This window comes from Rana temporaria, chromosome 6, assembly GCF_905171775.1.
Source record: "Rana temporaria chromosome 6, aRanTem1.1, whole genome shotgun sequence".
Classification (NCBI taxonomy): Eukaryota; Metazoa; Chordata; class Amphibia; order Anura; family Ranidae; genus Rana; species Rana temporaria.
Window position 1 is genome coordinate 182689178 of NC_053494.1, and position 144179 is coordinate 182833356.

General features: G+C 44.7%; 1 protein-coding gene across 2 annotated transcripts; it reads left to right on the forward strand.

The window, feature by feature from the left end:
* The first annotated feature begins 19649 nt into the window (after positions 1 to 19649).
* ACVR1C (activin A receptor type 1C) lies at positions 19650 to 117936 on the forward strand. 2 transcript variants are annotated; one of them, XM_040357929.1, is made up of 10 exons: positions 19776 to 19854; positions 48342 to 48385; positions 60076 to 60306; positions 86467 to 86706; positions 92707 to 92937; positions 94825 to 94992; positions 99104 to 99260; positions 111013 to 111137; positions 114944 to 115074; positions 117612 to 117936. In XM_040357929.1, the coding sequence occupies exons 3-10, from the start codon at positions 60096 to 60098 to the stop codon at positions 117735 to 117737; spliced, it is 1389 nt and encodes a 462-aa protein (XP_040213863.1). In that variant the 5' UTR covers positions 19776 to 19854; positions 48342 to 48385; positions 60076 to 60095; the 3' UTR covers positions 117738 to 117936. The 2 variants fall into 2 exon arrangements, with proteins under 2 accessions (XP_040213862.1, XP_040213863.1); XM_040357928.1 differs by lacking the exon at positions 48342 to 48385 and having other exon boundaries at positions 19650 to 19854.
* Positions 117937 to 144179: the final 26243 nt, after the last annotated feature.

Here is a 144179-nt window from a genome sequence, read left to right on the forward strand (position 1 = left end):
TCTATTAAAAAATTTAGCAAAAAATTAATTTTTCTTCATAAATTTGGCCTAAAATGTATACTGCTACATATCTTCGGTAAAAAATAAATAAAACATTTGGATATTATTGGGTGAAAGTTATAAGGTCTACAAGCTATGGTACCAATTACTGAAAATTTATCAATTTGATCACACCTGATGTACTGACAGCCTCTCTCATTTATTGAGACCCTAACAAGCCAGTAAAGTACAAATTCCCCCCAAATGACCCCTTTTTTGGAAAGAAGACATTCCAAGGTGTTTAGAAAGAGGCATTGTGAGTTTTTTGAAGTTGTCATTTTTTCCCACAATTCTTTGCAAAATAAAGATTTATTTTTATTTTTTTCCACACAATCTTCATATTAGCAGGTTATTTCTCACACACAGCATATGTATACCATAAATTACACCCCAAAACACATTCTGCTATTCCTCCCGAGTATGGCGATACCAAATGTGTGAGACTTTTACACAGCGTGGCCACATACAGAGGCCCAACATGCAGGGAGCACCAACAGGCGTTCTGGAACACCCAGACCAATTCTGACATTCCTCTCCTACATGGAAAAATCATCATTTATTTGCTAGAAAATTACATAGAACCCCAAAACATTATATATGCTTTTTTTAGAATAGACCCTAGAGAATACAATGGCGGTCGTTGCAACTTTTTATCGCGTACGGTATTTGCGCAATAATTTTTTTTTAGGGAAAAAAACTGTTTCATGAATTAAAAAATAACAAAGCATAATATGAAAGATGAAGTTACACCGAGTAAATAGATACCCAACATGTCACCCTTCAAACTTGCACACACTCGTGGAATGGTGCCAAACTTCGCTACTTAAAAATCCCCATAGGTGACGCTTTAAATATTTTTGCTGGTTACATCTTTTTAGTTGGAGAAGAGGTCTAGGGCCAAAATGATTGCTCTCGCTCTAATGTTCGCAGCGATACCTCACATGTGTGGTTTGAACACCGTTTTCATATGTGGGCGGGACTTACTAACATTGCATCTTTATTTCAGGACTTAAGCTGAGTTCACATATATGCAAATTGGATGTGTTTTTAATCGCATCCAATTCACGTAACATGTGAATGTGGCCGGCTTTCAATAGAGCTGGTTCGGACATGGACACTGTGCAGTTTTAAAAGGGGTCCCGTATATTTTTGGATCTGGTTCAGGTGCGAATTCAAGGAACATTTTGCACCTGAACCGGACTGCTAACCGCAGCTGCATTTATGTGAACTCCTTACGGTGTTTCCCAGGCTTTACAATGATAGCAGTGCTGAAAAGGAGTGCCATAAAGGGGAATGAAGTTTCTATTCAGCTGCAGTAAAGCAAAGTCACGTCTCCTACCCTGCTAGGAGCTGTATGGTGCGTTAGGGCTGTGTAAATCTGAGGACTGGATTGACAAAAGTACAAACCCTTCGGTAGGTAAAATCGCTCCCATATATTGTGTGTGTGTGTATATATATTTATATATATATAGTTATAGTATTTTATCCATGCATTCAGCCGTTTGCCTGGCATTCAGCTTTAAAGTGTACGTAAGCCCGATTCATGAAATTTTGAGCTGGGCGCATATATCAGCAATGTTTTGTTATCTCTCTTCAAAGAGCGAAGTCCCGTAGCTGTCGCCTGAATGGTTCTGTTGTTATCAGCCTGATAACTCATCAGATAAAAGCAGCCTGAAATTTCTGTCAGGAGAGGTTGCTAAAATAGATTAGCAGGGACCTGGCCCTGTTACAAAACACCTCTGAGAGTCTCTGCCTATGATGAGAGGGGGTGTGTGCCTTTCCTCCAATCAGCAATGTTAGCTATCTTAGCTGTATGCCCAGACATCACACTCTGTGCTCAACAGGAAGAGAAAATCTCCTAACACAATCTGAACTTTCTAAACAGTATATAAATGTGAAGAAAGCAGATATACATGTAAAACCAATGTAGGGAGATTTGGTTCATCTCTGTGTATCATCTGAGGCTGTTCACTTCACTGGGTGTTAGACATGTGCATTTTGTTTCGTTTCGAATTCGGACAAATTTTTCATTATTCGGAAATTCGTATGCTTCCGAATTACAAAATTAACGAATTTAAACAAATTTGAAAAAACGCGAACGAAATTCAAATCGAATTTGAATCGAATTTGAAAACAAATTCAAATCGAATTTGAAAAAATAGAAATCGATTTTCTAAAAACTACAATAAATTTGAATATAAAACAATAAAGCAATAGAATCAAAAAGAATAGAAGTTAATAGAATTTTATAAAATAGAACATGACAGTCTTCCGAAATTCGAATAGTATAAATTTGAATTCTAGAATAGATTGGAAAATAATTAAAATTTATGGAAACTAAAATATAAAATAATAGAAAAACAATAGAACAGAATAGAATCAATTATAATATATATTATATTTTATTCTATTCTCTTGTTTTTCTTTTCTATTCCATTCTAATCTTTTCTATTCGAATTTGAATTAATTTTATACGAAATTCAAATTTCTTATTGAATGAAATCGAATTTGAATAGAAAAGATTATAAAAGATTAGTTTCATATTAGAATTTGAAATTTTTTTGACCGAATTCCTAAAAAGTAGATCAAATTTGAAAAATGTAATTAGATTAGAAAAAATCTACTGCATTCGAAAGAATTCTACCACATTTGAAAAAAATCTACCGAATTAGAAAAAACTACCACATTAGATTTTTTTTTTTTTTTACATATAACCATTTCCAAAATTCGAATTTCATATAGAATGAAATCGAATTGGAAAGATGAGAATAGAAAATAATACAAACTTTAATAAAATAGAAAAACAATAGAACAGAATAGAATCAATTATAATATATATTATATTTTATTCTATTCTCTTGTTTGTCTTTTCTATTCCATTCTAATCTTTTCTATTCTAATTTGAATTAATTTTATACGAAATTCAAATTTCTTACTGAATGAAATCGAATTTGAATAGAAAAGATTATAAAAGATTAGTTTCATATTAGAATTTGAAAACATTTTGACCGAATTCCTAAAAAGTCGATCAAATTTGAAAAATTAAATTAGATTAGAAAAAATCTACTGCATTCGAAAAAAATCTACCAAATTAGAAAAAAAACACCGCATTTGAAAAAAATCTACTAAATTAGAAAAAACTACTACATTCGATTTTTTTTTTTTTTTACATATAACCATTTTCCAAAATTCGAATTTCATATAGAATGAAATCGAATTGGAATAGAAATGATTAGAATATAATATATTATATTTTTTTTCTATTTTTTCTATTCTGTTCTATTGTTTTTCTATGCTTTTCTTTTCTATTATCTTCTTTTCTATTCTATTCTAATCTTTTCTATTGGAATTCGATTTCATTCTATACGAAATTCGAATTTCAGAAGATGTTATATATAAATATATATATCTCTATATATAGAGATATATAAAATATTTTTTTTCTGTTATGTGCTATTGTTTTTCTATACTTTTCTTTTCAATTTTTTTAGATTCTAATTTAATCTTTTCTATTCAAATTCAATTTCATTCTATACGAATTATGAATTTCAGGTAATGGTTATATATAGTTTCATTTAAATGTGGTAGCATTATTTCGAATTTGATAGTTTTTTTTCGAATTCGGTAGATTTGTTTTCGAATGCGTTAGAATTATTTCGAATGCGGTAGAGTTTTTTCGAATGCGGTAGAATTTTTTTGAATACGAATTGAATCCCGAAAACGAATGTAATGAAAGCAACAAACTTAACTAAACAAATTTAATTAAATAACGAATCGAAATGAAACAAATTTTTTCATCCTGCACATGTCTACTGGGTGTATGGGGGGTTTACATCCACTTTAATTTTCACTTGCATGGACCTTGAAGACTCTTGTGGTCCAGCTCAGTATTATACAGGACCTGACTTACCGATAGGTAGCTGCCATTAGTATATTTTCAGTTAATGTGTACTATATTTTAAAAGTGTAGAATGGACCGACCCGGCCCTGATAAAAAAAATATCTCTTTAACTACAATATTGATGTAAAAGTATACTTTGGAAACTTTTCATGTTTTGGAATAACGCAGATAAATTATCTTAACAAATGAAGTAAAAGCTTTTTTCCATAAAGGTAATAGTTGCCGGGGAAACAGCCTTCTCCTAATACGTGCAAATTGCAAAAATACAAACTCCGAAGTGTGTTATTTCCTCTGAAAGAGCCGACGACGAAAAAAGTGCCATGTACAAAGCATATAAACATACTTCTCCAAATTAGCAATAGAGATGAGCTGGAAGGTGCACTAAGGATAGATCAATATACTTCTATAACAAAGATAAAGAAAACATCTCGTTTTCTACACTTTCAACATGTTTTTCCTTCCGGCCACCAGCTTCGGACAGATTATTTTTTCCTTTTTACTTGCTCTGGAAACTTTTAATAAGAACTTCAAGGGTTCAACGTCTTATAGTCTGTTTAGAAAAACAAGAAAAAAAAAACACAATATACCAATGAGATTACTTTTTCCCCACAGGGAATGGGGCCTCATTCTCACTGATACCAACGCCTGTAGTCCATGAATGGGGCCTCATTCTCACTGATACCAACGCCTGTAGTGCATGAATGGGGCCTCATTCTCACTGATACCAATGCCTGTAGTCCATGAATGGGGCCTCATTCTCACTGATACCAATGCCTGTAGTCCATGAATGGGGCCTCATTCTCACTGATACCAATGCCTGTAGTCCATGAATGGGGCCTCATTCTCACTGATACCAACGCCTGTAGTCCATGAATGGGGCCTCATTCTCACTGATACCAACGCCTGTAGTCCATGAATGGGGCCTCATTCTCACTGATACCAATGCCTGTAGTCCATGAATGGGGCCTCATTCTCACTGATACCAACGCCTGTAGTCCATGAATGGGGCCTCATTCTCACTGATACCAACGCCTGTAGTCCATGAATGGGGCCTCATTCTCACTGATACCAACGCCTGTAGTCCATGAATGGGGCCTCATTCTCACTGATACCAACGCCTGTAGTCCATGAATGGGGCGGGTGTTTATGCGGTTTCTGTGTGCAAGCAGCCTATGTAAAGTCCCATACACACGATACGAAAACAGAGGCATTGCTAGGGGGGTGCGGTCCGCACCGGGTGACACCCGCTAGAGGGGTGACACCATCCCGTTTTTTTTTTTATCTGACATGCCCAGCCTGCCCTGTGCAATCCCAGCCTGCCCTGTACCACCCCAACCTGCGCTGTGCCACCCCAGCTTGCCCTGTAACACCCCAGCCTGCCCTGTACCACCCCAAACAGCCCTCTACCTCCCCAGCCTGCCCTGTACCACCCCAGCCTGCCCTGTACCACCCCAGCCTGCCCTGTATCACCCAGCCGGCCCTGTACCACCCCAGCCTGCCCTGTACCACCCCAGCCTGCCCTGTACCACCCCAAACAGCCCTATACCACCCCAGCCTGCCCTGTACCCCCCCAAGCAGCCCTGTACCACCCCAGCCTGCCCTGTGCCACCACAGCCTGCCCTGTACTACCCCAGCCTGCCCTGTACCACCCCAAACTTTCCCATGCCACCCCAACTTGCCCTGTGCCACCCTAACTTGCCCTGTACCACCCCAATCTACCCTATGCCACCATAACTTGCCCTATACCACCCCAACCTGCCCAATGCCACCCTAACTTGCCTTGTACCACCCCAAACTTTACCATGCCATCCCAACTTGCCCTATGCCACCCTAACTTGCACTATACCACCCCAACCTGCCCTGTACCACCCTAACTTGCCCTATACCACCCCAACCTGCCCTATGCAACCCTAACTTGCTCTATACCACCCCAAACTACCCTATATCACCCTCTTACACACGATCAGTCCATCCGATGAGAACGGTCTGAAGGTTAACCGATGAAGCTGACTGATGGTCAGTCGTGCCTACACACCATTGGTTAAAAAAAAATGATTGTGTCAGAACGCGGTGACGTAAAACACAACGACGTGGTGAAAAAAAAACGAAGTTCAATGCTTCCAAGCATGCGTCGACTTGATTCTGGGCATGCGTGCCTACTAACGATCGTTTTTTTCCCATCGGTTAGGAATCCATAGGTTAATTTAAAGCAAGTTGGCTTTTTTTTAACCTATGGTTAAATAACCTATGGGGCCCACACACGATCGGTTTGGACCGATGAAAACGGTCCATCAGACCGTTGTCCTCTGGTTAACCTATCGTGTGTACGAGGCCTGATACTACAGTAGCACTCTTCAAGAGACAGGAATTTGAGTTTGCATTAGGGTAATAGAGATATTTTAACACTTTTTCAAAATATGGTTTAATAATGAAGTAAAAAAATGGTGCAAATAATAAAACATTTACAGAAAAAGGGTGTTACAAGGACACAAAAAGACAATAAAGTCACCAAGAAATATAAAGGGAGTTGAAAATGAAGAATACTTGCAAATACTAGTTTCAGAGTCTAATGAATAAATAAAGATTGTACAGTGGCTCTCACAAGTTCTGTTAGGTGTTCCTTGGTTTGATGTTAAAATGGGAGCTGTCACAATGTGGTTGCATTCCACTTTTCTTCACATCAAGGGGGTGTTGACAGAAACCATCTGACAAATCATCTGGTTTAAAGGGTGGTTGCTGGGATGTCATCACTTTTATGACCGAGTCCCAGATACAGTTTTTTATAAGTATTAATATCTCTTAATATCGGCAAGATGCAGTCGGCTATCCTGAATATTATTGTCCAGCATGAAATTAGCTTTGAAATGCATATAGATATGACAGGTCTTATTCTGGCTATACTGTCATGATTTCAGAAGTTATACAATATACTGGGATGATGGATTCTACCAAGAGACAGATATACGTATTTTTTTAGATTACCGGAGGCTTCAGCTAAGGTTTTTACAATAGGGTGATCTGGCAGATCTCCATTTGTTTTCAGTGTTGCTCAAGCATGCAAACTGGGTACCATAGGTGTTGTGCACAGCCTATTGCATTAGGGTGTGCACCCCAAAGCTCCAACACATATAGGTTTGACATATTTATCGGCCTCTTTCCCGCTCTCCATCCTGAAACAATAGGAGGAAGGGGGAGCAAGGGAGCACATGGGGGACCCAGGCAACAGAAGGAAGAGGAACAGGGAAAGGAGGGGTGGCATATATTAGTACTGATCCCCTATATTTTCCTCCTGTGGCAGATGAATGTTGACAAAAGGGAGAGGAGGAGAAGCCTACTTTCAGCTGCTGCAGGAGGAAAATACAGATCGGTTCCACTAAATTCCATCCCCGCCGCCTCTCCTGTCCAGGTTCTGAGGGTTGGCAGGGAAGGATTGCGGTTTACCTGTCACCTGCCCACAGAGGCGTCCCTTTTGTATTTTGCTCCCCGAGAGGGAGAGCGTCCCCAGTTAGCTCTGCGGGGGATTCCTCCCCCTCCCTCTGCTTGCCGACACTGCAGAATGCCTGGACCGTGTTTAAGTGTGTGCACTGCAGACTGCAGTACACTGTAATCACTGAACTACATTATCTCCATCCCTTCTCTCCCCCCCCATCTGTCTCCCTCCCCCTCTCCTGTTCTTTCAAAACATTCACAATTTACTTTCACTTTCAGTTAGGCAGGTAATATACGGTGCAAATTTCTTTCCTGCATCCACAGATTGCAGGAAAGAAACTTGCATGATTCCCCCATCAACAGACAGTGGTGACAGGGGAATATCCCTCCTGCCCAGCAATTGTATTCTCCCGACAAACAGTGATTATCACCAGTGGCTATACAGTAACCACTAGTGATAATTATAAGAGAATCTGCTCATTAATAATACAAATCAAAGCCAGTTTCTGCTGAACCAGCTGAGATTTAAACTGTCTATGGCTGGTCTTAGCTCTTAGGCAGCCCATACATTGATTAGCACTGTGGAGTGTCGGCTTCCTGGCGTGATCGGGCATGTGGGATTTCAAACACACCCAAGCCCATCTCTATTGGTTGTAGACAGTTGAGCTCCCTGCAGGTTGCTTAGCAGCAGTGGACCCTTCTCTGACATACTGATCGGGATGCAATCCAGGTGATGCTCTTAGTCAAATCCTAGTCATAAATATCAGTGATTTTATTGATCAAAGCCCACACTTTACAGGCATAGAGCCCACATGGCTGCTGATCATACGGTTGATTATATTTATGTGGTTGTACTCTTGATGCTAATAAATACTGTGTTTATTAGATCTGACTGGGAGCATCACCTGGATCACATGCCGATCAGCATGTCAACAGAGAAGGTTATACAGCATTACTGCTGCTAGGTGACCAGCTGGGGGCTCAGCTCTCTATAACCAATAGTGCCAGCCTTCCCCTGCATGCACCCATAATGTCACCAGCACTAGGTCCTAATAGACTGCCGCCGCTGCCAAGGAGACAGACGCCAGACCAGCGCTGTAAATGGCAGGGACAGGACAGCTGGGGATCCCCACTGTGGCAGAACACCAGGGCCCAGTGGCAAGACAACCTTTGCAACTATGATAGTTCTCCCACTGCTTTGGACCCTTATATTTTCTTGGTGTGCTGGTGACATATATCTCTTGTTTTCTGCCACCCTGGGGGGCCCCAGTATAGTAGGAAGGGAGCTCACTGCAGAACATGTGAAAGGGCCCGTAGTGGTATCGTAGTAAAGGGCCCCAGGATATATATATATATATATATATATAAAATTGCATTTGATAGTTGGCCCCCCTACTTTTTGTCCCTGTCCCCCCATGTGCCCCCCCTAAATATGAAAGCTGGAGACGCCACTGCCTGCCCACCATTGACAGGTTGCCAACCCCAGGATTAGGGTGTGCCCAGGTACACCCCTTGTTTGATCTGAAAGGAGGAATGAGGTGGAAAGGTCACTGCAGCTATGCCTACTTATGACAGAATGGTATGGAAGACTTGTGACCTGAGCAAAATGGCTGCCACACACACACATATGATCATTACAGTTTTCACCAGAGCATCCCACAAGGAAAGACTATTGGTAACCCTAGTTGCGCCTAGGGGCTTTTTTTTTCGTAAATTCGGGAAAATCGAAAAAATTTTTTTTTCAGTTTTATCCTTTTTTTTGCTTTTTTCGTAAATTCGGAAATTTTCGGATTTACGAAAAAGCAAAAAACAAATAAAACGGAAAAAAAACGAAATTTCCGAAAAAAACTAATGAAACGAAAATGAAAAAAACATATTTTCGGAAATTAAAAATGTTTTAGATTTTCGAACTTTAGATTTTTGAATGTTACAATTTCGAAATTTCAAATTGTTTAATTTTCGAATTTCTTAAATTCCGAATTTCAAAAATTCAGGTTTATTTAATTTTCGAATTTTCAAATTTTCAAAATTCGGAATTTTCAAATTTTCAAAATTCGGAATTTTCAAATTTTCAAAATTCGGAATTTTCGCATTTTCGATTTTTTTATTAAAAAATTCGGAATTTCGAAAATTCGAAATTCGAAAATGAAAAATTTGTAAATTCGAAAAATAAAAAATTTGAATATTCGACATTTCGAAAATGAAAAATTCGAAAATGAAAAATTGCTTAATTCGAAAATTCAGAATTTTGAAAATTCAAAAATTAGAAAATTAAAAAATTTGAAAAATTAAAAAATGCGAAAATTAAAAAAAAGAACATTTTTCATATTTCTGAATTTCCGAAAATTGCAAAATTCGGAAGTCCGAAAATTCGGAAATAAAAAATTTGTTAATACGATATTCGGAATTAACGAATTTCCGAATTTTCGTTAAACGAACTAGAAACTAAACAAATTGCACATGTCTAGTTTTTTGTATCCTGCTATCCATTTTTCCAGTGGTTGGTACCTGCACTGGGAATCGGCCTGCAAGGAAATCAGCTAAAAGTAGTTGGATCTGTATGTGCGTTATAATTACCGTATTTATCGGCGTATATCGCGCACTTTTTTCCCCTTAAAAATCGTGGGTGCGCAATATACGCCGATAGCCGCTTCCCGCACTCAGTTTGAATTCCTGCGCCGACATATACCGAGTGCAGTACACTCGGGTACATTCGGCTAGGCTCGGCTTCTCTCGTGCTCACGCATAAACGTCACAGAGCGTGAGCGCGAGCGAAGCCGAGCCTTGCCGAATGTACCCGAGTGTACTGCACTTGGTATATGTCGGCGGAGGCGCTCGAACTGAGCGCGGGAAGCGGAGACTCGACTTGAGGCGCGCGCTGGAGAAGCCGGGAGGACACCACCGAGGCCGCAGACGGACGCCAGACCGGACGATGGACGCTGGGAAGACACCAAAACTGTAAGTAATAAAATCATATAACATTTTTTTTTACAGGAATTTCGGGGGCAACTTTAGGGGTGCGCGGTATACGCGGGAGCGCGCTATACCGTGATAAATACGGTAATCAAAATATTTTGATCAGTAACAGCCCTGATATTTTTATTTTGCCCTGACATATGCTTTAACATTTAGGGACTTCCACTCCCTAGGTGAGAAATAATAGTGATCTATTTGCATCTTGTCTGATGAAAAACAAATTGTTAAAATATTATTAGTACAAAAACTGTCGACGAGATCTACAGGGGAAAAGGTAGGAGAATCAGGATGACCTGTGTGCGGTGTAATCTAGAAATGACGCGATCACATGACCTTGACAGCCGTGTGTAAACAGATTAATTTGTAGAATGGAAAGTAATCTTCTAAGAGATACACTGTGATTGCTGTCACAATAAACATGACGGTGACGCCACACAGAGCCATGGGTTCAGCACCTTGCAGCCATGTAACACTTCAGTGCTGGTAGTCTGCTTGTATTGCTTTAATATCACTAAAAGATTTACTACAGGAAAAATGTCATTTTGCACATTTGCAATGTACAGTACCTGTAAATGACCGGAATGCTGGTCTTACTCTCACTCACATCAGTGATATATGGCTTGTTTTCTCACCAATGAAGTGAAGTGTATTTTATTCCACTGTCACCATGATGGGGCTTATTTTTCTCCAACTGCAATCAACAATATGGCACTTACAGTGCCTTGAAAAAGTATTCACACCCCTTGAAATTTTCCACAAATTTTTGTCATGTTACAACTAAAAACGTAAATGTATTTTATTGGAATTTTATGTGATAGACCAACACAAAGTGGCACGTAATTGTGAAGTGGAATGAAAATGATAAAAGGTTTTCCTTTTTTTTTTTTTTTCACAAATCAATACGTGAAAAGTGTGGTGTGAATAGTCAATACTTTGTAGAACCACCTTTCTCTGCAATTACAGCTGCAAGTCTTTTTGGGGATGTCTCTACCAGATTTGTACATCTAGAGCAGACCTGGGCAAACTACGGCCCGCGGGCCGTATACGGCCCGGCGGACCTTTTAATCCGGCCCCCCCGCCGCCGCCGCCGAAATCGCCGCCGCCACGTTAATCACCGCTGCGGGGAACATTATAGACAGCGTTCGTTTGAACAGCTGTTTTCCCCGCCGCGCATAGACACTCCCCCTTGGACGGATCTGTCCAATCGCGAGCAAGGGGGAGTCGCATAGACACTCCCCCTTGCTCGCGATTGGACAGATCCGTCCAAGGGGGAGTGTCTACAGGGCAAGGGAGGGCTCTCGCCCCCCCCTAGAAACCAGTGCCAATGTCATGAAATTAATGAAATTAGAGCTAGCTCCACTGACAGACGGGGGCGATCGGGGGAGAATTACAGTGCAGACAGCTCACGGCTCTCCTCTCCCTGTCACAGCGCCGCTGCAGAGTTCTCTGGTAAATAGAGCCGTGGCGCTGTGACAGGGAGAGGAGAGCCGTGAGGTGTCTGCACTGTATATCTCCCCCGATTGCCCCCCCCCCTCCCTGTCAGCGGGACGGCCCCCCCTGAAATCTAACAGTGGATGGCCGGTGAGTGCCGTGGATGGGTGAGAGCTAGCAGGCCAGGCTGTGGGCAGCTGGGTGGGCTGGTGAGGGAGCGAGTGACATAGTGTGCGGGCGAGTGACAGCTAAAAGTGCGGGCGGCTCCGCTGACGGGTGTCGGGTGAGAGAGCTTGTGGGCTGGGCGGATTGGCTTGGTGAGTGTCTATGCCTGAGCGAGTGCTGGCCAATCAGCGAGCTGGTAAGCGGGAGGGAGCAGAGAGATTACATCATCTCTCACTGCCCGCCCAGCAGCCCCCTTCCTCTCTGTGTAGGCACCGCGGGAATTTAGAGAGTTTAAATAATTTCTCTGCTGCCTGACATTGCTGACAACCCTGGTCCTGACTCTGGGACACAGCAAGGGACAATTGGAGCAGGCAAGTGACAGTCCGGACCGCAACATGTGACAGGCGATGTGACAATCCACAATGTGTGACAGGCAACGTGGCAAGTGACAATCCACAACATGTGACAGGCGACGTGGCAAGTGACAATCCGCAACGTGGCAAGTGGTAAACATGTGACAGGCGATGTGGCAAGTGACAATCCACAACATGTGACAGGCAACGTGGCAAGTGATAAACATGTGACAGGCGATGTGGCAAGTGACAATCCACAACATGTGACAGGCAACGTGGCAAGTGATAAACATGTGACAGGCAACGTGGCAAGTGATAAACATGTGACAGGCGATGTGGCGAGTGACAATCCACAATGTGCGACAGGCGCTGTGGCAAGTGACAATCCACAACATGTGACAGCAGGCAACGTGGCAAGTGACAATCCACAACATGTGACAGGCAACGTGGCAAGTGACAATCCACAACATGTGACAGCAGGCAACGTGGCAAGTGACAATCCACAACATGTGACAGGCGACGTGGCAAGTGACAATCCACAACATGTGACAGGCAACGTGGCAAGTGACAATCCACAACATGTGACAGCAGGCAACGTGGCAAGTGAAAATCCACAACATGTGACAGCAGGCAACGTGGCAAGTGACAATCCACAACATGTGACAGGCGACGTGGCAAGTGACAATCCACAACATGTGACAGGCAACGTGGCAAGTGATAAACATGTGACAGGCGATGTGGCAAGTGACAATCCACAATGTGCGACAGGCGCTGTGGCAAGTGACAATCCACAACATGTGACAGCAGGCAACGTGGCAAGTGACAATCCACAACATGTGACAGCAGGCAACGTGGCAAGTGACAATCCACAACATGTGACAGCAGGCAACGTGGCAAGTGACAATCCACAACATGTGACAGCAGGCAACGTGGCAAGTGACAATCCACAACATGTGACAGGCGACGTGGCAGGTGACAATCCACAACATGTGACAGGCGACGTGGCAGGTGACAATCCACAACATGTGACAGCAGGCAACGTGGCAAGTGACAATCCACAACATGTGGCAGCAGGCAACGTGGCAAGTGACAATCCACAACATGTGACAGCAGGCAACGTGGCAAGTGACAATCCACAACATGTGACAGCAGGCAATGTGGCAAGTGACAATCCACAACATGTGACAGGCGACGTGGCAGGTGACAATCCACAACATGTGACAGCAGGCAACGTGGCAAGTGAAAATCCACAACATGTGACAGCAGGCAACGTGGCAAGTGACAATCCACAACATGTGACAGGCGACGTGGCAAGTGACAATCCACAACATGTGACAGCAGGCAACGTGGCAAGTGACAATCCACAACATGTGACAGGCAACGTGGCAAGTGATAAGCATGTGGCAGGCGACGTGGCAAGTGACAATCCGCAACGCGTGGCAGGCGATGGTGGCAAGTGACACACTCGGGTCTCCAACTGTTTCTGCATTATGGTGAGTTGAACCATTTAATTTTGTATAACTATGTAATAATAGAAATAGGTCCAGTGATCCAGGGTGCTGTGTAATGTAAAGGGGTCCAGAGGTGCAGTTGTGGAGACGGGGTACACAGTAGGACAAAGAGATATTGAAAGATGCAGGGGGCACAGTGGGGTGTTTTTAAATTTTAACGTGGGGGGGTAGCTTTTAACCCCCGCTAGCAGTCGAAGAAAGGGTAAAATGCGACTGTGTATCGCCGCTGCTGAAGCGCCCCCCCCCCCCTGAAAAAGTTTCAGCGGACGCCCATGAGTCTGTGCCACCATAAATTGTCGCCACTGTGCCCATCACACGCAGCCACTGTGCCAATCACACGCAGCCACTGTGCCCATCAAACGCAGCCACTGTGCCATCACATGCAGCCACTGTGCCAACACACGCAGTCACTGTGCCATCAATTGTTGCCACTGTGCCCATCACACGCAGCCACTGTGCCATCACATGCAGCCACTGTTTAATCAATTGTTATTGATTAAACAGTGGCTGCCTGTCCCCAGCCTCTGTCGCCCTCCTGTGCCATGTCCCCAGCCTCTGTCCCCCTCCTGTGTCATGTCCCCAGCCTCTGTCCCCCTCCTGTGTCATGTCCCCAGCCTCTGTCCCCCTCCTGTGCCATGTCCCCAGCCTCTGTCCCCCTCCTGTGTCATGTCCCCAGCCTCTGTCCCCCTCCTGTGCCATGTCCCCAGCCTCTGTCCCCCTCCTGTGCCATGTCCCCAGCCTCTGTCCCCCTCCTGTGTCATGTCCCCAGCCTCTGTCCCCCTCCTGTGCCATGTCTATAACAAGTACTCGTACCAGTTGTCCAACAATGATATTTACTGCTTTTTATAAAGAAATACAATTGATTTTATGCAGTATTGAGTTTAGCCTTTTGGCCCGGCCCTCCAAAATATTTTTAGTTTCTCATGTGGCCCCCTCGAAAAAATAATTGCCCACCCCTGATCTAGAGGGTAACATTTCTGCCCATTCATCTTTGCAAAATAACTCAAGTTCTGTCAGATTGGATGAAGAGCGTCTGTGAACAGCAATTTTCAAGTCTTGCCACAGATTCTCAATTGGATTTAGGTCTGGACTTTGACTGGACCATTCTAACACATAAATATGCTTTGATCTAAACCATTCTGTTGTAGCTCCGACTGTATCCTTAGGGTCGTTGTCCTGATGGAAGGCGAATCTCTGCCCCAGTCTTTTGCAGACTCAAACAGGTTTTCTTCTAAGATTCCCCTGTACAGGCATACCCCACTTTTAAGTACACAATGGGACCAGAGCATGTATGTAAAACGAAAATGTACTTAAAGTGAAACAACACCTTTTTTCACTTCTAGGGTGTAGTGAGGGGTCAGGGGCTGTAGTGGGGGTGTCAGGAGCTGTAGTTGAGGTCTCAGGGGCTGTAGTGGGGGTGTCAGGGGCACACTGGAACAGGGTGGGCTATGCTCTCTGAGTTTCAGCTCCTTCTACCGCGGCTGCAAAATGTCTGTACAGTACTTGTAAGGCACTTACGGGTATGTCCTTACTCGCGAGTGTATGTAAAGTGAGTGTACTTAAAGCGGGGTATGCCTGTATTTGGCTCCATCCATCTTCCCATCAACTCTGACCAGCTTCTCTGTCCCTGCTGAAGAAAAGCATCCCCATAACATGATGCTGCCACCACCATGTTTCACAGTGAGGATGGTGTGTTCGGGGTGATGTGCAGTCTTAGTTTTTTGCCACACGTTTTGCTTTTAGGCCAAAAAGTAAAATTTTGGTCTCATCTGACCAGAGCACCTTCTTCCACATGTTTGCTGTGTCCCCCACATGGCTTCTCACAAACTGCAAACAGGACATCTTATGGCTTTCTTTCAACAATGGCTTTCTTCTTTGTCACTCTTCCATAAAGGCCAGATTTGTGGAGTGCACGACTAATAGTTGTCCTGTGGACAGATTCTCCCACCTGAGCTGTGGATCTCTGCAGCTCCTCCAGAGTTACCATGGGCCTCTTGGCTGCTTCTCTGATTAATGTTCTCCTTGCCCGGCCTGTCAGTTTAGGTGGACGGTCATGTCTAGGTAGGTTTGCAGTTCTGCCATACTCTTTCCATTTTTGGATGATGGATTGAACAGTGCTCCGTGAGATGTTCAAAGCTTGGGATATTTTTTTATAACTTAACCCTGCTTTAAACTTCTCCACAACTTTATCCCTGACCTGTCTGGTGTGTTCCTTGGCCTTCATGATGCTGTTTGTTCACTAAGGTTATTTAACAAACCTCTGAGGGCTTCACAGAACAGCTGTATTTATACTGAGATTACACACATTTACAAATTAGGTGACTTCTGAAGGCAATTGGTTGCACTAGATTTTAGTTAGGGGTAACAGAGTAAAGGGGGCTGAATACAAATGCATGCCACACTTTTCAGATTTATTTGTAAAAAAGTTTGAAAACCTTTTATCATTTTCCTTCCACTTCACAATTATGTGCCACTTTGTGTTGGTCTATCACATAAAATCCCAATAAAATACATTTATGTTTTTGGTTGTAACATGACAAAATGTGGAAAATTTCAAGGGGTATGAATACTTTTTCAATGCACTGTATGCAACTCCCACTGATTACTAATAATTTGACTTATTTTACTCCCACTAATACAAGGGTAAAGAGCAATACATTGGACACGCCTCATCTCTGCACTTTGTACTGTATGTTTTGTATTCCTGACCACTACACTTTGGGCTAGATTCACAAAGAGTTACGCCGGCGTATCAGTAGATACGCCGACGTAACTATGAATCTAAGCCCGTCGTAAGTTTAAGTGTATGCTCAAACTGAGATACACTTAAACCTAGCTAAGATACGGCAGCCTGCGCCGTCGTATCTTAGGGTGCAATTTTTCCGCTGGCCGCTAGGTGGTGCTTCCGTTTATTTTGGCGTAGAATATGTAAATGACTATATACGCCGATTCACGAACGTACGTGCGCCTGTCGCAGTATAGATACGCCATTTCCGTAAGAGGTATGCCGGCGTAAAGATAAAGCTGCCCCCTAGGTGGCCTAGCCAATGTTAAGTATGGCCGTCGTTCCTGTGTCTAAATTTGAAAATTTTACTTTGTTTGCGTAAGTCGTCTGTGAATGGGGCTGGACGTAATTTATGTTCACGTCGAAACCAATACGTCCTTGCGGCGTACTTTGGAGCAATGCACACTGGGATATGTACACGGACGGCGCATGCGCCATTCGTAAAAAACGTCAATCACGTCGGGTCACCAATCATTTACATAAAACACGCCCCCCTCATCCTCATTTGAATTAGGAGCGCTTACGCCGGCCCCATTTACGCTACACAGCCGTAAGTTAGGAGGCAAGTGCTTTGTGAATACAGCACTTGCCTCTCTGACTTAAGGCGGCGTAGCGTAAATACGATACGCTACGCCGCCGTAAAAATGCGCCGATCTACGTGAATCCAGCCCTTTGTATATTATGTTATACTTTACATACCCCTAATTGCGGCACTAAGTATGTTATGTTGTACTTTGTACTTTACATACTTATAACCACTGTATCCTGTATCTCAGGGGTGCCCAACCACATGTGGCCCGCGGAGCCCTCTAATGTGGCCTGCAAACTTCTGCTCTGGGATGGCAGGTTGGCAAGCCCAGATTGCGGGTTCCCGACCTGCCATTCCAGAGAATCAGTGTTCTGAATGGAGTCAGCACTAGAGAAAGCATGCCTGCGAAGGGAGCAGAGCCTCATGAACCGATGCTTCCTATAGCACCGGCTCCTGTCACAGGTGGAGTGATACCAATTGCACTCCTCCTGGGATGGCAACAGCCGGCAATACCTGTATCAAGTGAGATTCCTGGAAGAAAGATTATTATTACTGGTCAGTTTACATTCTAAAATCACAGTGTATATATGTGGCGGTTGGTTGGCAGTCGCCCCCCCCCCCCCCGGGCCAGTCGGTCGGCAGTACTTACCCCATCACCGGCAGCTTCCCCTGCTCTCCGTGGGTCATCACGGCGATGGCTTCCGTTTTCTCCCTCCTCTTCGGTGGCCAATCAGGAGGCTTCTCTTTTCGGCTAATCGGAAAACAGGTCTCACACCATTTCTGATTGGCCGGATTGAGGATCAGTCTTTCAACAACGACAGGCAACAGTAGAATTCTCTGTGAACCGAGCCCACCCTATTTTGAAGCCTATTAGAGCCTCTCTCTAATCAGGTGCTTAAAAAAAAAATGGCCGCTGTAATTCATGCACCCGGTGCCCAGAAAGGGGCCGGAGGAATGAATAGGGGGTGGCTGCAGTGGCCGTGGATAGATTCATGGTATGCATGAATTTATCCATTGCATATATGGGGTGGCGCCCGGGCACCCCTAATGGACGTTGTTTGTTTTAAGATGGCAGCATGGTAGAGAATTCATAGAAGGGGAATTTTGCCATGGTAAAGTTCCCCTTTTACTTCCATGACTGAGTTGGTGACCCAGAAAATGACAAGACTACTACATCAGTATGACAGCCAGAGAACTAGCATTTTAGGAAGTCGCCCTCCATAATTTCGCACTGCTTCTGTGTTTGCTGGAGAGCATTGGAGGATTGTTTGTTTCACTTATTATCAGGAAGGACACTGTAAAGGTTTTTTTTTTTTTTAAACATTGTATTAGTAGCAAAAATAACAATGGGTTAGATTCAGGTAGGGGCGGGCAATGATACGGCGGCGCAGCGTATTGTATTTACGCTACGCCGCCGTAACTTACAGAAGCAAGTGCTGTATTCACAAAGCACTTGCTCCATAAGTTGTGGCGGCGTAGCGTAATTGGGGCTGGCGTAAGCCCGCGTAATTCAAATGTGGAAGGGGGGGCGTGTTTGATGTAAATAATGGATGACCCGACTGTACATATCCCAGTGTGCATTGCTTCCAAGTACGGCGCAACGACGTATTGGTTTCGACGTGAACGTAAATTACGTCCAGCCCTATTCGCGAACGACTTACGCAAACAATGTAAAAAATTCAAATTTCGACGCGGGAACGACGTCCATACTTAACATTGCGTGCGCCTCCTAATAGCAGGAACAACCTTACGCCGAAAAAGCCTAACGTAAACGACGTAAATAAATTGTGCCGGGCGTACGTACGTTTGTGAATCGGCGTATCTAGTTAATTTGCATAATCTACGCCGAAAACAACGGAAGCGCCCCCTAGCGGCCAGCGTAAGAATGCACCCTAAGATACGACGGCGTAAGAGACTTATGCCAGTCGTATCTTAGGCTAATGTCGGCGTATCTAGCTTTCTGAATACAGAAAGTAGATACGCCGGCGCAGCTTTGGAATTACGCGGCGTATCTATGGATACGCCGGCGTAATTTTTTCCTGAATCTACCCCAGTACTATTAATAATAATAATAGCAATATTCAATATAATAATTATAATGGTAGTAATAACAACAGTAGTAGAAATATTGATAATGATAACAAATTATGATAATAATTATAATATTGAGGATAATACTAATAATAATAGTAGTAATAACAATATTAATAATAATAGTGATTATGGTAATAGTAATAATATTGACAATATTAACAACAACAATAATAATAATATAAAAAAATGATGATAGTAGTAATAAGCAAGATAATATTAATGATGATATTTTTTATAATGACAATAATAATGATGGTATAAATGAAGATAATGATGATAGATAGTAGAGTTGTTGTATGTATACTGTATGTTTTCTCTGGTAGGTCTCGGTGGCAGCAGTGACAGCTCCCATGTGACAGGGGACAGTGACAGCTCCCATGTGACAGGGGACAGTGACAGCAGGCGGGGAGGGGTGGGCGGAGTCAGTCCGGCGATGTGATCAGTCCGCTTGGAAGGTGTCGGGATCTCCAGTCCCCGCTGCCCTCCGCTCTGTACTCAGCGATCCGACCACCGCTGGAGGAGCCAGCCGGGGCAGAGCAGAGCCCGCAGATGAGAGTGCACCATGCTGATCGCCGGGCTCCTTCCCCTGCCCCGGGCCACCGCGCTGATCTTACTGCTGGGAGCCGCTACACTGTGCACAGGTACCGGGACCCACCCCCCCCCCTCCCCCATTGTCCTCCGCAACTTTCTAAACTTCCCCCTCCCTTCCTCCTCCGCGTCCTGCACCCAGGCGGACCCCCCAGTGCGGAGCTGGTCCTCCGGGGTCACCCACCTCTGTTATCACTTATATAAACTCCTCTGTACTCACTGTATGTCCTCATCCCTGCACACTGACGCCCCCCCCTCCATACACTCCTATATACTCCTATATACTCTTATACCCTCCTATACCCTTATATTCCCCCCTTTACACTCCTATACCCCCTTATTCACTCCTATATACACTCCTATACCCCGCTATACACTCCTATATACTCCTATATACTCTTATACACTCTTATACCCCTATACACTCCTATATACTCCTATATACTCTTATACCCTAATTTACCCCCCTATACACTCCTATACCCCCTTATTCACTCCTATATACTCCTATACCCCCCCTATACACTCCTATATACTCCTATACCCCCCCTATACCCTCATATACCCCCTATACACTCCTATATGCCCTTATTCACTTCTATATACTCCTATACCCCCCTATACACTCTTATATACTCCTATACCCCCCTATACACTCCTATATACTCCTATACCCCCCTATACACTCCCGTATATTCCTATGCACTCCCGTATATTCCTATACACTCCCATATACTCCTATACACTCCCATATACTCCTATACACTTCTATATACTCTTATACCCTCCTATACCCTATACACTCCTATATACTCTTATACCCTCCTATACCCCTATACACTCCTATACCCCTTATTCACTCCTATACACTCCTATATACCCCCTATACACTCCTATATATTCCTATACACTCCCGTATACTCCTATACACTCCCATATACTTCTATACACTACTATATACTCCTATACTCTCCCATATACTCCTATACACTCCTATACTCTACTATATCCTCCTATACACTCCCATATACTCCTATACACTGTCCGTCTACTATTCTGGGAGTTTCATCCACCTGTATATATCTCTTCTCTCCCTGTCTGTTATATATTCTATGTAATATCTATCTGTGATCACACTTTTCTTTCTATGTTTATCTATCATGATCCTTTTTATCTATCTTTTCCTTTCTCTATCTATATATGATCCTTTTGGCTATCTTTTGATCTATGATCATCTTTTTATCTTTCAAGTTTTATCTATCTATCTATCTATCTATCTATCTATCTATCTATCTATCTATCTATCTATCTATCTATCTATCTATCTATCTATCTATCTATCTATCTATCCATCCATTATGTTTTTCTATCTCTAAGGCTGACCATACATTATACAATTTTCCATTAGATTTACCAAAACCATAAAATATGAGGTCAAACCTTTTTTTTTAAAATACACCTGCAAGAGAAAGGAATTATGAGCTAGTATGCACAGTCAACCAGGCAGGTCCTTCTACTACACAGTTGTAGGTAAATCTAAAGAAAATTGAATAGGAAAGTTGTATAATGTATGACCAGCTTCCGTGTTGTATTATGGTCCATAGTTGTCATTGGACTTCTGAGATATCGTTGTTTGTAAAGGGTTTAAAGGTCACCAGGAAAGTTTCTGTGGAATTGATTTTTCAGAAATGTTGGCGGCTATGCAGATCCATGTAGTAAATTCCTCTTTGAAGTGAACTTTATGAGAACATAAATATGAAGTAGCTTCTAATTTACATGGAATGTGTCCAGCTTGTGAATGGAGACGGGTAGCATGTCAGACTCACTTCATCTGTATAAATGGTTTATGATGAATGGTGATCTGGCAGATCAATGTGTGTCCCCGATCGCTCCAATATAGACACCCCATAACCCCAGTTAGATAGAATTAGTAAACATTCTTAGCTCTCCATAGAAGGAACATGTTTGTCACATAGTGAGTGGATAGAGTTCAATGTAACCTGTTGTGGAGTTCCCAGGCAGTTCATTATCATTTCCACCGTTTTATCCTTTTAAATGGTTCTGAAAGTGAGGAACATTAGATGTACCTTCAACTCTCTATCTGTCCATGCCAGCCCTTTATACCCAGCACATGTTATTGAACGCTCTGTTATCTATCAGCATAGATGTTCTTTGAAATGTTATTTCTATTATGTACTTGGAAGATTGCAGATCACATTCCTGCAATTATATTATACAAAGGAGATTACAGTGTATTTCTGTGGTTATGATACAATATTGCTTTTAAATAGTGTCATGATGCTGGAGATTGCCCTCATCCAGTCTCTCTCTCTCTCTCTCCCCCCTCCCTCCTTCTCTCCCCCCTCTCTCTCTCCCCCCTCTCTCTCTCCCTCCTCTCGTTCTCCTCCTCTCTCCACCCTCTCTCTTTCTCTATCCTTCTCTCCCTCTCCTCTCTCCCCCTCTCTCTCCTCTATTTCTCTCTCCCCTTCTCTTTCCCCCTCTCTCCCCCCCATCTTTTTTTTTATCTCCCTCTCCCCCTCTCTCCTGTCCCCCATCTCTCTCCCCCCTCTATCTCCTTCTCTCTTTCTCTATCCTTCTCTCCCTCTCCTCTCTCCCCCTCTCTTTCTCCCCCCTCTCTCTCTCCCCTTCTCTTTCTCCCTCTCCCCCCCATCGCTCTCTTTCTCTCCCTCTACCCCTCTCTCCTGTCCCCCATCTCTCTCCCCCTCTCTCTTCTGTCCCCCTCTCTCCTGTCCCCCCTATATCTATCTACTTCTCTCTCTTTCTCTCCCTTCTCTTTCTCCCTCTCTCTCTCTCCCTCCCTCTCCCCCCCTCTCTCTCTCTCTCTCTCTCTCTCTCTCCGTCTCTCTCTCCGTCTCTTTCTCTCCATGTCCCTCCCATCTCTCTCCCTCTCTCTCCCCTCACTCTCTCTCTCTCCCTCTCTCTCCTCCCCCTCTCTCTCTTTCTCTCTCCCTGCCCCTCCCCCTCTCTCCCTTTATCTCTCTCCCTCTCTCTCTCCTCTCTCTCCCTCTCTCCCTCCTTTTCTCTCTCACCCTATTTCTTTCTCTCTCTCTCTATTTTTCTCTCTCTTTCTCTATCTGTCTCACTCTCTCACTCTCTCACTCTCTCTCTCACTCCCTCTCTCTCACTCCCTCTGTCACTCTCTCTGTCCCACTCCTTTTCTCTTTTCTCTCTCTCTCACTCTCTCTCCTTTTCTCTCTCTCTCTTTCTCTCTCGCTCCCTCTCTCTGTCTCTCTCTTTTTCTCTCCCTCTCGCTCTCTCTTTCTCTCTGTCTCTCTCATCCACAATATTCAATGGAACTGGAAAGACTGTTTTTTACCAATACAAATGGTCAGAAATGCTTCCCCCTTAAAAACGCATATGAACGAAAACGCTTCTAAATGTGATTTACCGTGTTTAGGCTGTTATGCCTCGTACACATGGCCAGACTTTCTGAGAAAAAAAGTCAGACAGGCCTTTTTTATCGGAAAGTCTGGCTGTGTGTAGCCTCCGTCTGACTTTTTTGTCAGAAGTCCGATGGACCTTAGATAGAGAACCTGTAAGGGGCATTCTTCCCACTGATCACCAATGTAAGGGTCATACTTCCCACAGGCCACCAATGTAAGGGGAATTCTTCCCACTGATCACCAATGTAAAGGGCATTCTTCCCACTGATCACCAATGTAGGGGTCATACTTCCCACAGGCCACCAATGTAAGGGGCATTCTTCCCACTGATCACCAATGTAGGGGTCATACTTCCCACAGGCCACCAATGTAAGGGGAATTCTTCCCACTGATCACCAATGTAAAGGGCATTCTTCCCACTGATCACCAATGTAAGGGGCATTCTTCCCACTGATCACCAATGTAAAGGGCATTCTTCCCACTGATCACCAATGTAAAGGGCATTCTTCCCACTGATCACCAATGTAAGGGACATTCTTCTCACTGACCACCAATGTAAAGGGTATTCTTCCCACTGATCACCAATGTAAAGGGCATTCTTCCCACTGATCACCAATGTAAGGAACATTCTTCCCACTGATCACCAATGTAAGGGACATTCTTCTCACTGACCACCAATGTAAAGGGTATTCTTCCCACTGATCACCAATGTAAAGGGCATTCTTCCCACTGATCACCAATGTAAGGGGAATTCTTCCCACTGATCACCAATGTAAGGGGCATTCTTTCCACTGATTATCAATGTAAGGGTCATACTTCCCACAGGCCACCAATGTAAGGGGCATTCTTCCCACTGATCACCAATCTAAGGAACATTCTTCTCACTGACCACCAATGTAAGGAACATTCTTCCCACTGATCACCAATGTAAAGGGCATTTTTCCCACAGGCCACCAATGTAAGGGTCATTCTTCTCACTGACCACCAATGTAAGGAGCATTCTTCTCACTGACCACCAATGTAAGGGTCATTCTTCCCACTGATCACCAATGTAAGGGTCATTCTTCCCACTGATCACCAATGTAAGGGTCATTCTTCCCACATAACAACAATGAAAGGAACATTCTTCCCACTGACCACCAGTGGAAATAGTGACTTCAATGGCCACCAGTGTGAAGGATCACTACAATTTTTACTTTGTGAATTTCTTTTCTTGCCATCATTAATATTCATTTGATTATTATTATTCTTGAAAAAAAAAAAATTGTCATATATAGCATGGGAGTAAAATACGATAAATATGCCATATTCCTTATTCTTTGTTTTCATTTTATTTCCAAAACTATCCAATGCCCTGGGAGCGGTAGATATAATAATTATAAGCAGAGATTCCTTGAGATCTGAATGTTTTTTCAAAGGTTCCTCTGTGTTAAAAAAAAAAAAAAAAGGTTGATAAAGATTGCATTAGAGGCTGATGTTGCAGATCTCTGAAAATGCCAGTTGCCTGGCTGCCAGGCTGACCTTCTGGCTATCGTACTGTGAATCACTAACCCTGAATATCAATTCTGATTTAGCTTCTGACAAGGCAAATATAATTTTCTGAAAAATTGTCAGCCTATGTCATTCGCTCAGGTAGGGTTTACTTACTAGTTTTCAGCAATGTTGTTCACTGAAAACCTTTTAGGCTTCTACCTTTATAAATAAGGGTAGTGTGTTTGTTTCTTTTTTCTATAACATTGTATAAGATAAGATCCATTAGCTGTCAGTGGAGTGCACCATGTCTTGCTTCATATTTGGATACAATTCTTGATGGGACTAATACATGAAAGTGACATTTTAGTCCTTATTATCAATTTTCTAACCCCCCCCCCCCTTTTTTTCCTCTCCCCCTTCTTGTTTGTTAAATCTCCCTTCTTTAATGCATTCACACTTTCGCATAGTGGGAACAAACATTCCTGTTTGCAATTTGTACGCGATTTTGCATGTTGCAGCGCATTCATTTAAATGGGCTGCTCTATGCACATTTGTCATCTAAAAAGAAGCTCTTGCTCCTTTTTCTGGGACAAGCTTCTCTGCATTAAAGTGGATGTAAACCCTCACATATACCTAGCGAAGTGAACAGCCTCAGATGATACACAGAGATTAAACAAATCTCCCTACTTAAGTTTTACATGTATATCTTCTGTCTTCAGCTTTATATATTCTTTAGAAAGTTCAGATCGTGTTAGGAGATTTTCTGTCCTCTTCATCACTGAGTGTGAAGCCTGGGCATACAGCCAAGATAGCTGATTGGAGGAAAGTTACACCGCCCCTCTCCTCATAGGCAGGGAAAGGCAGAGACTTGCAGAGCTGTCCTGTGACACAGCAAGCTCTCTGCTAATCTATTTATAGCATTACATTTTAGCTTGGTTTTATCACAGTTGACTGAGAACTTGTCAGACGATATCAGGCTGATAACAGAAGAACGGAGCAGGAGAAAGCCATGGTACTTAGTGCTTTAAAGATAGATAAAAAAACACTACAGCTATATGTGTCCAGCTCAAATTTCATGAATCGGGTTTACATCCACTTTAAGGTAAAAACCTTTTAGGTGCAGCTGCCACCCTACTTACCTGAGCTGATCTCAGTCCGGCGCCGCTCTCTCTCCCTCCTTACTGGACTCAGCTCCCGCTGCTGTCAATCAAATCCAGTGACGAGGGAGCAGCAGACGTGTGTGTGTCAATAAACGCACACAGTGCAGCTCAGGATCAAGCCCACATGAGTGGAGCTGCACAATTAATCGTTAAAGAATCAAGATCGCAATTCTACCCCCCTCCCAATCTTAGCATTTTAAAAAACGAAATTCGCAATAGCGCTGGGGCAAAAATACTCCCAAAATGAAATTTACTATAGCTCCCAGACAACAGATAGCACCCAAACCTTTACTCTACTAGAACCTGGAGTATTGCACATGGAAATAATGTTTAGAGCATGATATGATCTCCTAAATGGTACCTAAATATGTGATATATTGTTTAACCACTTCAGCCCTGGAAGAATTTACCCCCTTCCTGCCCTGGTGAAATTTAAGCTTCCGGCACTGCGTCGCTTTAACTGACAATTGCACGGTCGTTCGACGTGGTTACCAAACAAAATTGACGTCCTTTTTTTCCCACAAATAGAGCTTTCTTTTGGTGGTATTTGATCGCCTGTGCGGTTTATATTTTTTGTGCTATAAACAAAAAAAGAGCGTCAATTTTGAAAAAAAAAAAAAAACACAATATTTTTTACTTTGTGCTATTATAAATATCCCAGTTAAAAAAAAAAAAAACTGTTCTCAGTTTAGGCCGATACGTATTCTTCTACATATTTTTGGTAAAAAAAAATCGCGATAAGCGTATTGTGTTCCCAGTAAAGCGGCGGGTGCGTGCCGGCGGCGCGCGTCCCCTAGCGGCTTTAAAAGACGAGGACGTCATATGACGTCCTGTCAGAACAACTAAGCTACTATGCCGCCGTCAATTGACGGTGGCTGGTAGGTAAGTGGTTAAAGATAATCTGCTTTTAAACTGCTTGAAAAAGTGTTATGAACACTGAAATATCTTTTAAAGTCAGAGAAGAGATACATTCCAAATCTCTTTACAACTAGGTGCCAGCACAACTGAGCATACTCAGACATGCAAATTACTCTCGTTTTAACTCCCAAAATATAGTGTATGGGCCAGATTCACAAAAGAGATACGATGGAGTATCTCAGATACACCATCGTATCTCGGATTTTTACTAGTCCTATCTATGCACCTGATTCATAGAATCAGATACGCATAGATAGGGCTGAGATCCGACAGTGTCACACTGTGTTACACTGTCGGATCTTTTTTTAAATTTAAAAATGGCGCCGGGGGCGTTCCCGCTGATTTACGATAAATAATATGTAAATCAGCGAGATACGCAAATTCACGAACGTACGCGGACCCGACGCGGTGTTCTTACGTCGTTTCCGTAGCGCGGTACCCGTCGTATACTTACCCATGCTAAAAGCAGGGGTAAGTATTGTTAAGTATGGCCGTCGTTCCCGCGTCGATTTTGAAATTCCCTACGTCGTTTGCGTACGCCGATTCACGAACACGCGCGTCGCAAGTCCCGCTCACGTCGCAACCACTGACGTCCTATTGACGTCAGTGGGAGCAATGCACGCCGGGAAATTCCCCGGACGACGCATGCGTATTTAAATCGGCGCGGGAGCGCGCCTGATTTAAATATGACACTCCCCTAGCCGCGGAATTTGAATTCCGCTGGGGGAGTTAGGATCCGCCGTCGCAAGTTTGGAGGTAAGTGTTTTGTGAATTTGACACTTTCCTCACAAACTTGCGAGGGCGGATCTTAAAACACATAGGTTACACGGATCTAAAGATCCGCTAACCTTTGTGAATCTGGCCCTTCATATATAGTGAAAATTCGAGTTATGTAGCCCAATGTAGGTTTCAGCAATTGATTCTAATGGTATAATTGCAACTTCGCCAAATAAATACTTTTCATGTTGAGATGAAATGTATCTTTCTCTCAAAGATATTGTCTTTGCAACAATGTTGCTTCTTCGTCTATTTTGTTTTTAAGAATGCTACAATTTGTAATGTTTTCATAAAATATATTTTTCTCTATATCTCTCACTTGTTGCTGTCCATCTCACAAAAATCTTTACCCAAACTCACACAGGTGTCTTTACAAACCACAAACAATACCTTAATTGATGTAAATTTAAAATGAGTCACAATTTTGCGTGTTTTTTATTATTTCCAAATGATCGTAATGGGAGCCCAAAAATGTGATATGTATACTAACATCAGAAATAAAAATGTCATTCCCAAAAATCAGAGGGTAACATCACTATTCTTCACTCACACACCAAGAACCACTAAATATCACCAAATAAATCAAGAAGAATAACTTCTGACTAATGTAATTCCACCACCTATATGTCCATAGAAATCCATGCTTTTTGTGTTGTAAAAGTTTTTTTTTTCACCAGTGATGACATTTTCGATAGGTTTCACATAATGGAACCCCAAGGAATCACATTATAAATCAAGCAAGTGTGGGATGGAAACCAAATCTAGAACTGGGGTGCTTTGGCCCAGATGTGGTATATAAGTCTGGTGTAATCCTGCACACATATTTTAATGTTGTACTGTATGCTGTTGATGAATGACGAATGCGCCTTGTTACCAATTTGTGTGAAACAGCCCTCACAAAGTTGTTCTGGTTTTGGACCCTCCACATTCCCAACAACGTACAAGTTTGATTTGGAGATTTTGGGGATCTTTTTGGCTTTTGTATTCATTTCGACTGTTTTTGCTTATTATAATCCTGCCATTTAACTTTTTAGTGGTTTGGGGTGATGACTTCTGATCACCCAAAAGTTTGTCTTGGTTGTTATGAGCTTATTTTGTATCCCTGCTTTTCTAATGTCATTTGTTTAAAGGAGTTGTAAAGGAAAATGTTTTTTCACCTTAAAGGGGTTTTCCACCTTTTTTTTAAGTTTATTAAAAGTCAGCAGCTACAAAAAGTGTAGCTGCTGGCTTTAAATAAACAGACACTTACCTGCTCCACGGCTCCAGCGACGCGCCGGCCGGGGCTCCGCTCCTCGCCCCCCCTCGCCGGCCAGCGTCTTCATTCTTAGTGTGGGCACCCGGCAGTGACAGCTTTCGGCTTCACGGCCGGGCACCCACTGCGCATGCGCGAGCGGCAGTGCGCATGCGCGAGCGGCGCGGCGCCGTCCGATTGGACAGGCGCTCGCCTACAGGGAGGGGCTGTGAAAAGGCGATTAAGCTAATCGCCTTTCCAGCCCCTCGGCGGAAGGAGGAAGTGGGACAGGAAGTCCCCTTCTCCTGAAGCCCCCACTCCCCCCCCCAAAAAAATTACATGCCAAATGTGGCATGTAAGGGGGCGAGGAGTGGGTTAAGCGGAAGTTCCATTTTTAGGTGAAAAAACATTGGATGCTGCCGCCCCCCCCCCCCCCCCTGAGCCCCCGTTTTACTTACCTGACCGCTCGAAAGTCCCGCGCGGTCCCGATATACTCTTCGCCGCTCAGCCTGGCCGCTGATTGGCTAGAGCGGATGGATTGAGAGCAGCGCAGCCATTGGCTGGCGCTGCTGTCAATCACATCCAGTGACGCGGCACGCCGAGGGGCGGGGCTGAGTGATACAGTGAGCGGCTATGGCCGCTCGCTGTTTCACGGGAGCGTGCCCGCAATTACTCACCACCATGCGAGCTCTCGCATGACTGTGGTCAGTAATTGCGGGGAAGACCAGAGACAGCCGCCGAGGGACCCCAGAAGACGTGGATCTTGGCCACTCTGTGCAAAATGAACTGCACAGTGGAGGTAAGTATAACATGTTTGTTATTTTAAAGGAAAAATCATTTTTCCTTTAGTAACCCTTTAATGTGTCTAATTTTTAGTGTCCTACCCTTAGATTGTAAGCTCTCTTGAGAAGGGCCCTTCTAACTCTATTGTCAAATGCTGGAGCATCATTTCCATGCCTTGTATTTATTTTTTGGCCCAAGTACATTACTGTAACAAATGTTTATACTAATGTTGGAAAAAAAAAAGTTGATTGTTTTTTGCTTTATGTTTGACTTTTGCAGACTCGAAATACATATTTTATAAGTGCAAACTATTCATACCCCTTCAAAGCTGTAATTAATCTAGTTGCATACAAAAGTATTTGGTTGTGCACACATGCTTGTCCTTGATTAGACAGTGTAATGGGGGGGAGGGGAAAGAATTTCTGGGCTCTAAAAATTATTTTGTGGACTATGTAAGCCATGAAATATGTCAACTAAATGTGCACTCTCTCTAAGCAACAAATTAAGAAATAAATACCACAAAAACAATAGTTTAAACAAAATTTGGCATGTGGTTCCCCCAAATCGATACCAGGCCCCATGGGTCTGGTATAGATTTTATGGGGGACTCAATTAATTTTTTTTCAAAAGAATTGGCGTGGAGTCCCCCCCCCCCCCAATCCATATCAGGCCCTTCAGGTCTGGCATAGCTTTTAAGGAGAACTCCACACCAAATTAAAAAAAAATAGGCGGGGGCCCCCCAAAATCCATACCAGACCCTTATCCGAGCATGCAGCCTAGAAGTCAGGATAGGGGCAGACAAGCGAGCCACCCCTCTTGAACCGGTTCAGGCCACATGCTCTCAAAATGCAGGCAGGGGGCTTATCAGAGTCTGGAAGCCACCTTTAACAAGGGGGCCCCCAGATCCCCCCATGTGAATGGGTAGGGGTACATCGTACCTCTCAAGTCACCTGAGTCCAGGTGACAGATGCACCCCATTGGGGTCTGGAGTGCACTGCAAGGTAGTGGACCCTATGGCTACCTGCTGCGGATGGAGCTCTAGGTAATACAGGAGAGAAGGTACTCTGTAGTATCAACAGGGATGACGCTGGAAGCTAGAGCAAGAGATTTCCCAGGGCGTGGAATCTAAGAGTCAGCGGGTGTTCACCAAGGGCCCCTAGTGGTGGGGATGGATTTAGCTGCAGTCTGGCTCCAGGTCGTGACCCCTAGGGCCTCCCAGCTCATCGTAGACTACAAGGAGGTAGAGAGGAAGCAGCAGACTGTGACAACAAAGGATAATCAGGAGATAGCCAGAGGCCGGGGCAACAAACAGGTAAGGGTAGTCAGGAGATAGCCAAAGGTCGGGGTAACAAGCAGGTAAGGATAGTCGAGAACAAGCCAAGATCTCTAACTGGAATCAAACATAGAAGACACTGCTATGCAGCATTGATGAACACTGATGGGCACTAATAGGTGGCACTGATAGGCAGCACTGATGAGGAGGTACTGACAGGCATTACTGATGACCATCTTTGAAGGGCACTGAGAGGCATTACTGATGGACACTTATTGGCATTTTGATGGGCACTGATTGTCACTTTGATGGGCACTGATTGGCGATTTGGGTGGGCACTGACTGGCAGCTGATGGGCACTGGTTAGCATTGTGGTGGGCACCTCTGATGGGGCTGTGCTGATAATCAATGCGCTGATTATCAGTTCACACCCCCCTCTGACAGGAGGGCCGCCGATTGGCTCTCCCTGTCAGCGCAAACCGAGGAAAACCGATTACGACACTTCCTGGTTCATGCTGTGATCAGCTGTCATTGGTCACATGGTAAAGAGACTCCGTCAGTTTGACACACCACACCACAGTCGCCATGCTGTGCGCCCCTGCGGGCCTGTGCTGGCTTGATATCCCATCATATGAGGCACAGTCAGATAACTGAACCACTTCTCGGTCGTCATTTTACTTTAGGCCGGGCGAGAAGTGGGTCATTTCAGTTAATGTAAAGACAATTTTACCTTTCTATGTCACCACAGTTAGCCCCACATATGTACACCAATTTTATCCTTTTCAGTTTTCTGCAGTGTACCACAAATGTTGGTGCTATTTCAGTACATGCCCCAAACATTACAAACATTTTGGCAGGTGCTGCTACTGGCCCCCGTTGGGGGGATAGGTGAAATGGGGGGGGGGGTTGTGGGGTGCTGGGGGGAGTTTCCCATTTTTTGCCCCCTGGGAACTGGGTGACCTTGCATTGTAACAGTGACATATTATTTTGTAAGTCTTTATTTTATTTCTAAACACAAGTTATTATGCTGCTCACTACTGCAACTATCCAACAAGAAACAAATCGTATTATATCAGAGGGGCCTGGCACAATCTGGCTGCCATAACTCTGCTCCGGAGTGTTAAGCTTGGCGTTACAGGTTCAGAAACGGTGTTGTATGTAGTTTTTTGACAAACGGTAATAGATCTTCTCCCAAGACCCCTTCTGAGCATGGATTGGTATTTCCAAGTCTGTGATGTCAGTATTGCATGTATTATTAAGATAGCAGTGTGTCAGAGGCTTTGTGGATCGGGCGAGCTGCACCGGATTAAGCTTGCTGCTGCCCAGTGAACTCTGAGTCCTGGTTTAATCTTCTTACTGGAGAGCGCTTCTAAAAAAAGGTCAGAAAGTAGAGCTGTGAGGATGTGTATGGGAGACGTGTTTATATGGTAACAAAAAAAAAATGTCCAGAATGAAATTTAGCAGCTTATTAATTATAGACGGTGTCATTAGAATGTGTAAAATCCTCTGCAGAAGTGACATTTTTATGATGTAGAATGCAAACATATTCACTACTATTTATCACCTATAAAAACCTTATCTGGTTTGGTTGGTGCTCACAAATTTGTTTTATGATTTGTTAATGGTTGAATCAGTGCAGACGCCCAACCAGCAATTTTTAGAGTAAACTTCTTTTTTTTATTTTCAGACCTCAGCAATTTAAATTAAACATATGATGAAAATGTGCCACATGCTTGTAAGATAAAAAAAGTTATATGCCAATTTTAATTTTATTGCTTAACCACTTCAATACCGGGCTTTAAAACCCACCTCCTTCCCGGGCCTAATCTGGCACTTCTTTCCTACATGTACAAATCATCATTCTTTTGCTAGAAAATTACTCAGAACCCCCAAACATTATATATGTTTTTTTAGCAGACACCCTAGGCCAGTGATGGCGAACCTTGGCACCCCAGATGTTTTGGAACTACATTTCCCATGATGCTCCACTACACTGCAGAGTGCATGAGCATCATGGGAAATGTAGTTCCAAAACATCTGGGGTGCCAAGGTTCGCCATTACTGCCCTAGGCAATAAAATGGCGGTCATTGCAACTTTTTATCTTGCACCGTATTTGCGCAATAATTTTTCAAACGGCTTTTTTTTGTAAAAAAATGGTTTCATAAATTAAAAAATAACAAAACAGTAATGTTAGCCCAATTTTTTGGTAAAATATGAAAGATGAGGTTACGCCGAGTAAATAGATACCTAACATGTCATGCTTTAAAATTGCGTACACTCATGGAATGCCGCCAAACTTCGTTTTTACAGATTACCAAATTAGAGTTACAGAGGAGGTCTAGGGCTAGAATTGTTGCACACGCTCTAACGCATGCGGCGACACCTCACATGTGTGGTTTGAACGACGTTTACATACGTGGGCGGGACTTACATGTGCGTACGCTTCTGAGCGCGAGCTACCGGGGACAGGGGCATTTTAATTTTATTATTATTATTATTTATTTTTTATTTTACTTATTTATTTATTTTTTACACTTTTTTTTTACATTTTTTTTTTTCAATCGCTTTTATTCCTATTACAAGGAATGTAAACATCCCTTGTAATAGGAAATGTGTGTGACAGGTCCTCTTTAAGGAGAGATGCGGGGTCAATAAGACCCCACATCTCTTCTCCAGGCTGGAAAGAATGAGATCGTGAAAAAAAATTCACAGATCTCATTCAAACTAGCCACAATTGCGGTTTGTTTACTTACGGGGACCCGGGCGTGACGTCATCACATCGCGCCCGGGCCTCCGACGGTCATAGAGATGACTGGTGACCATCTGGTCACCAGTCATCTCTATGGTAAACATCCGGCGGACGGCGATCATCTCTCCGGGCCCCCGATGGCACGGGAGAGCCCGGAGAAGCACCGGATGGCGGCGGGAGGGGGGGGGGGGGAACCGCCGCTATAATCATTTTTACTGTGTGCAGGATCGCCACCGCTAAAAAATGATATCTCAATGATACCTCTGGGTGCAGGCATCATTGAGATATCCCCCCGCAAAGCCCAGGACGTCATATGACGTCCACCCGGGATAACAGGTCCCCGTTTTGGACGTCATATGACGGCGTGCGGGTATTAAGTGGTTAAGAATGTAGCAGGCTGGTAGGGTACCATATCTCTCTCTCGCTATATATATATATATATATATATATATATATATATATATATACACTGGCCAAGGAATGCCCAAGGAATGCTTTTTGATACAAAGTATAGCATCGAGTCAATTAAACTCCTGGGATATTTATCTGGTTAGTTAAGTAGCAGAGGGGGTTGTTAATCAGTTTCAGCTGCTTTGGTGTTAATGAAATGAACAACAGGTGCACTAGATGGGCAACAATAAGACGACCTCCAAAACAGGAATGTTTTTTCAGGTGGAGGTCACTGAAATTTATTTCCCCCTACTCATCTTTTCTGACTGTTTTTCACTAGTTTTGCATTTGGCTAGGGTCAGTGTCACTACCGGTAGCATAAGGCAATTCCTGGACCCTATAGAGCAGGGATATGCAATTAGCGGACCTCCAGCTGTTGCAAAACTACAAGTCCCATCGTGCCTCTGCCTCTGGGTGTCATACTTGTGGCTGTCAGAGTCTTGCTATGCCTCATGGGACATGTAGTTCTGCAACAGCTGGAGGTCCGCTAATTGCATATCCCTGCTATAGAGGTTGCACAGGCAGTCCAACTTCTCCAGGACGGCATATCAATACGTGTCATTGCCAGAAGGTTTGCTGTGTCTCTCAGCACAGTATCAAGGGCAGGAGACAGGAAGTTACTGTAGGAGAGCTGGACAGAGCCATAGAAAGTCCTTAACCCACCAGCAGGACCGGTATCTGCTCCTTTGTGCAAGGAGGAACAGGATGAGCACTGCCAGAGCCCTACAAAATGACCTCCAGCAGGCCACTGGTGTGAATGTCTCTGACCAAACAATCAGAAACAGACTTCATGAGGGTGGCCTGAGGGCCCTGTGCTTACTGCCCGACACTGCAGAGCTTAATTGGCATTTGCCATTGAACACCAGAATTGTCAGGTCCGCCACTGGCGCCCTGTGCTTTTCACAGATGAGAGCAGGTTCACCCTGAGCATATGTGACAGACGTGAAAGGGTCTGGAGAAGCCGTGGAGAACATTGTTGGTGGGTCAGTGATGGTCTGGGGAGACATATCCATGGAGGAACGCACAGACCTCTACACAATGGCACCCTGACTGCCATTAGGTATCGAGATGAAATCCTTGGACCCATTGTCAGACCCTATGCTGGTGCAGTGGGTCCTGGGTTCCTCCTGGTGCACAACAATGCCCGGCCTCATGTGGTCCATCCGATGCCACCAGGTTGCACCTCAGTCTGTTCAGGAGCTCAGTGATGCTCTGGTCCAGATCTGGGAGGAAATACCCCAGGACACTATATGTCATCTCATTAGGAGCATGCCCCAACATTGCCAGGCATGCAAACAAGCACGTGGAGCCATACAAACTACTGAGTACCATTTGCTGCATCAAAATATCATTTTTTCACTTAGATTTTTGGGGTGTCTTTGAATTCAGCCCTCTGCAGGTTGATATTTATTATTTCCATCAAACGATGTGGCATCCTTTCATTCCTAACACATTACCCATTCCATATCAGTATGGATATCCAGCATTATATTTTTCCCCATTGAAGTGTTCCTCAAATTGTTTTGAGCAGTATATATACAGTGGAACCTTGGATTACGAGCATAATCTGTTCCAGGAGAATGCTCGTAATCCAAAGTACTCGCATATCAAAGCGAGTTTCCCCATTGAAGTCAATGGAAATAAAAATAATTTGTTACGCATTGACTTCAATGGCATGCAATACCGCATGTGGCCAGAGATGGGGGTGCCAGAGAGCCTCGGAAACAATCGGAAAGGCCTGAGGACAGCTCAAACAAATCAAAGGTGAATTAAATGCCCCCCTTAGTATGGGAAAGCTTCATTCCACCTCCTGAGACTCTCCTATGGTCAATAATGATGCCTATCTCAAGGAAAGCACCAATTGGAAGGCTCATGCAGTGGAAATCAGTAGGAGTCAAGATGTGAAAATAAAATCTGCCTATATCTCTGGACCTCTTGATATGCGATTGGGATTATTTATAAAGAAACTATAAAATACTACACCAGCTCTCTCATACTTCTTGTCCTGGTGACACCTTTTGTCAGGGTGTGACGAGGATTTATCAGGACAGGAAGTGAAGAGAAATTTATTATGTTGGGACACAAACTGCAATAAAAGCCTGACATAAGTTTTAACACTTTATGCAGAATGAAAGCAATAAAAGGTTTTATTTGACGTTCGGCTTTAAAATGATAGTGAAGTTACATATTCAGATTTATGGGGAGCTGTACTATGATGAGGAAATAATCTTATCTTTCAGAAACATATTGTATTTGTACTACATATTCCTTAGAAATGATGCACAATCAGTTTAACGTGGAGTTTCCATCCCAAATTTTTTTTTTCATTATTGTGCTCATTAGACCGAAAAAAGAAAAAACATTTTTTTTTTACTCATCTGGAAATGCCTGTTGCTATGCGGTCCCACGAAATCTGCCTTTGGAATCACCTAGGATTCTGACATCATCTCCCTCTAATGCTCCTGGGAAATGTGTGTCATCATTTGTTGGAATCAGTGAAAGAAATAGTGCTCCAACTTTGGTGTCAGTGGAAGGAATATTGCTCTAGGGGCCGGAGAAAGGCAAGAAAAGGGCCACATCCATCCCATGGGCTGCAGTTTGGAGGCCCCTGGTATAGAGCAAGGGAGGATTATAGTTTTTTTTGTCATCTGTGTCCTATTGGGGAGATTTGCCTTCACTTCCTGTCCCATAGCCAAAACAGGAAGTGAGAAAAAATCCCTACAAATAAAATGAATCCCATTTGAAGACTTCCCCTCTATTTTTGGGACAACCCAAATTGGGATTTTCTTTTACTTTCCCATTGTAACAGTAAAAAGTAAAACATAGAGAAGGTGAATCTCCTTAATGGATGCACAGACAGCAATAAAAACCTAATAGTTGTGCTAAACCATCTCCATGCTGTCCAAAAAAAAAAGAAGTTTATTTACGGTAGTTATAATTTAATTCACTCCTGTTTTCACAATCACATAGATACAGGTACAGTATATGAAGGTTTACCATCTTGCATGTGGCCATGTGTCCATTTCCCCACATCTGAGCAAACATTCATAAACTGTAATCTATTGGAGCCTTGTAACTGTAATATATCTGGCAGGCCTCATACTATGTAAACCTCTAACCTTTAGCCTTGTACTCCAGAAGAGAGCTTTACACAAGCCAATAAACTGCAGTTACTTATCAGCCTGAAACAGCTGCAACTTTTCCATATGTGTCGATTTTGAAATGTATTTTCGCAATTCCATTGTAAACATTATTGAGTTAGAAAAAAGTACATTTTCATCCATTTGCTGAGAGCAATAAACAACTAAAAAACACATATTAGAGTTTGAATTTTTTTTTTTTTTCAATTCTTTTTATTAAAGTTTCGGACATTCACATTAAAAACGTGGTGGTTACAAAATATACAAAAAGTACAAAATTCTAAATGTACAAAACATACAAATATAAAACTACCAAAATACCAGACCACACAGTTGAGGGAGTTTTAAACAAAGTGGTTGTAAAGACTGAAGTTTTTTTATGTTAAAGTGATTGTAAAGTCTAATTTTTTTGTTCTATAAAAAAAATAAACATGTTATACTTACCTGCTCTGTTGCAGTGGATTTGCACAGAGCAGCCCAGATCCTCCTCTTCTCGGGTCTCTCTTCTGTGCTCCTGGCTCCTCCCTCCTGTTGAGTGCCCCCACAGCAAGCAGCTTGCTAGGGGGGCACCCAACCTGAGCTGCAGCTCTGTGTGTCCATTCAGACATGGAGCTGTGGTATGGCCCTGCACAGAAGAGGGACCCGAAAAGAGGAGAATCTGGGCTGCTTTGTGCAAATCCTCTGCAACAGAGGAGGTAAGTATAACATGTTTGGTATTTATACATTTTTTTTAATTTTAATTTTTTATTTTCCATATTTATACTTAATCGCATATTGCTATAATCGCATCTCATTTAAAGTCCCAATCTTCCATTTTTTAACCCTTGCAGGGATGGAGGCCCGTGGCGGTCCAAGTCACGTGCCTCATACAAAGTCCCAACTCCATTTTATATATTTTATATATATATATATATATATATATATATATAGAAACAAAACAAAAAAAAAACGAGACTTTACAATTACTTTACCTACTCTAGGCCTGCCCTATAGCAGTTTTACTGCTATAGGGCAGACCTATAGTCTGCTATAGGGTGGCACCTGCAAATATAGGTGATCCAACTCTTCCAGGTAAGGGGCTCGCATGTGCACCGCCTGCAGCTCACTCCCACTGTATTTACACACAGTGGGAGCCCCGCAGTGATACAGTGGACTCGATGTCCGCCAGCATCTGCCGATGAACGAGCACAGAGGCAGAACGGCGGTCTGACAGAAGGGAAGGCATGGGTCCTGTGTCTCTGCAAAGCAGGGACACAAATCTATGTCTTTCCTTAGCAAAAGCACCTCCCACAGTTAAAACACATGCTAGGCATACAGTTAACCCTTTGATTTCCCCGGATGTTAACCCCTTCCCAGCCAGTGTTTATTAGTACAGTGACAGGGCATATTTTTCTTAACACTGATCACTGTGTTAGTGTCACTGCTCCCCAAAAAGTGTCAGTGTCAGAATGTCCACTGCAATATCACAGTCCTGCTATAAGTCACTGATCGCCACCATCACTAGTAAAATAAAAATAAATCCCATAGTCTGTAGACACTATGGGGGGTAATCCACAAAAGGGATACGCCGGCGTATCTACTGATACGCCGTCGTATCCCTGTTTCTATCTATGGAACTGATCCACAGAATCAGTTTCACATAGATAGGCAGAAGATCCGACATGTGTAATTGAATTACACTGTCGGATCTTAGGATGCAGTACCGCAGCCGCCGCTGGGGGCATTTCTCGTTGAAATGCCGCTTCGGGTATGCAAATTAGCACTTATGGAGATCCACAAAGCTTTTACGCTTCGTTTTTTCTCCGTAAGTATTAGTTTGCCGTCGCAATATTAGGGCTGCTTTTCCAAGGCCTAAACTGTTTAGGCCTTGTAAAAGTAGACCCTTCTATCCCGCGTCGCCGTCTTCTTTTTTTTTTCCAATTTTTTTTTTTTCCGCCGCAACTCGTATTTTTTTTTTACGCCCGTCGCGATTCTCAAAACCCGGCGCAACGTAAAACCGCGCAAAGCACGTTGGGAAAATGACGTCGTGAGCATGCGCAGTACGGCCGGCGCGGGAGCGCGCCTAATTTAAATGGGACTCGCCTTGCGCCGGCCGGATTTAAGTTACACAGCCGAAAATATCTAGGTAAGTGCTTTGTGGATCGGGCACTTAGGTAGAAATTTTCCGGCGGTGTAACTTAAATGTCAAAAGTTAAGTTGCGCCGGGTTTTTGAGGATTAGGCCCTATAACTTTTGCACAAACCAATCAATATACGCTTATTGGGATTTTTTTTTCTACCACAAATATGTAGCAGAACAAATATTGCCCTAAATTTATGAAGAAATTCAAATTTTTTTTCATTTTTTTATTGGATATGTTTTATAGCAGAAAGTAAAATATATTGTTTTTGTTTCAAAGTTGTCAATTCTTGTAAATTCTTGTTGTAAACCCACAAACCCCCCCCCCCCAAAAAAAACTGCAATACAAAGGCATAATGATCTAGCATGCACAGCATACTAGCTCATTATGAAATAATTACCTTAGATCGAACCCCTTGCAGCGGCCCCGACACCGCTGTGGCCGGCAACATGTCTCTCTGAGTTATTTCCAGGTATAGCACTGTGATTGGCTAAAGCCACGATGATGTCACGCCCGTTCACGTGCGCAGGAGCTGATGATAATTGCACAGCAGCTGAAGAAATGGCACGAGCGAGCCGTTTCTTCATTCTTTACATGCTGATACAGTGAATATCTCCTAAACGGTGCAAGTTCAGGAGATATTCACAGTACCTACACGTAGGGCCAGATCCTCAAAAGAGATACTCCGACTTAAGTGCTGTTCAGTCTGTGTGTAACTTTGGAAACGATCCTCAAAAGGCTTTTTCCAAAGTTAGACAGAAGATCCGGCATGTGTAATTGAATTACACTGCCGAATCTTAGGATGCAGTACCGCATCCGCCGCTGGGGGCATTTCGAGTCGAAATGCCGTTGCTAGTATGCAAATTAGCACTTAAGGCGATCCACAAAGCTTTCTAGCTTCCTTTTTGCGCCGTAAGTGTTATTTTGCAAGTGTAAAATTAGGGCTCGTTCTACAAAGTGTAAAGTTAGTCACACCTTGTAAAGGCCCATTCCAGCGACGGCATTTGGTATGCTTTCCCGAGGGAGAACTCCACGTCAATTTGTAAAAACAAAACCGGCATGGGTTCCCCCCCAGGAGCATACCAGGCCCTTAGGTCTGGTATGGGTTGTAAGGGGACCCCCCCTACGCCGAAAAATCGACGTAGGGGGTCCCCCTACAATCCATACCAGACCCGTATCCAAAGCACGCTACCCGGCTGGCCAGGAAGGGAGTGGGGACGAGCGAGCGCCCCCCCCCTCCTGAGCCGTGCCAGGCCGCGTGCCCTCAACATGGGGGGGTTGGGTGCTCTGGGGCAGGGGGGCGCACTGCGGGCCCCCCCACCCCAGAGCACCCTGTCCCCATGTTGATGAGGACAGGACCTCTTCCCGACAACCCTTGCCATTGGTTGTCGGGGTCTGCGGGCGGAGGCTTATCGGAATCTGGGAGTCCCCTTTAATAAGGGGGCCCCCAGATACCGGCCCCCCACCCTAAGTGAATGGATATGGGGTACATCGTACCCCTATCCATTCACCTGGAGGCAAAAAGTAAAAGTTAATAAACACACAACACAAGGCTTTTTAAAATATTTTATTATTCTGCTCCGGATGCCCCCCCTGTCTTCGTTATTAGCTCAATTACCAGGGGGGGCTTCTTCTTCCGCTCTCCGGGGGTCTTCTCCGCTCTCCGGGGGGGGTTTCTTCTTCCGCTCTCCGGGGGGGGGGCTTCTCCGGACTCCGGGGGGCTTCTTCCATCTTCTCCCCTCTTCCGCTCTTGACTCGGCGAACCCCGGTTCTTCTGCAGCTCTCCGGTGCCTTCTTCTTCAGCGCTGGCTGCCTGCTATGTTTGTGTGTTAGCTCGATTTCAAACAGGCAGCCAGCGCGGTCTTCTTCCATCTTCTCCCCTCTTCCGCTGTTGACTCGGCGAACCCCGGTTCTTCTGCAGCTCTCCGGTGCCTTCTTCTTCAGCGCTGGCTGCCTGCTATCTTTGTGTGTTAGCTCAATTAGTAACAGGCAGCCGGCACGGTCTTCTGTGACGTCAGGGTCTTCTCTTCCTTTCTTCTGATGTTGCCTTGTCGCCTGTTGTCGCTGTAATGATGGAAGCGCGCCTTGCATCCCATTTATATAGGCATCACCGTCCCATCATGCTCCGGCAGGTACCCACGTGGTGGGTGCACGTGGGTAGGCACCCACCACGTGGGTACCTGCCGGAGCATGATGGGACGGTGATGCCTATATAAATGGGATGCAAGGCGCGCTTCCATCATTACAGCGACAACAGGCGACGAGGCAACATCGGAAGAAAGGAAGAGAAGACCCTGACGCCACAGAAGACCGCGCTGGCTGCCTGTTTGAAATCGAGCTAACACACAAACATAGCAGGCAGCCAGCGCTGAAGAAGAAGGCACCGGAGAGCTGCAGAAGAACCGGGGTTCGCCGAGTCAAGAGCGGAAGAGGGGAGAAGATGGAAGAAGCCCCCCGGAGTCCGGAGAAGCCCCCCCCCGGAGAGCGGAAGAAGAAACCCCCCCCGGAGAGCGGAGAAGACCCCCGGAGAGCGGAAGAAGAAGCCCCCCCTGGTAATTGAGCTAATAACGAAGACAGGGGGGGCGTCCGGAGCAGAATAATAAAATATTTTAAAAAGCCTTGTGTTGTGTGTTTATTAACTTTTACTTTTTGCCTCCAGGTGAATGGATAGGGGTACGATGTACCCCATATCCATTCACTTAGGGTGGGGGGCCGGTATCTGGGGGCCCCCTTATTAAAGGGGACTCCCAGATTCCGATAAGCCTCCGCCCGCAGACCCCGACAACCAATGGCAAGGGTTGTCGGGAAGAGGTCCTGTCCTCATCAACATGGGGACAGGGTGCTCTGGGGTGGGGGGCCCGCAGTGCGCCCCCCTGTTGAGGGCACGCGGCCTGGCACGGCTCAGGAGGGGGGGGGGGGCGCTCGCTCGTCCCCACTCCCTTCCTGGCCGGCTGGGTAGCGTGCTTTGGATACGGGTCTGGTATGGATTGTAGGGGGACCCCCTACGTCAATTTTTCGGCGTGGGGGGGTCTCCTTACAACCCATAACAGACCTAAGGGCCTGGTATGCTCCTGGGGGGGGGAACCCATGCCGGTTTTTTCTTTGAAAATTGGCATGGAGTTCTCCCTCAGGAATGCATGCCGCTGTCATTTTTTTTTCCCCCCGACGCAACTTTAAGCCGTCGCGATCCTCAAAACTCGGCGTAACGTAACTTCGCGCATGCGCAGTACGGCCGGCGCGGGAGCGCGCCTCATTTAAATGGGACTCGCCCCATTTGAATAGGAACGCCTTGCGCCGGTGGAATTTTAGTTACACAGCCTGAAATTTCTAGATAAGTGCTTTGTGGATCAGGCACTTAGGTAGAAACTTTAAGGCAGTGTAACTTAAATTGGATTTTTTAAGTTACGTCAGGTTTTTGTGGATCTGGCCCGTAATTCTTATTATAGGCTTAACTTTAGGTAAAAGTGGTGTGTGAGGTTTACAACCACTTTAATGTGACCTATAAACCGTAAAACTAAAATATGGTTGCACGCCCTTAAAGGGGTTGTTAAGGTAAATGTTTTTTCACCTTAATGCATCCTATGCATTAAAGTGAAAAAACATCCGACGGTACCGCCCCCCCCTCGAACCCTCGTTTTACTTACCTGACCCCTCGAAAGTCCCGCGCGTGTCCACGTGATCCTCTTCGGTTCCCAGCCTGGCCGTTGATTGGCTAGGCTGGACGGATTTATAGCAGCGCAGCCATTGGCTGGCGCTGCTGTCAATCACAGCGGATGACGCGGCGTGCCAGGGGGCGGGGCCGAGTGATATAGTCGGCGGCTATGCCCGCCGCTGTATCACGGGAGTGCGCTCGCAAAAGCTTTCCACCATGAGAGCTCGCTCGCATGAAGGTGGAAAGCTTTTGCGAGGAGGAGCCGAGACAGCCGCCGAGGGACCCCAGAAGACAGGGTTAGGGGCCACTCTGTGCAAAACGAGCTGCACAGTGGAGGTAAGTATAACATGTTTGTTATTTAACAAAAAAAAAAAAAGTTTGCCTTTAGTGTTCCTTTAACTAATAAATACTTTGAAGCACCTTTTGATTTTATTACAGCACTCTTTGGGTATGAGTCTATCAGCATAGCACATCTTGACTTGGCAATATTTGCCCACTCTTCTTTGCAAAAATACTCCAAATCTTTCAGATTGTGAGGGCATCTCCTGTGCACAGCTCTCTTCAGATCACCCCACAGATTTCCAATGGGATTCAGGTCTGGGCTCTGGCTGGGCCATTCCAAAACTTGAATCTTTTTCTAATGAAGCCATTCCTTTGTAGATTTGGATTTATGCTTTGGGTTGTTCTAATGCTGAAGTGTGAAGTTCCTCTTCATGTTCAGCTTTCTAACAAAAGCCTTTAAGTTTTGTGCCAATATTGACTGGTATTTGGAACTGTTCATAATTCCCTCTACCTTGACTAAGGCCCCTGTTCCAGCTGAAAGAAAACAGCCCCAAAGCATGATCCTGCCACCACCATGCTTCATGGTGGGTATGGTGTTCTTTTGGTGATGTGCAGTGTGGTTTTTGCGCCAAATATATCTTTTGGAATAATGGGCAAAAAGTTCAACCTTGGTTTCATCAGACCTAATACATTTTCCCACATGCTTTTGGGAGACTTCAGATGATTTAGCCAGACTTGGATGTTTTTCTTTGTAAGAAAAGGCTTCCGTCTTGCCACTCTACCCCATAGCCCAGACATGAAGAATATGGGAGATTTTTGTCACAAGTAACACACAGCCTGTACTTGCCAAATATTTCTGCAGCTCCTTTAATGTTGCTTTAGGCCTCTTGGCAGCCCCCCTGACCAGTTTTCTTCTCGTATTTTCCTTCACTTTGGAGGGACTTCCAGTTCTTTGTAATGTCACTTGTAATGCCATATTTTCTCCACTTGATTATGACGGTCTTCACTGTGTTCCATGGTGCCTTGGAAATTCTTTTGTACCTTTCTCCTGACTAGTACCTTTTAACAATGAGATCCCTCTGATGCTTTGGAGGCTCTCTGCGGACCATGGCTTTTGCTGTAGGATGTGACTAAAAAAATGTCAGGAAAGACCTACTAGAACAGCTGAACTTTATTTAATCAGAGGCACTTCAAATTATGGCAAATGTGGACTGACTCTTATTTAACATGAGTTTGAATGTGATTGCTTAGTTCTGAACACAGATAGAAGTCATCCCCAGTTTTAAGAGTGTGCAGACTTATGCAACCCCATTATTTTATTTTTCTATTTTTACTTCCACCCCTAAAAGATTTCAGTTTGTTTTTTCAACTGAGTTGTACAGTTTATAGGTCACATTAAAAGTGTAACAAGTTCTGAAATTATTTATTTTTGTCTCATTTTTTTTACATCACAGAAACCTGACATTTTAACAAGAGTGTGTAGACTTTTTATATCCTGTTATATTATACCATGTTTTAAATACTGTTTATTGACTTTATGTACAGACTTAATTTATCTTGCCACAGTTCATTTGTGGCCAAGAAATGCATAACAAGTTTTATGAAGCGGGTAAGAGGCTGTAATTATATTAGAGACCTGGTGGAAAGTTAAAAATTAACAGTTTGTATGTGTTAATAACGTTCTATGATCTGAACCCTTGTCTACAGTTCGGTTACTGTGCACTGGGTGGTGATAAGGTAATTGAGGAGTTAGTGGGAGATCACTGGAAAGTATAGATAATAAGGCCAGAAATGCCATTTCTAAAGCTGATCATATAAGGCCATATTGTTTCCCATTATGCAAACTGTTAAAAGCAAGGAACTCAAAGACCTTAAAACAGACAGAGCTCTAGCTAAAAATAACACAATGAAAAAAAATAGAACATTCATAGATAAAATAGAAAAACAGGCTTTTGCTGAAATAATCCTCAAAAAAAAGAAAATGGGACTTTCACAAATATATATATATATATATATATATATATGTGTATGTGTGTGTGTGTGTGTATATATATATATATATATATATATATATATATATATATATATATACATATATATATATATATATATATATATATATATATATATATATATATATATATATATATATATATATATATATATATATACATACATATATACAGCATCTCACAAAAGTCAGTACACCCCACACATTTTTGTAAATATTTTATTATATCTTTTCATGTGACAACACTGAAGAAATTATATTTTGCTACAATGTAAAGTAGTGAGTGTACAGCTTGTATAACAGTGTACATTTGCTGTCCCCTCAAAATAACTCAACACACAGCCATTAATGTCTAAACCGCTGGCAACAAATGTGAGTACACCCCTAAGTGAAAATGTCCAAATTGGCCCCAAAGTGTCAATATTTTGTGTGGCCGCCATTATTTTCCAGCACTGCCTTAACCCTCTTGGGCATGGAGTTCACCAGAGCTTCACAGGTTGCCACTGGAGTTCTCTTCCACTCCTCCATGATGACATCACGGAGCTGGTGGATGTTAGAGACCTTGCGCTCCTCCACCTTCCGTTTGAGGATGTCCCACAGATGCTCATCAGGGTTTAGGTCTGAAGACATGCTTGGCCAGTCCGTCACCTTTACCCTCAGCTTCTTTAGCAAGGCAGTGGTCGCCTTGGAGGTCTAGGATCGTTATCATGTTGGAATACTGCCCTGCGGCCCAGTCTCCGAAAGGAGGGGATCATGTTCTTCTTCTGTATATTATAGTACATGTTGGCATTCATGGTTCCCTCAATAAACTGTAGCTCCCCAGTGACGGTGTCTTGTCGAGCTGGTTCCCCTATAGATATGGTTCCGGCCTCGACTGTGCAGGCGCGGCGCATGCGCAGTAGGAGGCCATGAAAATCTCTGAGCTTCAACAGCTGATCGTCAGCTGTAGACGCGCTCGCTCCCGACTTATGTGATCTTGACACGCCGCGCTATAGTACACGCCACAAGGGGTGGGAAAAGGGGCGGAGCCTCATCTGATATTGAGCAGTGCGTTTTTTGGGGGATGGTTTTAACAATAAAATACACGTCTGCGGGGCGTGTTTAAACAAATTAAGGGCACAATTCAATTTAATTCAATGTCTCTGATCTGCCCCTTGCTGTTATAGATGCTTGATTGTAGGCATGACACACTGGCCTTTGTTAGGAGTTATACTGTACCATATACTGTAACATGTTAGGAATGTATTCATGCAAATGTGTAATGATAATGAAAGATCCACTTTAATGCCGCGTACACACCATCACTTTATGTGATGAAAAAAAAAAGACATTTTTAAAAACGTCAATTTAAATGACCGTGTGTGGGGGAAAACGTTGTTTTATGTCTTGTGAAAAACGAAAAAAAAAACATTTAAGCATGCTTCAATTTTTTGTGTCGTTTTTCAAAACGTCGTTTTTTGTTTCACAAAAATTGACCGTGTGTAGCAAAAAACGACGTTTAAAACTACGTTTTACACCCGCGCATGCCCAGAAGCTAGTTATGAAGCGAGCTTCAATGGAAAAGAGTGGTGAACGTAACCTCGCTTTGCTAGAGCATTGTGAAAAAACGATGGTGTGTAGGCAACGTCGTTTTTGAAAATTGAAGTTTCAAAAACGTAGTTTTTTACTTCACAGAAAATTTCATTTTTTTCCATCACATAAAGTGATGGTGTGTACGCGGCATAAGGCTTTATCCAAAAAGACTGTTTTTGCAAAATGCTGGAAGTCACACCTACTGCTACAACAACTTTGTTTGAGACGTGGTGCTCATTTATTAAGTGTAGTATGATTAGTGACAATTAGGTAGATTCAGGTAGAGTTAGGCCGACTTATCACTAGAAAAGTCGACCTAACTCAGAATCTACGCCAACTTATGTTTAAGCGTATGCTCAAACAGAGATACGCTTAAATATATCTAAGATAGGACGGCTTGCGCTGTCCTATCTTAGATTGCAATTTTTCGGATGGCCGCTAGGTGGCGCTTCCATTGCGGTCGGCGTAGATTATGTAAATGAGTAAGACGTTTCTTGTAGTTGGTGACCAGGTTTGTGGAGGCCATGGACACACTCCTAAACCTTGTGGACAGCCTTCCCTGAAGAGTTAAAGCTGTTATATCTGGGTGGGCCAACTCAATATTAAACCCTAATGCCTCGTACACATGACCAATTTTCCCGTCGGGAAAACTGGCCGTGTGTATGTTCCATGGCAGAACGGCGGTCTTTTTCCCATCAGTTTTCCTATGGGAAACACTGCGGTGGAGCATACACACAGCCGGGATTCCCGGCCAAAGCTCTCATGGCAGTTTTTCCGCCAGGAAAACCAGCCGTGTGTGGAAGGAAAAAGCTGCCGAGCAGGTTCGCGGCTTTCCCCTCGGTTTTCCCGGCGGACTTTTTACCGCCGGGAAAACCGATTGTGTGTACGGGGCATTAGACTAAGACTGGGATGGCATTAAATTTCATGAGCGTGTAAAAGCAGGCGTCCCAATACTTTTGGTAATATAGTATATCTGTATCTTTAAGGTTGCTGTTAACCCATTAATTAAAATGAATATAAGCTTTAAACTAAAGGCAATACCCTTTTTTAGATTTTGAAGTAGAGAGGGGTCAGAACCTTTGTCAGAGTTTTATTGCTGCCTGTGTCCCTGTTCGGAGGTTACCTCTCTCTAAATCTTATGATCACTAATGTCAATGGGAATGAAAGTAATGGGGAAATTCAAAATTTAAAGTTGCCACCAGAATAGGAACAGAGGGCAAATCTTTCAATTGGGGCACCTGTATTTCCTTGCCGGGGGGGGGGGGGGGGGAGAGGATTACCTCACATTGGAAAGATACCCTTTCAGTTCCAGTTGAGTCTACAAGACAGGAAGTGAAGAAACATCTCCTTAATTAGACACAGATGGCTAAAAATTAACAAAAAAATGTTTTAACCCACCTCTACTCTTTCCAAAATGAAAAGAAAACATTTTGGATTTAGATATATTTTAAAATACTTATTGATCCTGTCAGGCTTTTGATGGAGGCTACAAATGGCCATTTCAAAACATTTTACTAACAGATGATCCAATGTTTTCACCATCAGGTAAACCCATCCTGTGAGATGCCATGCAACAGTTACTGGATACCGTATGTATTAACTTGTCTAAGACTCTGATAAGCACAATGATATAAGGTTATCTATGAAAGGAAACACACCGCTTAATAAAACAATTGGTTTCATTTATTTCCCAAGAAAATAGGAATATGCTAACGTCAAACACTAAACAGCAGAATTTAAAAAATACTTATCACAATCCTCTAGACTAGTCTCATCGGCTGGTCTCTGGATGGCAAAAGAGAAAGAGCCATGAGCCATGAGGCTCTCACAAGCAGGCCATGAGCCAGAACAAGGGAAAAGGGACTATTTCTCTTGTATGCGTCCTTTTTACACATACATTCACACCCGTAACCCGTAACCACCCCCACTTGCCTCCTGTCCAATAAGATATTGCCAAGAGGCAGTCCTTTAAAAATATTATATTGGCCTCTAGGGGCAGCACTGTCCATGTATCATGTCTATGAGCCCTGGGTCGTCTTCAGTGTTAGCTAGCCCTTGTTCTCTTTAAAGCCTGTAATCACACATATCACACCAGGTGGGCTTGAGCTTAGCCCTTGTTAAACTTGCTAACTTTTAGATGCAGATTCTGATATGTTACAAAGCTTGATGTTAACTGGTTACATTCCAATTTGGGGGCCATCTGCCTGTCCTCCAATGGGTGAAATTCCAGATACCTGATTGAAACAACCAGAAAGAAAACTCCATAGTTTTTATTTCAAAAACATCTTGTATTATGAAATAAACATGTTGTCTTCCAACACTTCTCTTCTCGGGTCCCTCTTTGGCGCTCCTGGCCCCTCCCTCCTGTCAAGTGCCCCCATAGCAAGCATGGGGGCACCTGAGCCGAGTCACAGCTCCCTGTGTCCATTCAGACACAGAGCCGTGGCCCAGGCCCCGCCCCTTGCTTTCAATGGCAAGGAACCGTGGAGGAGCAGTAAACACACAGCTCCCCTCACCGCTCCAAAGATGCTGCTAGCAGGATTTTTGGAGCGGTCCTGCTAGCGTGCACCGCTCCAGTGTGAAAGCCCTTAGGCTTTTACACTGCAGAAACAGCAGCCGCTGTTTAGGGTCGGTTTGCAGGCGCTATTTTTAGCGCAATAGCGCCTGCAAATCACCCCAGTTTAAAGGGGCCTAAGTCAGCAGTTAAAAAAATGTAGTTGCTGACTTTAAAAAATCGGGTACTTACCAGTGCAGAAAGTCCAGTGCTGTCTTCCCGCAGTCTTCTTTTGGCTGCCAGTCCCCAGCACCAACATTTTGGATATGGGGGCCGGCTGTGGCTTCCTGTGGAATCCAAGAGTATCGGTAGGTGAACCAAAAAACTGAAATCAGGCTGGGTTCACACTATTGCGAATTGGTTGCCGTTTTCCCGCATCCAACTCGCAATAGCAGGAGATTTTGACCAGCCCTCTATGGAGCCGGTTGACATATCTCTGCGGCGGCTCCGGTGCGAATATTGTTTCAGGTCCGAATTTAGCCCAAAATTTTGTCTGAAACCAGACCTGAAACTGTGAATGAGGGCACAGCGGACCCATGCTGTGATAGATAGTGTGAACCCAGCCTTAGTGTAGGCAGCTCACCTTGGTGAGTGTCCGAGAAAACACCAATTTGTGTCTCGGCTGACAAGCTTATACAAGAGGAATACACAGGTGACTTCCAAGAGGTCTTCAACCACACATCCCAAGGTTGGGTGTACCACGCTCAACAACAATGCTGTTGGATGATTGAGTCCACATAGTGCAGAATAAGAAAGTGGATCACAATAATGTTGGATGAACGAAAGTCCCAAATGTATTATAATCTGTAAAACTCAACATGCTCCCTCTTCAGGAAAAAAAAAACCCTCTAAATCAGTTACAGACTGGGGGAAGGGAGGAAACTGGAGGGACTTCACTTTTTAAATGAGCTTCCCCTTTAACGCTTGGGTGTGTAAGTTCCAATAATTTATGGCAATCTTTTAGAAAATTGTGCTTCTCCAAACGACATAAACGTAATTTAAAAATATCACTTTTCATTCCTTATAGTTTTAAATATGCATTCAGATGTATTGTGACAGGGACCCTATAAAGGTATTACAGACCCCCTAACCCCTCTCCACACTTTAATACAGGGGTCGTGAACCTACCAGTGTCTATGCTTTATTAATAAAATGCCGCTGTATACCTGTTTTTCGAGCGCTGCTCTGCACTCACATGACACGGATGGCTTTCCCCTCTCCCGATCTGACAGCTAGAGAGGGAGGGACTTAGAGTCCCCCACTGACATCAGCAGGGAGGAGAGGAGGAGAGAGACGGCCGGTCATATGAGCACCAAACGATGCTCAGAAATCGGGTATATATCTGCATTTAGTTAATAAAGCACAGGCACTGGGACACTTGTCATTAGCAAACAGAGACGTTTGTGTAAACATAACAATGTGGCTTAAATAGTAGCTTAAGTAGCTGCAGGGGGGAGGGGGCTGTGTAATATGCAGGGTGTGTGTGTAGGTGGGGCTGTGTAATATGCAGGGGGCTGTGTGATGTGTAGGGGGGTTGTGTAATATGCAGGGGGGCTGTGTGATGTGCGGGGGGAGCTGTGTAATATGCAGGGGGTTGTGTAATGGAAAGGGGTCCAGAGGTATGGGGACTGTGTAATGTAAAGGGGTCCAGAGGTGCGGGGCTGTGTATTTTGAAGGAGTCCAGTGGTGTGGGGCTGTGTAATGTAAAGGGGTCCAAAGGTGCTGGGGCTGTGTAATGTAAAGGGGACCAGAGGTGCGGGGGCTGTGTAATGTAAAGGGGACCAGAGGTGCGGGGGCTGTGTAATGTAAAGGGGACCAGAGGTGCGGGGGCTGTGTAATGTAAAGGGGACCAGAGGTGCGGGGGCTGTGTAATGTAAAGGGGACCAGAGGTACAGGGGCTGTGTAATGTAAAGGGGACCAGAGGTGCGGGGGCTGTGTAATGTAAAGGGGTCCAGAGGTGCGGGGGCTGTGTAATTTGAAGGAGTCCAGTGGTGTGGGGCTGTGTAATGTAAAGGGGTCCAAAGGTGCTGGGGCTGTGTAATGTAAAGGGGACCAGAGGTGTGGGGGCTGTGTAATGTAAAGGGGACCAGAGGTGCGGGGGCTGTGTAATGTTATCTTCACTTATTAGCAGGTGAATGCAGTCCTCCATGCATTCACATACATTGAATCCGGCCCTTAAGTGGAAAAGGGTCGCTGACCTTTGCTTTAATCCATTATAGTTCTGGACTTTGCAAACTTACACAATAAACAACATCAGTCCGAATACATTACCTTTCACACCTGCTGTGACAGGCAGTGTAATAACGGAGCAATACCTTGTATGTAAATGTATCGGCTCTGAAGGTGATAAACACATTTTGTAAATGTCAAGAACGGGTCGTTGAAGTCTGACAGCCTAGCACAATTATATTTAACTTTCAGATCTAATAGCTAGCCTTCACATGGGGAAGTTTGTCAGCATTTTATTGCGTAATCCTTAATGTAACACAATCATCTCTACCCTTTCTGCTACTTATTGCACATGGAAAAGTCTTGGGATTTGTATCTGCAGTATTCATCATGACTTCAGTTTTTCGGCACCTGTGGCAAAAAACAACAAAGCTGAATTATTATTTTTTTTTTTTATTTTTTTTTTGTGATTGGCTTATATACTGGGTTGAACCCCCTTTTTCCTTCAGAACTGCCTTAATGCGGGGGTTCACCCAAAAATACATTTTTAACATTACATTAAGGAGTTGTCCTAATGACAATCGGCTGTTTTTTTTCCCCCGTACATACCGTATTTTTAACCTCCGCTTCCGGGTATGTTGTTTGCGGAACTGGGCGTTCCTATCTGATTGACAGGCTTCTGACCATCGCATACTGCGCGTCACGAGTTGCCAATAGAAGCCGAACGTCGGTGCGGCTCTATACGGCGCCTGCACACCGACGTTCGGCTTCTTTCGGCAACTCGTGACGCGCAGTATGCGACGGTCGGAAACCTGTCAATACGGGAAAAAAGAAAAAAAACAGCCGATTGTCATTAGGACAACTCGGCTGAATGTAATGTTAAAAATTTATTTTTTGGGTGAACCTCCACTTTAAAGTGGTTTAAAGTCAAAAGGTTTGTGTGCAGCAGCCCCCCTCCGCCCCCTAAGGCCCCGTACAGACGACCGAACATGTCTGCTGAAACTGGTCCGCGGACCAGTTTCTGCAGACATGTTCGGTCGTGTGTAGGCCCGAGCGGGCAGGATTCCAGCAAACATTTGCCCGCCGGGCCTTTTCCCAGCGGGCAAATATTTCCGGACTTGTTTTAAAACAGCCCGCTGGAATCCTGTCCCCTCGGACATGTTCGGTCGTCTGTACAGACCTACCGTACATGTCCGAGCGCCCGCCATCCCTCGCATGCGTCGAATGACTTCGACGCATGCGTGGAAGCATTTAACTGGCAGGGCCGCCCACATCGCCGCGTCATCGTCGCGGCGACGGCGCGGACAAGCCCAGCGTATTGTTTACGCGCGGATTTCTGTATGATGGTGAGTACAGCCACCATACAGAAATCCCCGGGCATACATGTACGGTGAAAACGGTCCGGCGGACCGGTTTCATCGTACATGTATGCTCGTCTGTACGCGGCATACTTACCGGAGCCCCATCTTGGTTTAGTGATGACCACGAGTGCCTCGGCCGTCTGGGACTCTCCTTCCTGATTGGCTGAGACACAGCAGCAGTGCCATTGGCTCCTGCTGTTGTCAATCAAAGTCACATAGCCAATGAGGAGAGGGGCGGGCCCGAACTACAGCTCCGTGCCTGAATGAACACAAGGAGCTGCGGCTCGGGTGCCCCCACAGCAAGCTGCTTGCTGTGGGGGCACGCGACAGGGGGGAGGGGTCTGGAGCTCGGGTGGGGGACCCGAGAAGTGGAGGATCTGGGCTGCTCTGTGCAAATCAATTTCTCAGGTAAGTAGCAGGTAAGTAAAATGTGTTTGTTATTTTTAAAGAAAAAAAGGAGACTTTAGTATCACTTTAATTCTTTGTGGCATAGAAATGTTGGAAATATTTCTAAGAGATTTTGGTCCACATTCACATGATAGCATCACGCAGTTGCTGCAGTTTTGTGGGCTGCACATCCATGATGCGAATCTTCCGTTCAACCAAATCCCAAAGGTGCTCTATTGGATTGAGATCTGATGACTGTGGAGGCCATTGGAGTTCAGTGACCTCGTTGTCATGTCCAAGAAACCAGCGGTGAGATGATTTGAGCTTTGTGACATGGCGCATTATCCTGCTGGAAGGAGCCGTCAGAACATGGGGACACTGTAGTCATAAAGGGATGGACATGGTCAGCAACAATGATGCTCAATTGGTACTAAGGGCCCCAAAGTTTGTCAGGAAAATATCCCCCACACCATTACACCACCAGCCTGAACCATTGATACAAGACAGGATGGATCCATGCTTTCATTTTATTTATGCCAAATTTTGACCCCACCATCTAAATGTCGAAGCTGAAATTGAGACTCATCTATTGTCTAATTTTGGTGATGCTGTGTAGTCCCAGTTTCCTGTTCTTATCTGACAGGAGTGGCACCCGGTGTTGTGCGTTCAGAGATGTTATTCTGCATACCTTGGCTGCAGGCCCGGACTGGGATAAAAAATAGGCCCGGGCATTTTGGATTGAGCAGCCCGTGACATGTTAACCGTCCCTTTCCCCAGTCTTAACCCTGACGGAATCCCGGAAGAGGTGTGTGTGTGTGTGTGTGGGGGAGGGTATGCGAGGGGGGACCAGGAAAGAGCATAGGGGGGTGGAGAGCACAGGGAATAACCTTGAGAACATGGGGTGGGGTGAGAGCACAAGTGAGGCAGGGAACACAGGGAGGAAGAGGAGAGCACAGGGGGGCAGCGAGAGCATGGGGGAGGTGGAGAGCACAGGGAGGTGGCAAAGAGCTCGGGGGAGGGGGTGGTGTGTGGAGATTACAGGGGGCGGGGAGAGCATGGGGGGATGTGGAGAGCACAGGGGGGATGTGGAGTGTGGAGAGCACATGGGAGGGGGGAGAGCTTGGGGGGGATGTGGAAAGCACAGGGGGGAGGAGGATAGCACGGGGGGATGTGGAGTGTGGAGAGCACAGGGGGGGATGTGGAGAGCACAGGGGAGGGGGGAGAGCTTGGGGGGGATGTGGAAAGCACAGGGGGTAGGAGGAGAGCACAGGGGGGATGTGGAGAGCACAGGGGGGGATGTGGAGAGCACAGGGGGGATGTGGAGAGCACAGGGGAGGATATGGACAGCACAGGTAGGGGAGTGTGGGCAGCACAGGTAGGGGGTGTGGACAGCACAGGTAGGGGGGTGTGGACAGCACAGGGGGGGGATGTGGACATCACGGGGGGGGGGGGTGTGGACATCACAGGGGGGGGATGTGGGCAGCACAGGAGGGGTGATGGACAGCACAGGGGGGGATGTGGACAGCACAGGGGGGGATGTGGACAGCACAGGGGGGATGTGGGCAGCACAGGTAGGGGGTGTGGGCAGCACAGGTAGGGGGGTGTGGGCAGCACAGGTAGGGGGGTGCGGGCAGCACAGGTAGGGGGATGCGGACAGCACAGGGGGGGGGATGTGGACAAGCACAGGGGGGGGGATGTGGGCAGCACGGGGGGGGGATGTGGGCAGCACAGGGGGGGATGTGGACAGCACAGGGGGGATGTGGACAGCACAGGGGGGGATGTGGACAGCACAGGGGGGGATGTGGACAGCACAGGGGGGGGATGTGGACAGAACGGGGGGGGGGTGTGGGCAGCACAGGGGGGGATGTGGACAGCACATGGGGGGGGATGTGGACAGCACAGGGGGGATGTGGACAGCACAGGGAAGGGGGATGTGGGCAGCACAGGGGGGGATGTGGGCAGCACAGGGGGGGGGGATGTGGACAGCACAGGGGGGGGATGTGGACAGCACAGGGGGGGATGTGGACAAGCACAGGGGGGGGATGTGGGCAGCACGGGGGGGGATGTGGGCAGCACAGGGGGGGATGTGGACAGCACAGGGGGGATGTGGACAGCACAGGGGGGGATGTGGACAGCACAGGGGGGGATGTGGGCAGCACAGGGGGGATGTGGGCAGCACAGGGGGGGGTGTGGGCAGCACAGGGGGGGATGTGGACAGCACATGGGGGGGGGATGTGGACAGCACAGGGGGGATGTGGACAGCACAGGGAAGGGGGATGTGAGCAGCACAGGGGGGGTGATGTGGGCAGCACAGGGTGGGTGGACAGCACAGGGGGGGGATGTGGACAGCACAGGGAGGGATGTGGACAGCACAGGGGGGGTGATGTGGACAGCACATGGGGGGTGATGTGGACAGCACAGGGGGGGGGATGTGGACAGCACAGGGGGGATGTGGACAGCACAGGGGGGGGGTGATGTGGACAGCACAGGGGGGGTGATGTGGACAGCACAGGGGGGATGGTGTGGACAGCACAGGGGCTGGATGTGGACAGCACAGGGAGGGATGTGGACAGCACAGGGGGGTGATGTGGACAGCACAGGGGGGGGGATGTGGACAGCACAGGGGGGGTGATGTGGACAGCACAGGGGGGGGTGATGTGGACAGAACAGGGGGGGGTGATGTGGACAGCACAGGGGGGGGTGATGTGGACAGCACAGGGGGGGGTGATGTGGACAGCACAGGGGGGGGGTGTGGACAGCACAGGGGGGATGGTGTGGACAGCACAGGGGGGACCTTTCCGAGACCTGCAGGAGGAAGATGAAGAGAATGATTGTTCTATATGCAGCAGCCCCCACTGCTCCTTTTATCCAGGTTACAGGAGGGGGGGGCTGTACTCACGGTTTCTGTCATCAAGGCAGGCATTATCCTCCGGGCATCGTGGGACCTTTCTCGGCAGGAGACAGCAGCTCTAGCTCCTCCCCATTCTTAGTCACACCCCCGACGGCTGACCAATACAGGCGGCCGTATCGTAGCTGTGTCATCTAGCTCCTCCTTCTTTGGTTCCGTCCTCCCAGCGCTGATGGCTGAGTTTAGCTAACAGCCGTGCGGCCGCGGAGAGGCTAGCTGAGTGGCGCGGGCTTAAAGAGCAGCACAGCTCTCTTGGGCCCTGCGAGGACTTGCGGCCTGGTGGCCCTAGCGGCCGCGGCCCACCGGGCATTTGCCCGGTTTGCCCTATGGCCAATCCGGGCCTGCTTGGCTGTAATAAGCAGTTATTTGAGTTACTGTTGCCTTTCTATCATCTTCAACCAATCTGCCCATTCTCCTCTAACCTCTGAAATCAACAAGGCATTTTCGCCCACACACCTGCTGCTCGCTGGATATTTTCTCTTTTTTGGACCATTCTCTGGAAACTAAGGTGACCAGATTTTTAAAATTAAATCCGGGGACATATTTTTTCTTTACTAGTAATGGCAACAATCAACACTCTCTGCCTGTCGCCGCCACGCCTCACAGCCTCTCAAGTCTTACTCTTCGGGCCCCGGCTACTACTGGATGGGGAGCAGAGGAAGATCACTCCGCCAGGGAAGGCAAGGAGATAGGCAGGTGGCTGGCCAGGATTTGAGCCAAGGCAGAATAACATGCAAACGAAGCTGAATGGGCATGGGCCCGAAACTGAAGGAATATTCCCTCCGCTCCGACCAGCACATGATCATCAGAAAGGGGCACAGATCATGGGAAAAATACAACCCCCCTATGCTAGTAGGCACGGTGGAGCAGGGGTGTGTAATTCTAATTTTTTTTATTTTAATTCTGCACTGACTTTCTTTGAAATTGCCCCCGCCCCCTATTAATTCCAATCTGGGGACAAAACCAGGGACAGTGTCCTCAATCAGGGGACTGTCCCCTGAAACTGGGGATGTCTGGTCAACCTACTGTAAACCCAAGAGATAGTTGTGCGTGAAAATCCCAGTAGATCAGAAGTTTTTGCCAGGTCACTTAAATCTCTCTTTCCCATTCTGATGCTCGGTTTGAACTTCAGCAAGTCGTCTTCACCATGTCTGGATGCCTATGGGTTTAGTAACACTTTAATAAAGCAGTATACAGAGCAGCGATGATATATGGTGTTTAGTAACTCCGGGCAACCAAACAAAACACTTTTTACAGATCTGATGGCATGATGCAATGTGATTTGTGGCTTTAGGCTGGCACACTTTGTAGATCTTGGCCGTGCCTTGCAATCCATTATTAAATAGCCCAGTTGACGTTTCTGTAAAGGTGGTATAAAGCTTGTTTGTCATTGTATGAACATTTATTGTTTTTTTGGTTTACTCCCAATAATCCTTTTATCTGCTCCCAGTCTTCTGCTGTCTGCCTTCCTGAGGTGTAATAAACCTGACAATATACATGTCTGGGGCCTGTGGGGATCAGCAAAAAGTCTTATTACTGTGGCATAGACAGACAGGCCCCATCTTCTTGGTTTTCCAAGGGAAATGAGTGATTAGGCAGCTAATAATGTGTAGCCAGGTGCTTGGCTAGAGACAGCGATTGAGGACACCGCGCTGCAGGAGGAGTGCGCTCCCAATGGACTTCAGCTGAATGGATTAGCACCACCTTATCTCCATCCACCAGACGGGGCTGAGGTTGTTCTTAAAGTTCAGGCAGAAAGACCCAATCTTCCAAGCAGCTCCTGTGGGGGAAGTGCTACAAACGGTTAGTTGACCTCTTGCACATGTATGCATATGTGTGGTGGCAAAGATGGTGGGCATTAATGTTTACACGGGGCACATATGCGTTCACGGATGGCAGTGGTTTCTGTGCAGAGAGTGTACTCACTTTTTGCTCCCGGTGTTCTGCCGAATAAGTTCCCCCCAGCGGATAAGGACCCCCCTCTGTACTGCGCAGGCGTGAACTGAGCTTCGTTCAAATAAACCTACCATTAGAATTAGACTGATCATTTCTTTGTCAGTGGGCAAACGTACAAAATCAGTAGGGGATCAAATACTTTTTTCTCTCACTGTATGTTGAGTTATTCACTTTACGGTCAACACTGAGGACAAGGGGGCACTCTTTACATCTAGAAGAAAAGAGATTTCATCTCCAAATACGGAAAGGTTTCTTCACAGTAAGAGCTGTGAAAATGTGGAACAGACTCCCTCCAGAGGTGGTTCTGGCCAGCTCAGTAGATTGCTTAAAGAAAGACCTGGATTTTTTCCTAAATGTACAGAATATAACTGAGTACTAAGATTTGTAGGTAAAGTTGATCCAGGGTAAATCTGATTGCCTCTCGGGGGATCAGGAAGGAATTTTTTCCCCTGCTGTAGCAAATTGGATCATGCTCTGCTGGGGTTTTTTGCCTTCCTCTGGATCAACTGTGGGTATGGAGTTGGGTGTATGGGATTGTACGGTGTTTTTTATTTTGTTTGTTTATTTTTTTGTGGTTGAACTGGATGGACTTGTGTCTTTTTTCAACCTGACTAACTCTGGGCCAGATTCACTTAGACTAGCGGCGGCGTAACGTATCGTAGATACTTTACACCGCCGCAAGTTTTCATCGCAAGTGCCTGATTCACAAAGCACTTGCAATGAAAACCTACGCTGGCGGCCTCCGGCGTAAGCCCGCGTAATTTAAAGGGGCGTGTGCCATTTAAATTAGGCGCGCTCCCACGCCGGACCTACTGCGCATGCTCCGTTTCGAAATTCCCGCCGTGCTTTGCGCGATCTGACGTCATTTTTTCGAACGGCGACGTGCGTAGCGTACTTCCGTATTCCCGGACGTCTTACGGAAACGACGTGAATTTTTAAATTTCGACGGCCATACTTTAAACAGCACATACGTGTGCTGAGTAAAGTTAGGGCACCCAAAACGACGACTAACTTTGCGACGGGAAACTAGACTAGCAGCGACGTAGCGAACGCGAAAAACCGTCATGGATCGGCGTAACTCCTAATTTGCATACCCGACGCTGGTTTACGACGCAAACTCCCCCCAGCGGCGGCCGCGGTACTGCATCCTAAGATCCGACAGTGTAAAACAATTACACCTGTTGGATCTTAGGGATATCTATGCGTAACTGGTTCTATGAATCAGTCGCATAGATACTCTGAGAGATACGACGGAGTATCTGAGATACTCCGTCGTATCTCCTTTGTGAATCTGGCCCTATGTAACTATGTATGTATGTGAGTGCGGACCTGGAGGGGCTTGTTTTTTAGCACCAGCTGCCACTTCTATCTATTAACTAATGTTAGCAGCGTGAGGATTAAAAATAATCAATGTTGATTGGGGGAGTGAAGTTCCTCTTCACTCCCCCTTCACTCCTGACAGCTTCTTGCACTATTATGATGGCATGGGAAGTTTAGTTAATTCCCCAGAATATGTTTGAGATTAGCATAGCTCCCGACTGTCCCCGATTTTGAGGGACAGTCCTTGACTTGGAGCAAAGTCCCTCTGTCCCTCATTCCACCTCATGTGTCCCTTATTTTGGTCTGATCTCCATAGATGTGTATAAAATCAAAAAGTGTTTTCCAGCACTAAACCTTTCATCTGATTTCTAAATTGCTGCATTTGTAAATTCCAAAAACCAATATAAAGGAATAATAGTGGTAAAAATGCACTTGCAGGTTTAACCAATCTTGTTTTTTTGTGCAATTCTCCTTTAAGGGGGCGTGGCAAGGGGTGTGTCTTATGCCTGCATACTTTTGGTGATAGGTGTCCCTCATTCCCATCTCAAAAAGTGGGGAGGTATGGATTAGTATGACATCAGAGTGAATGATCTGTGTGCTTACGCTTTCCTTTTTTTGTTCTAGGTCTGAAATGTGTGTGTCTGATGTGCGAAACCACCAACTACACCTGCCAAACAGAAGGGGCCTGCTGGACTTCAGTGATGCTCACCAATGGCAAGGAGGAAGTGATCAAGTCTTGTATCTCTCTTCCGGAGCTGAAAGCTCAAGTGTACTGTCACAGCTCCAACAACATTACTAGGACGGAGTGCTGCCACTCTGACTTCTGTAATAACATTACACTCCGATTACCTCCAGGTATGTCGGCTCTGGTTCCATATAGACTGTACAGTTTACACTATGATTGGTAGAGTGTTGGTACAGTGTTCAGTAGGGTTGCACCGATACCACTTTTACATTTTTTTTTTATTATTTTTGTTTTTTTTGCAATGCCTTTTTTTGGGGGGGGGGATAAGCAGACATTGTCAGTGTCTTTTTTACTTTTTTTATTATTTTTACAATTTAACCATTTAAATATGTATTTATTACAATTCTTAATTTTGTTTATTTTTTAGCAGTCCTGTTGGGGGGTGGCTTTGGTGAGATTTCAGGGGTCTTAACAGACCTCTGACAACTCCCTTTTTACACAGACAAGGACAACGATTCCCCAGTCCCTTTCTCTGCAGCCTCAGCTGCACTGAAGACGAATGGACAGGAGAGAGCGGCTCCTCTCCATTCATAAACTGAAGCATCGTAAACATATCGTAAACACATGCTCAGTTATGAATGGACAGAGTCACTGACTCTGTTAGTTCAGAAAAGGAAGGAGCTGGTAAATTACATATTTGCCGGCTCCTTCCTCTGATCTCCATCCTGACAGATCAAGGACAGAGGGGATGGAAGAGCACAGAGGGGGACAGGAGGAGCACTGATGGGGGCAGGAGCACGGAAGGGGACTAGAGGAGCACGGAGGGGAACAGGAGCACAGAGGTGGACAGGAGCACGGAGGTGGACAGGAGCACGGAGGTGGACAGGAGCCACGGAGGTGGACAGGAGCACGGAGGTGGACAGGAGAATGAAGGTGGACAGGAGAATGAAGGTGGACAGGAGCATGGAGGGGGACAGGAGAACAGAGGGGGACAGGAGCATGGAGGGGACAGGAGAACAGAGGGGGACAGGAGAACAGAGAAGGACGGGAGCATGGAGGGGGACAGGAGAATAGAGGGGGACAGGAGAACAGAGAAGGACAGAAGCACGGAGGGGGACAGGAGCACGGAGGGGGACAGGAGCACGGAGGTGGACAGGAGAATGAAGGTGGACAGGAGCATGGAGGGGGACAGGAGAACAGAGGGGGACAGCAGAACAGAGAAAGGCAGGAGCACGGAGGGGGACCGGAGAAAGGAGGGGGGCTGGATGAGAACGGAGTGGGACAGGAGAACGGAGGGGTACTGGAGGAGGATGCAGAGGACATTCAGGGATTATTGGTGCGGCGCTGGGGAGGCGTTACAATCACCAATCTCCCTGTATAGATTTCAATAAAGCAGCTGAAAGCCGCAGGGAGGGGGAGGAGGAGAAGCGGCTGTCAGGCTTTATTGAAATCTATACAGGGAGATCGATGATTGTAACTCCCCCACCGCCACACCGATTGTCCCTGACTGCCCAGGTATCGGATCAAGCATCGGAACATTTGCCCCAGTACAAGTACTCGGGCAAATGCTCGGCATCGGCACCAATACCGATACTAGTATCGGTATTGGTACAACCCTAGTGTTCAGTTCATACATTATAATGTGTAATATCTTATGTTAGTCTGACCATACACCTCCTAAAGGTACTTTGACCGCTATTTGGTCCTGCCCATGATAGTGAGATTTGAATGGAAGAAAGAGATTCTGTGGACAGGTGTCTTTTTATACACATAACGAGTTGTCGTTGGGAACACCTTATTAAATTGACAGGACTTTTCAGCTTGTTGCAAGATATCAGCAAATAGAAACAAACATTCTCCATCCTGTTGTGGTATTAAACTCAAAAGCAAACATTGATATTTCAGCTTACCAATTCCTAGATGTGATGGCTGCATTGGTTTTCTTTCTTTTATTTTCACCCGGGGATCCTGCCAGTAATGCCGCGTACACACGAACAGATTTTCCGTCGAAAAAAAACGTGGATGTTTTTTCCGACGGAATTCTGCTCAAGCTTGTCTTGGCATACACACGGTCACACAAAAGTTCTCTGAACTTTCGTCCGTCAAGAACGCGGTGGCGTACAACGCTACGACGAGCCGAGAAAATGAAGTGCAATGCTTCCGAGCATGCGTCGAATTGTTTCCAAACGTGTTGGAATTTTGCACGTCGGAATTGCTACAGACGATGGTAATTTTTTTTTACATCTGAAAATTTGATTTGAGAACCAGCTCTCAATCTTTTGTTGGCGGAAATTCCGATGGAGCATACACACGGTCGTAATTTCCGTTCCAAAGATCACATCGGACTTTGGCTGTAGGAATTTCCGATCATGTGTACGGGGCCAGGGCAGCCACTGGAGCAGAGAACCGGGGGGGGGGGGGGGGGTTCTCATCCAAGATTTTACAATGGATGGGTCTTTCAGCATGACAATGGCCCAAGGCAACAAAGGAGTGGCTAAAGAAGAAGCACATTAAAGTGGAGGTTCACCCAAAAAATGTATTTTTAACAGTAGATTGGGCCTAATTACGTGAAGTAGAATCGGGTGTTTTGATTAAAATCAATGCAGTACTTACCTTTTTTGAGATAGATGTTCTCCGCCACTTCCGGGTATGGTCTTCGGGACTGGGCGTTCCTATTTGATTGACAGCCTTCCGACCGTCGCATACAGCGCGTCACCAGTTTCCGAAAGTAGCCGAACGTCGGTGCGCAGGCGCCGTATAGCGCCGCACCGACGTTCGGCAACTCGTGACGCGCTGTATGCGACCGTCGGAAGGCTGTCAATCAAATACGAACGCCCAGTCCCGAAGACCATACCCTGAAGCGGCGGAGAACATCTATCTCAAAAAAGGTAAGTACTGCATTGATTTTAATCAAAACACAGATTCTGCTTCACGTAATTAGGCCCAATCTACTGTTAAAATATTTTTTTTAGTGGCCTAGCCAGTCTCCAGACCTTAATCCTATAGAAAGTTTATGGAGAAAGTTTATGGAGAGAGCTGAAACTTCAAGTTGCCAAGCGACTTAAGAAACCTTAATGATTTAGAGAAGATCTGTAAAGAAGAGTGGACCAAAATCCCCCCTAAGATGTGTGCAACAGGGGCCCCGGTGGAGAGCCCATGGGGTGACATTGCTGTCTCATATATTCTACAATGGTAGGCTGTTATCGTTTTCTGAACTGCAGGCTCGTTTTGACCTGCCGGCCACTATGTGGTTCCCGTACCTTCAGCATGCTGTTGCGGAGCAGGGAGATGCGGGGGAGTGGACATTGTCGCCCACTCCGGTATTTCACGTGCTGCACTCTACCACTGAGACCAAAGGGATTATATCCCAATGTTGCCAAATGTTACTGTCTGAACACTTGAGGGCGTACCCATGTAATTTTCTTCATGGGAGCGGGAACTCGGCCAGATTACAGGTGACCAATGGGAGGAGGCTCTTCAGTCCCTAACCACTTGCTCTCTGAAAAAAAGTTAAAAAATTACAGTTTTAAGTGCAAATGAGAGTATTTAGGCTACAAACAAATACAATATACAATTAGCAATATGTTTTTAGGTAGATAATAGGGCAAAAAACATATTTCCTATTTTATTGTCTATATAGTAAGTAAGTAGTTCAGGGACAGGCTTTAGAAGGGCAAGGAATTAGAATGGGCGGCACACACACATAAAATTGACTCTCACAGTGACACGGACAGCAGTGTGCAGCCGCATAGATGATGATGAGACCTCATTGACACAACACGTCCCCTCCTGAGTCACAGTGACAATCTCTCTCCAAGCCAAGTGATCCCTCCAGTCCACTCCAGTCTAAACAGCACTGACGGCCCCAGCCTGCTTTGCTCCCATACCGCAGACCCGCACACAAGGCTCTGCCCGCTCTGCTTGGCTCCATTGCACCATGACATCACGCGACATGCTCAGGCACCGCCTCCGCCAGAGCCACCCAATCACTCTGTAGAAGGCGCTCAGATGGTCTCAGCTCCAGAACCAAGCTGAGCGTCACAACCATATTTTTTACTGGCAACCTTTTACTGGCAGGAGAAAATTGCCTGTTTTTTTTACTGGCTGCCAGTAAACTTACTGACCGTTGGCAACACTGTGCAGCAGGCACTGCAGAATGTCAGGTGTGCGGAACAATATTCAGTGCATAGGATAATCACAAATCATAAATTGAAGGGAATAAAACCCTAAATATATATAGGTAGATTCAAGTACCTATGCCTAAACTTGCGGCGGCGTAGCTTAGTGTGTTTAGGCTACACCGCCGTAAGTTAGCTAGGCAAGTACATGATTCTCAATGTACTTGCCTGCTAAGTTACGGCGGCGTAGCCTAAATCGGCGGGCGTAAGGGCGCCTAATTAAAATGTGTTTGGGGGGGGGGGGCGTGTTTTATGTTAATAGTGCTTGACCTTACGTTTTTTACGTTTTTTGCGAACTGCGCATGCACCGGGCGCCTACATTTCCCAGTGTGCATTGCGGCTAAGTACGCCACACGGGCCTATTGATTTTGAGGTGGACGTAAAAAAGACGTAAATCCCGATTCACGGACGACTTATGCAAACGACGTAAAAAATTAGAATTTCGACGCGGGAACGGCGGCCATACTTGACATTACTATTCCACTAGGGCCTAGCTCTAACTTTACGCGGCCTATCTCTTACGTAAACGGCGTAAAAGTACTGCGTCGGCTGGGCGTACGTTCGTGAATCGACGTATCTCCTCATTTACATATTCTATGCCGACCGCAATGGAAGCGCCACCTAGCGGCCATCCAAAATATTGCAATCTAAGATAGGACAGCGCAAGCCGTCGTATCTTAGATATGTTTAAGCGTATCTCTGTTTGAGCATACGCTTAAACATAAGTTGGCTTAGATTCTGAGTTAGGTCGGCTTATCTACTGATAAGCCGGCCTAACTCTTACTGAATCTACCTAATAGATAGTTTTCAGGGAGTTCAGCTTTAAATCTTCTATTTTCTGTAGCTTGCGTTGTTTGCACTCTTGTTTGGCACCGTCCTCTTGCTAGAAGTCAGCGGTCAGATAACTTATTCCTCTGTGTTTTGTATAAACGCCATTAGGCCTTTTGCCCTACTGACTTGCCGAAATAATAATTCCCACAGCAGTGTCAGAGTTGACTTGTTGTTTGTTTTGTTGCACAAGAGTCAAGATTTCGGTAAAAGTGAAAAACGAGGCTGTCTGAGGGCTGCAGCTGCCCAGCACACTGCCCAGTGATCTGTCATCAGGCTCAGAAAACACTGAATAAGCATCGTGTTTGCTGTCCAGTTTATGCCTCGTAATTTGTTGGGGTAAAAGGACATTTAAAAAGAAAAGCATTAAAATAGGTATTTTATTATCAACTTGTCTGTGCAGCTGACAGTGGACTTCTCACAGCACAGACACAAAGGTCGGCTGTGTTCTGCTAGTTAGATTTTGAAATACATATACAAAAAAAAAAAAAAACACCTTTAACCACTTAAGACCCGGACCAATATGCAGGTAAAGGACCAGGCCCCTTTTTGCGATTCGGCACTGCGTCGCTTTAACTGACAATTGCGCGGTCGTTCGACTTGGCTCCCAAACAAAATTGGCGTCCTTTTTTTCCCACAAATAGAGCTTTCTTTTGGTGGTATTTGATCACCTCTGCGGTTTTAGTTTTTTGCGCTATAAACAAAAATAGAGCGACAATTTTGAAAAAAAACAATATTTTTTACTTTTTGCTATAATATCCCCCAAAAATATATAAAAAAACTTGTTTGTTCCTTAGTTTAGGCCGATACGTATTCTTCTACATATTTTTTGTAAAAAAAATCGCAATAAGCGTTTATCGATTGGTTTACGCAAAATTTATAGCGTTTACAAAATAGGGAATAGTTTTATTGCATTTTTATTAATAATTTTTTTTTTACTACTAATGGCGGTGATTAGTATTTTTTTTCGTGAATGCGACATTATGGCGGACACATCGGACAATTTTGACAATTTTTTTGTACCATTGTCATTTTCACAGCAAAAAGTGCTATAAAAATGCATTGTTTACTGTGAAAATGACAATTGCAGTTTTGGAATTAACCACTAGGGGGCGCTGAAGGGGTTAAGTGTGACCTCATATGTGTTTCTAACTGTAGGGGGTTGGGGCTGGACGTGTGACGTCATTGATCGCCTTTCCCTACATCAGACGGTCAATGACAGCGCCACTGTGAAGAACGGGAAAGGTGTGTTTACACACACCTCTCCCCGTTCTTCAGCTCCTGTGACCCATCACGGGACTCCAGCAGCGATCGGGTCCGCGGAGCTTCGGACCGGGTCGCCGGCGCGAGCCGTGACCCACGGCTGGGCATTTAACAATCACGTACAGGTACGTGATTGTGCCCAGCCATGCCATTCTGACGACGTATATTGGCGTTAGGTGGTCCTTAAATGGTTAAAGGGGTTGCAACCCTTCCATGTACAGGTGAAACTCGAAAAATTTAAATATCGTGCAAAAGTTCACTTATTTCACTAATGCAACTTAAAAGGTGAAGCCAATATATTAGATAGACTCATTACATGCAAAGCTAGATGGTTCAAGCCGTGATTTGTCATAATTGTAATAATTATGGCTTACAGCTCATGAAAACCCAAATCCACAATCTCAGAACATTAGAATATTACATGCAATCAATAAAACAAGGATGGTAGTTTTGGGCCCCTTTTGCAGCAATTACTGCCTCAATGCGGCGTGGCATGGAAGAGATCAGCCGGTGGCACTTCTATGGAAGACCAGGATGCTTCAATAGCGGCCTTTAGCAGTTCTGCATTGTTCGGCCTCATGTCTCTCATCTTTCTCCTGGCAATGCCCCACAGATTCTCTATGGGGTTCAGGTCAGGCGAGTTTGCTGGCCAATCAAGTACAGTTATCATTGAACCAGGTTTTGGTGCTTTTGGCAGTGTGGGCAGCCAGGTGCCAAGTCCTGCTGGAAAATGAATTCAGAATCCCCATAGAGCTTGTCTGTGGAAGGAAGCATGAAGTGCTCCAAAATCTCCTGGTAGACGGCTGCGCTGACCCCGGACTTAATGAAGCACAGTGGACCAACACCAGCAGACAGGGATGGACTGGCCATTGGGACTACAGGGAGTTTCCCGGTGGGCCGATAGCTGAGTGGGCCAGCTTCAGTGACAGCGGACCGCCGCCCCCCTCCGCTCCTCTGTCTCTCCCTTCCCACAGCGCTCACCTCCTCTCCCCACAGTGCTCACCTAGGGGGAGCAAAGAAGCAGGGGGAGGACCAGAGGAGCAGGGGGGATAGCAGAGCAGCATGGGGGAGGGGACAGACAACTGACTCAACAGCTATAGCCTGGGAGTTTCTCACTTCTGCCTAATCTTGTCCCATAAGGGGGGGCACCAAACTGATTCTGTGCCCTGGGTGAAATGTCTAGCTTCCCCACTGGTACTGCCTATAAGAGTACCAGTAGCAGCCATTCTACTCTAATAAAGTAGAACGGTTAGTGGCTAGTGAAGGGGGAGAGGGGGCTTGGGTGGCCGGGGGGGGGGGGTGCGGGTATTGTCCGGCCGCCATGGGAGAGACCTGTCAAAGTGGGCCAGTCTGGATGAAGTCCAGGGCCAAATTTTTGTCCCAGTCCAGCCCTGCCAGCAGATGACATGGCTCCCAAATCAACACACACTGGAAACTTCACACTGGACTTCAATCATCTTGCAGTGTGTGCCTCTTCCCATACAGCCTACCTAACAGGGCCCCTTCCCCCAGCTGAAAGTACATACAGTTGCAAGAAAAAGTATGTGAACCCTTTTGGAATGATATGGATTTCTGCACAAATTGGTCATAAAATGTGATCTGATCTTCATCTAAGTCACAACAATAGACAATCACAGTCTGCTTAAACTAATAACACACAAATAATTAAATGTTACCATGTTTTTATTGAACACACCATGTAAACATTCACAGTGCAGGTGGAAAAAGTATGTGAACCCTTGGATTTAATAACTGGTTGAACCTCTTTTTGGCAGCAAACTTTTCCTGTAGTTGCAGATCAGACGTGCACAACGGTCAGGAGTAATTCTTGACCATTCCTCTTTACAGAACTGTTTCAGTTCAGAAATATTCTTGGGATGTCTGGTGTGAATCGTTTTCTTCAGGTCATGCCACAGCATCTCAATCGGGCTGAGGTCAGGACTCTGACTGGGCCCATCCAGAAGGCGTATTTTCTTCTGTATAAGCCATTATGTTGTTGATTTACTTCTATGCTTTGGGTCGTTGTCCTGTTGCAACACCCATCTTCTGTTGAGCTTCAGCTGGTGGACAGATGGCCTTAAGTTCTCCTGCAAAATGTCTTGGAAAACTTGGGAATTAATTTTTCTTTCGATGATAGCAATCCGTCCAGGCCCTGACGCAGCAAAGCAGCCCCAAACCAGGATGCCCCCACCACCATACTTTACAGTTGGGAAGAGTAGGGAGAGTAGCAGCAGTGCTGAACTTTCCCCATTTATAGACAAATTGTCTTACCGTGGACTGATGAACAGCAAGGCTTTTGGAGATACTTTTATAACCCTTTCCAGCTTTATGCAAGTCAACAATTCTTAATCGTAGGTCTTCTGAAAGCTCTTTTGTGCGAGGCATCATTCACATCAGGCAATGCTTCTTGTGAAAAGCAAACCCAGAACTGGTGTGTGTTTTTTATAGGGCAGGGCAGCTGTAACCAACACCTCCAATCTCATCTTATTGATTGGACTCCAGTTGGCTGACACCTCACTCCAATTAGCTCTCGGAGATGTCATTAGTCTAGGGGTTCACATACTTTTTCCACCTGCACTGTGAAAGTTTACATGGTGTGTTCAATAAAAACATGGTAACATTAAATTTTTTGTGTGTTATTAGTTTAAGCAGACTGTGATTGTCTATTGTGACTTTAATGAATATCAGATCACATTTTATGACCAATTGTACAGAAATCCATATCATTCCAAAAGGGTTCACATACTTTTTATTGCAACTGTATTTTACAGGGTATTGAAGTACGTCACCATTTCACGGGCGCATGCAAACTTCGGGTTTCACATGTTGGGTACCTATTTACTCGGTGCAACCTCACCCTTTATATTTTACTATAAAATCGGGTAATTTATTGCATCTGTGTGTCCTGAAATTAACTTTACTGTATTTTTAACTGAAATTTTGCATTTCCTAAACCAGGGATATGCAATTAGCGGACCTTCAGCTGCTGCAGAACTACAAGTCCTATGAGACATAGCAAGACTCTGAGGCCCCGTTTCCGCGGACATGTCCGACCGTGTGTACGGCCTAGCGGACAGGTTTCCAGCGGACAAAAGTTTCTTAGCAAGCTAAGAAACTTGTCCGCTGGAAACATGTCCGTCGGACATGTCCGATGGTTAGTACACCTAATCGGACATGTCCGCTGGTTATGACGTGTAACCAGCGTCCCGAAAACCCGCGCATGCGTGGAAGCATTGCACTTCCGTGTTTGAGAACGTCGGTGTCTTCTACGTCACCGCGTTCTCTGTCCGCGGGGATTTTGGTCTGACCGTTTTCATCGGACATGTCTCCTCGTGTGTACGGGGCCTGACAGCCTAAGTATGACACCCAAAGACAGAGGCATGATGGGACTTGTAGTTTTGCAACAACTGGAGGTCCGCTAATTGCATATCCCTGGGGGGGGGGGGGGGGCTTTATGTAATCTTCATGCCTAAAATTATTTTTTAAGCATGAGTGCAAAAAATAATAATGCAAAAACGGTTCTGGCAGCGATAGGGTTAAGAATACATATTTTAATAGATTTTTTTTTTAACCAGATTTAAGTGTCACTTTAAGGCCAGGCTGGCAGAAGTCATGTAAACCTTCTGGAGGCTTTTGCTGCCAAGTGAGCCAGTTTAAACTTGCTGGAGAAGGTTCTCCCTAATGGAGTGACAAATAGAAGCCGTCTAGGGAATGGTTGTGAAATCCTCAGTCATAACCGCTTCATATGTAAAATGTAAGTGATTGTACAATATATATAAATAGTAAAGTTTAAACTGAGAAAACATCTATCTGAAAGGCTAAACATAATAGATGTCTTCTTCAGATATCTCCATGGCTGCTACATAAAGGATATAAAATAATTTATAATGATTTTCAAGGCATTTCTAAGTGTTAAAGAAACAAACCTTGAAATTTTGTCACCACAGTTTTGTAGAATAAAACAATGTAGAAATCACTTTACAGTTGTAAACTCATTGCAGTGCTAAGTAATTACTAGTGGAAGATTAGCGGTTGGTAATTTTAATCTGGATGCTAAGAGACTTGCTGCTTTAACTACTTCAGCTCCGGAAAGGTTTTACCCCCTTCCCGGCCAGGTCATTTTATACGATACGCCACTGCGTTGCTTTAATTGCTATTTGCGCGGTCGTGCAACACTTTACCCTAATAACATTTATGTCCCTTTTTCCCCACAAATAGAGTTTTTTTTTTTGGTGGTATTTGATCACCTCTGTAGTTTTTAATTTATTGCGTTAGAAACAAAGAGCGACCAACAATTTTGAAAAACAAATAACAATATTTTTTTAATTTTTTAAGAGTCTGACACGACTAAACGACTTAAAGCGGAGGTTCACCCAAATAACATCTAAATCAGACCAACTTCTTTATACTTCTAACATGTACAGTCCGCATTTTTTATTTTTTTTTACGCTGTACATACCGTATAATCTTTATTTGCAATCTGGCTTCCGGGTACTTCTCCCCGCGGGAGTAGACGTTTCTATGTTGAGGAGGAATGTCCTCTGGGAGGTCGCCCAGATGATTGACGTCCTTTTAGAAAAAGTTCCCCCTGATGGATAAGGCCCCGCCCCCCGTATTGCGTAGGCGCGTCACGAGTCACAGCGTTTCTGAAAGAAGCTGAACATGAAGAAGCTCTATACGGTGCCTGCGCAGTCAGCTCTACACGGCTCCTAGTCGGTGCGCAGGCGCCGTATAGAGCCGACTCGCAGCTCTGCATGTTCGGCTTCTTTCGGAAACGCTGTGACTCGTGCGTCACCTACGTCACATACGGGGGGCGGGGCCTTATCCGCCGGGGGGAACTTTTTCTGAAAGGACGTCAATCATCTGGGCGACCTCCCAGAGGACATTCCTCCTCAACATATAAACGTCTACTCCTGCAGGGAGAAGTACCCAGAAGCCAGATTGCAAATATAGATTATACGGTATGTACAGTGTAAAAAAATAAATAAAAATGCGGACTGTACATGTTAGAAATATGGAGAGATCACCTGACGCTGGAGCAGCGAGCAGCATCGATCGTCTATTTTCACCGCTGGATTTTTATTTGGTTTAATTAATAAAGTAATTTGTTCTATGGTGTGTGTGTGTTTTTTTTCTGAAAACTACTATTTACACTTCCTTTGTGAAATGGTAGGGGTACAGTGTACCCCATTACCATTTTACACAGGGGGGAGGGCAGGATCTGGGGGTCCCCTTTGTTAAAGGGGTCTTCCAGATTCTGATAAGCCCCCTGCCCGCATACCCCCACAACCATCGGGCAAGGGTTGTGGGGATGAGACCCTTGTCCCCATCAACATGGTTAAGGGCATGTGGCCTGGTGCGGTTCAGGAGAGGGGGGGGCCGCACTCTGTTAAATTGACGGCGGGGTTCCCCTTAATATCCATACCAGACCTAAAGGGTCTGGTTATTGAATTTGTGGGGACCTCAACTAAAATTCCATGTCCCATTGACTACAATGGGGTTCGGAGTTCGGGTTCGGGTCCCCGAACCCAAACTTTTTTTTTAAAGTTCGGGTTCGGGTCCGAACCCGAACATCCAGGTGTCCGTTCAACTCTAGTTATAACCTGTCTGTTTTTTTTTTTGCTATATGTGTCCTGTTGGGGAGATTTACCTTCACTTCCTGTCCCATAACCAAAACAGGAAGAGGAAATCCCTGCCAATAAGGAAATCCATTGAGGCCCCCAGGTCAACAGAATTAGTGGCCCTTTGGAAGATTTTCCCCCTATTACTTTTCTGGAGAGAACCCAATATTTAGATTTTTTTCTTTTACTTTCACTTTCAATGGTAATGATAAACAGGACAGATAGGGAGATTCACCCTCTCTAACAGAGGCACAGACAGCAATACAAACTGACAGGTGTTCTAATGCCGCGTACAGACGATCGGACATTCCCACAACAAAACTGTGGATTTTTTTTCCGATGGAATGTTGGCTCAAACTTGTCTTACATACACACAGTCACACAAATGTTGTCGGAAATTACAAACGTCAAGAACGCGGTGACGTACAAGACATACGACGAGCCGAGAAAAATGAAGTTCAATAGCCAGTGCGGCTCTTCTGCTTGATTCCGAGCATGCATGGAATTTTGTGCGTTGGAATTGTGTACACACGATCAGTTTTGTTGTCGGAAAATTTGAGAACCAGCTGTCAAACATTTGTTGTCGGAAATTCCGACAGCAAATGTCTGATGGAGCCTACACATGGTCAGATTTTCGGACAACAAGCTCACATCGAACGTGTGTATGCGGCATTACCCTTCTCTACTCCAAAACAACAACACAAAGTTTGCCTTTAGTTATACTTAAATGCCGCGTACACACGATCATTTTTTGGCATGAAAGAAAACGTTGTTTTTCAGCATGTCCAAAAAACAACGTTTTTCCAACTTCATCATTAAAAAAAGACGTTGCCCACACACCATCGTTTTAAAAAAATTATCTAGCAAAGCGCGGTGACGTACAACACGTACGACGGCACTCTAAAGGGGAAGTTCTATTCGCCTTTGGGCTGCTTTAGCTGATTCCTTGTTAGTAAAAGACGATTCACACTTTTTTGTCTGTTACAGCGTGATGAATGTGCTTACTCCATTATGAACGGTAGTTTTACCTGAACAAGCGCTCCCGTCTCATAACTCGCTTCTGAGCATGCGCGGGTTTAAAACGTCGTTTTAGCCCACACACGATCATTTTTTACAACCCAAAAAACAAAATTTTTTAATTACTTTTGGTACATTAAACTTTTATTTATCAAAGTTTTTTTTTCTGTAATGAAAAGTTCCTGAAAGGCCTCATATGCAAAACAACATTACATAAAACTGATATGGGGGAGTAGCAAGCAATATTTCCCAGCATACATCTGATTTCCTTTATATCAGAGTCTGTTTTTGTGCAGCCATGGGAACTTTTCAATACATTGTGAATGTTGTTTGTGAAGATTTGACACATAATGCATATAGTGTAGCTATATATATATACTAGAGTATTTTATATAGCATGGAGTACGCATATCCGCGACCTTCAGCTTTTGAGTGATAATAAGTGATGAAATCTGCATTAGGAAACCATTGCCCTTTAAATGTACACATTGTCATAAAGCATGCTTTACTTTGCTGTGCACTGAGGACTGGAACCATTCAATGTTATTGTTTTGTAATGTATTTTATTATTTTATTTTTTAAATAATGTTTAGAGGGCTACAGTGCCTTGAAAAAGTATTCATACCCCCTTGAAATGTTCCACATTTTGTCATGTTAGAAGCAAAAACTTAAACATATTTTACTGAGATTTTATGTGATAGACCAACACAAAATGGCACATAATTGTGAAGTGGAAGGAAAATTATAAATGGTTATGTTTTTTTACAAATAAATATGTGAAAAGTGTGGCGTGCATTTGTATTCAGCCCCCTTTACTCTAATACCCCTGACTAAAATCTAGTGAAGTCACCTAATTAGTAAATAAAGTCCACCTGTGTGTAATTTAATCTCAGTGGGGTAGATTCAGGTACAGCTGCGCGCTCCTTACGGAGGCGCAGTGTACCCTTTTTACCCTGCGCCTACGCAAATTATTTGCGCTACGCTTCATTTATGAAACAGTAGCCACATAATTTGCGTGGGCGCTCTTCAAAAATGCCCTGCGTAAGGGCGCCTAATGTAAATGATCCCGTAGGGGGCGGGAATCATTTAAATTAGGCGCGTTCCCGCGCCGAGCGTAGAGCGCATGCTCCGTCTGGAAACTTTCCCGACGTGCATTGCGGTAAATGACGTCGCAAGGACGTCATTTGCTTCAAAGTGAACGTGAATGGCGTTCAGCGCCATTCACGATTCACTTACGCAAACTACGTAAATTTCAAACCTCGCGACGCGACATGCTTTTAGCATGTGCAGCCTTACGCGAAACCCGACGTACGCAAACGACGTAAACTGCGTACGCAGGGCTCGCGTAACGTTGTGAATCGGTGTTAGTATGCAATTTGCATACTATACGCTGACCACAACGGGAACGCCACCTAGCGGCCAACATAAGAATGCAGCCTAAGATATGAGGGCATAAGAGCCTTATGCCACGCATATCTTAGGCTGTAGTCGGCGTAACAAGCTCTCTGAATCAGGAGAACTCGTTACGCCGGGGCAAGTAAGCAATTGCGCTGCGTAACTATGGTTACGCAGGCGCAATTGCTTTTTGAATCTGGGCCAGTATAAATACAGCTGTTCTGTGAAGCCCTCAGAGGTTTGTTAGGGAACCTTAGTGAACAAACCGCATCACGAAGGCCAAGGAGCACACCAGACAGGTCAGGGATAAAGTTGTGGAGAAGTTTAAAACAGGATTCGGTTATAAAAAGCTTAGAAGAATTTACGGGGCACTGTTCAATCCATCCTTTGTAACGAACACTGTCTCCAAGGGGCAGAGGCCCAGGAGAAGAGAGCTTTAAACAGGCCCTCCCAAAGGGCCCTTTCACACGGAGCGGATCAGTAATGATCCGCTCCGTGTGTCCGCTTTGCTCAGCGGGGATCCTCCGTTGATCCCCGCTGAGCTGGCAGCTGGCAGTGTTTCCTCCGCTCTCCCCTATGGGGAATCCGACGAACACGGACCGTCTGTCCGTGTTCATCCGATCTGATCCAGCAGACGGAAGAAAAATAGGATTTCTTCCGTCTGCAAATGCGGATCTTTGCGGAGGCGGACAAATTACGGGTGTCAGCGGATGTTCATCCGCTGACACCCGTAATCACATAGGGACCCATGTATGTCCCGTTTTCATCTGAAAACGGATGGATGAAAATGCGGACATACGGTCCGCTAGTGTGAAAGGGCCCAAATACTTATCTTCTCCCCAGCCACACTTTTTTGGAGCTCCCTCCCAGGGATTGGCTGAGGTCAGATAAATGTTCATAACCTAGTGACTGACCAACTCAATTTCTATAAGCTTCTTCCAGAGACAGGCAGAAGCAATCAACTGCCAGACTTAGGGAGACTTGACCAGACTTGGAAAATAAATTGCCACTCATGCTTCGTTTTTGCAAATTTATCCAGCCTAGGGCAGGGCAGCTACAAATGTAATAAAGCAGATCACACCTAGTAATGTTGTCAATACCCTGGTTTCCCTGCATGTCCATGACCCCAAAGCTTAGTTAACCCCCTTGCAGCCAGCCTTGGCATCCCATTCACTGGGCTATTACTTGCCAGGTGGGTGGGAAGGTCTACCCTATCATGTGACCACAGTGATTCACTGTCACAGTGATCACATGGTTGAGAGCCAGTCCTGCTGACACCATTATTACTAGTGACTGAGTCTTTGACAGCTCAGTCACTTTGCTGGGAGCTTGTACTCAGCATAGAAACCTTTCCAGCCCGTGGACGCATATGTGTGGTGTGTGGCCATTAAAGTCCACCCTCGGCCTTTGCACATATGTGTTAGGTGGGCAGCAGAAGGTTAGGACCCTAAAACTTAATCTACCCCATGCATTATCTTGACTTGTGTACACTGGTATTTGTTTTTCTTCTTCAAACAAGTCAGTGTGAATACAATAGCAATATGAGGTGATCCACAGTTCATTGTATATTACCAGGATGTGTTATGTGGGGGAGGGGTGGATTTCTCACTTTTTATACTGTGGATCACCTCATATTATGATAAACATAACATAATATATGATAAACATGTCCAAGCTAGATATGTAAATAACCTGTCACTCAAAGCAAGGAGAGAGGAAAGGACTTTTTATTTAGACAGGTTTTTATCTGGAAGTCTGTTAATTTTCACTGAACAATAAAAGAGGATTGCTCGGAGCTGGATTAACTCTGTGTTTCAAGACTGGGCACAGATTATAGGAAATCTTATACTCTACATTGTGACATAAAAAAAAAATATTTGGGTTTACATCCACTTTAAACGTATTCTTTTACCTAACCCTGGAACGTAAAACTTGATCCAGTCCTTTAACATCAACCTAAACTCTTTACCGAACACTTAATCATTTTACTGCTGGAACTAGCAGTATGCAAAGAAACTCATGGCCACAATACCATCACCTATTGCCCCATACACACAAGCAGAATTTCCACCAGAAAGAGTCTGATGTGAGCTTTTCATCGGAAATTCCGACCATGTCTAGGCGCCATCAGACTTTTGCTGTCGGAATTTCAGCCAGAAAAAGTTTGGGAGCAGGTTCTTAATTTTTCTGGCTGAAAAAAAATTCTATCAGAAAATCAGTTTGTCTGTATGCAATTCCGATGGGTAAAAAAACACACGCATGCTCGGAAACAATTTGACGTATGCTCTGAAGCATTGAACTTCTTTTTCTCGCCTCGTCGTAGTGTTGTACGTCACCGCGTTCTTAACGCTCGGAGGTTCAGAGAACTTTTGTGTGACTGTGTGTATGCAAGCCAAGCTTGAGAAGAATTCCGTTGGAAAAACCATCCAACTTCTTTCCAATTTTCCAAATTCAACTTGTGTGTACAGGGCGTATAAGGCCCCGTACACACGACCGAGTTTCTCGGCAGAATTCAGCCAGAAACTCGGTCGGAGCTGGATTCTGGCGAGAAACTCGGTCGTGTGTACACTTTTCAGTGAGGAAGCCGACGAGGAACTCGTCGGGCCGAAAAGAGAACACGTTCTCTATTTTCTCGTTAGTCAATGGGAAAAGTCGGCCCGCCGAGTTCCTCGGCGGCTTCCACACTGAACTCGACGAGGAACTCGATGTGTTTGGCACGTCGAGTTCCTCGGTCGTGTGTACGGGGCCTATGAGTTACAATGTATTCTGGAGGATCCAGTGACAAGTGCCTTCCACCAGAATGACTGTCTCTGCCTCATCAGCCAAGATGTGGAAATTCGGTGCGTGTCTGTCTGCGTTGGTCTGGGTTATGTTTTCCTTCAGGGAGTTTTGCAACCGATGGAGCTGTGCTGTTGATGCAATTTGTTGAGATCTTGGGCTGCTTCATCTGTAGAAGTGATAAAATGGCACTCTATGGGAAAACTTGAGGCAAGTGTAGAGTAGTGCCCAGTGAAAAGCTTGTCACACTTGTGGTTACACGTATAACGGCGCAAGTTCACCAGTAAAATGTATAGCCAACGATTTTCTGGGGAATTGCCTCCCCCGTCATCAGGGCAAGTGTACAAACATTAGAAACCATTAAAAATGACTAATACATCACGATGGATAATTCAAACTAAAATGAGAATTGACATTAAAACCTTAAACATTAACATGTTATAAATCAAAACCAATAGGGGGCACTATATAAACAAATACATCATCTCACAAAAGTTAGTATCCCCCTCACATTTTTGTAAATATTTTATTATATCTTTTCATGTGACAAAACTGAAGAAATTACACTTTGCTACAATGTAAAGTAGTGAGTGTACAGCTTGTATAACAGTGTAAATTTGCTGTCCCCTCAAAATAGCTCAACACACAGCCATTATTGTCTAAACCAATGGCAACAAAAGTGAGTACACCCCTAAGTGAAAATGTCCAAATTGGGCCCAAAGTGTCTCCATCCCCCACCCTCTGTGTTGCCACCATCCCCCTCTGCGGTGCCTCCAATCACCCCCTGCCTCCAATCACCCCCTGCCATCATCACCCCCTGCCTCCAATCACCCCCTGCCATCATCACCCCCTGCCTCCAATCACCCCCTGCCATCATCACCCCCTGCCTCCAATCACCCCCTGCCTCCAATCTCCATGCGCAGTTCCAAGCCGGCACACTTCCACAACCACGGACATTTACGAACAGGGGAAAAAAGTGCCAGTTTTTACGAACTGTCCTTAAAAATACGGACGGTTGGCAACACTGCTGCAAAGGGGGGCCAACTCAAAATTTAACCCTGCGGACTAAGACTGGGATGCCATTAAAGTTCATGTGCGTGTAAAGGCAGGCGTCCCAATACTTTTGGTGATACAGTGTATGAAGTGGCCCTGAAACAATGCATGTCTACAAATAAAATATCAGTTGCATGACTTAACTAACTTATCTCACATTCTGTGTTTTAAAGCTTTATGCAGGCCATACTTTTCTTGTGCTCATGTGCATTTCTTTTTCAATTATATTTCTCACACAATTCTTCCATCATTGATTAGAAAATCGTAAATTTTTCCAAAATTTTCCAATATGCCCGATTACTCAAATTTGATGGCCGCGCAAAAATCGCACGTTGTTGCGGCCCATTAATGGTGTGAAATTCCAACGATAATTCTTAGAAAAGATTTTTGAAAGAAGATTCTTTCGGAATTTGGCCCGTGTATTGCCGGCCTAAGACCCCAAAATGAAGCAAACCAGCACAGCTGCTGGTACAGAAAATGATCGACACAAAACATGAACCAAAAAGATGTTCTGTAACCATAGGCGTGCGCACAGGGTGTGCCAGGTGTGCCTGGGCACACCCTAATCACCCTGTGGTGCGCAGATTTCCCCTGCTGTTTGGCTGCAAGGAAAAGGGACCGGAGAATCTCTGTCCTCAGTCCCTTTCTTTTTCTCCAAAGTGAGACATCATGGACCTGTTTAGACTCCTGGGGCTAGATTCACATAGATTAGCGGATCTTTAGATCCGTGTAATCTATGTGATTTACGATCCGCCGGTGCAATTTAGTGAGGCCAGTGCAGTATTCACAAAGCACTTACCTCGAAAATTGCACCGTCGGATCGTAACTCCCCCGGCGGAATTCAAATTCCGCGGCTAGGGGGAGTGTACAATTTAAATCAGGCGCGTTCCCGAGCCGATTTAACTGCGAATGCGTCGCCGGCGAAATTACCCAGTGCGCATGCTCCAAATGACGTCGCTAGGACGTCATTGTTTTCGGCGGCAACGTCAATTGCGGCCATCCGTATTCCAGACCGACTTACGCAAACGACGTAAAAATTTGAAACTCGCCGCGGGAACGACGGCCATACTTAACATTAGCTACCCTTCATATAGCAGGGGTAACTATCCGCCGGAAAAAGCCGAATGCAAACGACGTAAAAAAAAAGCGACGGGCGTTTCTGAATCGGCGGTTCTCCTCATTTGCATATCCGACGTGTAAAAGACCGAGGCGACACCTAGCGGCCGGCGGGAGATTGCAGCCTAAGATCCGACGGTGTAAGTCACTTACACCAGTCGGATCTAAGGGAGATCTATGCGGAACTGATTCTTATGAATCAGTCGCATAGATCCGACCGTCGGATCTCAGAGATACGATGGCGAATCAGGAGATCCGCCGTCGTATCTCTTTGTGAATCTGGCCCCTGGTATTTCACCAAAGCCCCCCCAATGGGGCTCAGATTTTTTTTTTTTTAAAAATAAATAAATAATTAAAATAATAATAATAAAAAATGTATTAATAATAATACTAATAATAATAATAATAATTAAAAAAAATTGTAAAAAAAAAAAATTGTAATAAAAAAAAAAACTACTGACACCAACCTCTGCCCCACTGACACTGTCCATGGCCCTGCTGCCCTATTTATATTTAGACACAGGTATGTATGTTTGAGCTTTGGGGTGCACACCCTAATGCAATAGGCTGCGCACACCTATGTCTGTAACTGATCACAGCTAGAACAGTGACATCTACTGCTTCATCTCAGCCAGCTCCAGTACCAGGCTAAATATTTTCCCAACACCACTCCCGAGTCATATGGAGAATTGCACAGTACAAAAATAAATAAATAGCTAACTGTACGCTTTAGAGGAAAATGACGTACATGTTCTGGTTACAACTAAGCTGTCAGCGGTCACTAACCTGGTACAGCCAATAGAGGGCGATATTGTTCAAGGATATTGTTCATCTGTGGTAGGCTTGCTTTGATTTTAAACTGCTTATTAGCTCACACATCTTATACTTTGTATTGCTTTACTTAAGAGTTCAGAGTTACAGAGTTCCTACTAATTTATATATATATATTTTTTTAAATATAGTTTTTACAATGAAGGTAAAAAAACTTGATTGACGAATTCCGATCATTGGATATCTTAGAATCTTCTGTCTCTGGCATGTTCCATTTTGCTTGTGGGCAAGTGAAGCCCACAAGCACTATCCTCCGGGTTTTGATCAAGCCGAGCGACCAACATGCACCGTCCATTCTCACACATTCGCAGTCTGTATGGCTCGCAGCGCTGACGTTGCCATCACAACGGGCGGCGGCGGCGTCATCAGAAGTGACTGCCCCGTTGTGATGGCAACGAAGATAAACGTCATGGCGTCATCGTGCCACTTCCGGTTTCACAATATCGTGAGAACGAGTGGCGCCCATCCACACTGACTCCTGGGAATTATGACACATAGCTCCCAGGAGGCAGTGGGCCGCGGGATATGACGGCCATACCCGTGGGTGGCAGAGACCAGAAATGCCACTGAAAACTCTCCTACACAGGTAACCCTTAGAAAAAAATAAAAGATTTTCTATTGGACAATGATTTGCTTGATAGAATGCTATTATTGTAAAGTTGATGGGGTTTCCTTCCTCTTTTTTCCCGTGTAAAGTAAAAGCATAATGGGCTAGTATGCATCGCATACTGGCCCATTATGATTCACTTGCCTGCAAACAAAGCCCACGATGTCCTGGCTGGTGGCCGCATCCATCTTCACCCCTCTTCCTTCGGGGCCTTGGACTCCGGCTCTGTGACTGGCCGGAGTCGCGTGACGTCACTACCGTGAATGCGTGCGGGAGCCGACGGTCACGGCATGGGCCCTTTAGAAATGGCACAATTGTGCCCTTCATTGTGCATGCGCTGGTGACGTTGGCGCAATTTTATATGGTAAATATAGATAAATATTTCCAGTACCTACAGGTAAGCCATAGGGCTCTTTCACATGGGCAGGTCCGCCTGGCAGTTTTTTTGGTGGACCTGAACGGGCGCTCCGTGCTCCTCTATGGAGCCGCGGATGTCAGCGGTGACATGCCCGCTGACATCCGACCCTCCTATTTTTTCTTCCGTCTGCGGATCGGATCGGATGAACACGAACATACGGTCCGTGTTCATCTGATCCCCCCCCATAGGGGAGAGCGGAGAAAAGACAGGGCGGTCCCTGCACAGTGTGCGGGGACCGCCCTGTCAGCCGACGGCTCAGCGGGGATTTTACGGAGGATCCCCGCTGAGCTGACGGACACACGGAGGCGGATCATTACTGATCCGCCCCGTGTGAAAGGGCCCTTACAGCATCTAAGCAAAACATCTGTATTGGTTGCTAAGAGTTTGTTTGCTTTGCCGTACCTTAACAGATAGACCAGCTGGACGCTGTGCTGTCCACTTTACTTCATTATACTAAAGACTGCTCAAAGCACAACAGGAAAAGCTTCTATTGAGTCCGTAATAAATACCATAAATAAGTAAATAAATAGGAAGCAACATCTTCATTTACCTGCCAGTCGGAGGCATTGAGTCATTGTAAAAGGAAAACAACATTATTTTTGTTCAGATCATTTTGGTGAAAGCTTAATTCTAGGCAGAACCTGAAAAAATAAAATAAATGCAGTTATGTATAGAATGCATTAATTAAGATAAAATAACCTTCTGCCTTTACAACCCCTTTAACCACTTAAGACCCGGACCAAAATGCAGATAAAAGACCCGGCCAGTTTTTGCGATTCGGCACTACGGCGCTTTAACTGACAATTGCGCGGTCGTGCGACGTGGCTCCCAAACAAAATTGGCGTCCTTTTTTTCCCACAAATAGAGCTTTCTTTTGGTGGTATTTGATCACCTCTGCGGTTTTTATTTTTTGCGCTATAAACAAAAATAGAGCGACAATTTAAAAAAAAATGCAATATTTTTTACTTTTTGCTATAATAAATATATTACAAAAATTAATTTTCCTCAGTTTAGGCCGATATGTATTCTTCTACATACTTTTGGTAAAGAAAATCGCAATAAGCGTTTATCGATTGGTTTGCGCAAAATGTATAGCGTTTACAAAATAGGGGATAGTTTTGGTAAAGAAAATCGCAATAAGCGTTTATCGATTGGTTTGCGCAAAATGTATAGCGTTTACAAAATAGGGGATAGTTTTATTGCATTTTTATTAATAATTTTTTTTTCTACTAATGGCGGTGATCAGCGATTTTTTTCGTGACCGTGGCATTATGGCGGACACATCGGACAATTTTGACACATTATTGGGACAATTGTCATTTTCACAGCAAAAAATGCTATACAAATGCATTGTTTACTGTGAAATTGACAATTGCAGTTTGGGAGTTAACCACTAGGGGGCGCTGAAGGGGTTAAGTGTGACCTCATATGTGTTTCTAACTGTAGGGGGGCAGGGCTGGTTGTGTGACATCATTGATCGTGTTTCCCTATATCAGGGAACACACAATCAATGACAGCGCCACAGTGAAGAACGGGGAAGCTGTGTTTACACGCAGCTCTCCCCGTTCTTCAGCTCCGGGGACCAATCGCGGGACTCCATAGATCGGGTCCGCGGGTCCTGCGGTCACGGAGCTTCGGACCGGGTTGCAGGTGGGCGCGCACCCGTGACCCACGACTGGGCACTTAAAGAGGACGTACAGGTACGTGCTTGTGCCCAGACGTGCCATTCTGCCGACGTATACGTGCAGGAGGCGGTCCTTAAGTGGTTAATTCCCCCCCAAAAATGTTTAAACATACACTATATTACCAAAAGTATTGGGACGCCTTCCTTTACACACACATGAACTTTAATGGCATCCCAGTCTCAGGCCTCGTACACACGGCCGAGGAACTCGACGTGCCAAACACGTCGAGTTCCTCGGTGAGTTCAGGGATGGACCCGCCGAGGAGCTCGGCGGGCCGAGTTCTCCCATAGAACAACGAGAAAATAGAGAACATGTTCTTTTTTTTTTTCTCTACGAGTTCCTCGGCGGCTCCATCGGGCCGAAAGTGTACACACGACAGAGTTTCTCGGCAGAATCCGGCTCTGACCGAGTTTCTCGCTGAATTCTGCCGAGAAACTCAGTCGTGTGTACGAGGCCTTAGTCTGTAGGGTTAAATTTTGAGTTGGCCCACTCTTTACAGCTATAACAGCTTCAACTCTTCTGGGAAGGCTGTCCACGAGGTTTAGGTGTTCTATCGGGTTGAGGTCATGTTCCTCCACCCCAAACTTATACCCCCTTCCTGCCCAGGCCATTTTTAAGTGCATTTTAAATTACTATTGCGCTGTCATGCAACACTGTACCCAAACAAAGAGCTTTATTTTGGTGGTATTTGATCACCACTGGGTTTTTTATTTTTTTGTTAAACAAAAAAAAAAAGCCTGAAAAAATGTATAAATAAAAAGATTATCTTTGTTTCTGTTATAAAATGTTGTAAATAAGTATGTTTTTTCCTTCACTGTCGGGCACTAATGAGCCTGCCCTGACAGGCACGGATAAGGCAGCACTGATAGGCACTAATATGTAGCACTGATGGGCACTAATGAGCCTGCCCTGACAGGCACTGATAAGGCAGCACCAATGGGCACTAATATACAGCACTGATGGGCACTAATATACAGCACTGATGGGCACTAATATGCAGCACTAATGGGCACTGATATGCAGCACTGATAGGTGGCACTGATGGGCACTTCTAGATGGCACTGATAGGCAGCACTGATGAGGAGGCATTACCGATGGGCACTGATTGGCATATCTAATGGGTACTTATTTGCATAACTGGTGGGCACAGGTTGGCATCCCTGGTGGGCACAGGTGGGCATCCCTGGTGGGTCTGCACTAATAATTAATGCGCTGATTTCTCTCCTCTGTCAGGAGAGCCGCTAATCGGCTCTCCTCTACCCCCACCTTGTCAGCGCAAATAGAGGATAAGCCGATAAACGGCACTTCCTGGTTATGATGTGGCCAGCTGTGATTGGACACATCTGATTACATGGTAAAGAGCCTACATCATAGGCTCTTTACCAAGATCAGAGATGCGGTGTGTCAGAGCAACACACCGATCACCGCTCGCCCCCGCGGCTTGTTCTGCTAGACATCATATGACGGTTAAACGAAATGTATGAACTGACCTTATCGTGTAAGGTTGTCCCAGGTCCATAAAGCCGACACCACTAGGTGGCTCATCTTTAGAGCACCCAGGGATCCCAATAGTGGGAATAAAACAAATAGGAAGCTTTGAGGCTGAAAATTTCCCAATAGAGTTCCATGGTTTTCGATGTTTCCAGGTGTACACCGAGTATAAACTGATCTGGTGAAAAGGCACCTTTTAACTACTTTAGACCCAAGCCATAGTAAAAAGACGTCCTCCAGGTGGCTCTATAAATCCGGGAGGCCGTCTTTTTATGGCCTCGCGTCCTCCGGCCACTGGGGGGCGCACGCGCACCTGGCGCGTCCCCGAGATGCCGGTGAGCGTGCCTGGCGGCACTGACAGAGCAGGGACGTGGAGCTTTGTGTCTAAACACAGAGCTCCACGTCCTGTCAGGGAGAGGAAACAGATGCTGTGTCCCTTGTACATAGGGACACAGCATCCGTCACCTCCCCCAGTCAGTCCCCTCCCCCCACAGTAAGAATCACTCCCAGGATACACATTTAAGCTCTTCCTCGCCCCCTAGTGTTACCCCTTCCCTGCCAGTCACATTTATACATTAATCAATGCATTTTTTTTAGCACTGTTCGCTGTATTATTGTGAATGGTCCCAAAAATGTGTCAAAAGTGTCCAATGTGTCAGCCGCAATATCGCAGTCCTGCCAGAATTCGCAGATCGCCGTATTAGTAGTAAAAACATTTTTTTTTAAAAAACAGAATTCTATCCCCCTATTTTGTAGCCACTATAACTTTTTTTTTTTTTTTTTTTTAAGTGTATTTTGTGCGTGTACTCGAGAGAGGAGCCGAACTGCAGGAGTTGGAAGTAGGCAGGCCTCCCCCAGAGGCAATCTGCCATCTTTCTCCATGCCCCGGGTGGCAATGGCGGGTGTGTGAGGGGGTCCTCCCACACAGCCCGCCCTACCTGCTCCGCTTTGAAGCCCAACGGGGCAGAGGGACTCCCTATAAGGGAGTGAGAGGATTAGCCCGCTCAACCAGCCCCATTAGTCCTTCGCCTCTCTTTTTAGAGACCGCGTGGTCAAAGTGCGTGTGTTAACCCAATTTAGAGTGCGTGTGTAGGTGTGGTGGTTTTTGTGGGAGGGGGGTGGGCGTACTAAGCACAGGCTTACCTTGCATAGCACACCCACCGGGAGCCGGGCTGAGACCACCAAACTCAATTCACATGAAGCCGAGACCGGGATCCGAACCCCTAGCTGCAGAGGTGAATGGCTTGTCAGCACAGTGCCAATCGCGTTGAGCCACCGCAGCTCCCTTGTAGCCACTATAACTTTTGCGCAAACCAATATTTATTAAATCAAAAAGTAAAAAAATATTGTGTTTTTTTTTTCAAAATTGTCGCTCTTTTTTTGTTTATAGTGCAAAAAAAACAAAACGCCGAGGTGATCAAATACCACCAAAAGAAAGCTCTATTTGTGGGAAAAAAAGGACGTAAATTTGGTTTGGGAGGCACATCGCACGACCGCGCAATTTTAATTTAAAGCGACGCAGTGATGAGAACTGAAATTTCGCCTGGGCAAGAAGGGGGTATATGTGCCCAGTAAGCAAGTGGTTAAAGGCTGTCCAATTCCTGAACTTCATTGAGCTGGGCATCCTATTGCAGTACAGTTGCAAAAGAGCCAAGCGGTGTGGTCTTTCTATTGTGTCCTGTAGTCATGTAAAGACTGGCAGATGGAACCACCTAGTCCCATCAACCCATTATGTAATGGAGATGAACAAAGGCAGACATGTTTGTCCAGTCTGTGTAACAACCATGGCTCCCTCCATAGATACCATAGAGAAGTGAGCGTAGAAACATAAAGTAACAGGAATTGTGTTATTTGTCGGAAATCTTATTTGTGTGAAAATCGGGAGCAATAAGGCCGAAAAACTGAAAAGGAAAGTAGCCACCATATCTTAGTATTGGATTTAGATTCACTTTCATGTGTTTTCTGTAATAATTTCAAATCAACAATTTCTCCATCATATTTCAATAATTAATGAGTAACTTTTGTGTCCTTTTATTTCCAATCCTCCAGCATCTCCAAGTACCTCCCACTTTGGCCATGTGGAGTTGACAGCCATAGTCACCATTCCAATTTGTGTCCTGTCATTGGCCATAATCCTCACAGTCTACACCTGTCAGAGGCGGTATGGTGCCTACAGAAAGACAAGGCGCCAATGTATTGAGGAGCCCCTCACTGACTGTAACTTGGATACCGATGGGAAATGCTTGAAAGATCTCATCTATGATATGACTACATCGGGATCTGGTTCTGGTAAGTGTATTTCTTTGACTGAAATTAAACATTTTATTATTGTACAGTAAAACCTTGGTTTGAGAGTAACTTGGTTTGAGAGCGTTTTGCAAAACAAGCTAAATGTTTTAATAAATTTTGCCTTGCTATACAAGCGATGTCTTGATATAAGAGTAGCGTCATGTCACAACTGAGTATAAAAAAAGAAGAGAGGAGCCTCTAAGGCCTCGTACACACCACCGGATCTATCCGCTGGGATTTATCCGCAGATCAGTTCCAGCAGATAGATCCGGTGGTGTGTACGTCCGAGCGGATATTTTTCCGCGGATATATTTCCGGCCTATGGATTTCCAGCGGATAAAAATTTCTTAGCATGCTAAGAAATCTATCCGCTGGAATCCTGTCCAGCGGATTGATCCGGTGGTCTGTACAGACTCACCGGATCAATCCGTCCGCTCCTCTCCCTCGCATGCGTCGTAATGAATCGACGCATGCGTGGAAGTCTTTATCTTCCAGCGTCACGCACGTCGCCGCGTCATCATCGCGGCGACGGCGCGACACGTCACCGCGGATGGATTCCGTGCGGATTTCGATCTGATGGTTAGTACAACCATCAGATCAAAATCCGCCAGAGGATTTATCCGCGGGAACGGTCCAGAGGACCATTTCAAGCGGATAATCCTCTCGTGTGTACGGGGCCTAAGTCAGTTGTTCTCAACCTGGGGGTCGGGACCCCCTGGGGGGTCGAATAATGATTTGCCAGGGGTCACCGAATCCTGGGCTGTTCCCGAAGCCCGCACCACTCTCCCAGCCACCACCCAGCAGGGCTATCCCTGGATCCTGTGGCTGCCCAACTGGGCTGTTCCGGGAGCCCGCAGCCGCCCACTCAGCCTCTTCACAGGTGCTCATTCAGTTCACGGCATGGCTGGGGGACAAAAACTAGAGGTCAGCTGACTGGTGAGGAAAGTAAAGTGGGAGGGGCTGGAGGAGACCCTATGTCCTGATTTCGGCATAGGTGTCACTGCTACGAGACACCACCAAGTCAGAGACACAGTGAAGCCGGAGACACAGTGAGTAACACTACCTGTGATTATAATTGCCAATAAAAAGTACTCGGGTAGCGCTAAATGTCTGTGGGTTAGGGGCGCAAATTACTTGTCTTGGGTGCTGACAACCTACGCTACAAAAATGATTTTACCATTAGGGGTCCCCACAACTTGGGACTTGTTATCAAGGGGTCACAGCACTAGAAGGTTGAGAACCACTGCTCTAAGTGTAGCAATATGGTTACATTTAATGAAGGCACAACATTTAGAGGTGCCTCTCTTCTCTTTTATACCCTGTATACCTATTTTGGTCTGATGAGTAGACCCCTATGAAAATTATCTATCTATCTATCTATCTATCTATCTATCTATCTATCTATCTATCTATCTATCTATCTATCTATCTATCTATCTATCTATCCAAAGTACTATCCTAGACCAGGGTTGTCAAACTCAATTTCTTTGTAGTCCACATCAGCATTATTGCTCAAAGGGCCGGTTGTATCTATAAGACAATTTCAATTTACCCTGGACTTTTTTTCTTAACAGAATAGGTGTAGGAACTCAACCATGCCACCCCCCCCCCAAGCCCATGCCCCCCCACAAGCATTGATTGGTGGGTGTGGCAAAGTTACCCTAACATTGGGAGGGTCTTAAAGGGGCAATACATGCCAGGGGTGCGTTATGTGCAGAGGTAAGGATGCACTCTGCACAGAATGCAGAGTTCAGGGGTGCACCATGTACAAAGGGCAGTTTCAATAAATGCCAGGGGTGCGTTATGTGCAGAGTTGAAGGATGCACTCTGCACAGAATGCAGAAGTCAGGGGTGCACTACATACAGAGTGCATTGTTAAGGGGTGTGCTATGCACAGTGTGCAGGGTTCAGCTATCTTTCACATGCTGTCCACATCTCACTTTCACCACTCCTTGGCTCTGATCTCTGCACCATTCTCCCCATCCCCTACCTCTGCACATATCTCCCTTCACAGTCCTCATCCCTCCCCCCAACCAATAAGCTTACTTGCATCTCAATTACTTGGCCCGCCTCTAGTACCTCCTGAAGCGTAAGTGGCTCCATCTCTCTCACTTGGTGGGAGATCATTGGCTGGCATCTGTGCTCCTGGGCATAGATGGGGATCACAGTTCAGCTTACCACTTAAAGTGGAGGTTCACCCGAAAAGTTAATTTTTAACCTTAGATTGATGCTCATTTTGTCTAGGGGAATCGGGTAGTTTTTTTTAAAAATCGAAGCAGTACTTACCGTTTTAGAGAGCGATCTTCTCCGCCGCTTCCGGGTATGGGCTGCGGGACTGGGTGTTCCTATTTGATTGACAGGCCTCCGACAGGCTTCCGACGGTCGCATCTATCGCGTCACGATTTTCCGAAAGTAGCCGAACGTCGGTGCGCAGGCGCCGTATAGAGCCGCACCGACGTTCGGCTTCTTTCGGCTACTCGTAACGCGATGTATGTGACCGTCGGAAGCCTCTCGGAAGACTGTCAATCAAATAGGAACGCCCAGTCCCGAAGACCCATACCCGGAAGCGGTGGAGAAGATCACTCTCTAAAACGGTAAGTACTGCTTCGATTTAAAAAAAAACTACCCGATTCCCCTAGACAAAATGAGCATCAATCTAAGGTTAAAAAAAAAAATTCCGGGTGAACTCCCGCTTTAATGCCCCATGCCACACTGTACCTGCATCTCCCTTGTCCCCACCAAGAGTGGGGAACCTGGTGGATGGAGAGTGTGATGAGGCTGAAGCATTATGGGTGGAACTGCATACAGATGTGCGTAGTTCAAAATTAATCATTGGAGTTTGTTATAAACCACCCAATGTTAATGAGGAGGTGGAGACTCAGCTCCTTGCACAGATGGAAAGGGCTGCAAGGTCTGGGACGGTGATAATAATGGGGGATTTTAACTACCCAGAAATTGACTGGATTAATGGCACTTCTGGGACAGTTAAAGGACAAAAATTTAAAAACCTATTGCAGGACAATTTTATGGTGCAGTTTATTGAGGCCCCAACTAGGAATGATGCCCTGTTGGACCTGATAATCTCAAACCATGCAGAGCTTATTACTAATGTTCAGATAAAGGAACACCTGGGTAGCAGTGATCATAACATGATTTCATTTAATGTTAACTATAAGCAAGAAATACATACAGGAAATATTAAAACACTAAATTTTAAGAGAGCAAATTTTCCAAGGATGAGGGCTGCTCTCCAGGACTTGGACTGGGAGGGACTATTGGCACAGATGAACACAGAACAAAAATGGGAATTCTTCAAAAAGACTGTGTGGAACCTCACTGCAAAGTATGTTCCCATGGGCAATAAGTTTAAAAGGCTAAAAATAAAACCTATGTGGCTCACGGTCAAAGTTAAAAAAGCTATAAACAATAAGAAAGTAGCTTTTAAAAAATATAAAAATGAAGGAACACTAGTGTTGTTTAAATGTTACAAAGAATATAACAGGATATGCAAAAAGGAAATCAAGGATGCAAAAATTCAAAACGAACGACAGATTGCAAAAGATAGTAGGACAAACCCCAAAAAATTCTTTAAATATATTAATAGTAAAAAGGTGAAGTCTGAGCATGTAGGCCCCTTACAAAATAATCTAGAGTGGGTGACTGGGGACAAAGAGAAGGCAAATTTATTAAATGTTTTCTTCAGCTCTGTGTATACAATGGAGCATGGGGGAGCTCATGTCCAAAATGGGAGTGGGAGTGACACAGCCCCAAATCCACAATGGCTCAAAAGTGATATGGTCCAGAAATATTTAGACAGAATAAAGGTGGATAAAGCACCTGGACCTGATGGCATCCATCCACGGATCCTAGGTGAGTTGAGCTCTGTCATTTCAAAGCCACTGTATCTAATATTTAGGGACTCATTAAAGACAGGAATAGTACCACTGGATTGGCGCAGGGCCAATGTGGTGCCCATATTTAAAAAGGGAACAAAGTCTTTACCAAGTAACTATAGACCTGTTAGTTTAACTTCTATAGTTGGGAAGATACTGGAACGTTTAATAAAAGACCACATGGATGAGTTCTTGCAGGAAAAAAACTATTTAAGCAGCAGACAACATGGATTCATGAAAGACAGAAGTTGTCAGACAAACCTGATTTCCTTTTATGAAGAGGTAAGTAAAACCCTGGACAGAGGAGTGGCTGTGGACGTGATATATTTGGATTTTGCAAAAGCGTTCGATACAGTTCCGCACACACGGCTCATGTGTAAGGTAAGGTCTACAGGATTGGATATATCAGTTTGTAAATGGATAGAAAACTGGCTGAAAGACAGAATTCAGAGAGTCGTGGTTAATGATTCTTACTCTGAATGGTCCAATGTTATCAGTGGTGTACCCCAAGGTTCAGTGCTGGGACCCTTACTTTTCAATATATTTATAAATGATGTTGGGTCTGAGATCAAAAGTAACATTTCTGTCTTTGCAGATGACACCAAGCTATGCAGTGGAATAACGTCCTTACAGGATGTCTCCAATTTACAAGCCGACCTCAATGCTCTGTCTGATTGGGCGACTAAGTGGCAGATGAGGTTTAATGTAGATAAATGTAAAGTTATGCACTTGGGGGCTAAGAATATGCATGCATCATACATACTAGGGGGAGTACAACTGGGGGGATCTGTAGTGGAGAAGGATCTGGGGGTTTTAGTTGATCATAAGCTCAATAATGGCATGCAATGCCAAGCTGCGGTTTCCAAAGCGAGCAAAGTCCTTTCTTGTATTAAGAGAGGTATGGACTCCAGAGAGAGAGATATCATTTTGCCCCTGTACAAATCATTAGTAAGACCTCATCTGGAATATGCAGTTCAGTTTTGGGCACCAGTTCTCAAAAAGGATATAGGAGAACTGGAGAAAGTGCAGAGAAGAGCAACCAAACTGATAAGAGGCATGGAGGAGCTCAGCTATGAGGAAAGATTAGAGGAACTACATTTATTCACTCTTGAGAAGAGGAGAATAAGGGGGGATATGATCAACATGTACAAATATATAAGAGGTCCATACAGTGAGCTTGGTGTTGAGTTATTCACTTTACGGTCATCACTGAGGACAAGGGGGCACTCTTTACGTCTAGAGGAAAAGAGATTTCACCTCCAAATACGGAAAGGTTTTTTCACAGTAAGAGCTGTGAAAATGTGGAACAGACTCCCTCCAGAGGTGGTTCTGGCCAGCTCAGTAGATTGTTTTAAGAAAGGTCTGGATTCTTTCCTAAATGTACAGAATATAACTGAGTACTAAGATTTGTAGGTATAGTTGATCCAGGGTAAATCCGATTGCCTCTCGGGGGATCAGGAAGGAATTTTTTACCCTGCTGTAGCAAATTGGATCATGCTCCGCTGGTTTTTTTTTGCCTTCCTCTGGATCAACTGTGGGTATGGAGTTGGGTGTATAGGATTTTACTGTGTTTTTTATTTTGTTTTTTTGTTTTTTGTGGTTGAACTGGATGGACTTGTGTCTTTTTTCAACCTGACTAACTATGTAACTATGTAACTATGTAACTAAGAGTGCAGGGCAAGGAGGGATCTGGTAGAGCCACTGAGAGGAAACCGGTCCTTGTAAGCACAGAAGGGTTCTGTGTTTACAAGTGGCAGCGGGGAGCGAGAGCCAGAGGTGGCTTTCCTCAAACCTCTGTGCTGAAAGTAGTCCCTCTTTATCATTTCAGAAAGTTGTCTTGTATGCAAGTGGCAATAAAACCCCAATCAGATTTTATTTCTTCTACCCCTCCCCCCCATATCTCCCATAATAAAGAAACAGCTGAGATTTGTTGGGTTGAAGAAATGTGAATTATTCTCCAAAATGTCTAATTTCAGAGGTAATATTTCTAGTTGTGGTGTGGGATTCTTCCTGTTGGTGCCTTAATATGGTTGGACCTTTCTGAACCATAAAATACAACCTCCTCCTTTTCTATTTTTTGTATGACCATTTTGTGTTTCTTTTGTAGGGTTGCCTCTGCTTGTCCAGAGGACCATTGCAAGGACAGTTATCATCCAAGAGTTAGTTGGCAAAGGGCGTTTTGGAGAAGTTTGGAAAGGAAGGTGGTGTGGAGAGGACGTTGCTGTGAAAATCTTCTCCTCTCGAGATGAGAGATCCTGGTTTCGGGAAGCAGAAGTCTACCAGACGGTTATGTTAAGGCATGAAAATGTTCTTGGCTTTATAGCTGCTGACAATAAAGGTAACATATGTATATATTTGACTGGATATGTTACAAATTTTCTGGATAATCCAAAGCACAATTTACCTTCCTGCTATAGCTGTTTGAATTAAAGATTTTTTTTCTAACTAAACTTCTGCTTTAACCACTTAAGACCTGGGCCTTTAGGCAGCTAAAAGACCTGGCCAGTTTTTGCGATTCGGCACTGCATCGCTTAAACTGACAATTGCGTGGTCGTGCGATGTGGCTCCCAAACAAAATTGGCGTCCTTTTTTTCCCCACAAATAGAGCTTTATTTTGGAGGTATTTGATCACCTCTGCGGTTTTAATTTTTTGCGCTATAAACAAAAATAGAGAGACAATTTTGAAAAAAAATCAATATTTTTTACATTTTGCTATAATAAATATCCCCCAAAAATGTATAAAAAACATTTTTTTCCTCAGTTTAGGCCGATACGTATTCTTCTACCTATTTTTGGTAAAAAAATTCGCAATAAGAGTTTATCGATTGGTTTGCGCAAAATTTATAGCGTTTACAAAATAGGGCAACATTTTTTTTACTACTAATGGTGGCGATCAGCGATTTTTTTCATGACTGCAACATTATGGCGGACACTTCGGACTATTTTGACACATTTTTGGGACCATTGTCCTTTTCACAGCAAAAAATGCATTAAAAATGCATTGTTTACTGTGAAAATGACAATTGCAGTTTGAGAGTTAACCACAAGGGGGCGCTGAAGGGGTTAAGTGTGACCTCATTTGTGTTTCTAACTGTAGGGGGGTGTGACTGTAGGTGTGACGTCATTGATTGTGTTTCCCTATAAAAGGGATCACACGATTGATGACGGCGTCACAGTGAAGAACGGGGAAGCTGTGTTTACACACAGCTCTCCCCGTTCTTCAGCTCCGGGGACCGATCGCGGGACTCCAGCGGCGATCGGGTCCGCTGGTCCCGCGGTCACGGAGCTTCGTACCGGGTTGCGGGCACACGCCCGCGACCCACGGCTGGGCACTTAAAGAGGACGTACCTGTATGTGCTTGTGCCCAGCCATGCCATTCTGCCGACGCATATGTGCAGGAGGCGGTCCTTAAGCGGTTAAAGGGGTTGTAAAGGTAAATTTTTTTCCCCCTAAATAGCTTCCTTTACCTTAGTGCAGTCCTCCTTCACTTACCTCATCCTTCCATTTTGCTTTTAAATGTCCTTATTTCTTCTGAGAAATCCTCACTTCCTGTTCTTCTGTCTGTAACTCCACACAGTAATGCAAGGCTTTCTCCCTGGTGTGGAGTGTCGTGCTCGCCCCCTCCCCTGGACTACAGGAGAGTCAGGACGCCCACTAACACACAGCTCCTTTCTCTATCTGCAACGTAGAGAGCGTCCTGACTCTCCTGTAGTCCAAGGGAGGGGGCGAGCACGACACTCCACACCAGGGAGAAAGCCTCGCATTACTGTGTGGAGTTACAGACAGAAGAACAGGAAGTGAGGATTTCTCAGAAGAAATAAGGACATGAGGGAAAAAAATGATTTTTTTATATCTTTTTTGGGGATATTTATTATAGCAAAATGTAAAAAATATGATTTTTTTTCAAAATTGTCGCTCTATTTTTGTTTATAGCGCAAAAAATAAAAAACGCAGAGGTGATCAAATAATACCAAAAGAAAGCTCTATTTGTGGGAAAAAAAGGACGCCAATTTTGTTTGGGAGCCACGTCGCACGACCACGCAATTGTCAGTTAAAGCGACGCAGTGCCGAATCGCAAAAAGGGGCAAGGTCCTTAACCTACATAATGGTCTGGGTCTTAAGTGGTTAAAAAAGTGGAAACAATGGAGTTTATCTCCTATTTTAACATCACAATTTTGTAGGTAATTAGTATGTTGTGTACAAGATTGTTCCTTATTTCCGATAGATAATGGCACATGGACTCAGCTGTGGCTGATATCGGAGTACCATGAACAAGGTTCATTGTACGATTATCTTAACCGGACAACGATAACCATCGGTGGAGTGATGAAAATGGCGCTATCCATTGTCAGTGGGCTGGCTCACCTTCACATGGAAATAGTTGGTACTAGAGGTAAGTCTTCTTGTTTTCTGTTGAAAGTCAATATGACCTAATTAATGACCAAGAGGAGCTGGGTTTGTGCAATAAGATAGAACTGAGGAACAAATGGTACAGCGTATAGTACATTGATACACGGTAAGCAATCAGTTACTGTAATTAGCCCAAGTGAATGTTTAGAATTATATTATATATTTAATTAATATATTCAGTGAGTACAAAATGTATTCTTAAGAGTTCAGGTAAGGCAGCACAGTGGCTAAGTGGTTAGCACTTCTGCCTATCAGCACTGGGGTCATTGGTTTAATTCCCAACCACGACACTACCTGCCTGGAGTTTGCTTGTTCTCCCTGTGCCTGTGTGGGTTTCCTCCGGGTACCCCGCTTTCCTCCCACAGTACCAGCTGTCCAATTACACCGGCCAGAGAGAGGGGAACAAATCAACTTCCTTTTTTTTTGCCAGATCGGTTCAGACCCGGAGGTAGCCAGGTGTAAATGGACACAAGTCTGTTTACATCTAACTGCCCAAAGAGGAAAATGGAGGGTCCAATTGGGTCTGCCTAAAAAAAAACAGACAGTTGGACCGGATTGGACTCATCGGGCCAGATTCACGTAGATCAGCGGATCTATAGATCCGCTCGATCTACGTGATTTAAGATCCGCTCCCGCAAGTTTGAGAGGCAAGTGGCTAATTCACAAACCACTTACCTCCAAACTTGCGGCGGCGGATCCTAAATCCCCCGGCGGAATTCAAATTCCGCGGCTAGGGGGAGTGTACTATTTAAATCAGGCGCATTCCCGCGCCGATTTAAATGCGCATGCGCCGTCCGGGGAATTTCCCGGCGTGCATTGCTCCCACTGACGTCACTAGGACGTCAGTGGTTTCGACGTGAGCGTGACTTGCGACGCGCGTGTTTGTGAATCGGCGTACGCAAACGACGTTAGAAAATTCAAATTCGACGCGGGAACGCCAGCTATACTTAACATTGGCTGCGCCTGATAAAAGCAGGGGTAAGTATACGACGGGAAAGCCGCTACGGAAACGTCGTAAGAAGACTGCGTCGGGTCCGCGTACGTTCGTGAATTTGCGTATCTCGCTGATTTACATATTATTCAAGGTAAATCAGCGGGAACGCCCCCGGCGCCATTTTTAAATCGAAAATAAGATCCGACAGTGTAACACATTGTAACACTGTCGGATCTAAGCCCTATCTATCTATGCGTAACTGATTCTATGAATCAGGCGCATAGATAGGACCAGTGTAAGTCAGAGATACGATGGTGTATCTGTAGATACACCGTCGTATCTCTTTGTGAATCTGGCCCATCGTGTGAAAGAAAATGTTTAAGAGGAAGTGAGGCAGATGAGAAAATAAAATCACTGTATTTATTACAGAGACCCTGGGCCAGATTCAGGTACATTTACGTTGCGCAGCGGCGGCGTAACGTATCCCATTTAGGTTACACCGCCGCAAGTTTACAGCTTAAGTGCCTGATTCACAAAGCTCTTACCTGTAAATTGCGGCGGTGTAACGTAAATCCGCTCGGCGCAAGCCCGCCTAATTCAAATGGGGCGGGCACCATTTAAATTAGGCGCGTTCCTGCGCCGAACGTACTGCGCATGCTCCGTCCGTCAAATTATCCGACGTGCATTGCGCTAAATGACGTCGCAAGGACGTCATTGCTTTCGACGTTAACGTAAATGGCGTTCATCGCCATTCACGGACGACTTATGCAAACGACGTGAAATTTCAACGTGGGAACGACGGCCATACTTAAAATTGCTTAGACCACCTAGAGGGCAGCCTTAACTTTACGACGCGTATCGCTACGGAAACAACGTAAATTTAGATCGACCAGTTTCCGAAAAAAGCCGAACGTCGGTGCGAAGGCGCCATATAGCCCCGTATAGAGCCGACTCGTAGTTTAGCTTCTTTCGGAAACTGGTGACGCGCATTGCCCATTTAATATGGTTTCCTATGGATGTAGTTCACATCTGTGCATTCTATGGAAAGGGCCAGGGACTTTTTTCTGTTTTTTGGTTCCATAGACTTCAATGGATCAAAAACGTGTATTGAAAAGCATAAAATGCACCTGGAATATGCAAACTGCAACCTGCATAGGTGTGAACCAGGCCTCAGTAGGAAGGAAATAACATACTCAACCCATTGTTTTCTTGAAGGTATTGTAGATGACATCCGGTACTGGGCAATTCGCTTTCTAGCAAAGTACAATAACTGCTTAACATAATATATTTAGTACCACTTTTATTTAGCAATGAAACTTACCAACCGTTTTTTCGTGTTGTAAAAAATGAAGTTTTTTTAATGTCATTAAAAAAGACCGTGTGTGGGCTCCAGAGCATTTTTCACGATGTAAGAAATGGCCATTAAAAATTTCGAACGTGCTCTAATTTTTCACAACGTTAACGTTAAAATGGTGTGTGGGCTTTAACGACGTGAAAAAACCGCACATGCTCAGAAGCAAGTTATGAGACGGGAGCGCTTCTTCTGGTAAAACTAGCGTTTGTAATGGAGATGGCACATTCGTCACGCTGTAACAGACTGAAAAGCGCAAATCGTCTCTCACCAAACTTTTACTAACACAAAATCAGCAAAAGCAGCCCCAAGGGTGGCGCCATCCGCATGGAACCTCCCCTTTTATAGTGCCGTTGTACGTGTTGTACATCAACGCGCTTTGCTAGAGCATTTTTTTTTCACGATCGTGTGTAGGCAAGGCCGTTTTAATGATCGGGTTGAAAAAAACTTTGTTTTTTCTAGACCATTAAAAACTTAATTTTGTACAACCCAAAAAACGGTCGTGTGTACGCGGCATTATACAAAAAAATTATGTGACTTGTTCACACCATTCAGTCAGTTTCATCCTTTAATCCAGGGGTCGACAATATCCGGGCACCAGGTCGCATTGGCGACAAGAAATTGTGACCTGGCGCACGCGCCCGCCGGTAATTGAGGCCGGGCGGAGGCACAGGATCCTGTGTCTCTGTGCGCCCCACCTCCCCGCCGCGCGATCGCGGCGAGTCCACGATGGCCGGTAATTGAGGCCACGGCTTTGCGGCCTTGTGAAGTCCCAAGCTCTTCGGAAGCTTCTGTGAGCTGGCGCTATCTGGTGGTGGCCGTTGGCATTACATTACATTGGCATTGCAGCAATGTGTGTCATTTTTCACTATTTTCACTGCCATCTCCTTCCCTCTAATTAGAACCCCCAAACATTATATATATTTTTTATTCTAACACCCTAGAGAATAAAATGGCGATCGTTGCAATACTTTCTGTCACGCCGTATTTGCGCAGCGGTCTTACAAGCGCACTTTTTTTGGAAAAAAAAAACACTTTTATAAATTAAAAAATAAGACAACAGTAAAGTTATCCCAATTTTTTTTTATATTGTGAAAGTTAATGTTACGCCGAGTAAATTGATACCCAACATGTCACGCTTCAAAATTGCGTCTGCTCGTGGAATGCCGACAAACTTTTACCCTTTAAAATCTCCATAGGCGACATTTAAAGAAATCTACAGGTTGCATGGTTTGAGTTACAGAGGAGATCTAGAGCTAGAATTATTGCTCTCGCTCTACCAATCGCAGGGATACCTCACGAGTGGTTTGAATACCGTTTACATATGCGGGCGCTACTCACGTATGTGTTCGCTTCTGTGCGTGAGCTCGTCGGGACAGGGCACATTTTCTGGCTCCTAACTTTTTTAGCTGGCTCCTAGATTCCAAGCAAATTTGTCAAACCCTGATTTAATCTGTAGGTTACATTTGATTGATTAGGTTTGAATAATTTAACAGTACAACTCTCAAGCACAGTAATATTTTATACCCCAAAGACATGCTGGTAGGTTAATTGGCTTCTGTCTAAATTGGCCCTAGTATGCGTATGTATGAATGTGAGGTAGGGACCTTAGATTGTAAGCTCCTTGAGGTTTAGAGACTGATGTGAATGTACAATGTATATGTAAAGTGCTGCGTAAATTGACAGCGCTATATACATACCTGAAATAATAATAATATACCCATTTTGATTGGTGGTCAGCAGTGTTGATGCTTAATATCTTAAACGACTGTTTCATTGATGCTAATTGATCTCGGTTTGTTGGTTTAGGTAAACCAGCCATTGCACACCGGGATCTCAAGTCTAAAAATATTTTAGTGAAGAAGAATGACACGTGCGCCATTGCAGATTTGGGGCTGGCTGTAAAACACGACTCGATAACTAACACTATTGACATTCCACAAAACCCAAGAGTCGGGACTAAAAGGTAAGGAAGCTTCTATTGTCAAATTGTATCCCTCAGAAGGGGTGGGTGATAATAGATGATTTTGTTTTATCTTGTGTTACAATATCTGCCAGATAGTGTTGGCCTTCTACTGACGTTAGCGTTCACAAAGCTTTTGTGGTCACCTAAAAAATATCTAAAACCAAAATCTTTTTTTTTTTGTTTTTGCAGTAAAGAATGGTTAAAACCATGTGAAACCATGTCCGATTTTAGGGTTGTCCCGATACCACTTTTTTAGGTATCGCGACATACTTTTTTTCATGTACTCACCGATACGTTTTTTTTAAATGTGTCCCCAAATGCAGCCATGTCCCCCCACATATTGCAGCCATGTCCCCCCACATATAGCCAGCCATGCCCCTCCACATATATCCAGTCATGCCCCTCCACATATATCCAGCCATGTCCCCCCACATATATCCAGCCATGTCCCCCCACATATTGCAGCCATGTCCCCCCATATATTGCAGCCATGTCCCCCCACATATTGCAGCCATGTTCCCCCACATATTGCAGCCATGTCCCCCCACATATTGCAGCCATGTCCCCCCACATATTGGAGCCATGTCCCCCCACATATGCAGCCATGTCCCCCCACATATTGCAGCCATGTCCCCCCACATATTGCAACCATGTCCCCCCACATATGCAGCCATGTCCCCCCACATATTGCAACCATGTCCCCCCACATATGCAGCCATGTCCCCCCCACATATGCAGCCATGTCCCCCCACATATGCAGCCATGTCCCCCACATATTGCAGCCATGTCCCCCACATATGCAGCCATGTCCCCCACATATTGCAGCCATGTCCCCCCACATATTGCAGCCATGTCCCCCCACATATGCAGCCATGTCCCCCCACATATGCAGCCATGTCCCCCCACATATTGCAGCCATGTCCCCCCACATATATCCAGCCATGTCCCCCCATATATTGCAGCCATGCCCTCCCACATATTGCAGCCATGTCCCCCCACATATATCCAGCCATGTCCCCCCACATATTGCAGCCATGTCCCCCCACATATTGCAGCCATGTCCCCCCACATATGCAGCCATGTCCCCCCACATATTGCAGCCATGTCCCCCCACATATTGCAACCATGTCCCCCCACATATTGCAACCATGTCCCCCCACATATGCAGCCATGTCCCCCCACATATGCAGCCATGTCCCCCCCACATATTGCAGCCATGTCCCCCCACATATGCAGCCATGTCCCCCCACATATTGCAGCCATGTCCCCCCACATATGCAGCCATGTCCCCCCACATATGCAGCCATGTCCCCCCACATATTGCAGCCATGTCCCCCCACATATATCCAGCCATGTCCCCCCATATATTGCAGCCATGCCCTCCCACATATTGCAGCCATGCCCTCCCACATTTATCCAGCCATGTCCCCCCACATATATCCAGCCATGTCCCCCATTCCTAGTAGATGATGATGCTGCCGCATTAATCAGCGTGCGGGGAACATTACAGGCAACTTTCGTTTGAATAGCTGTCCATTCCTTGCCGCGCCGTGTATAGACACTCCCCCTTGCTCCGGATTGGACGGATCTGTCCAATCCCGAGCAAGGGGGAGTGTCTATACACGGCTCGGCGGGGAATACAGCTATTCAAACGAAAGCTGCCTGTAATGTTCCGCGCACGCTGATTAACGCGGCAGCGGCGGCTTTGCGGTATGCGGCGGGCGTTGGCGGCGGCGGGGGGGGGGTGTTCAAGTATTCTATTCAGACATCGGGGGCATTTGCGGGAGTACAAGTACTCCCGCAAATACTCGGTATCGGTACCGATACTGGTATCGGTATCGGGACAACCCTAGTCTCTTTTTATCTTTCAATATTTTTATTGAAAATGAACAATGTTGCCTCAGACATAGGTAACAAATATGAAAAGAACAATCGAGCTCTATCAGATTATATTATTCATACAAAGAGTCATAAGCCTAAAACCTATAGGCAGCAAAACAAAAAAAAATAGAGAGACTCAATATAAAATGCAGTTAGCAGGAAAGCTCGTTAATATATCTATATGACATAAAGATAACCAAAGAAAAAAACAACACAATGTTCCCTTTAAATCGTATACCTTCCCTCTTCCGCCGTGAAATCATTCACTGAGTGGTAATAAAAATGAAAAAAAAATAAAAAAAAGGAAAATACGAATAAAGCTAATGAGCCATATTCTCGACTCCCTAGGGTCCAACTAGTGGTTGAACCCTAGTCTCTTTTAATGAACTTTCTTTCCAGTCGGAACTGTAAGGCCCCTTTCACACAGGCAATCCGATCAGGTCCACCTGTTAGTTTTTCAGGTGGAACTTGATTGGACCCTCCAGTCTTCTCTGTGGAGCAGCAGAAGACACCCACTGCCATGCGATCCGATCTTGTATGCCAGAGATAGACAGATGGATGGAAACGGACAGGCAGGACTGTGTCCCTGTCTGCTCTGAATAGTGAAACAAACACGGACCAGTCATCAGCCTGCTCAAGGGGGATCAGCTGGTCGATCCTCCACTGAGAAAGCAGATTCCGCTTCACAGAGGCGCATGTGTCAAAGGGGCCTAAGGGAAATCCCCTCTTAGATAGTTTTCACCAGAACAAGTGTCCATCTTATTGAAAGTTTTCTTCTTTATTACTGTTTCGGTGACAACTCTAAATTTTGCATTTCCCTTCACTATCAGTTGCAGTGACAATATTCACCAGGATAAACAGAATGATTGAATCTCCCCAGTGGAGACACAGACCATAATAAAAAGCCAACAGAGTTTCTAACCTTTTCCTACTCGCACTCGCCACCCCCACGAGATGCCGCACATCCATAGGAATCCATTGGGGGCGGAGAGCGGGAGGATTGACATAGCTCGGCGCTTGCTCCCGGCGATGGGGATCGCGGGTGTCAATCTTGCCGCTAGCAGAGGCGAGATTGACATAATATCGGCGCCAGGTACTGTAAGTGATCACATATTCTCTGTTCTCAGCTGCATAAGAGCCTGGGGGAGGAGAAGCAGTAGCACACTGAGCTTCTCAGTGAATGGCTTTACAGAAGGGGCGTGTCAGGACAAGTCTGATCATTGGAGGAGAGCAGGTTGAGTTCCCAGCAAAGCCAGAGAACTGACCACAGTGTGCTCTCCTGCTTAGTGTGGTCGGTTATTAAAAGGAAAGCAGGGGGACTGGCAGGAACACCAGGGATTTCACATAAAAGCAATACAAAGAGAACAGGATACCTTCTCATACAAGTACATGGTACAGCAGCCACATATCAGGATAATGAAATGTTGGAGTAACAAACGCTTTAAGTATTTAAGTCCCTGACTTAGAATGAGTATGCACATCAGTGGTTTTGAATTTACTCTTACATCACTTGCTGCATGCTTGTTCCAGGTAAGAGATTGAAAGTTCTAAACCTAGAGACAGCTGTGGTTGTTTTTTCGGGGGTTAGCAATATCATCCTATGTATTTCTCAGAGTACAGGGTTCTTGACCACTTTGATCTTTTTTAATTGATAAATACTTCATGTACTTCATGTTTGAATGACAGGTTGCATGACTAATTTTCACCTATGGAGGCAATGACTGCAAATCTCATTAAATTTCAGATCCAGCTGATAGAGATCAGGGAGTGTCAATGATGGGAGGAATGCATCCATGTTTCTGCCCTTTATTCCAAACTCTTTCAGGCTGGGTTCACACTGATACTACACAACAGTCATACGACTTTCATCCTACTTTGCTCTGTGACATCAGTCCTACATCATTCCTACATTGGTCATACATCGGTCCTACATCCATCCGACTTGAATGAACAGGATACTACTTTGATCCAACTTTGTGATAGTCGGACTTGTCTTTTGACCAATTAAAACAATTGCAGTGTGAGATAAATTCCTTTTACTACTGCTGTAATCACCATGTCGGATGTCAAAAGTAGGATGGTAAGGACAAGGATCCTACTTTGATCGACTTCAATGATATTCAATGGGCTGAAGTAGGATCAAAGTCGGACCAATGTAGTACAGGGAGCATTTTCAAAGTCGGACCCGACGGCTCTCATAGGAAAACAGTGATTTTCACACGTCATGTGACATGAGCTCCCAATGTCGGAGCGTTTTTCATACCAGTGTGAACCCAGCGCATAATCTAACTTCAATAAATATATGATGTTGCACTGGGCTACACCGAAAGCACAAATTTTCCTATAACATTAATCACTTTATTACTAGAATAAAAATATATCAGCAATAGAAAGCGCTTTAGATTTAGACTTTACTTGGCATTCCCTAAATGCAGGGCTAGATTTTCATTAGACAGAATAGTTTTTAGACAGCAGAGGCAAGGAGGAGGCTTTTCCCTGTATAGTTATTGGTCATTGTTATTTTCCCTTTATCAGCAGAAACACAGTCATCCAATGTAAGCCTTACATAAAGTCCAAATATTCTAAGACAGGTTAGGACTCAAGTACCGTTTTTATCGGGCTATTGCGCGCTCCGGCGTATAGCGCATACCCCTAAAATGGACCCGCATTCCTGTAAAAAAAACATTTTAGTACTGACAGTTTTGGTGTCTTGCGCGGCGGCCTCGTCGGGTCCGGTGTCCGTCTGCGGCTTCGGTGGTGTCCTCCTCGTCGGGTCCGGCGTCCTTCTGCAGTGTCCTCCCCGCTCGATCCCCGCTTCCCGCGCTGAGTTTGAACTACTGCGCCGGCATATACCGAGCGCAGTACACTCGTGTATAGTCGGGCAGGCTCGGCTCCTCTCGCGGTCACGTCCTGTGCGTCCTGTACGTCCAGGACGTGACTGCGAGAGGAGCCGAGCCTGCCTGACTATACACGAGTGTACTGCGCTCAGTATATGCTGGCGCAGTAGTTCAAACTCGGTGCGGGAAGCGGGTATCGGCGTATATCGCGCACCCACGATTTTGCCCTGAATTTCAGGGCAAAAAAGTGCACGGTATACGCTGATAAATACGGTAAATACAGTAGGTGTTTGTGATATTGTGCTTTTAGCACGACAGCGTCGCGCTGATACTCGGCGACAGGGTGCCGAGATCTCCCCGACACCTCGCACTCACTGGAATAGTGACAGCACATCCCAGCAAGCGCGTCATAGAAGCGACGGGAGATCCGACTTGGATTCCCGCCAATTCTACACGTGTGCGGCGTTTGTTATGAATCCTGAGGGGGAAGTCCCCGCCGGATTTTAAATAAAAATCCGGCATGGGTCCCCCCCTCAGGAGCATACCGGGCCCTTAGGTCTGTTATGGGTTGTAAGGAGAGCCCCCCTACGCCGAAAAAAACGGCGTAGGGGGTCCCCCTACAATCCAAACCAGACCCGTATCCAAAGCACGCTACCCGGCCAGCCAGGAAGGGAGTGGGGACGAGCGAGCGCCCCCCCCCCCCTCCTGAGCCGTACCAGGCTGCATGCCCTCAACATGGGGGGGTTGGGTGCTCTGGGGCAGGGGGGCGCACTGCGGCCCCCCCACCTCAGAGCACCCTGTCCCCATGTTGATGAGGACAGGGCCCCTTCCCGACAACCCTGGCCGTTGGTTGTCGGGGTATGCGGGCGGGAGGCTTATCGGAATCTGGGAGCCCCCTTTAATAAGGGGGCCCCCAGATACCGGCCCCCCACCCTAAGTGAATGAGTATGGGGTACATCGTACCCCTACCCATTCACCTGCAAGAAAAGTGGTAAAAACACAAATAAACCACACAGGGTATTAAAATATTTTATTTTTCTGCTCCGGAGGCCTCCCCTGTCTTCTTTATTAGCTCTTTTACCAGGGGAGGCTTCTTCTTTGACGTCTTCGGGTGGGTGGGGGCCGCCGTCTGGTTCTCTTCCACCGCCGGGGGGGGTCGCTTTTAAAAAAGCCCCCACCCCCCGGCGGGTTTCCTCCGGCGTCTTCGGCGGAGCTCTTCTTCTTCCGCTATCCCGACGGGTCTTCTCAACTCTCCGGGGGTCTCCTTCTGTCTTCGCCGCTCTCCGCTCTTGACTCGGCGCACCCCGGTTCTTCGTCTCGCTGTCCGGTGTCTTCTTCCGTGCTGTACGTCTTCTCCTTCCGTGCTGTGATGAGTTCTTCTTCCGCGCTGTGACGTCATGTTCTTCACTTCTCTTCTTCTCCCGATGTTGACTCGCCGGTCCTCCTCGCTGAAATGACGGATGCGCGCCTTGCATCGGACCTATATAGGCCTCACAGTCCCATCATGCTCTGTACCTACCCATGTGATACCTACCCACGTGGTAGGTATCACATGGGTAGGTACAGAGCATGATGGGACTGTGAGGCCTATATAGGTCCGATGCACCCGCGCACCCGTCATTGCAGAGAGGAGCCGGCGACGTGTCAACACCGGGAGAAGGAGAGAAGTGAAGAACATGACGTCACAGCGCGGAAGAAGAACTCATCACAGCACGGAAGGAGAAGACGTACAGCACGGAAGAAGACACCGGACAGCGAGATGAAGAACCGGGGTGCGCCGAGTCAAGAGCGGAGAGCGGCGAAGACAGAAGGAGACCCCCGGAGAGTTGAGAAGACCCGTCGGGATAGCGGAAGAAGAAGAGCCCCGCCGAAGACGCCGGAGGAAACCCGCCGGGGGGTGGGGGCTTTTTTAAAAGCGACCCCCCCCGGCGGTGGAAGAGAACCAGACGGCGGCCCCCACCCACCCGAAGACGTCAAAGAAGAAGCCTCCCCTGGTAAAAGAGCTAATAAAGAAGACAGGGGAGGCCTCCGGAGCAGAAAAATAAAATATTTTAATACCCTGTGTGTTTTTACCACTTTTCTTGCAGGTGAATGGGTAGGGGTACGATGTACCCCATACTCATTCACTTAGGGTGGGGGGCCGGTATCTGGGGGCCCCCTTATTAAAGGGGGCTCCCAGATTCCGATAAGCCTCCCGCCCGCATACCCCGACAACCAACGGCCAGGGTTGTCGGGAAGGGGCCCTGTCCTCATCAACATGGGGACAGGGTGCTCTGAGGTGGGGGGGCCGCAGTGCGCCCCCCTGCCCCAGAGCACCCAACCCCCCCATGTTGAGGGCATGCAGCCTGGTACGGCTCAGGAGGGCGCTCGCTCGTCCCCACTCCCTTCCTGGCTGGCCGGGTAGCGTGCTTTGGATACGGGTCTGGTATGGATTGTAGGGGGACCCCCTACGCTGTTTTTTTCGGCGTAGGGGGGCTCTCCTTACAACCCATAACAGACCTAAGGGCCCGGTATGCTCCTGAGGGGGGGACCCATGCCGGATTTTTATTTAAAATCCGGCGGGGACTTCCCCCTCAGGATTCATAACAAACGCCGCACACGTGTAGAATTGGCGGGAATCCAAGTCGGATCTCCCGTCGCTTCTATGACGGCTCTGTCTCCATCGCGGCAAGCCAGCTCGGCGCTGGCTCCCGCGATGGGGCTCGTAGGTGCTCAATCTCGCCGAGAAAGAGAGCGAGATTGACACAAAATCGGGTTCACCTACTGTAGCTACAGCCAAAACAGACTATGTGATTGTTAAGGGGACCAGAAGCATAGGGGGCCCAGAGCTGCTTGGCTATGCAAATTAATTTTCAAAGTAGAAATGGCAATTGGTAAATGTGTATATATAAATTTTGGAACCTCTATATATCAGCTATGGAACAATTTGGGCACTATAACACAGTTGCTGCTATTAGCAAATGGATGGAGCTTTGAATGCCAAAGGCTATGTACCCTACAGAGTCCAACGATGGAAATTAATCCTATAAACTTTGATGCAAGTTTAAGCTGATCTTAGGTACCTAAAAACAAAGGAAAAAAAAAAAAAAGTTTAGCGCTCAGCTAAATATATTTATAACTACTGCATTTAACATTTTTAGCAACATATCAGATAATGAGATAAGCCCCCTGGGTTCCTGCAGCTAAATTACAAACAAAACCAACATTGACATATTTCTCGCTTAAAAATATGTGACATATTTGTTAGAACTTCTCTTGCCAAAACCACATCTACACCTGACTGTATGAACTGAGCTGTCAGTATGTTTTGCATTTGAGGCCACGAGAGCATCTGAGCCACCCACAAAGATTCCACTGTGTGCAAGAAGCTAGACCTTCAGACTATTGTTATACATTATGAGTGGATTTACAGGATAAGTTCAGTTTTGTGATAAAAAAAATATAAAAATAGGATCATAATGAACACATTTACAAATTTCTTGGTGGGAAATGAGTTCACGTAAATGTGTTTCAATTGTGCAGTTAACTACTTTAAAGCTGAACTCTCAAAATATAGTTTGTTCCACTCAAACTCTCCCCCCTTTGCAATTGTAAGTGTTGTTTTTTTTTTTTCTTCATTTATATTTCTTTTTTTTTTTATCTGGCCCCACCATCTGGCTTAGGGCAGAATGACGCGTCTCTGCAGCCTCCTGGGATACTCATGTCAAATCTTCCGGGAGGCTGCAGGACCCAGCACACAGAGAGGCTGTAGGACGAGCTCAGCGCATCATTGCCTTAAAGCGGAGTTCCGGACACAATTTCACTTTTTAAATATAAATACCCCTGTAATACACAAGCTTAATGTATTCTAGTAAAGTTAGTCTGTAAACTAAGGTCCGTTTTGTTAGGTTGTTACAGCATTTAGACACTTTATAAAATATAAATTGACTGGGGCTATCTTAAGTGTGGGCATCATGAAGCCAGACTGTATGACTTCCTGGATTTCAGCCTTGCAAATCTCGCACATGCTCAGTGCTGCACAAACAGTGTCAGATCAGGTTTCAGCACCTGTGCTGTCCAAGTCACATGATTCTTTGAGACTGGGGAATGCACAGGAAAGTTACACCCACTACATTCCCAGGAGTCTGTGCGGTGTAGGTTAGGAAGCATTAAGCACCTAGGTGCAGGAAGTGGGAAGATTAACTATTCTGCCTAGCAACAACACTTTGAAGGCATCTAAAAAAAAAAAAAAAAATTCGTAAAGGACTAATGACATTTTTTTAAAACTACTGATGTAATGTTATATTTATGGGTGGAACTCCACTTTAACTTGGAAGAGACAACCATGAGGACCAAGATGGCGGATCATAGTTGGAAAACGCTGGATTTGTGCTTTGAAGATAATGCGGCAAGGAGAAAAAAAAAAACACCTGGGGGGGGGGGGGCGTGGGGTGGTTGGGGTGTTAAGTACTGCTTTAAAAATTAATACACTTCATTACAAAATCCCTGTATTTGTTTTACAGGGGGAATGCAGAAAGCATTAAAAACTTCATTAGTTCTAGTATTTCCCCTTTTCTATTAAAAAAAAGGTTATTAAGGCTGGCCATTGTCACTATATGGGACCTTAGCTAGCAATAGATTTCTATAGGACAGCATATCTAGCAGCAGATCACTATACAAGACCTTGGTTAGCAGCAGGTCACTATAATGGGCCTTTGCTAGCAGCAGGTCACTATATGGAATTTTATCTATCAGGACATTTATGGGTCCTAAGCTAGCAACAGGTCACTATATGGGATCCTACCAGGCAGCAGGTCTTTATATGAGAGCAGGTCACTAGAAACAGACCTTAGCTAGTAACATTTCAATATACCGCATGTGAGCTTAGCCATCAATAGATCACAATGTACTTGATTTTTGCTAGTAACAGGGCACTATACCTTAGGTGCAAGGCTTTTTTTCTCAGAGAATAGGTGCAGGAACTCAACCATGCCCGCCACACACACATGCCTGCCAAATGGCATCAAATAGTAGCTCTTCCCTCTGCATACAACCCCTCCTTCCACTGCCCTCATCTTCTCCCTCCTCCTTAAAACCTGCACCATTTGCCACGTGTCTTACCTTTGTTGCAATATTAAGCTGAAGAACCCGTGCGGCTGTAGTACCTCCCAGCTTACTAGACTATACTACAGACACTTACAAGGGAGATCATGCAGTAGGAGCATCAACAACTAGTCACCAGGGAAAAAATGGAGACCACAGAAGGTGCTACCTACCATGCGCCCCCTATCGCCCAGTTCTTCCCCTTACCCTGGGCACCTGTTCTGTATCTCCCTCGTCCCTGTCCTCCACTCATTGAGATCTGCTCAGGAGATCTGACCTGTGGGAGCTACTGGTAAATAAGCTATCACTTGTAAACGCAGAAGCTGGACTTCTGTGTAACCAAGTGATAGTGGTAAAAAGGGAGCAGAAGATCTGAGCCAGAGGTGGTGGAACTGAGTTCCCCCCTAGGTTCAAAAAAAGGGGGAGGGGGAATAACAAATAAGCACTCACATTAGCCCACATCCGAAATACTAGTTCAAAAAAAGAGGTAGTACTACACTAGGTAGTGACATGGCGGACTTTCAAAGGCAATCACAGGGACAATTTGGGTTATATAAAAAATATATTTAATTACAAAAATACACATATACAAATAAATTCCAATAAATGTTGAAAAAAATACATAGATACATATAAGCAATATATTTATCTCGCCGACGCGTTTCGCCTTACGGCTTCTTCGGGACGAGCTTTGAGATTGTATGACAAGAAGATATTGCTACTTGTATACGTCAGTAGGTTGGTGGCCGTCCAGTTCATCACAGGTCATTGGAATCACAAGCTATAAAAATGCCAAGTGATGCGTTGGTATGCCCAATGGGAGGAGAAAAAAGTCTCCTAATGATGTAGAGGGGCCACAGCGTGAGTAAATTGCTGGTTCTGAAAATTAAAACAGAAAAAACAGAGCCGGGACCAGCAAGGCAGAGGGCAGGTGGAGGAAGCCTTGGGGAAAAATAGATCCCTACTAAGGGCAGCCACACTGCACTGTCCAATAGAGGACGAGCCAGGGGGTTAGGAACCTTGCAGCTTAAGAAATATAATGTGTCCCGGGGGGGTAGCAGCCTGTGCTCCGCGGCACAGGCTGCTACCCCCCCGGGACACATTATATTTCTTAAGCTGCAAGGTTCCTAACCCCCTGGCTCGTCCAAGCTGATGCCAGAAGGACGCCGGCTCCCCCCTCCTCTGCTCTCCTCCCGCCCGACGCCCGCGGCCCCCTCCCCAGTGCACGGAGAAGGCACGGAGCAGGCCAACGCCAGCATGAGACTGGCTCCCCCCTCCTCTGCTCTCCTCCCACCCGACGCCCCCTCCCCAGTGCACGGAGCAGGCCGACGCCAGCGGGGATCCTGGAGCAGAGAAGAGCCCAGGCAGACCATGCGACAGCCAGGAAAGTCAGGGAAGCTGCAAGAAAGGTACCCACTTTAGGATCATTGTACATACCATAGTTAAATAAGACACCCCCAGAAAATAAGCCCTAGTGTGTTTTAGGTTGCCAAAATTAATATAAGACCCGGGCCTATTTTCGGGGAAACACGCTATGAGAGCTTATCTACCAGAAGGTCACTAGAAACTGACCTTAGCTAGTAACATGCCAATATATCAGAGCTTAGCCAGCAAAAAATCACAATGTAGTACTTTACCTTGCAGCAGGTCACTATATGGGAGGGAGCTTAGCTAGCAACTGGTCACTATAATGGGACCTTAGCTAGCAGCAGAAGACATGGAGACTGGTTGTTCCTCAATCCTGCAGCTTGTCCTAGCATGTCATAAAGGGTAGAACCTGTGCAACAAATTCACCTGGATAGAAACATTATTATTACTCTGAAAAAATAGATGTTACATCGTAACTCGATGTCTTGATTGTAAATATAATCACTCAATCAACAATGCTTTTAGTCAATATTCCTACAAAGAGCTTGTTTGTCCTCCTCATTGTGCTCGTCTTTTTCCAATAGGTACATGGCCCCGGAATTATTGGACGATTCTATAAATATGTATCATTTTGAGTCATTCAAATGTGCAGACATCTACTCCCTGGGCCTTGTGTACTGGGAAATTACCCGGAGATGCTCTGTAGGCGGTGAGGGCTTATTTTTTTTATTTCAAGTGGAATTGCCTTTATTGTATTTATTAACTTGTTCCTGTTGTTTCTTGTGTGCCTCGTAAAAACAATTTGTGATGCAGCCTACTTTAATATACAAGCATAGAAAACAGGCCCTTGACCTGTCAGCTTGGAATGTCACAACATTTTACTGTCCTGTTAGTTGATGACAAATGCATGTTTCTGTTTTCTTACTTTATATATGCATCATAGCCCTTAGTCCTTGGCGTAACAGAAAAGAGCGTTCCCCATTAATAAAGGACTTTAATCGAATAAAAATGCAAAATGTTTTTTTAGAATAGGAAGCTGGTGAAATCGTTAAAAGAATCTGATGCGTGTATATTGCTTCCATTACTTGCAATGGAAAAGCAGGTAATATGCAGCCAGAAATCAACAACCTAAAGTTTTGTGTCTGTGCCCACCCCATTTACTGCATCATGTTGATGTTAGCATAGCTTACTCAGAGCGGAACTCAGAAAACAGTTAGGCTGCTTTCACATTGGGTAGTGGAGGTGCGGTGACAGTATAGCCGCGCTATTTTTAGCGCCGCTATACCGTCGTATTTACCGCGATATTCCGGCGCTAGCGGTGAGCTTTTAACCCCCGCTAGCGGCCAAAAAAGGGTTAATACCGCCCGCATTGCCATTGGTTTCCCATTGATTTCAATGGGAAGTCGTGGTATAGGAGCGGTAAACACCCCGCTCCTATACCGCTCCAAAGATGCGGCTAGCAGGACTTTTGGAGCGTTCCTGCTACCGCACCACTTCAGTGTGAAAGCCTTCGGGCTTTCACATTGAAGCCTGCAGGGCATGATTTTTTCATGCGGTATAGCAGCGCTATTTTTAGCGCTGTACCGCATGAAAAACGCCTCAATTTGAAAGGGGTCTTACAGTAAAACCTTGGTTTGCGAGCATAATTCGTTCCAGAAACATGCTTGTAATCACTTTTTTTACAGGGCATAAAAGAGAAGAGAGGCACCTCTAAGTGTAGCAATAAGTTGCTAAATGTTATACCTTCATTAAATGTAATCATATTGCTACACTTAGAGGCTCCTCTATTCTTTTTCATACTCAGTTGTGACATGACGCTACTCTTATATCAAGACAAAATGTATTACAACATTTTGCTTGTCTTGCAAAACGCTCTCAAACCAAGTTACTCTCAAACCAAGGTTTTACTGTATTGCATGATGGGAGAATTATTTTTTTCCTGCTTTAGTCCTGGTCAGCTATTGTTCCACAGCAAATACGTGGTGGCCACACACACAATTGAAAAGAAGGAATCTTCTTAATAATGAAACCTCAGGGATTTGAGCTAATGAGAGATTTTATATATATATATATATATATATATATGTATATGTATATATATTAGGGCTGTGCGTTAAACGCGATATTAACGGCGTTAACGCAAACCCATGTTAACGCCGTCAATATTTTTATCGCGCGATTAACGCAGGAGCCCTCGGGGTGGACATGCAGAGTGTGCAGCGGCGCGGCTTACCTTTTCGCTGGATTCACAGGCAAGTTACTCACCTTGTCCCTGGATCCAGCGATGCGACCCCCCGCTGTGTGATCGAGCGGGTCCTCCTTGCTTGGCGGGTCCTCCTTGCTTGGCGGGTCCTCCTTGCTTGGCGGGTCCTCCTCGCTTGGCGGGTCCTCCTCGCTTGGCGGGTCCTCCTCGCTCGATTCACAGTGCCTGTGTGCCGCCGAGCTCCGTTCCCTGCGACGTTACGACGCACGGGAGCGGAGAACGGCGCCAAATTTAAAAAAGTAAACAAACACAATACACATATTATAGATTACAGTACTGTATGTAAAAAAAAACACACCCCCCTTGTCCCTAGTGGTCTGCCCAGTGTCCTACATGTTCTTTTATAAAATAAAAACTATTCTTTCTGCCTGAAAAACTGTAGATTGTCCAAAAGTGTCCCTTTATGTCAAAAATGGTTTTAGATCAGCTAGAAAACAGCGATAATAAATTATAATCACTTGCAGAATTGTGCGATATTTGTGGGGAAATTCGTCATAAATTAGAGCGATTAATCGTGAGTTAACTATGACATTAATGCGATTAATCGCGATTAAAATTTTTAATCGTTTGACAGCACTAATATATATATATATATATATATATATATATATATATATATATATATATATATATATATATATATATATATATATATGTATGTGTGTAACCATACCAACTCTATGGTTATGGGGTAGCTAACATTACATACAAAATAAAATAAAAATCATAGAGAGAACAGACACATTCAAGATAAATAATTACAAGAAAACCTATGATGGGAGCCAGAGAAGTAATCAATGAAATATAAGAATATTAAGAATCTCTATGAGGCTTGTGCACACAAGTATTTTACACCAGTCGCAGTATTTCAGTAAAGCACAGTTGTTGGCTTGAGGTCTAAAGACAAATCCATTTGGCTATGCACGGAATCACACTATGCGTTTTAGTGTGTTTTGCAGTTTGCAGAAAAGCACTACAGTCCATTTAACATGGCTTCCTATGGTACAAGTTCACATCCACGCGTTTTGCAGTCAGCACGTTTTTGGAAAGGGTCGCAGACTTTTTCCCCACGATTTGCAGGTAATAGTTTTAAATGGGATGGCACCAGAAACGCAAGTGTTGTGTTTGTGATGCAATTTTTGATGTGTTTTGTAGTGATTTTAACACTGTATATAGCTGGCTGCTAAGCAGGGGGCCAGAAAGCTGGCTGCTGCATCCTTAACAACCGATGAGTCATCAGATGTCAGCAGGGTTTCCAGCTGACAGCTGAATGTAAAAAAGAAAAAAAAATGCAAAAGCAGTGTGGGTTCCCTCCCCAGGTCTATACCGAAGCCCATTAAGGGCTAGTATTAATTCGGAGTGGACCCCCCGCCAATTAAAAAAAAAAATTGGTGTGGGTCCCCCCAAAATCCATACCTGACCCTTATGCGAGATGTCGCTCAGCAGGTCGGAAAAGGGAGGGGAAAATGTGCTTTGGGGGGGCTCTGCCTCATGTTGATGGGGACAAGGGCCTCTTCCCGACAACCCTGGCCGGTGGATGTCGGGGTCTGCGGTTGTGGGCTTATCTGAATCTGGAAGCACCCCTTTAAGAAGGGGGCACCCAGATCCCGGCCCCCCTATGTGAATGGGTATCGTGTACATCGTACCCCTACCCGATCACCTCAAAAAGCAGTGAAATGTAAAAAAATATATATTTTTTGGACAAGTTCTTTATTAATAAAATAGCTCTGAGCTGTCTTCTCCCAGTGCCATCTCTCCCGGTGCCGTTGACTTCTTCCTCCGCCATCTTCTCCCTGCCGTTTTCTCTCACGTCATCGTGTTTTCCACATTTTTGGCTGTAAAAATTTGGAACATTTCAAGGGGTATGAATACTTTTTCAAGGCACTGTAGTTGGTTTTGGATGATGAATGGTCCTGTAGCAGGAGTGTGGTGCCTTTCATTAGGGCTATCTGCAGGACCTTCTTTCTCCTCACCACCTCTAGTTTCGATATCACCTTCCTTGACCCGCTGGAGCTAGGAGCATGACTCCTGGACCTAAGTCACATTGAGCTGTTTTAGTTTAATAGCTTTAGCTGGGTGTGGACAGATTATGTAAGACAGAAGTAGATCCTGGCTTAAGTCCAACCTGATTTAAGGATCTGTTCCAAAATGCAGTATTTGCCTCGATTTAACGTAACAGTATAAGTCCAGCTATTTGAAGGTTGTAAACTAAAAAGTAATCTGTATTTTGATCTGTATTTTCATGCTGGTAGGTGTTGTGGATGAATACCAATTGCCTTACTATGATATGGTGCCTTCTGATCCATCATTGGAGGACATGAGAAAGGTTGTTTGTGAGCAGAAACTTCGACCCAACATTCCAAACCAGTGGCAAAGCTTTGAGGTATTACATTTCTGTATTCAAATATGCATCTTCTCTTTCAATGTAAAATTTAAGATCAAGGTTCTCTACCTTCATAGATCACCATAATACTGATTATTTGCTTTGGTTGCCTTCAAGAGCTTGTTGCCTTTCACTAATTATTATCATTATACCGGATTTATTTAGCGCCAAAAGTTTGCACAGAAAAGGCATTAAATTCTAATACAATTTAATACAAGATGGCCCTACTTGTGAGCATACAATTGAAATCAAGAAGCAACTAATACAAAAAGTAATAACTATGGGCGGTGAGTTGATGGAGAATATAACATTCCAATTTTTAGGTAAAGTGTGATAGGCTTCCCCAAAGAGAGGAGTTCTAGACGTTTGGAGGTAAACAGGAGCAAGGAGATGAGTCTTAAAGTGGAGTTCCACCCATAAATATAACATTACATCAGTAGTTTTAAAAAAATGTCATTAGTCCTACCAACAAAGTGTTGTTGGTAGGCAGAATAGTTAATCTTCCCTCTTCCTGCACGTAGGTGCTTAAGCTTCCTACCCTACACCGCACAGACTCCTGGGAATGTAGTGGGTGTAACTTTCCAGGAGTCTGTGCACTCCCCAGTCTCGAAGAATCATGTGACTTGGACAGTACAGGTGCTGAAACCTGATCTGAAACCTATTACACTGCTTGTGCAGCACTGAGCATGTGCGAGATCTGCAAGGCTGAAATCCAGGAAGTCATACAGTCTGGCTCCATGATGCCCACACTTAAGATGGCCCCAGTCAATTTCTATTTTATAAAGTGTCTAAATGCTGTAACAACCTAACAAAACAGACCTTAGTTTACAGACTAACTTTACTAGAATACATTAAGCTTGTGTATTACAGGGGTATTTATATTTAAAAGTGAAATTGTGGCCGGAACTCCGCTTTAAGTTATTTGGACAAGGGGGGTTCTGTGAAGGTTTTTTTGGTATAAGGGTGACCAGTGCATATTTTTGAGGAGTGGGGAAGATGTCAGAAAATTGGGAGATATTTAAAATGTGACCTATGAGTATAGAATAGAGTGAGGCAGAGAGCAGAGTAGTTGTGAAGGGAATAAAGGTACAGGGTGCAGGTGCTTATGTGGGCATCAGGCAAAAGTATGACAACCTCTGTCTTGTTAACAGGACCAAAGAAAGAAAGAAAGTGCTGAATGTGTTGGTTTACATGATATCTCATGATATCTCAGGTGGTTAGGGGAGTGGATATGAAGACAGTGGGGATCTTGTCACAATTTGTATTAGTCTTGGTTTTTAAGTGATTGACAATTTCCCGGGGCAGTGTGTGAATTCATGGGTGAAGGTGGTGGCGGAACGCAGCAGTAAGTGGCAGTTTTGTAATCTTAACAGTTTTCTCGGTAAGATGGATGTATTACTTTAAAGCCAAATTCCAACCATAAATTGTTTTTATTGTTTGTTTTTTTCGTTTTTGTTTTTTTAAACCCTCTCAGGTTATTACTAGAGTTGATACTGAAAATTGTACAGATTTAAAATTGGAATAAATTTCATTTTTTTATTCAGTGCAGTTTTCTGGTGGTTAGGTTTACCAAATGTGTAAAAATGGGTGATTCTGCGCTTACCCTAGTGCTAATTAAAACGTGATGTGAAAAAATTATTAATAATAGATTCAGCAATCTTCAAGGAATTAATAATAAATCCAAAAACAATACCAATAAAACAAAAAAAGATGCGCAAGAACCAAATAAGTGACCAATGATCAAAAAATCTGTGAAATATTCACATATATAACCAATGATTTACCGCCATATATTGCAACTCATGATTAAAAAGTGAAAAAAAAAACAAAAAAACTGTGTTACTGTAGGGTTAAGGAAATGATATGTGATACAAATTGATAACTATAAAACAATGTGATGTAAAAATAAACACATTTGATATAAAAAATAATTAAAAAATGATTGATACCAAGTGCCAAAAGTAAATGACTTTAAGTATAATGGGATAACATTTAAACATATAGGCCCTGATTCAGATAGGAGTTACGACGGCGTATCTCCGGATACGCCATCGTAACTCTGAGTTGCGGGGTCGTATCAATGCGACTGATTCATAGAATCAGTTACGCATAGATTTCCCTAAGATCCAACCGGCGTAAGTCTCTTACACCGTCGTATCTTAGGCTGCATATTTACGCTTCTTGGGAAGCGCTCTCCCAAGGGGGTAAGCTTGCGGGCGCGCTCCCGTGATACAGCCGGTGGCTATAGCAGTTTGGGTGTTTCATGGATCTGCCTGGCAATCTGTGATGACCGTTCCCTTTATTTCTTGTCTTGATTTTATATTCCCTCAAAGGGACAAGAATTTATGTGAAATCCAGTTCATGGACAGTTATGAATATTTGACAGAAGTATTTACTTTCTTGCAGGTCTATCCAAAAAAACTAAAAAAATAAAACATTTGGACTGGAGCTGGGTTTTAACGGTTTATTGATAGTATGCTTATTGTTCACCTATACAAACTTACTGATGTACTTAATGTAAATATTTGTTTCTCTAGGCCCTTCGCGTGATGGGGAGGATAATGCGTGAGTGTTGGTACGCCAATGGCAAAGCTCGTTTGACCGCCCTACGTATAAAGAAGACGCTCTCTCAGCTGTGTGTGGATGAAGACTTTAAGCTGTAATTGTGTGTTTATAAGACTACAACAGTCACACTTTTATGTGGGATTGTTGGTAGCTGTGTTTGCTCTACCTCAGAATTAACAAGTGCCAGACCAGAACACTAAGAACCAAACGCTTCTTAGTTACATTGGTTTGCTAAAGACTTTGCTGACTGGCCTTTTTTACAAGGCTTGAACTGTATATATTAAAGTTAGCAGGAAAGAGAATATATATATATATATATATATATAAATATATTCAGATATATTTTAAACAGGAAAATGCTACATATGTATAACTACAGTCTTGTATGCTTAGAGCGGAATTCCACTAAATGCTACTTGTATGCAAAGAACCCACAAAACATATAATTGTAGGGAAATGGCATTCTTTTTAAGGGGCAATCATGTTTTGTGGTATCTCCCCACATCCATATGCCAGGACCCTGGGGGGGATGTAAATTTATGCTGCTCGGGGTGGCTGTTCCTCCTTGGGAACTCATAAGCAAGCAAAGGGTCAATTCACTAAAGCAGAACACCTGAGATATTTTCATGTGTGCTATATCTAAATATATACAATCAAAAATGTTTCCAATGCATTAGCGACTATTGACTAAATGTCACACATGCCCCTAATGCAGGTGGTCAGACACTATAGCTGGCTACTGTGTTCTTCACCTATAGCAACCTCCTTTCCTATAAGGCAAGCAGGCCTACCAGTACTTGGTTGCCCCCAGGACTTATACACAATGCTATTGTGCCTGGCTATCACACCAGGGCGTGTGCAAACTGAGAAAAGCAAACAGGTACCTGTGGATCGCAGACAGGCAGAGTGGTTCAATGACAGTCCAGCTACAAGGCGGGCAGAGTTCAGAGAATAGTCGTTATCTGGTCCAAGGTCACACACAGGGAAATCCAGTCTAGCAAAGCAGGACAGACAAACAGGCGGTTTGATCAGATATTCCACACGTTATCACTCTCTATCACAAGCATAAGACTGAAGGTTTGGTTGGCTTAGAATAGGTTTGGTTTCCACCCAGATACTGACCACATTAATCACCTTGCAGGTGGACAAAGACCGGGAGGATGCCATAGCCCAAACCAGGATGCTGAAATAGGGAGCAGGATATGCTCCTGACATTACTTACCACTTCTACATTATGTTAGCAATTTTTGAGGGAATTTTGTATGTAAACATCAATTCACAAAGATTATCGCTCAGTTTATTACTCCTTAGGTACCTTCCCAGATAGCAAGAAATTGTGCTGCAAGTTTGAAAATTACTTGCTAAGCAACTGCTAGATTTTCCAGGCTTCACAAGTTTGTTGCACAATTGCAGCAAGTCTGCATTGCATAACTCCAGATAATTTTTCTTTGCAAACATTCTGCTGCAAGTTCTGGTTCAGTTATGTTGTGCAATAGTCATCCCACCACAGGGGTCACTGTGACTGAATTTTCATGTTGTAGACTTGCAGAGCTTTTGCTGTAGATTTACCACTACAGCTTTGCTCTTGATAGAGACTTGCCATGCAAATTTGCTACAAATTGGAAAAATTTCAACTAGATTTGTGCTTCAAGTACTCCAATGAAAACATTCAGCAAGTTAACAGACTTACAATTTAAAACTGCCACAAATTTGTGGCAAGTTATCCTTGCTATCTGTGTTTAATAAAAAAAAACCTGCTCTTCCTCTGCCAAAAGTGCAATTTTTAAAAAGCAAGATACTTTTTTTTTTTTAAATTACTTAATTTAATTTGCTTAATTTTTTAAATACTGCAATTGTATCTGATGTTTACAGTATTAAACAGATGAACATTGCCATCTTCAGCTGTAGTGGCATCTGTAACTGCAGACGGAAGACTTATTTTGTCAATAAAACTTCTGGACTGCAGATGATCACTATGTTATATAGGTCATTGTAATTTGTTCCTGCTCATCAGTGGGGATTAAAGCTATAAGTGACCCCTGGGATTAAGAGGCACTTGTAGCACAAAATGAATCTTTATTAATGTGCTCCCAGCATGGATCATCATATCGAGAATTGTTTATATAATGACATGGGGGAGGGGGTTAAGTGTTTATTTATAAAAAAAAAAAATATCGCTAACGTATGTGATATTTCTTTGTTAATTGACCATTCTGATGAAAAAATGGTAAGGTAAAATAACAAACTCAATGACACAGTTTAGTGAATTGACCCTTATGTTGGAACCAGGCAAAGAAGCTGATGTTCAAATGAACACACTACTCATTTAAACTTGAAGCTGACCTGTCATCTTAAAATTAGCCAATTTAACCTCCACACTGTCCTAAGGTGACAAGTTGTTATGCTCTCAGTTGACTTGAAGAAGCACCTGCTCATGGCTCCCTCTGGTAATAGGACATTTGGTGTCAACTGAAGGGCAGGATTAGTGTTCAGGCCAAACCCCCTGATTGGCCAACTCCATCTGAATATTGCTCTTCAGTAAAACTTGTGTAATCTAATTCTGGAGGGAGTCTAGAGAGGTAGACTCTTCTGGGCATGATACCATTTTGTTCGTAGTTCGAAGATGCTATAATTTTGAGGTTGGTTGGGTTAGGCTTATTTGCAAACCATGGGCCTGCATGAGTAATTGTTGTTAAAGCGGGGGTTCACCCTAAAAAAACTTTTTTTTTTTTCTAGCATGCCATCAAGCATACTAGCGCGATCTACAGTACGCCTTTATTTTATTTTTTGGCGCCTTACTCACAGTTTACTGCCGTAGTGAAGTTTCAGACTCCCTGCGGGGAATGGGCGTTCCTATGCAGAGGGAAGATGGCGCGTCACGCTTCCCGAAGATAGCCGAAATAGGACTTGCCTCTTCAGGGCGACTGCGCAGTCAGCTCCGATGTCTGTGCGCAGGCGCTATATAGCACCGTGAAGAGGCAAGTCCTATTTCGGCTATCTTCGGGAAGCATGACGCGCCATAGCCGGCCGTCAATCATCTTCCTTCTGCATAGGAACGCCCATTCCCCACGGGGAGTCTGAAACTTCACTACAGGATTAAACTGTGAGTACGGCGCAAAAAAAAAAAAGAAAGGCATACTGTAGCTCGCGCTAGTATGCTTGATGGCATGCTAGAAACTTGTTTTTTAGGGTGAAACACCGCTTTAAAGACTATTTCTCCATTGTTGAGGGATACAGCCTGTGTGGTTTATACCAGTGGTTCTCAGGTACCCCCAACAGGCCATGTTTGCAGGTTTTCCTTTATCTTGCACAGGTGCTTTAAATCAGAGTCAATGGCTTGGAATTTTGGACAGCTATTTTATCTTAGAGAAATTCCCAAAACATGGCCTGTTGGGGGTACTTGAGGACTGAGCTTGAGAACCGCTGGTTTATACTCCCTTCTGTAGATAGCAGTATATCCCACATGTAATAAATACCATGCTGTGTCCTTTAATGAATATAAGATAAAAGGATTTTACAGTGAGTACAAAAAAAATCCCATTCTTTGGGATTATTAAAGAAAGTGATTGTATTTTATTTAAGGGAACTGTTTTAAAAATTCAGTTAGTATTTGATACCTTATGTGTGTTTTTTATATTTAGTTATTGCACTATGTTTGGGCACTTGCAGGACTGATTTTTGGAATAGAGATATGAAAGGCAATGCTGGATTGTGTTTTATATACATACATATACAGTGTGGGAATATAGTTATCTGATCCCGTGCAGATTTTGTAGATTTAGCTTTTTACAAAGAAATGAAGGTTCTATAATTTTTATCATGGTTGTATTTTAAATGATAGAGGCAGAATATCAACCAAAAATCCAGAAAAAACAAATGACACAAATGTTATAAATTGAGTTGCAGGTCAGTGAGTAAAATAAGTATTTGATCCCCAAGCAAAACATGACTAAAGCCTCGTACACACGATCAGTCCATCCGATGAGAACGGTCCGAAGGACAGTTGTCATCGGTTAACCGATGAAGCTGACTGATGGTCCGTCGTGCGTACACACCATCAGTTAAAAAAACGATCGTGTCAGTACGCGGTGACGTAAAACACAACGACGTGCTGAAAAAAATGAAGTTCAATGCTTCCATGCATGCGTCGACTTGATTCTGAGCATGTGCAGGTTTTTAACCGATGCTTTTGCATACTAATGATCGGTTTTGACCTATCGGTTACCAGTCCATCGGTTAAATTTTAAAGCAAGTTCTAATTTTTTTGACCGAAGGTTAAATAACATATGGGGCCTACACACAATCGGTTTGGACTGATGAAAACAGTCCTTCAGACCGTTGTCCTCTGGCTATCCTATCGTGTGTACGAGGCCTAAGGCCTCGTACACACGGGCAAGAATCTCGTCAGGAAAAAAACGTTGTTTTTCCCGACGAGATTCTTGGCAAGAATCTCTTGCCGCCCGAGTGTACACACAGTCCTTTCAAAAGAACCGCGGCAAGAACGCAGTGACATCATTGCGTACGACGAGAATGCGCTCGTCACATTCGATGCAGTCACCACCATCTTGCTTTACCCTACCTATGCTGTGGAAGCTACCCCGCATGGGTCGAAGTCATTTCGAGGATGTGCAGGTTTCCACGGCAACAGGTAAGTATACACCCTCATCGGGGAAACAGGCCGACAAGAATCTCAACGAGAAAATAGAGAGCAGGATCTCTATTTTTCTCGTCGAGATTCTGGCCAGATTTCCAGACGAGAAACTTGAAAGCCTCATACACACGCTCGGTTTATTCAGCAAGAAAGCTCTGCCAGCAGTTTTCTTGCTGGTTCTTGCTGAGAAAACCGAGCGTGTGTACGAGGCTATAGTGGTGAAACCTTTGTTAGCAAGCACAGAGGTAAGATGTTTCTTGTAGTTGGTGACCAGGATTGCACACATCTCAGGAGGGATTTTGGTCCACTCTTCTTTACAGATCTTCTCGAAATCCTTAAAGTTTCTTGGCTGTCACTTGGCAACTCGAAGTTTCAGTTCCTATATACTGTATATATATATATATCACTCGCCCACACAGGACCAAAATACTTCCTTTTATATGAATTTGTTTTTGATACAACTTATTTTGTTCAAAGCCAGCTCTGCTTACGGTACTTTGTCCGGTATGAGAACAGGATGTTTGTGAGCTGCAGAAACGTGTTCTTTTTTTTATTAAAACAGGCCAGTGTGATGTTAAGACATCCACAAGGTGTCACACCAGCCAACAAATAAACTCTTGGACCCACAAGAGTCTGTAGGCTGGTGTAGACTTGCCGGAGAAGTTGGATTACCAGTCTGGGTCAAATTAATGGAGTATGAAGATCATTGCCATTAAAGGCTTAGTTTTCCTTTTTCCTTTTTTCAACGGATAGAGCTGAAATGGCAAAACCATTTTTTACTTTTTGTTGTTATTAAACTCTACTGAGTCTTGAAAATCGGCTTCCTTTTGCTTATTCATGTAGAAAGGGGCAGACAACTACATTGTACCTGGGCACTTTCAATCTCATATTTAAAGGGTCAGTCCCTCTTCCTCCAAAAAAAATATTACTGTTATAGGTAGATGCAAGTGGAATCTCACTCTGGCTTTTGGGGACTCTGGCAATAGGGACCAACCTGATCTAGCCATTAGTAGAGAAGCTAAGCTATCCTTTACCTGGATTTTTTCTGTAATTTATATTATGTAAAGTTTTACAGGATGGTTAAGAAACAGTAAAATACATTGAAGGATAAAGGATCATTTAAAATAATCTTACGAGAAGAGTATCACCTTTCTCAAAAACATTTTTTTTTTCGATTGGACCTTTAGTTATGTAGGTGTTAAAAGTACTATTCACTATTTAAATTACTCCATTCCTTATGATTGTATCGGTATGTTAAAGGGGCATTAAACCCAAAAGACAAACAGTAATACATTGCAGCTTACCAATCCTTAGGCCTCGTACACACGATAGGTTAACCAGAGGATAACAGTCTGATGGACCGTTTTTATCGGTCCAAACCGATCGTGTGTGGGCCCCATAGGTTATTTAACCAGAGGTTAAAAAAAGCCAACTTGCTTTAAATTTAACCTATGGATTCCTAACCAATGGGAAAAAAACAATCGTTAGTAGGCACAACCATCGGTTAAAAATCCATGCATGCTCAGAATCAAGTCGACGCATGCTTGGAAGCATTTTTTCAGCATGTCGTTGTGTTTTACGGCACCGCGTTCTGACACGATCGTTTTTTTAACCGATGGTGTGTAGGCACGACGGACCATCAGTCAGCTTCATCGATTAACCTATGACAACGGTCGGACCGTTGTCGGACCGTTCTCATCGGATGGACTGATCGTGTGTATGAGGCTTTAAAGGATAAGTTCACCTTTGGGAACATGTTACACCCATTTTTAGGGTGGAACATGTGACATGTTCCCAATGCTGCAGCCGCTGCCTGATCATGCCCCCCCCCCCCCCCGTGGCAAAAGTATAGGGATAAGTTCCCCATACTAGCTGTCACTTTTTAAAATCAACGCATGCTGTGTGGGGCTCCGCCCCCACGTCACTCATTCACATAGCTCTACGTATAAAGGAACTACAAGCCCCAACATCCTTTGTGGTTGGCGGCTTGTAGTTCTCTGAACTACTATGGCGCTGTGGAGTGCTGTAGTAGTTCATTGATTCTTCTTGTCAGATTATATTTGCTTTTCCGTACAAGGTGTATGGGCACACAGATACACTGACAGAACTGAAGGAGACTTGCATGGCACCAGCGACCTGCTGTGTGCCCGAGATGCTGTGTAGGACATCTGTAGCTGAGGTGTTGGATCATCAGATATTCAGCAAAAGCTATCATACTATCAATACTCACTCAAGTAGTAAATTGTAACAAAAAGAAAGAGCTCCAGGAGGTAGCATACACCTCTTTGCATCCCCGTGGGCTAGCAGATTTTAAAAACATATTTTTCCTGGAGTTCTTATTTAGCTGATTGGAACTTTGCTTTAGCCCTGGTTCAGCGTGATTTCATTGCAGCTTGCGACTTCATTTCACAGAAATCTATGAGAAATCAGTAAAAAGTAGTGTGGGAACCTTTTTCATAATCTTTGCAACATGAGTCGCGGCGATATAAACTGTTCCATTGCTGGCAATGGGGTGCGACTTGTCATATAATTTGGAACTGTTAAATCACATGACAAGTCGCATCGGTGTGAACGGAGGGGGGGGGGGGGGGGTGTATGGGATGGGGTTAATGTTTGTGCAAAGAATTCCAAATTCCATGCAGCTGTTTCAGGCTTATTGGCTGCCATCAGTATAATGCAGTGGTCTCCAAACTGTGGCCCAAGGGCCGGATGCGGCCCTTTGCTTGCCTTTATCTTGCCCTTGGGGCACTATCCCTCCCACTGATACGAGACACTATTCTGCCATCTGACACTGACAGTGGAGCACCATTTCTCCCACTGACACCACTAATGGGGCGTTATTCCTCCCTATGATGCCAACGATGGGGCACTATTCCTTCCCCTAATACCAGATGTTTATTCCCACTGATGCCAGGAAAATTTCCACCCCCGCTGGTCAAAGTCCGGCCCTCCAAGAGTCTGAAGGACAATAAACCGGCCCTTTTGTTTAGAATGTTTGGAGACCCCTGGTATAATGTATGGAAACCAAGTAGGGCTCCATGCGTTGGATTTCAGCATTGTCTTCTTAAAGCAACTGTGTTATGAAAAAAATAATAATCACCAAACATACATTCTTGGAGATGAAGACTGTGAATACTTACCTTTCCAACTATCTGTGCTGCTAGAATTCCGTTCTGTTGAATAGATATTTCCCTCTGAAGTCAGCAGGAAAACTGACCCTTCCTGGAGTGTGGATCTTCTTGGTCCTCCACAGATCTCACTGGTTCCTCCTGCTGACCTCAGCTTCATTATAGGACAATTCTACACTTATGTCTGTTTGGGGAACTTTTTTTTAATGTCAAGGGCACTTTAATGTAAATACTGTATGGTGAATGTCATTATTAGGCTATCATGCAGACCCACTGACTCCAATAACCCAGTACGTATATCAGGAAAAGTCCTAGTCTGCATATTTTCCTGGCCTGGTCACTCTATATATTAAAGCGGTAATAAACCCAAAACTAAAAATTTAATATATTGCAGCTTACAAATCATAAGATGTGGTGGCTGCATTAGTTTTATTGTAGGCTTTTTCCCCCTCTGCTTTCAGCTGGTGATCTGATGAGTAAAACACCTCCTGTATTAGAGTGACCTCCACCCTAGATGAAGGAGCACAGGAGGCACCCTTGGACAGCAGGCACTTTTTTCTTTTTTTTTTTACCACACTGGAATCAGATTGCCTGGCTGTTCATACACATGCAATCCAATTCTAGAAAATTACCTGCTTTTGGGGTGTCGTACATTTGTTATGCGGGAAACAGACATTCCTGAGCGTTTCCCACATCGCATCAGTGTGAACTGAGCCTGAAAAGTCTACATAAAGGTGTTGTAAAGCTTCGTGTTTTTTTCACCTTAATGCATCCTATGCCCCCCCCCAGCCCCCCCCCCCCCCGTTTTAATTACTTGAGCTCGTTCACCTGCTGTGCGCGTCCCCCGGCGTCCTCTTCTCCACTGAGTCTGGCCATTAATTGGATAGATTGATAGCAGCGCAGCTATTGGCTCCCGCTGCTGTCAATCACATCCAATGACGCAGCCGCCGGGGGCGGCACTGAGTCATACACTTGTCGTCTATGGATGGCAAGTGTATTACACGGGAGCCTGCCCGCAAACTAACCCCCTCGGGAAAGAGCTTTCCCGAGGGGGTTAGCTTTAGCGGGGAGAACCCGCGAAAGCTGCCATGACCCCAAAACAGCAGGATCGGGGCCACTCTGAGCAAAACGAACTGCACAGTGGAGGTAAGTATAACTAGGTAGATTCACAAAGAGTTAGGCTGGCTTATCTACAGATAAGCCGACCTAACTCTGAATCTAAGCCGACCTATGTTTAAGTGTATTCTCAAACAGAGATACACTTAAACATATCTAAGATAGGACGGCTTGCGCCGTCCTATCTTAGATTGCAATGTTTTGGCTGACCGCTAGGTGGCGCTTCCATTGCAGCCGGCGTAGATTATGTAAATGAGGGAATACGCCGATTCACGAACGTACGCGAGCCCGCCGCAGTCGATTAACGTAGTTTCCGTAAGGCCTTAGGCGGCCTAAAGTTATTCCACCTATGAGGTGGAATAACAATGTTAAAGTATGGCCGCCGTTCCCGCCGCGAGGTTCGAATTTTTTACGTCGTTTGCGTAAGTCGTCCGTGAATCGGGAGTTACGTAGTTTACGTCCGCGTCGAAATCAATAGGCCCGTACGGCCTACTTAGCCGCAGTGCGCACTGGGAAATGTAGTCGCCCGGCACATGCGCAGTGTCAAAAAACGTAAAAAAACGTGAGGTCAAGCCTCATTTCCATACAACACGCCCCCCTCCAAGTCATTTGAATTAGGCGCCCTTACGCCCGCTCGTTTTAGGCTACACCGCAGTAGATTAGCAGGTAAGTGGTTTGAGAATCACTACTAGCCTAACTAATTTAAGGCGGTGTAGCCTAAAAAGGCTAGGCTAGGCCGCCCTAAAGTTAGGCCAATCTACGTGAATCTACCTAAACATGTTTGTTATAAAAAAAAAAACATACAACCCCTTTACTCCTTCAAAGTTGAAATTTTGACGACGACATTTCCGGGCTTCTCTATGAATTGGAAAACTGCCACTGAATATTTATGATTTCAATTACAGTTTGTATTTTTCCACTGTAATCATTTTTTGTTTGTTGTCTTGTGTTTGTAATCTCATTCTAGTTAATACTCAAGCACTTAATTGTATTGGTTTAATGATTACATTATATTATAGCGGCACAATGATGCATGTCACGTGCACGCAGTGATCGCAGTCCCCCTAATCAATTCCTCAGGTGTTGGGTTAATATGAGACAATCTCCCGCTGAGCAGACATGCGATTTATAAAAACACAGAGCTGGGGAACGTACTAATTGGTGTTGCATCGTTTTGCTAGTTCACTGCTAAATCTATTTCCCAATTAAACCTAGTTGGATAAATGAAGTTCATTTCTTTTAGTCTCCCCGTTCACACCGGTGCGACTTGTCATGCGATTTGACAAGTCACATCCTATTGTCAGCAATGGAACTGTTCAAATCGGTGCAACGCCGACTTTACGGTGCTGCACCGATCTGAAAAACAATTCCTGCAATATATTTCAGGTGCGACTTGCATAGACATCATGGAATCGCACAGATGTCAGCCAAGTTGCACCTGAAGCCGCACTTACATACGGCTTTGATATTGTGCGATTTCAAGTGAAGTTGCACTGAACTGCATTCAGTGTAAACCAGGGCTCAGGTCTTGTCTATACTAGCGACAAGGACTGCCACGCCTCTGAGAAACAATCAGCACTCTGATCACTCTTCAGAGGCATATGAAAGGCAGTGAGGAGTTGGTGTGTTTTACTTCCTACATGCTTCACTACCACACTGCAACTGCATGCAATTCATGCTCGTGTTCGGCAGGTGGAAGTGCCCCCTCCATGCAAAAAGGGGTTTACTGTCTGCCATGGCGCTGAAGCAAAGCATTATGGCCATGGCATGTGTACACCCCCAGCCACTGCCTTTTCAATTAACCACTTCAGCCTCAGGAGGAATTACCCACTTCCTGACCAGGCCATTTTTTGCGATATGACCCTCCGTCACTTCTAACTGAAAATTGCGTGGTCCTGTGGCGCTATACCCGAACAAAAATGTATGTTCTTTTTTTCCCACAAATAGAGGGCTAGATTCATAAAGAACCGCGTAACTTTGCGGCAGCGTAACGTATCCGATTTACGTTACGCCTCCGCAACTTAGACGGGCAAGTGCTGTATTCTCAAAGCACTTGCTCTGTAAGTTGCGGCGGCGTAGCGTGAATCGGCCGGCGTAAGCCCGCCTAATTCTAATTTGGATCAGAGGGGCGTGTTTTATGTAAATGTACTGTGACCTGACGTGATTGAAGTTTTTCCCGGAATTTCCCAGTGTGCATTGCTCCAAAGTACGCCGCAAGGACGTCATTGGTTTCAACGTGAACGTAAATGACGTCCAGCCCCATTCACGGACGACTTACGCAAACGACGTAACTTTTTCAAATTTCGACGCGGGAACGACGGCCATACTTAACATTGGTACGCCGCACTTAAGCCACCATATAGCAGGGGTAACTATACGCCGGGAAAAGCCTAACGTAAACGGCGTAACTTTACTGCGTCGGCCGGGCGTACATTCGGGAATTCGCGTATCTAGCTAATTTGCATACTCAGCGTGGAATTCGACGGAAGCGCCACCTAGCGGCCAGCGTAAATATGCAGTTACGATCCGACGGCGTAAGAGACTTACGCCTGTCGGATCTAACAGATATCTATGCGTAACTGATTCTAAGAATCAGGCGCATAGATACGACGGCGCAACGCAGAGATACGCCGTCGTATCTCCACTGAGAATCTGGCCCAGAGATTTATTTTGGTAATATTTGATCACCTCTGCGGTTTTTAGTTTTTTGCGCTATAAACAAAGAAAGTGCGACAAAATCTTTTACTTTCTGCTATAAAACATTTAAAAAAAAAGAAAAAAAAATTGAAAAAGCTAATTTATTCATCAGTTTAGGCCAATATGTATTCTGCTACATATTCTTGGTAAAAAAAATCCCAATAAGCTTTATCATGTCTACAAAATAGGGGATAGATTTATGGAATCATTTTTTTTACTAGTAATGGTGGTGATCAGTGATTTTTAGTGGGACTGCGACATTGCGGCGGGCAGATCGGACACCTAACTGACATTTTTTACACTTTTTTGGGAACCAGTGACATTATTACAGTAATCAGTGCTAAAAATATGCACTGTTATTGTGCTAATGACACTGGCAGGGAAGGGGTTAACATCAGGGGCGATCAAGGGGTTAAATGTGTTCAATGCAGGTGTGTCCTAACTGTATGGGGGACTGTGTGACTGGGGAAATACACAGATTTATCTTCCTGCTTAGCAGAGATCTGTGTAATCGCCTCTGTCAGAACAGAGATCTGCCTTGTTTACACAGATCCCCGTTCTGTCACTGTGAGGACCGATTTGCTCCCCTGCTGGCCAATGGGAGTGCACGCACCCTCAAAAGTTTCAGAGCAGACGTACACCTACGGCTATCTGCGGGATGAACGTGCCACCTTGCCGCAGTATAATGACGGCGGCCGGTCTGAAAGTGGTTAAGGAGCATTTGTAGGGGGGGTGTAAAAATGTGTTTGTACCACCCCCCCCCCCCCCAACCACATACAAGCCCTTGGAGACGTTTTTTAGCTGTTTAGCTTTAAGGCCCTGTTCACACCTTAGCGTATTGAATCATGGGCGATTCTGTCTATGATTTCGGATCGCACTGAAATGCAGCAAGACACATGTTTGGGTGCTATTTAATCTTAATTACACCTCCCAAAAAAAACAGGTGTTTTGCCGCACAAAAAACAAACAAGGCTTCAAAGTGATGACAACAGTCTCCTTCACTGCTGCTGCCCACCCTTGGAATCCCAGAAGACTGTCGCCATCACTTCCACTTTCTCCACTTTCATCTTGACTACGGGGATGCCAACTGTTTGTGAAAACGCATGAAAACCGTATAGAATGCATGCCCCAGGGGCAGCCAGGCACTTGAATTACAGCGACGGGTGAGTTTTTTTGAAGCACCGATTCGAGTTAGATGCTCTAATAGGCTTCAATATAGGGTGGGCTCTGGTCGCAGAGAGTGCGCTCCAAGCCTCACCCAGATGAGTTACAACAGCAAATCAATATTCGCTGCTGTAACACTGATCTTTCTCCCGGCCAATCAGGGTTTTGACACCGGTCACCCGATTGCCTGAAAGGACAGACAATCCTATTGAATGCCTAAGAGGAGGAGGGGAGGAGCTGGAAGCCGCCATGGAGGAGAGGACTCAGAGTCGAGCTGCTTCACCACGCTGCCTGCCACCCGCCACAATGGTGTAAGTGCCGGACCGATCGGCAAACAGGAAAAAAATGAAAAACACCAGCCACCACTGTTCAGCACTGAACATCTGGAAGAGCGGCTTGGTGCAGTGATAAACTTTCACGTCTGTGCGGTCATTCCTTCTGTGAACTTTTCAGACTCCCCCCATAAGCTTGCTATAGAAAAATTACCTCTGGAATCTGATTGGTCACTATGGCCGACAAATAAACATTACATACATTTTTTGCACAGGGTTCCTAATCTGTACTTACATATCCATTCTTTTTTCATCAGACCCAACTAAACAATATGAGTCCATTTTAAGTCCAGTAGTGTAAAAAAATAAAATAAATCAGTTGCCTTTTATTATGGAATTTTATTTTGTGGCTATAAATATTCTACCTATACAGTATACGCCTTTTGTTCTGTGAAGTTTATTGTATGTTTATTCTATATACCAACATTCTTTGTAGGCAAAGCACAGTATGACCAAAGCTATTACATGCATATTGTTTTACAAGGTATACATTGTCAAATTTGGGCTTTTTAATGTATTTTTCATGCATTATTTTTATCAACATGTATCGTTTTGTAATGTGGTAACTATAGTCCATTCCTATCAGTGTTTCAGTGAAATAATATATATATATATGTATATAAATATATATATTTTAAATAAAAAAGGAAATGGTGTTCACTGTGTGTTTATTTTCATTGCACGTATTGTTTTGTTACTCTGTAATATATTACATTTCAATGAACAAGAACTGTATAAAAGCTTAAATGCCGGTGTTCTGCCGAGATGTGTCCCCCTGGCGGATAATGCCTGCCCTGGACTGCGCAGGCGCAGCGCTCTTGCTCAGAAAATTGACGAACATGAAGAGCTGTGCATGAGCTGTAGACTGCGTCTGCGCAATGGACAGGGCATTGCGACAGTCGTTGCCGCACGCTCCCGATGCTCGCTCCATTCTGCAAGGGGGGCGGGTGTATTACTATTATATCGTGTAAGGGGCGCATAGCACAAACTCAGGCATTAACAGTGCAAAATTTGCCCGTGCAGATGATATAATAGTAATTTACACGCCCCTTGCAGAGTGGAGCGAGCATTGTGAGCGTGTGTCAGCGCGTGGCACAATATTGTGCTCATTGCGCTTTGCACCGTGTCCAGGTGATTCACAGCTGTGCTGAGCTTCGGCTATTTTCGGAGGGCCGCTGTGCCTGCGTAGGACAAAGCAGGAGGTCCGCTGCGCCTGCGCAGGACAGAGCGGGCAAAATCTGCCGGAGGACAATTCTCAGCAGGACACCGGTTCACACAGGGGCGACTTGTCAGACGACTTAGCCACCTGACAAGTCACTATCCGTTCTGTACAATGGAACCGTTCTAATAGGAGCGACTCAAGTTGCTCCGACTTAGAAAAAGGTTCCTGGACGACTTTGGGACGACTTCAGGGCGACTTGCATTGACTTCAATACAGAAGTCATTTGGCAAGTCGCCTCTGAAGTCCTGTGCAGATCGCCTTGCAAGTTGTGCTGCCCCTGTGTGAACCGGCTCTGAATATCTAAGTTATCCTGAAAGTTAGCATTTTTAATATCCTAAAACGGTATTAAACCCAAAAACAAAATGTAATATAATTGCAGCTTACCGATATTTAAATGTGGATTTTTTTTTGTTATTTTCACAAGTACTACAATCCCTAGCTTAGGATAAGTTCACACTGGCATTGAAAGTAGGCGTTTGAGCGGCATTTTTAAAGCATATGCTTTAAAAGGATGCCCTTCTCCTTGTCCCCTGCTCAGCCAATTTCTCAGACATTAGCATCATCTGCAGAAGCTCAAACTTGAGATAAAGCAAAGTAAGACCCTTTTCACACTGAGGTGGTTTTCAGGCGCTTTAGCGCTACAAATAGCACCTGTAAATCGCCAGAAAAGCGCCTCTCATGCCTCCCCAGTGTGAAAGCCTGAGTGCTTTCACACTGGGGTGGTGCATTTGTGGGACAGGAAAAAAAGTCCTGCAAGCAAGTCACCTCTCCCAAAATGCCCTGCCCATTGAAATGAATAGGCAGCACTGGGGAGCTCCCTCAAAGGCCACCGACAGCCTAGTATGCCATCTCCAACTTCCACCTGAACAACTCCTCCCTCAGCTGTGCTGACCCTGGGTATATAGGAAGGCCTGCCCCCGACAATCCAGATTGGGGATTGGTCAGGGCTCCTTTGAACACCCCAGTCAACTGCACCTCCCCTCTCTACTTCTCACTCCAGAAAACACCAGAATGTTCTGGAAAGAAGTGGGAGGTCCTGGTGATGCTACCTGTGAGTCACCCATCACTTCCAGAGCCACTCCCAGCCCAGATAAAAAAAAAATGGCCTGGCTGCCAGCCAGACCTGCCAAAATGTACCTACTATGCCAAAAACCTATATACATACTTCTAGCAGCCTACATAAAGAAATTGTAGAAAAAACTGACACGTTCTGCCACTGGGCTCGAAGGGAAGGGCCCCATCCAGGGGTCAGGGGGGATCTTCATGGTTTCTTGCATTTGGGTCCTGAAGGTTCTAGTTACACCACTGACTCTGGCTACTGCTCTGGACTAGTAGGAAAGCTGGAGACTGTTGTGATTCACTGTACTAGGACAGTAAGGTGCCCATAGCAGCCAGAGCTCCTATACCTATCTGCTCCAACAGCTAAGGTCTAGCTGCCAGAGTGAGACAGGAAATCAAGGCCTGGCAGGAGGGAGGCTGGTCCAGTACCATGCCATGTTCTGGTGGCTGAGAACCACTGCTGTAGATAACTTGATGAAGTTTCTCCAAGTTCAACATATCTTACTTGTGTTAAATCTTACATCTTAAATTTTGCTTTTCTTTTACTTTTTGTGAGTGTTTTTTTTTCGCCACAATAAATACAATACTATTGCTGAACAAAATATGCAACAATTGTCATTACAACCATAAAGAGAACCTGTCATAACTGAACTTATGCAAAATCTGACTTATCAGTCTGAGTTACAGCTGTGAAATATTTATTTTTGTCTCCTTATTTAGTTTACTTCCTCTGAGCCTGACACTTCAAAGGAACCCGTCAGCATAGAAATAAGGGCACTGCTATTTGTTGTGTGTTTGTTGCAGGGGTGTCATCATTACTGTTTCCTCACAGAAATCATGAATCTAGAACACGTCTGTATATATCAGGCATCAGACACCCAATATAATAATAGGGGCTCTATAACAGTGATGATATTGGGCTGATTTACTAAAGAAATTTTCACACAATAAATTGGGTAAATATTCCCTTCATTATCCAATCACAGGCTAATGAAATAAGTAAACAAGAATTTGCCCTTCCCACGATTGGATAGGTGAAATTAGAAAGGATTGTGTGAAGTTTCTTAATTTCTTAAGCAAATCAACCTAATTTTGTAATAAAGGACCTTTTCTCGGCAAGAAAAATACTCTGGAGCCGACACACGACCGTTTTTAACGACCAATTAAAAATATTGCATTTTTCTCGTCATGAAAAACGGTCATGTGTACGCCGCATTAGAGTCAACTGGAGTCTGCCTTGTCCACTGCTTTACCTCACAAACTGACCCCTAGCTCCTAAGCAGGGCTGGTGCAAGGATTTTTTACACCCTAGACCAGGGATATGCAATTAGCGGACCTCCAGCTGTTGTCAAACTACAAGTCCCATGAGGCAAAGCGAGACTCTGACAGCATCAGGCATGACACCCAGAGGCAGAGGCATGATGGGAATTGTAGTTTGGCAACAGCTGGAGGTCCGCTAATTGCATATCCCTGCCCTAGACGAAACCTCATCCCCCCCCCAGGCTTCACCCCGACTCGTTTTCCCTGCCCATGTATACCCCACCTTTTTAATGAAGCACCCAAATGCAGCCTTACCAGTGCCCATCAAATGTAGCCTCACCAGCGCCGATCAATGCAGCCTCACCAGAGCCCATCAATGCAGCCTCACCAGAGCCTATCAAATATAGCCTCACCAGCGGCCATCAAATGCAGCCTACCAGCGCCGATCAATGCAGCCTACCAGTGCCCATCAATTAATGTTTGCTTGCTTCCATTCATACAGGAGTTGGGATACAGAAACAATCCTCTGCTGCTGCTGCGCCTCTGACACTATGTGCAAACGGTGTGGCCACTGTCTGATGATGCTGAGACTAAGTTGCTTGCTGCAGAGAGAAGAGAGTAGGAACACCAGTGGCCGGGCGCCCTAGGCGACTGCCTAGTTTTCCGAGTGGTAGCACCGGCCTTGCTCCTAAGTGTGCATAACGGCATCAAATAATAGACACCTGTACATCATTACACTCTTTATATCTAAAGGGCTCTATTTTTTACCTCAGATTCTTGACACTCAAGTAGAAGTGTGAGGCCCCGTACACACGACCGAGTTTCTCGGCAGAATTCAGCCAGAAACTCGATCGGAGCCGTATTCTGCCGAGAAACCCGGTCATCTGTACACTTTTGGCCGAGGAAACCGACGAGGATCTCGTCGGGCCAAAAAGAGAACATGTTCTCTATTTCCTCGTTAGTCAATTAGGAAACTTGGCTCGCCGAGATCCTCGGCGGCTTCACAAGGAACTCGACGAGCAAAACGATGTGTTTTGCCCGTCGAGTTTCTCGGACGTGTGACAGGTTCCCATTAAGTAAGTGAAAGTAAATAAAAGGGCAAATATATTTTTCATGAAAAAGAATGCACAACTATTTTATGTGCCCTATCTATATAGATAGGGCACATAAAATCATTTTTTTAGATAGAGTAGGAAAAGGAACATACCCATTACATTATTTTTATCTTCCAAGTCCCATTGGGGAGATTTCCCTTAAATTTTCAGGAAAAGAATGTTCTATGAAAGTTCATTCATTTTTATATTTAAAGGGGTTGTAAAGGAAAAAATGATTTTCCCTAAATAGCTTCCTTTACCTTAGTGCAGTCCTCCTTCACTTACCTCATCCTTCCAATTTGCTTTTAAATGTCCTTATTTCTTCTGAGAAATCCTCACTTCCTGTTCTTCTGTCTGTAACTACACACCGTAATGCAAGGCTTTCTCCCTGGTGTGGAGAAAGCCTCTTGAGGGGGGAGGGGGCAAGCAGGAGTGTCAGGACGCCCACTAACACACAGCTCCTTTCTCTATCTGCAAAGTAAAGAGCGTCCTGACACTCCTGCTCGCACCCTCCCCCCTCAAGAAGTTCTCTCCACACCAGGGAGAAAGCCTTGCATTACTGTGTGGAGTTACAGACAGAAGAACAGGAAGTGAGGATTTCTCAGAAGAAATAAGGACATTTAAAAGCAAAATCGAAGGATGAGGTAAGGGAAGGAGGACTGCACTAAGGTAAAGGAAGCTATTTAGGGAAAAAAAAGTTCCTTTACAACCCCTTTAATAGTGGGGTCAACTTGATGTTTGCTGAGAAAATCCAAACGAGTAGGATGGAAAATGTTTTTTGAATGACCACATTTCTAACAGTGTATGTGGTTTTCATTTAGTAAAGTCCATTCACTCCAAATTCAAATGAGAATTTTCATACAAAGTCTCTACTTTTCCTAATAATTTTCATTTGAAATTCTATCAATCTATGGCCAGCTTTAAACTTTCTGCCCTAGAGACACATCAGAAAGAGAAAGGAAATCTCTCTATAGTAAGGGAAATCCAGTCTTGGACGATTGTCACCCGAATAGGTGAAGATGTCTCCTCTATTCCTTTTTTACTAAATAGGAACTAAAAAATTGAAAATGTTTTCCTTACTTGCAGTCTCAGTGGCAATGGTCATCAATGCAGAAAGGCTTCATCTCTCGAAATGGGACACAGACAGCAAAAACAAATCTGATAGAGGTTTCAACCCTTCTCTACTCTGTTCTCAGAAAAAGGTTTTGGTTATCTGGGTGTTGTATAAGCCGTATTGTAAGTGATTCTTTGTACAGAATCAAACAAATTCCACATGTTTTACCAAGCTTTAGTGAATCAAATCCATAGCGTGTCCCAGCTCTAAATTCCCCTAACCCTTTAAAAAAAACTCACAATCTGCCACAGGGCAAGATATTTGCTGCAAGAAATCCCATTATGTTCCATATTTCAGAGACCAGATGTTTTAGGTGTGTGCTCATGATCAGTGACAGATTGCATGATACATACCATATCTTCATGTGCTTCAACTATTGTAAAAAAAAAAAGCAGTTAGTGATGGTGATAAGGATAAGCCCCTAGCACAACTCTAGGGCAAAAACCCATTCTGCCTCTGACCCAAATTGTGAAAGCATGCAGAAAACGAGGTACAATCTGCTTCTTTCTGTGTCCGACCGTCAAGAGGAAGAACCTTTATTGTTACCACAGCTTTATAGAAATAAAGAAATAAAACAATATAAGAAGGAAAAGCAACATTTGAGTGGGTTAGGAGAAAAGTAACATAAACACAAAATAATCCTTTTATTTAACTCCATCACAATGGTACAAGACACAGAGGAGTGGAGCATATATGGAACAACGCATGTTCTATTATAACAGTATGCCAAAAAAATAAATATTAAACCAATATAAATATCTGAGTGCTGGGATCTGTGTCTGTGCACCATAATAACAGATAGCTTACAGCTTTTTATCTTTGGCAATCCCCTATAAGAAGAAAATAAAACACAAAGCTCAGAAGAAAGATTTTTTTGCAAAATGAAAAATGATGCTGTGTGGGTTTTACCGCAAATGGTTCACAGACCCGTCTTCTTGAAAAATATGCTTCAGAATTTTCGCACCTAGAGAGTAAAGTAGAGGGTGCGGCAAGTGGGAACAAAAGATTTCCTGTGTTCACAGAATAGAGACAGCTGGCTGTGTTTTAGTAGTAAATGCTATATAGACATTATATGAATCTACTAAGTCCAGAGGTGATCTTTAAAAACTTTACATGTTTGATTAAAACCTTCAAAATTCCACGTAATGAGCTCTAATGCTCAGTATATGTGTAAAGGAAATGAGAAATTTGACATTTCCCTGCCTGGCCAGTTGTTCTATGTTTTTTATAACAAGATAAGTTGTTCTATGTTAGCTTCCAGTTTAGACTTATGGTGGTTTGACTGTGACAGCTGACTGCGCTACTGGACTGACCCCATATACTTGAGATTTTTGTTGGATCAGCTGACCATATTATGCTTAAGGTTATAGGGAGACCCCCGTCCAGTTATCGGGGAACACTTCTGCCTCGTACACACGACCGTTTTTCCCGATGAGAAAACTGCCATTTTTTAGATTGGTCGGGAAAACCGGTCGTGTCTATGCTCCATAGCAGTTTTCCCGACGAGAAAACTGCTATGAAAAAATTAGAACCTGCTCTTTTTCTCGTTGCGAAAACTGCTCCTGTGTATGCTTTTCCGACGGGGAAAAAAACACACATGCTCAGAATCAAGTATGAGACGGGAGCTCTCGCTCTGGTAAAACTAGCATTCGTAATGGAGATAGCACATTCGTCACGCAGTAACGGACTGAAAAGCAGGAAGACTGAAAAGCGCGAATCGTCTCTCACCAAACTTTTACTAACACGAGGATCAGCAAAAGCAGCCCAAAGGGTGGGGCCATTTGAATGGAAGGTCCCCTTTATAGTGCCGTCGTATGTGTTGGACGTCACCGCGCTTTGGTCGACCGTTTTTTTGACTGAACATGTGTATGCAAGGCAGGCTTGAGAGGAACCACGTTGCGAAACACATCGGGTTTTGACATGTCAGGAAAACCAGCTGTGTGTACAGGGCACCTTTTCTTCAAGCCAAACCCGAACACTTCAGCGTCGCACAGCAATTTTTTTTCATAGTATGCATAAACTTTGCATAGATGTTGCTATTAAATAACATTTCTAATCATATGAAGTTAATCACAAGAGCCCCTTACATCAGAGTCCACAGAGTTCCCCCTTTACATCCGAGTCCACATAGTTCTCTTTTACTGTAAGGAGAGACTATGCAGACTCTGATGTAAGGGAGAACTCTGGGGACTCTAACATAAGGGATGCTCAGGTGTACTACGAGGACTGTGATGTAAGGGGGAGCACTGTGGTCTCTGGTGTAAAGGGAGCTCTGATGTAATGAGTGCTCAGAGAACCCTGATTTACCTTAGCATACTTACTTAGAGGCAAGAGAGTGAAGGAGGGAGACTTAGTCCAGTCTGAATAATGTGTCTGGGTTTCAGACATTCTGAAATCCGGACACATGATTCCAAATCCGAACTGTCCATGTGAATCCCAAACAGGTGGCAACCCTAGGAACACTGATCAGGCAGCATAGAAAACAGATTCCAATCACGATTGCTGTCTTCTAAGGTAAGTGGTGCTTGCTGTGTCTACTGCCCACCTTCCACTGAAAAGGCTGTCAAATTTTTGTTGTCGGAAATTCTGACAGCAAATGTCCGATGGAGCCTACACACGGTCGGATTTTCCGACAACAAGCTCACAGCTAACATTTGTTGTCGGAAATTCCCACCGTTTGTACGTGGCAAAAAGTGTGCTCCTCAGTGCTATCTAGTGGCCATAATGCAGTATTTTCCGCATTCACACATTTGAATTGATAATATATAGTATAAGAACATTACATTTCGTACCATTCGCACAGAACAAAATTTACATGCAGTTTTGACGGATGAACAGCTATATGATTTTTTTTTACATATATATATTGTGATATTGGGGGTGTTTAGCTCTCGTGGTAGATGCGTTTTCGTGTAATGAGTCGACACCAAACAGGCATGTATCATTAAGGGCCTGGTAGCCCACGTTTATTAAATGAGAAAAACAAAACAAAAGTCCACTCAGGAATCCCACGCAGGGGTTTAAACGATGTTTAGAAATAACTGAAAATACCAGTTCACCTGGCTACTCTTCGACAGCACTGCTGCCATAGGTACTGGTCCCTTAAACCAGCAGCTCCTCCAGGCCCCCAGTCTTGGGGGCACATGGCTTTAAAGCCCTTCGACGCCCACAGCGTCTGTCCGCACAGCGTCTATCCCAACACAGAGACACTAGCAGCCACTGCTCCAACTCCACCTTCCTCTCACTTCTGCTCTCCCCAGCCCTTCATTATATGAGCTGTGTGCACCTGGGCACACACCCTGCAGGCTGTCTTTAAAACCCGGACACAGGGTTGGAGATCCCGTCCCACCCAAGTCTCTGAAGGATCTCCAAGCCACAGAGCCCCATGTAGAAATAGAAAAATCAGAGAAAACTGCCAGAGCAGTTTTCTCTGTCTTTAAATTTAAGCTCTGCAGCTCTTCACTCAGCTGATATGCAGCCTCTGTGTTCACTTTAACTCCATTTTCATTGGGACAGAGCCTCGCTCTGCCACAATATATATATATATATATATATATATATATATATATATATATATATATATATATATATATATATATATATATATATATATATATATATATATATATATATATATATATATAACCCTATTAGTGTTCTTTGTGTTTGCATGTTAGTTTGTTTTTTTGTCTGTGTATTTGATTAATTGTGTACTGTGAGTGCCGTTTCACACTACAGCGACTTGGGATCCGACTGGTCAGACCTCAAGTCGCCCCAAGTCACTTGACATCAGTAATCCCATGTTAGTCAATGAGAGCCGTCTTAATGTACACTACTGAAGTCGCTCCGACTTCAGAAAAGGTTCCTGTACTACTTCAAGGCGACTTCTAGGCAACTTGTACCCATAGATTTCAATGGAAGTTGCCTCCAAAGTCAGATCACCATCTTAACTGAAGCAACTTTACAGGAAGAGAAAATCGTTTTCTCAGGCAAACCCCCCCCCTCCCACAGGGCTGATTTTTCTGTGATTGGCCACAGCCAAAGTTGCCTGTCCTGGAGGCAACTTTAAGTCACGTTGTAAGTTGCTTTAAGTTGCGCTGAAGTCGCCTTGTAAAGTCGCGCTGTAAGTCGGGTTGCCCCTGTGTGAACCGGCACTTACCTTTTTATATATTTTTTTTGCTGTCCAAAAAAATTAAAAATACATACAATATGTATGTTGGGCAGGATAGTTTGAAGGAACTTTTGTAAACCTTACCGATATTTAACGTCAATTTTACTCTTATAAACAACCATAATTTTGCTTTTCACATTTTATCCAATAAGATAAACTTTTGCTGAAATCTGCAAATGTTTTGGAGAAATTAAAACTCTTAGGCCGGATTCACACTAGTGCGGTGAGAATTTCAGCTCTCTTATCTCTGCAGAGAGATAAGAGAACTGTTCAGCAGATCCACTGCGTTTTAGCTGCAGATTAGCTGCGAATTTGGAGACCTGGGAGAGGGGAGGGGGGAAGTGTATTGAGCTGAATGAGCCAAATCCTGAAGAGAAATGTACACATCTGCGAATTCAGCTGCGTACCTATAGAAGATAATGGGTCTGAATTCGCACCTGAGCCGCACCGCAAGGCCTAAAATACGCACACGTTTTTTCGACAATGCGCAGTGCAAATGCATCGCACATATGTATTTAGAAATGTTCTGCGTATTGGATGCGGTTTAAGCCGCACTCAATTCGCATAGGTGTGAACCCGGCCTTATGCCTTGTGCAGACGATCGGAATTTCCGATGAAAAAAGTCAGACGCAATTTTTTCATCGGATATTCCGACCATGTGTGGGCCCCATCGGACTTTTTTCCAACGGAGTTTACAAATAGAACATGTGTTATTTCTTTACGATGGAAAAAAATCCTATCGGAAATTCCAATCGTCTGTGCGGAACTCTGACGGAGAAAAAAACACGCATGCTCAGAATCAAGTCGACGCATGCTCAGAAGCATTAACCACTTAAGCCCCGGACCTTTAGGCAGCTAAATGCCCAGGCCAGGTTTTGCGATTCGGCACTGCGTCGCTTTAACAGACAATTGCGCGGTCGTGCGACGTGATGACCAAACAAAATTGGCGTCCTTTTTTCCCCACAAATAGAGCTTTCTTTTGGTGGTATTTGATCACCTCTGCAGTTTTTATTTTTTGCGCTATAAACAAAAATAGAGCGACAATTTTGAAAAAAAATCTATATTTTTTAATTTTTGCTATAATAAATATCCCCCAAAAACATATATAAAATTTTTTTTTTCCTCAGTTTAGGGCGATACGTATTCTTCTACCTATTTTTGGTAAAAAAAATCGCAATAAGCGTTTATTGATTGGTTTGCGCAAAATTTTTAGCGTTTACAAAATAGGGGATAGTATTATTGCACTTTTATAAAATTTTTTTTTTTTACTACTAATGGCGGGGATCAGCGATTTTTTTCGTGACTGCGACATTATGGCAGACACTTCGGACAATTTTGACACATTTTTGGGATTTTTGTCATTTTCACAGCAAAAAATGCATTTAAATTGCATTGTTCATTGTGAAAATGACAGTTGCAGTTTGGGAGTTAACCACAGGTGGCGCTGTAGGAGTTAGTGTTCACCTAGTGTGTGTTTACAACTGTAGGGGGGTGTGGCTGTAGGACTGATGTCATCGATCGAGTCTCCCTATAAAAGGGATGACTCGATCGATGCAGCCGCCACAGTGAAGCACGGGGAAGCCGTGTTTACATACGGATCTCCCCGTTCTTCAGCTCCAGGGAGCGATCGCGACGGAGCGGCTATAATTGAATAGCCGCGCCGTCGTCCCAGATCGCTCCCCGCGGGAATCCGACCGCCGCATGTCGCGGAGGGGGTCCCGATCGGACCCCCGACCCGCGGAAAGGCGGGGACGTACCTGTACACCCATCTGCCTGTACGTGCCATTCTGTGGACGTACATATACATGCGGCGGTCGGAAAGTGGTTAAACTTCATTTTTTTCGACTCGTCATAGTGTTTTACGTCACCGCGTTTTCGACGGTCGGAATTTGGTCTGCAAGACAGCTTGAACGGAATTCCGACGGAAAATTCCATCGGATTTTATGCCATCGGAAACTCCGATCATGTGTACAGGGCATAAAAGTCTTTCAGGTTTTTTTTATGTGTAGTTTTCTTTATAAAAACTTTAAAAAAAGAAAAAAAAACATTGAGGAGGGGAATTCAGAGAGACTTCAGCAATCTGAAACATAAATACAATATTACTCGCACCGTAAGGTATATAACAGGAAAGACGGCTCGACACATCATGGCCCCAGAATGAAATGTTAACTTGCATTCCTTTTTGATGTTTTAAAGGCACCCGGAAGATTTTATGGGGTGTGACCGCTTCACTTTTACATAGAGTTCTGGTGAAACATTAACGGCTGACATTGGGAACTGCCGCATCGCGAGAAATCAGCGATAATTGGAAATACAGAAAAGCAGCATAAGTTCAAAGTTAAAAAGAAAAAGTCATTCATAATGCACCAGACACAAAATATCTAGAGAGAGATCAAACCTCTCATGCAGAAGATTGTATAATGAAAGGGGTCGATGAAGAAGGCGAAGCGGCGGGGGGGGGTTGGACTGAAGACTAATAATTAGCGCAGGATTTATGTCGGAGATGGCAAGATTTATCAAACGTAATGGTGGATGAAAGCTTCCCATATTTCAGCATAAAGAGATCATACAGAACTTCATTTATGGGCCACTTTTCTAACCATTTTAGCATTTGAAGTCAATCATTAATATTAGGTGTTACAGGAGATGGTTCGCTGTAAATTGTGATGCCCCAGAGATGGATTAGAGAGCGTGGATTCTTATATAGCTGGGCTGAAGATATCCCTCAACTTTTTTAAAGGGGAATTACAAATTGTTATCGCATTAACCACTTGCCGACCGCTTTACGTACTTGTACGTCGGCAGAATGGCTCCTATGGGCAAAGCAACGTACCTGTATGTTGCTTTGAAAAGCCAGCTGAGCGGGCGTGCATGCGCCCGCTGCGAGCTCCGTGTCCGTGCCCGCAGGACCCGCAGACTCGATGTCTGCCGGTGTCCCGCAATCGTGTCAGAGAGCTGCAGAACAGGGGGATGCCTCTGTAAACAAGGCATTTCCCTGTTCTGCCTAGTGACAGGACACTGATCTACTGCTCCCTGTCATCAGGGGGCAGTGCTCAATGTCGTATCAAGGGTAGCCCAGCCCCCCTACTGTTAGACTCACTCCCTAGGACACACTTAACCCCTTCCTCGCCACCTAGTGGTTAACCCCTTCCCTATCAGTGTCAAATACATAGTAATCAGTGCATTTTTATAGCACTGTTCGCTGTATAAATGACAATGGTTGCAAAATAGCATCAAAATGTGTCCGCCATAATGTCGCAGTCACGATAAAAATTGCAGATCAAAGGAAAAGGGAATAGCCGCTCCAGGTGGGAACCCAGATGAATATCCTCCGTTGCAGACAACTCAGGTGCAGGCAATGCACTTAGCAAAGCAGGAACAAAGGGCCAGATTCACAAAAGAGATACGACGGCGTATCTCCTGATACGCCGTCGTATCTCTTGTCCTATCTATGCGGCTGATTCATAGAATCAGTTACGCATAGATAGCCCTAAGATCCGACAGGTGTAATTGACTTACACCGTCGGATCTT

What these genes read in the sequence shown, in the direction of transcription:
- ACVR1C (XM_040357928.1), top strand. Translation starts at nt 19,776, where the DNA reads ATGCTGATCGCCGGGCTCCTTCCCCTGCCCCGGGCCACCGCGCTGATC. An exon ending in TATAGCTGCTGACAATAAAG is followed by an intron (nt 92,938 to 94,824) that starts GTAACATATGTA and finishes TATTTCCGATAG; the next exon opens with ATAATGGCACATGGACTCAG. An exon ending in CCGGAGATGCTCTGTAGGCG is followed by an intron (nt 111,138 to 114,943) that starts GTGAGGGCTTAT and finishes TCATGCTGGTAG; the next exon opens with GTGTTGTGGATGAATACCAA.